We start from the raw sequence: 121,896 nt of genomic DNA, 5'->3' as shown, positions 1-121,896 counted from the left end.
GTTGTAAAACTATTTTCATTTCAAGGTGCAAGCACATAATTACAGTAAAGAAGAAAAAAAAACTTAAAAATTGTACGCATATCACGATTATTAATTTACATACATCATAGTTAGAGAGTTGCATATTTATTATCTTTGTTTTACATATATCACAGTTCGAATATGACACCTAAATTGGAGCCAAATTTGTATGGCAATTTTGTATCTTTTTTCTTTTTGGGCTCGTAAAAAAGGAGGGTCAACACCTTTTTTTTTTGTTGTCAAAATATTTTATATTTTGATAGCAACCATAAGGAACCTTATGAGGATAGAATGCTTGATTAGCCACAGTATGTGATATTTTTTGAAAGTCAGAGGCACTTAGTGAAATTGCTAGAGGTCTCAAGGGGGTTTTCTGAAATTATCTCTAGAAATTATCTCTATTTACCAAAAAAAGAAAGAAAAATAAAGGCGTCCTTTTTCAGTTTTTTGAAGATTCCACTCTCGGGCACAAAGCTTCTTAAATCCCACGTGGAACTTTTCCGCTGGCCTCGTTCAATCCCCATAGAGAATTCCGATATCTCAAGGAAACTTTTGTCCGGACTCCCATCCGACCACCACCAGGATGGCGGCGGCGGTGGGCGACGGAGAAGTGCCTCAAGCGGACGAAAAATGCACCTGCACTTCACCGGACGAGACCTGCTCGATTTGCAGGAGGAAGTCGTCCAGCCTGCCGTCGTCCTCGTCGTCTTGCTCTCTGTTGAGCTTCGATTCTTATCCAGTTGAGGACTATGATAGGCTCTGGAGAATCTTCACCGCTTCTGTTAAAGGTTTCACTATTGGCGCTGGCCTTAAAGGTGGCCTCGGTCTCTTCGCCATCCTCGCTCGTCTCCGTCGGCGACGATCTTTACCTTCCGCCAGGTAACTTCTACTGTTTCACTCTTCTCTATTACTTGAATCTATGAGATTTTTGTTTCTGAGATCGCGGAATTTGAATTGCTATTCAATCTAGTATTTAGTTTTGCCTCCCATGCAAACTGGTAATGCAAATATGTATGTTTGTTTAAATGTAATTTTCAAATTATTATCCACCAATTACGTGTATTCGGTGCTAATTTTTAGTATATTAAGCTGATGAATTGATTGATTATTTTTAGGAAGATGGAAATGGTTTCGAGCAGTGAAGATGTAATTTTGGCTGTGAAGGAGACCATGAGATATGGATTATTTCTTGGGACTTTTGCGGGTACATTTGTGTCAGTGGACGAGATTGTTACCGCTCTTGGTGGTCACCGGAGGCATGGATGCTCCTCTTGATTTCTTATTTTAGTGAGATTGTAGTATACGTTGCTTCTGCATATACATTGCATGTCTGTCTTGTGATGTTTGAACTTTTCCCCATTTTGCAACTTCCAATTATTTTATTTTTCTATTGTTTGTGGGGGTCAAACGACTTCCAAAAGTTTTGAATTTACATGATTATTTGATGAAGCACTATATTTTGTGGTTGTTTCCTTGGAAACTGGATAAAATCCCCTTGTTGGCTGTGTAATTGTGAATCAATAGTAAACACTAAATAGCGGGACAACTTTCTTGTTGGACGTCTTCTGTGGGGAGTTGTTTTGTGGAAGGACATTTGATGGCGTAAAGTTTGATTTTTGCCTTTTCTGCCTTCATTGTAATTCAGGACAGCAAATTGGAGGGCGTTGCTCGCAGGGGCAATTGCAGGGCCTTCAATACTACTGACGGGATACAAGACACAGCATACAAGTTTGGCTATTTATATACTGATGCGTGCTGCTGTATTGGCATCACGTTGTGGAATCAAAAGCAAACGTTTTGGCCGCATTTGTAAACCCCTAACATGGGCACATGGAGACATTTTTCTTATGTGTCTTTCCTCTTCACAGATTTTGTGCGTATTTTGCCTTTGAAACCTTGATAATTTAGATGCTTTAATTCATAATTTTGAGCATTTTTGCTGGTTTGCTCTAGTATCTGTTGGTTGCTAATTGTAAGCATATAATTTCACCTGATAACCTGCTGCCATGATGTTTGTCTGAATTCTCCAGATGAGACTCCAGGCACCAAGAGCATGTACTGGTTCTTATGAATCCTATTTGAGAGCTGCATTTTTCTAAAATGACACTTCGGTACTTTAGATAATAAAAATTTTAGTTAATCATTCTAGTGGATATCTGAATGCTGAGCTTTTGAGTTATGAGTCATGTTGGAATGAACCACTTGGTTATTTTTCATCAGCTGTAAATGCTAAGATGTTTTCAGAACTGGAAACTTATACTGTACATTACATTCTTAACCCAGACATGCAGTTCTTAAGCTGTGGCTGTTAGGTTCAGTTGTTGAATTTCTTTTGCAATAAATTTTCCTTCTTCTCCTTCGCCGTCTTCTTTTTTAGGCAAGGTGAGGTAGTGTTGACTTTTCTTGTGTCACATTTCCAGCTACCAGCGTTTTCCTTTAGCTACATATGTATGTAAAAGAAAGAAAAGATCATTAAGTTGTCTGTAATTGTTTGATGACTGAAGTCAGTCACCAATGAATACCTTTAAACATCTGTTTTGCATAAAAAGGAGAACATTATTAAGTTCTCTGTAATTGTTTGATGGCTGAAGTTTGTCACCATTGAATTCCTTCATACATCCTTTTTGCATAAGAGAAAGTAGCTGACATAGTTCTGGGTACAATTAGAAACATGAAAGCTAAAACCGCAGATCATGATATGAACTTAAATAAGAAAATTCTTTGACTTTCTTATAAAAGACATGTACAATGTAAAGATCTATGGTTTTTGTAATGTAAAGATGTACATTTACCTGTTTTACATGAATAATATGATGAAATCAAAAGCTGCTGACAGTTTTTTCAAATTGAAATTCCTAATGAAGACAAAATTTTCCCAGCTGGTTGGTCTCTTCATCTCTGAATGAAACATACCACATGCAAAAACCATAACAAGCTCTCTAATTCTTCCTTCCCTGTACACTTCCCTTAGTGGTTTATGTGAATCATATTGGGATGAAAGTACTAAAGTTTCTCCCTTTTGATGTTTAAGAGGTATCGATGGAATTTACATTTTCTAAATATCTGATCAATTCATCTGCGCACCAAATCTTCCATTTACAAAATTATTGGAAACCTCATGATTTTTCATCTCATATTTTAAACCATTCGTTTTAAGGATGTTCTGCTTGCAGATATAGCTAGTGTATGTTTTCTTTAAGAAAATTATCTGAAGGAAAAAATATTCTCCTTTTCAGGTCTGCTTACATATTGAAGCAAGAGAGCCTGCCCTCATCTTATAAATCCTTTCTGAACAAACATGGGGGAAAGGATGCTGTTATCCTCCAAGGAGTTAGAGATATTGCATGTGGCCTCCCTTTCTCAAATCTGGATGCCATAGAAAAGCATTACAAGTCAACTGGTATTGACATCACATTGGATCCCAAAATGAAAGTTCCTTGCTCGGTAGGTAATTTTAGTTAACATCGAGTTGGTAGAGGTTAAATTGTTACTAGGCTTGTAAGTTAGGAAGTATCTGAGGCAGTAGAGCTTTTACAACTAGTCTGCATGATAAATGTGTTAACGGAGAGCTTTATGACAACTTAAGAGGTTAAAGTAGTTTTGATTAAGTATACAAGTACTAGATTCTTCATACTCAAGAAACATTGTACTAAACTACTAATAGAGTTTACCAAACCAATATGAGAATATATGATCTTGGACTAAATCGGAGAACTAGTGGGCCATCATTATCACAAAATAATAGAACCAGCAGTGAGAATTGCTATGCCATAAGTGGAATAAAAGTGATTAGTCTATTACATGTTAAAGTATCACCTAAAAGATTGAAGTGAAAAGTTAGTGTTGAATTTCGGCACATTTGCTTCAGACAATTAATCAATGAAAAGTTACACTATTGTAATGCCTTCTATAGAGATTTTAGTTTTTGAATAATAAAAAGAAGAAGACAATTCATATGGCTGACCTTAGATCATATGGAATCAAGGCAGTTTATCTGAATAAAATCTGGAAAAGCTTATGTATCTAATACTCTTTATCATGCAAAAGCCGTTTGTGCCATCTATATTGTCAACATATTCAAGTTTGTCAATAGACATAGAGCATTAATGAACATGAAGTCAGCATTTGCTTTTAGTGCTGTATAGGCTCCCTGTAAAGTGTGTCCAACAGGTAAAACAGTCTATCGCAATAGTTGCATGGCTTTTCAAGTCTCACCTGATGTCGAAGGCAGGAATAAGGTGCAATGTGAAGCATGTACCATAAAACTCTGGTAATAGTTTCAATGCTGTCTCATGGTTCAGAAGAACTTTGTATGACTGATGGAAGATTGACTACAGCTAGCTTAACTTGAATGACTTAACTGGGTCTATTAAATATTTTACGTATTGCTCAACTTTGAGGAAAGAATTAATGATTGCATGATTGAGAAATATCCGTAGTTGGTAAAATAGACCTCTCAACCCCTAGTTGATCCTCCTTGATCAGGCAAACAGTACTTTTGGTATTCTCTCAGCGTGGATTTCTGATGCTTGAGTACTATATATATTTTTCCTCTGGCTGTAAACCTTGGTTCTTTAGATCTGATTAAATCTTTCTCTATTAACACTGGTTTGTCAGCTTGTTCTTTACATTGCACACTTTTTGATGCATGCAGATAGTACATGGTAAACAAGCATGTGAAGCGCATTTTGTTTCATTTCTTTTACAAGCCTATAAAAGAGCACTACCCGTGTATCTTCCAGTCTATCTATTTCCTGCATTGATAGTGCATCGCCAAGGCCTCCTGAAGAGGTATAGTATTTTTGCTTAAGTTCCTTATTTTCTAATTTTTCTCTTTTTTTAAAGCTTGTGCATGTCCATTTTTTGAAATTTAATCAATGACAAATGACAAAACCTGTTAAATAGGCCATATCATTATTTTGTCCATAGCCTTGGGGCTAGGGTCACCATCTGAAGGTCAATTTATGTACTGGTCAATAAGGATCTGGATACGCTTGGACAATTTATAGTGACTGCTTTTAATACACTGTTTCTTACTAGTTTGTTTTACTATTGAATTCCAGATTTTGGGAGCAAATCATGCATTAGAGCCTTTACTTTTAATATTTTGTTGATTGGAGATCTTATTGTAGTTGTCCTGAACAAGTTAGCCAGAACTTGTGATCGCATGGATTGTTGTTCTTTTAATTCTGGTAGCTTTGATATCTTTTCGGCTATGAGCTCTAATATCGTATTTGAATTTTCGCAGACCTTTTTCAATATTGGCAAGAGGCCTCCTTGGTACTTTCAGATCAAGCTTGTTTCTCTCGACGTATTGTGCATCTGCATGGTAAGCACAAATTTGTTCATATTTGTAGCATAGATGATCTTTGCATACTTCTGCCTGCTTCAAGGAATGCTCAAACCAAGTATTCTTATTTGTATAATACTAAATGACTCAACGTGTATATCTACCTTTGTTTTAGCTCAATAACACGGTGATCTGTCAAAACTTACTGTAGTTGGAATTGATTTATCTCAATACCTTGTACCTGTGTGAGCCATACTACTAAATGCTATCTATAAAGTAGCTAGTGGTGTCATTGTCCTCCGCTCCTTGACCTTGGATTCTGGCAAACGTTCCCAACTCTTCTACATATATATGCTTATGTTGCTCTCCTCATGCCTATGCATGTGTATAACTTTCCCTGGTTGGCTATAGACCTTCTGAGTAACATCAAAAACGAAATTATAACAACAGAAGTTGGTACTGTACTTGCAAATACGGGTTGACCTGATGCGAAATTCTCCTCTTGCAACTCAGTATGATACTTTTAGGTGCTAAGTTGACAATCTGAAGAGATTTTCCTTCTACTCATCTCAGGCTTCCTCCCTGTCCCTGCACCTCCCTTTCAGAGAACATTTAGAAAAAGAAGGAAAAGGTCGCAGTGCAAAATAAATTGATGAAGGAAAACAATGAAAGATCAATGAATGTTCTTGTGTTTCAATGTTGAAATTAATGTGCCAATATGGTGTGTTAGAACTGTGTTTATTTTCTTTAGATTAGTGAACACTTATATGTAACTAAGTCATCATGTTACTTATTTTTGGTAGGATGTGGACATGCCTACTCTTCAGGCTTCTCAAAAGATGCAATGTTCCTATGGTGGCGATGGGAACGGTGAAATGACTATTTCTGACTGTTCCTTGAATAGATATTGCTTATATAACCTGTTTATAACTTATTATTATGATCTTGGGCAGTTTCCTACCGGTCTGGCGTTGGCAATTGAGAAAAAGAGCAGGCGGATAGAGATAGCACTATATTGCATGGCGAGGGCCATTGAAAGTTTCTTCACATGCATGGCTGATGTAGGATATTTGCCTCAGTCGAAGAAATTGAAGAGAGCTGATGTAGTTGTTTTCAGTATCTCAACAGCTATAATCATGCACTGCTATGCAGTAGAGAGGGATGTTTTTCGATCAAAGTATTTGAATGTTCTTGATTGGGTGTTTGGTGTTCCTCTTCCTCCCTATGAAACTACTCCACGTAAGAAGAGGTGACCGGGGGAATGCAGCGCGGGCATATTAAGTTGTTCAATTTTATTGATCTCCATTTCTCTCCTCAGATTAAGCAGGCTGACGTTTGTATTAGAATTATTTTACAGCAGTCTGGAGCTCTTTGTTGATACAGAATACCTCTACCAAGAAAAAACTGCCCAGGCTTGTTAGATTATTTTCACCGAAAGGTTTGTTAGATTATTTTCACCAGCCGTTTCCTTGATCACTTTGTATTCCTTCATCCTTATTGTTGCTCGTCCGTTGAACAATCTGTATTATTTTTCAAAGGAAAACCTCAATCTTTATGACAGACAGAGTTGCTACAAAATATGCCGCAATCCAAATTATTCTGGCACTCTTGGTTATCATGTTCTTCTCGCCATTTTAGTCTTCTGCAGTCTCCTGGTGAAGAAAGAAGACAACATCAGTAGTGGAGACGCCAGTCTTCAACACGTCCCACGTTATTTGTTTGTTTTGGCCAACACCTGAAACAAAAACAAAGTCGTTCTTGCTCATGAAAGTTCTCCAGAGGACCTCCTAAAACCTTCTAATTTCACGAGTTTTCTTCTGGGGAGATTCCTTTTTTTTTTTTTTGGGGGCATGTTCTATTGTTGGTCTCAATCGAGACTGGGATAAATTAACCTAGGTCATCAAATTGTTAAATTCTCTTTCATTTAACACTCCCAGTCTCAGCTATGTCATCACTGAAATGAAACCAACTAAATCTGCTGATCATTAGCATAAAATAGCAAGTACTCGAGAGCCTGAAATTTCTTTCCGACCCAGAAAAGAAAAAAAAGTTTCTGCTGCAAGAAAATTTCAAAATACTGATAAATTTCTATAATGAGTTCCAATTCTTTTGTTCTCCGTATCATGAAACTGTTGCTTCACACAGACTATTTGGCATTTAATTACTCAACAATTAAACCCGTACTCTCAGAAAACAAAAGATTATTAAATATTAATATTTGCTAAACAGGAGAATGGATCACAAAAGACTTGGATGAAGAAGGATTCCCAGCAAAAGAGGCTACAAATTCTCCATCAATAACATCATTACACCAATTACATCTCATAATCCAAAGTCCCTTAAACCCTGATCCCCTGTCATCAAAGACAGATCCAAAAAAATCAGACCTCATCCTCATGGAGGAGCATATTAGGAACCCCTTTATTAACAGGAAACTTGCGACCAGTTTGAGGGCAAACCAAAGTACCCTCTTCCAAATGAAGCTCCATTAAGGCATGGTGAAACTTCCGAAGAAAATCATCAGATTCCAACATGGACGGCTCGGCGTGGTCGGGCAACTCCGCATAGCCCATGATTCTGGAAGCTTCCACGAGGGCTTTGTACTCAATCTTGGCAAGCATGTTCTTGAGGAAATCGGGGTTGAAATCCACTGACTTCTCCACCACTTTCTCCACTTCAATCCTTAGGGGAAACCCATTCGTTACACCCTTGATGTTTGATGAAAGCATGTTATGGGTTAATAGCCTCATCTCTAGTGTGGAGGGTTTTTCTTTCTTGTACTTTTCTGTTGCAGGGTGGCGTCCTGCAGGGGAATTTTTTTCAAGAAGCGGAGGAAGGAGGAGGACGAAGACGAGGAGGTCAAGGACTTTATATGCCGAAGGAAGGGCTGGCAATTTGGAGGCGGGGGAAGGGACTGGAGGAGTGGCTCTTCTGCATGAGTTTACATTTTTAACCTTATTCTCTCCCTCAGTGGCAGCTTCTATGCGTTTCTGAAACCTCTCTAAATCGAAAGTCCACTAAGCACTCCTTAATCAAATCCAATAGGGGAATCAATAATGTTTTAATCTTTGGGAAGAAAACATAAAGAAAGAAAATTAGAGCCTGTTGGGATTGTAATTTTTTGAGAGATTTTGTAGAAAAATATACTGTGTCACTCTTTCTAAAATGTAATGTTTGTGAGATCTTAGTTTGTTTTGATAGAGTATTATTTGGAATAATTATCGTATCATTTTTTGTGATGTGATGTATGCGAGATAAAAAAGGTGGTTGAGAATATAAAAAGGTGGATTAGAAAATGTGTTTATGATGCAAGCGAACTATTATTTGGGATAATTTGCTATCCAAACACTCATATAATTAAAAAAATGTAATAAGGACTATTTTCATGGACATTTATGAAAATTTTTCTGCAAAAAATTACGTGGTAGTTAATTTTTGGTAAGAATTCCCTCCAACCTTATTTTGTTAACTTTAAAATTAAAAATAAGCGATGTTGCATCGAGAGAAATGAGGAGTACAATTTTTCTAGAGATTCTAAAAATTTGAAAAGCATTTCTTAATTCAAGAGCATTAATTTGGGAGAGCTAAAATTAAGGTTGACTTTTTCCTGAATCCTAAAATAAACTATCTAGCATCTATTGAAAGATGTGTTGGGTTGTCAATTGGATTATGTGAGTTGAGTTTGAATATCATTTTTTCGAACTCAATTTCACTTTAGTTAGGCTCATATTTTTAAAACTCATACTCGGTCCACCAAAAAAGTCGAGTGCAGGTCCTAGTTGGGGCAGACCCAAACTCACTTCATATATTTTTCATATTCACAAAATTTAGTTAAACCGAACAACTAGCTTATCAAAAAATGTTCTATAAAAAGTTAAAATATCTGTAAAAGTTTGAATTTCATGATAAAAAATAGTATGGTTTACCATAACATCTATACACCTACCAACTACATATTGAAAAAAAACATTTATCATAAAATTATCCATATAAATTTCAATTTTTGGCTGAATTTAGATAAATAAATATTCTTAATTCTCACATATGAGCTCTAGTACATGTATTGTTTGGACCTAGTATTAAGTGGGTTGAGTTCAGTGTAACCCAAATTCCGCCAGACAATAATCAACTCAGCTCATACTGTATAAGGCTTAATCCGCTAAATTTAGACCCGATCGAGTTGACCTCGAGCCAACCCAATCCAATTGACAGGCCCAGAGATGGGGTGGGGGAGCACCGTCATAATTAAAGCTCTTTTTTCTATTGCTAGCTACTTTCGTTCCTCTATTTCTTTTGTATTTATTTTTCAATTTTACATGGAGGTTATCATAATTTATCACTAACTCTTAGGATCTCAATCTAATTAACCCAATTTTAAATGGATCGTTTATCTCAAGTACTTGCAAAAATAATTTCAAGGGTACATGTTCAACATTTTTTGAAAGCTAGTGAAAATTTTCTCTTCGCGCGACCGAAAAAAAAAACTAGAACAACAGAAAATAAATATGCATTATTAGTTTCTCCATATTCAAGTCTTCCCCTTGAAAGATGAGTTGAATATCATACTACAACTTAACATGTCACAGCTATTGAGCTTAATGACGAATGTCATCATAATTTAGAGATGCAGATCGATATTACAGGCAAATGAAGTGCCATTTAGTTTCCACAATTGAATTAGGTTGATACGAACATCCACCACTTGTAAAACCCAAACCCGTAAACGATCGTGTAAATGGCCACTCTGATTGGATGTATCCTAAACCTGCAGAAAAACTCATGATCCATATGAGTAATTGCACAAAAAAAAATGAATAGCAATCAAAGCAAAATCTTAATAAATGGAAGGATTGCCTGTGTATAAGCCAACATAATAGTTTATCCACACCCCAAAAAAAAACCCCATAAATAAAGGAAACGAGTTGAGATGGCTGTTTTTCTAATTTGAAGGTTTGCTTTTCTTGTCTTTTTTTTTTTTTTTCACCTTGTGTGCCTGCCTGTCAGACAAATATATATATATTCATGTTTCGTAAAACCCTAAAGTATTAGTCTCCATACATATGAGATTTTTCATTTTTGTGTACTAACATAATGGGAAAACATATGTAACCATTTACATCTGCTTAAAATTATTACTTCGTTACACCTTTGTCTTCGTGTTAATTCTTGTAGTCAGTCAAACTACATTTCAATCCTTGTACTTACACTTAATTAATAGAACAAGAGGATAATATTAACATTTAGACCCTATTTTATAATCGAATTCAACGCTTAAACTTAATAAGTTCAAATCTGTTTTATAACAAAAAATAAAACATTTGAATTAATTAAGTAACACTAAATTTACTAAATCAAAATTTTGCTCTAAACAATAAATGATAACTTATTTACTTATTATTATTTAGTACTGAACAATTTAGTAACTCAACGGATTCAAATTTCTAAATTTTAAAAATTTCAGATTTCAGTTTTATTAACCGCAACCTTAGTAATAACACAAGAAGGAATCAAAATTATTTTAAGTGGGGGTGAACATAATAGAATAGTCATGGCAGATGGGCTGTATTTTATTTCAAAATTCCTTTCTTTGCTCTTTTAGGCTGGGGAAAATCATAAGTTCTAATTCTTGAGGATTTATACGAAAAGGTCATGTTTTACCCGGTTGGTGTAGCTTGGGTGTGAACAGATCGCGGAGTTCGCTTCTCATCGACTGTTAAAGGGGTGCGCCACTGAGAGAACCTCCGGTCGAAGAATTCCCAATCAGGCAAAAGAACTCCACTGATTGCAAACATCCCCAGGATGTAAGTGACCAACATTTTCTTGAAAGATTGGGTGCACAATCCCACTAGCAACACCATTGCAGCCAACCAAGCCAGTGCTGAGCGAAAAACTGCATCATTAACCATTGTTAGTGGCAAATTATATGTCGACCTTTTCTTGATTTTATAAGCTCGATCGTGTTTTCCAGGAGTTCTACTGGTACTGGCACTCAGGGCTGCTGAATAGGGGACGAAGGTGATGAGGAAGGAGGAGATGTATTGTAAGAGGAGTTATTGAATTAGAATGTGAGGTGTTGGTTGGTTGCCCTCGAGACAGCCTACATTAATTGCTTTTGTGACAAGATGAAGAATTAGCTGAGACTTGAGACAGCCTTTTAATGAGCTATCTTAATTTCCTTCCTACGTCTAAGTGTGGTCACACACTACTCTTTCTTGGAGAACTTGATTTGCATGCATGACTAGTAGCTGTATACTAATTACGTACAACATTTTGTTTTGCAAGAAATTATTTTTTAACATCATCTTTACCATTCATATCTACAATTAGAAAGAATCATTCAATAATTTCATAAAACTAGGTTGATGGACAATGTTTGAGGATAGGCAACACGATCTTTGAGTGGTCTTGACTCGTTACAAATTCATTGACAATAGGGAAATTCTTGGCTGCACAAGATTTGGAGGCGTATGTCATCTAAACGCGTTATTTGACTTGGCAACACGCCTATAGGGTTCGTCGTCTAATGGATGCACAAATTTGGTCAAATTCGACTCATGCCTTTACCTTTTTTTTTTCCCCTTTTTAAATCAGTTTATTGAGGGCTTTATCAACACATATTGCATTACAAACTGGGTCGACAGCAAAATCATTTTAGTTTTAGATGGAGTTCTGAAACAGGGAGTAGGAAGGGAATCCATCCTCTGAACAAGTTTCAAGAATACGTATGCCTTGTTTGGATTGCATTTTCTTGGATTTTTTTTTTATAAAAAAATTACTGTAGTGATTTGATGTATGTAAGAAAAAAAGATAATAGAAAAATGTGATAACGGAAAATGAAACAATTCTTCACTCTTCTCCACCGGCTTGCAGAAGTCCGAACTCAGAAATTGGATTAGAAGATTCACATTTCACAATCGCGAATTGTCAGCATGGTCAAGCCCAGGGCCCGAGGCAAAAGAAACATAAGAACTGTTACCCAATTCCTTCAAATTTCGAATTTCTGCTATCAAAATGTTGAGTCTTTTTTTTTTTTTTTTTTTGTCAATCAGCAACATCTATATTGTTGTATTCTACAGACTACAGAGGAGGGGGTCTAGAGAGAAGAAGGCCCATCTAGATTAAAGAGGAGTTTTGACATATTCTTTTAACTTCAAACTGTGAAATTTGAACACTTAACTTACAGTTCAATGAGATTTTTTAAATCCATTTTGATGGCCAATTTGTCTAAGATAAGTTGGTTAAATGTTCAGTAATCCACTTCGTCTTTCTTTTTGCTTTTCAATTTATGAAGCTTGATTTGCAGGAGAATGAGTACATCTCTAGAATTAAAAAAAAAAAAGAAGATATGAGTCATATATATTTTGAAAAAGGAATGGTTTTTTGCTATTATGATGAATATGCAAAGCCAAAATGTATTACTTTGGGCAATAAAACTAGGAAAAAGATGAAATTGTGTTAGGTCTGGTTCAGAAAATTGACAAATGAGAATGATATGGTTCTTGGCAACTCAATAATGACAATAACAAAACAAATAAATCAAATGAAATTTAAGTGATTTGATCCAATTGACCTACGTCCACGAATGAAGGGATAGCAGATTTACTATAACAGAAAAGAGTATAAAAGAGAGAGTACAAAACCCTAAAAAATAATTCCCAAATCCAAAAGACACCTAAAACTGAAAACACAAAAAAGTCTAAATAGTATTAAATGCTTAATAGGCCAAAGTCTTATGACATGCTCTTTTGGTTTGATGTCAAACCAAAACTCCTCTCAGATTGGGGTGTAAGTCCCTCCAAACTTTTTGGGTTGGTGCATATTACACTTGGACTGGTGCCTTCAACACAATTAAACTCACTTAAGTTTACTATATTTATAACCATCAAGAGAAGATATATTTTTTTTTATAAACTTTTGATGTGAGATGCAAAGATAAACTCAACAATCTTCACCTTGGCGTGTATCCAATATCGACAAATAGCAGACGAATAGCAAACAAGTTCCATCTTCTCCATAAGAGTTCTAACGGATCTCAACGAACCACCAGGTCTCAACAAACCCCAACGAGCCACTAATAAACCAAGATTCAAAAGGTTCAACAGATCCCAATGGACCAAATCTCACAAAAGGTTCAACAGATCCTAATGAACTAAAAATCACAAACATAGTAATTTTGCTCCACCTTCTTCTCAAAACCCTCAATGAATTCCAACTGGCCAATTAATTCTTCTCAAAAATTCAATTGAACTTCAATGAAATTTTTTTCTTCACTCTCTGTAGCACCAAAAATCTGTTATTATCATTAAGAATCCAAAATCTGAAACCTGAAACTCTCTTGAAGCCCAGAACCTGAAACCTGAAACTCTGATATCAAGTTGTTAGGTCTAACCCCAAAAAATTGACAAATAAGAATAATAAAATTCTTGATAACTCAATAATGACAATAACAAAACAAATAAATCAAACAGAGAAACACGAAATTTACGTGATTTAGTCCAATTTACGGGCGAAGGCTAGCAGATTTATTATAACAGAAAAAGAGTACAAAACCCTAAGAAATAAATTTCAAGTCCAAAAGTCACCTAAAATTGAAAATACAAAAGAATCTAAATAGCACTAAATGCTTAATGGCCCAAGACTCATGACTCGCTCTTTTAGTTTGATGTCAAACCAAAACTTCTCTCAAAATGGGGCGTGAACCCCCCAAAACTCTATTGAATTGGTGCATATGACATTTAAAGAACGGGTGTGCTTAGCATAATTAAACTCAATTAAGTCCATTATATTTATAACCACCAAGAGGAGATATTTTTTTGTAAATTTTCGACGTGAGATACAAAGACAAACTCAACAAATTGATATTTGTTTCCATCCGTAATTAGTCGCATCGTCAAATTTGGGAATCAAATTTGCAATGGAATTCGTCAATTCAAAAGGTGCGACATGCACAGATTCATTTGCACGATGCCACTCTATACATATTCATGTACATAGCTCCACTGCAAGCCTGCACTAAAAAAAATGTACAACTACATGATTAAAGCTTACAATATTTACCGGATATGAAACTTTAGTTTCGATATTCCCAATGATGTAATTAATTAATAGGATAGTTTTTATTTTACTACTTTTCCCGCAAAACCATCATATTGGGGAACTATCAAAACGCTTTCTATGTCCTCAAGATTAGAGGGATTATCTTTGCAGAGATTAACTGTTGAAACAGTTAGGCTGAAAGAGACGGCAGTGAAGAACATGGTGGAAGAAATTTTCTTTTCTTTTCTTTTTTTTTAATTGAATGGAGGAATACCAGCACTTGACATAATCAATTTTTCTGCAAATACCAAACAGGCTACAAATCACTATTGGACTACCATTTTCAAGGTGATGTCAGTGTTAAGTGGGAGTTTAGCCAACAAAAAGATGCGGTGGTTGATGGCTTAATATCTAGTGACATCAAAGTTGATCATAAATTATGTTCCTCATCTTCACTTTGTGATATATTATCTTTTGCTTGTTTTCTATTGTTTTTCCCCCAATAGATTAGCTAATACCAAAAAAAAAAAAAAAAGAGGAATAGGAACAGAAACCTGGACTATTGTAATATTTCCCGTTTGAAGGCTGAGTAGAACTAGTTTGGTAAGACCATACATGCATAATTAAGAAGAATTTCAATCATAAAAAAAATTAACGTACATACTTTTGATCATTCTGGACGGAAATTATCTACTCAATGTCATCATTGGATTGTGGGTAGAAACTAATTCAAACTAACGTCTTACCTATGTTTTAAACGATTTCTAACTGATGACCTCATCATATCAAGTAATTGACTTGGTCAAATCTATAAATTTAAAATTTTCTTGCTTCATAAAAATGATAGCGCCTGGTTTCTCATACATTTTTTATTCAAACAAATGATAAATCCAAAAATATTGCATCCCATTCCATTTTCCCGAACAAATACACCTGTTTTGGGTGGAAGCATACAAAAAAGAATAATAAGAAAAGCCAATCATGAAACTTAAAAATAATGCAACGTTATATGTGCATATATTGTTAAAAAAATTTAAGTGTTTCTGAACTTCCTAGTCGAAAAGCAATAATATTATGGGATAATTTCAGAAACCTCCCTTGAGGTTTTTAACAATTTCATTTAGCTCTTTCGAGATTTTTAAAATTACACATACCTCCCTTGTCATTTAAAATGACAATACTACCCTTATATATTTTAATAAAATTCCCTTTTTTGGTATATTTATACTTAGAATGACTTTTAAAATTATTTTTTATTCCTTTTCCTTTTTATTCCTTGTTTTTAATTTTTGCCAATAAAATTGTAGAACTACCACTATTACCTCTAGTTTCTATTATAATCAAATGTTGAACTATTGATTTTTTTGATGAATTAACTTTATATGCAATCCAATGTTTTTGCTGATCTTTGTTTTCTATTTTTTGGTATTAAAATTAACAATAAATAAAAAAGAAATGGCCAAAAACCACTACGAAATCATGATTATCCCACTACTAGAAAATTCTTAAACTCTAAATGAATTATTTCAATATTTTCTTTTCTATCTTATAAATTTAAATCCATAATAAAATAGCATCAAAAGTATTTTATTACAATGATAAAATTATTATTATAGTTGTTTATCAAATATTAGGCATGGACATGAAAATTTTGACACCTTTTTTTATAATTATACTAGATAATCTTATAATTGTATAGGAAAGTAAATTACAACTCATTACACAAGTGCATTTTTGGGTATTCATTTAAAAATTTGACCAAGTCAATATTATTTTAAGATTTTGTTACTTAAACTATCAAATCAAAGAAGGTATGTGTAATTTTTCAAATCTCAGGGGACCTCAGTGAAATTGTCAAAAACCTCAGGGGAGGTTTCTGAAATTATCCCTAATATTATTGTATGTTGAAAGTTGCTTCCAGATCCATTTGCACGAGGTGTTTAAGATGCGTTGCTAATAATTTTATCATGTTGCAAGTCTTTCTTCAAATTTAAAGCAACTTTCATGATTAATGAAAAATAATCATTCATGTGGTTGTGATATATACTTAACATCCTCATTAATCAAAGTTGAACGGAAATGATGGTATACTACTAGCCATGGTTTGATTTTGAATTTTCTTCGATGATCGTTTCTGAACCCAACTCAGTCTTTTAGTTTCCTGGAAGAGTTCATTGTATACCAAAAGAATTGTAGTCTTGGTTAGGTCACCAGCACACTTTATACTAAAGGTTTCCCGAGGTACCTTCCATCTCTTGCTTCATCAGTCAAGTTCTACTTCTATATGCATTTTGTTTTATCCCTTTCTACGCATAATGCAAGTTTTTAACCATATAGCATCACGAATATGGCTGGATATGTTCTTGGTTTATATTTATTTTTCTTTTTGAAGGGAAAGGACAAAGATGAGAATGAGTAAAAGCCCTAGTAAGAATTGATCAGCAGTTTTTCAAGAAGGAAGAACATGTACCCAGACATGATGGTTTTTTTTTTTTTTTTTTTGGGGTTATTGAATAGTTAAATATGTACATGGTCGGATTGAATAGTCAAAATTGAAGGTAATATCTTGTAATCCGGCTATTGGAGCTTTTGCTCTTGACTAGCTAGCAAGTAATCTGATCTCTCTCTAAATGGAATTGGAGCTAGCTAGGAGGATTTTGAAGCCAACTGCAGAATGGCCACGACATCAAGTCTTAGAGGTAAATTGGTTGGACAGCAGTCTCTGCAAGCAAATTAGTTGTTAATGTTGAAATTGGATGCAAAAACTTCTACCGATTTCTAACAACATAGAGTACTTTATCTCCAGCATTAGTCAATCCATGATGTCAAACTGAAGATTATGTGTTCTGGAAGAAACTATCCCTAATCTTGGTTAGTGGAAATTAAGAAACTCCAAATCCTAGCAAGTTGAAAATAAATATGAAGGTCTCAGTATATATTATTGTTTAAATGAGAACGATAAGTATATATATATAGCCTTCTTGTTACATTTACCTCTCTAATTATTCTCCTCAATTATACAAAACTTGAAGTCATAATTAGTAGTGTAATTTTATTGCATTGTGTGTCTATGTGAGATAGCGTGCTGTCTTTGCCATGTTTTTTTGCACTTGAGAATGGACCCAAAGAAAGGCAGAAAGCAGACAAACATATGATCCGAGGTTATTAGGTTGACCGTTGACCTATTTGTTTAGCGATTATCTCTAATTAATGAACCTGTATTTGCCAAACTTGCAGACCTTTCATGGCAACCGATTGACAATAATGACTAATCTAATATAAATAAATAAATAAATCCATCTTGTGGGCATTTTTTTTTTTTGGTAAGATTTTTAAGTAAATATTGAACTCAGCAACTAGTAACATATGAAATTATTGGCCCTTCTTGAGTAAATGGTACTCTTTTCACTAGTGCTCAATAACATAAGACCCTCAATATTTTCCAATCAACCTAATAAAATAAATGTCGGCTTTAATAAATAATAATAATAAAAAAAAGAGAATATACATATGTTTGAAACAGAAACTACCCTCTTAATTAACTCCATTCCACTGCACCACAGAGACATATATAAGCATTATAGTAAGATTTATTCACTATATTTTCTTCTTTTCGCACTGTTTATGGCATGTGATCCTACATTTAAAGGACAACACCGCAGAGATAGTAAATTTTTTTTTTCCTGTCATCCTTCTACATATGTATTCTGTTCGATAATAGTAAAGTTCGAATTGGACTTACCGAATTTTTTAAGGCTGCCGGGAAAACTAAAGCCAAATGCCGACAGCCCTCATAATTTTTTAAGTGGAAGCTAAATTAAAAATTGGACTCCATGTTGCTGCTCTCAAGTTTGCGCGTTTGGTAAGAAAATTTTTTTGCTTCTGAGGTTCAAATATCTAAAAAGCAGAGGTCTGGTCATAATATTTGTCCCATGCATGAAAACTGTTGCTTGTGAAACATGAAACCGTTACTCACAATCATATATATCCTGGAATCAACAAAAATTCAACGTAGTTTATGCACACGAATCAAAAGTTTAACCAAGACAACAAGAAAAGAAACAAGTGATTAATTAAAGGATAGAAGTCATGATCTAAAGTGATCTTATTTTTTTCAAAAAACAGGTGAAGATTTAGGAGGTCGGCTGCACCAACTTCCCTTCTAACCAGCCGTTGTCTTTTGATTAATCAACTCAATTGCCTTTACAGTAGTCTCCTTCTAGCTGAAAAGTTACCCTAACGCTCTGAGTTTTCTTTCACAAAGGTCAACATAATAATCTAATTCTACTCAAATAAATTTTTTTTTTCTGTTTAAAGTTTTGCTATTTTAATGCTCCTTCTCTAGGGAAGTTCTGTTAGTTTACGTGCGGGCATAAACCTATTGCGCCACACTCGTATTTAACAAGCCATCGTGGCCAAGAGGTAGCTCAAGCACGTAAGATCAATTTGTAGTTTACATAACTAATTCAAATTTGGTTCAATTTTAGTTGGATTTTTTTCTCGATCTTCTCTCTCTTTCAAAGTTGTGATTATTTATTGGCCCCTCTGGATGCAATATTTTATGTGTACAATTGAGGTTCCGAATGAATCGGCAATTGTCAGTATGGATGTTACTCTGCAATCGTTCTTGATTGTCTCTTTATTAGAATTTTTTGTTTATGAAGTTATCCCTTGCGAAATTACTATAGAAGATGTCCTTCATGAGATCAAGTTTCAAAAAATTGAGATTCCTATGGTCTCAAATTATACTAAAGTCTTTAACAAGTGTATTATACATCTTGGCAGCAAACAGGGAGGTGTGATCGGATCCATTAGAGTCTTCAGCTGGGGAAAAACTATATAGTCTTTACTGATGAGCTTATTGAATAGCATCACATATTTGATTGTGTTCTTCAAAAAGAGTAATCGTTAATAGAATCTTGGCCATCGGATATTTTCTTTGTTGAAACCAAACTTGTTAATTTAATCCGATTGTCCTACCTTTTTTTGTTTGGGATAATTCCAAAAGCCTCCTTGAGTATTTTTTTTGACAATTTTACTAAGCACCCCTGAAGTTTTAAAATTTATAGATGCCTCCCTTGATTTGATAGTTTTAATAACAAGGACCTAAAAATTAACATTAGCTAGACAAAAGTTTAAATGAAACCTAAAATGCCCTCTTTTAATAGGTTTGATTTACTTTCCCAAATAACTGTAAAATAATTTGGCATAATTATAAAGAATAAGAATCGAGTTTACCGTGCCCATATTTGTTGTTTGATAAGCAACTACAATAATCACTCTATTATTTCAATATGTTATTCTTTATGACACTTTATTGGGGATGGAGATTTCCAAGATGGAGAAGAAAATGTTGCTATAATTCTTTTGGAGTTTATAGATTTTTGGATTGATGAAATTGCCATAGTTTGCTAGTGGGTTCAAGCCTTTTTTTTTTTTTTTTTGAGTTAGTGTTGATTTTGATAAACAAGATCAGTAAAAAAAATTAGAATGCATTGAAAGTTAACTTGTCAAAAAAGATCTCTAGTCTGATATCCCATGAAAAAAAGGGCTAGGAGCAATGTTGGTAGTTTAATGGTTATGCTGATAAAATATAGAAAAGAGGACTAAAAAGGAAAAGGAAAAAAAATGTAATTCTGAAACCCATTATTGGTATAACCATAGCAAACAAAAGGGTTATTTTTCAAATTGGCAAGGGAGGTAGATGTTATTTTTCAAAACTCGTTGGTGCATAATGATAATGTCAAAAAAAACCTCAGGGGGATTGCTGAAATTATGCCTTTTTTTTTTTTTTTTTTATTTCGATGTACCTTGGATATCTGCAGTTTTGGCGTGTTTCTATCACACCTATGCTAAAAGTTCACCGAAATTTTCTAGCTCAATGGATAATTGGTAGTGACTATGAATCATTGCCTAGGTTATTGTATACTGATAACCGACAGCAGTCTAATTAATTAAAGAATCGTAGTAGAATAATTTATTTAAGATTCATTTTAGTGACTTGCTAGTCAAATTTAACGAGTTAAATATCGTTAATTTCCTAACCAAATCCACTTGGTTTACATATTGTTATTGACGTAACTATAAAATCATTTTTGGAGAATCTTATGTTCATATGTACATGTTGAATTCCTTATTATTCTATGATTTGGGAAGACATCGTATGGAACGAAACTTGTTCTGATAAATTTCATGAAATGATAAATTGAGCTTCTATTGGGTACGTATATGGCCTTACATCCCCATGATCGATCGGGAACTAACTATCCACCATCCATGTTGTTTGACATATAACTTCAACAATTTCATTTGGGATATATGTAATGTCATTAGTTGCAAATCAAAATACTGCCTCTGAAATGAAAGAAAAATTCTGATTTCTTTTATCACTGGTTTTTGGTGCTTCTTGCAGAAAATTCATAAATTATCTATTAACACAAATCATACCTCTGGGCAAGTTTCAATAAATTTTTAGTTTCCTGTATGGTCTTCTAAAGTTGTGCTGGAGATGGATGAACAATGAATAAGCCTCCGGCCACAAACCTCACCATTTTTATTTGTCATGTCCTGATTTTGATTTCTGAATTTCTAGTATTGTAAATTAGACAAATTGGATTAAGGCATAATATTTTGTCTTATTGTTACGACATTGCTTATGTCGCCCAATTAGAGGAAGTGTCACATCTGCTAGTTTTGTCCCTTTCTCGAATTGAGAAAAATAATAGTAAATTGAAGACTGAAACTTGTATAAATACTAATCTTGCCCACCTTCGGTTGAGCAAAGAAGCAAGCTTTCCCATAACCCACAAAAAAAAAGAAAAAGAAAAAAAAGAGAGGAAATATTGCAACAATGGGAAGGTCTCCCTGCTGTGATGAAAATGGCCTCAAGAAAGGTCCCTGGACTCCTGAAGAAGATGAGAAACTCATCGATTACATCCAAAAACATGGCCATGGCAGTTGGAGAGCCCTTCCCAAGCTTGCAGGTATAGGTTATGATCAAAACTCACAACCACTAGTTTGATTAATCATCCCCATGCATGCCATGATCAAGCTGGTATTCTTCTGAATTATTCATCCTCTTTGCAGGTCTAAACAGATGTGGCAAAAGTTGTAGGCTGAGGTGGACTAATTACTTGAGGCCTGATATCAAGAGAGGAAAATTTTCACAAGAGGAAGAACAGACAATTCTTCATCTCCATTCCATCCTAGGAAACAAGTAATTATCTCTTCACCCTCGTTATCTATGTCATTTATTCCGTAGTAAGCTAATTATCATTAGCCTAAATTTGTACGTCAATTTTATTTCAGAACATTTTCTAGTCCTTTTTATTCTTTTCTCCTTCTTTTGATGATCTTAACGATCGTAAAAATTTCCATTGAAAGGTGGTCAGCAATTGCAACGCACCTGGCAGGTCGCACAGATAATGAAATCAAGAATTTTTGGAACACTCATTTGAAGAAGAAACTGATCCAAATGGGATATGATCCGATGACTCATCAACCAAGAACTGACCTGTTTTCAAGTTTGCCTAATCTCATAGCCTTAGCAAATATACTTGAGCATCATCAGTTGGAAGAACATGCTGCGAGGTTACAAGCAGAAGCGGTTCAATTGGCTAAGATTCAATATTTGCAATGTCTCCTCCAAACTTCCCCTTCAATGACAACTAGTTCAAACAGCCATTTCAACCCCGGCGACTTGGGAACAGTTAATTCGATCAGTTCGATTCCTCAGATTAGAGAAATTCCAAGTCTGAATTTGTCCGACTTTGAAAATCAACCACCATCAGTTTCGATTGAAAATATTGCTAATTCTCAACTGCTCCACCAGCCCATCACCTCAAATGCTCCTAATATTCCAGACCCACAAGTCCCTTTCCATTTCCAAACACATTTGAATAATGATGAAGTTGTACGCATTCCAAATTTCACAAGGGTCAGCCAAGGAGACAATACACCTAACTCTTCCTGGATTCTTCCTTCTCCTGATTCTTCTTCTACACTTCCACCTCTGACTGAAACCTCGATAAGCAATATAGGGGATGCTAGCAGCACCTCCAGCAACGTCGAAGGATCTTCCTCCTATTGGTCCGAGCTACTTTTCGATGATCCTTTCCTGCATGATATATCTTAGATAAGGACTGTGTTTGTAAGAGGTTTGAGGAAGAATTTATCAGAGTTTTGCAAGTCACCACATGTCTTCGCTTATCATTAAACGTGTTGATACATGCTGATACATTGTTTTAGTGTACCCGGGCTGGCACAGCATGTAAATTGATGATTCCAGGTAATGTACATAGTTTTGGAGTGATTAATTCTGGGAATATAGTTAATTTGTTTGTTCTCCAAGTTACTATCTGGAGTCAGGGTGGTCTTGTGTTGCATTTTCGCTTTTCGGGAAAGGAAAGGAAAAAAAAAAAAAAAAAAGGAAGGAAAGAACAAAAACTAAAGGAACATATTCTTTAATTTTATGGTTTTGTCATCTATTAACGTTGTATATTTCTAAAGGTCGGAACCACTCTCTCTGACCACTCTTGTTCCATTAGGTCGGTCCTTCCTTAAGAATAGTATAGAAGTTGATTGACTTGCAAAAAAAAAAAAAAAAAAAAAAACCATTGTATATATCTGTTCAAAAATTTCCCCTTTTATATGACACCAAAGATGTGTTGCGGAAGCCCTACCAAAGTTAAGGTATAACGAGTAAATTATTGTATCTAAAATTGCAAAATGGTAATTCCCAGGAAATATTTGGTGAGGCACACTGGCCTGCTTAAGTACCAATTTCCTAGACAGAATCACCTATATATGCACTTAATTGCACAATAACTCACTACAAATATACCTACAAATATAGCTACTAAATAGACAATAAAATAGAACACCAGAATTTAACGAGGTTCGGCTAATTTGCCTACGTCCTCGGACACTACCGACAATTTAATATTTCACTAGAAGAAATATTACAAAGAGAGAGAAGAAAGCAAGTTATTGGCTCTTGCTTGGTGTACTTGAATTGGTTTGTTTGAGAGCTATTTATAGTTCTCAAACAACCTCTCAAATGTTAAACTTAACCGATGTGGGATTTAGAAATTTAGGCCAAAGAATTCAAAGTCCTCAATTTTGGCTTGAAAAAGTCATCAATTGAGGCTTGGCTTTGAATTCAACAAATCTCCACCTTGGCATAATTTCTAATCCCACCAAAAATACAAATTTTTTTTTCCCTCAAATTCGGTGGTGTCTTCAAATGCGTTGTCAAGCGCCAATCTTCAAGTCGTGCACAACATTTATCAAATTCAAACAATGTTGGAATTTGATAGTTGTCACAACCTTCGTAAGCATATCAGCAGGATTCTCCTTGGTCTGAATCTTTTGAAGTAGTATCGTACTATCTTCCAAAATCTTCCTCACAAAATGATACCGTACGTCGATATGCTTCGTCCTTGCATGATAAACTTGGTTCTTTGCTAAATGAATAGCACTCTGACTATCACAATGAACTTTGATAGACTTCTGTCCAATTTCCAATTCATCAAGCAATCCATGAAGCCAAATTGCTTCCTTAACAGCTTCCGTAACTGCCATATACTCCGCCTCTGTAGTAGACAAAGCAACTGTTGACTGTAAGGTAGACCTCCAACTGACTGGTGCCTTAGCAAGTGTAAAAACATACCCAGTCGTTGATCGACGTGTATCTTGATCTCCTGCGTAGTCGGAATCACAATATCCAACTACGCCTTGACCAATCTTCTCATCCCGCTCAAATACTAATCCAACATCTACGGTGTTCAAAATATACCGTAAAATCCATTTCACAGCTTGCCAATGCTCCTTGCCAGGATCATGCATGTACCTGCTCACAACTCCAACTGCTTGTGAAATGTCGGGCCTTGTACACACCATAGCATACATCAAGCTACCCACCGCATTTGCATACGGTACCTTTGCCATATATTCTCGTTCTGCATCATTCTTTGGAGATAACGATGCACTAAACTTGAAATGAGGAGCAAGTGGAGTACTAACAGGTTTAGTCTTTTCATTCATACCAAACCTCTTTAATACTTTACTAAGATACTCTTTCTGTGTCAAATAAAGCCTCCCCAATCTTCTATCTCTACTTATCTCCATGCCGAGAATTTTCTTGGTTTCGCCGAGATCCTTCATTTCAAACTCCCGACTCAAATGAGATTTCAATTTTTCAATCTCACCTTGATCCTTGGAAGCTATCAACATATCATCAACATAAAGAAGAAGATATATGTAGGATCCATCTCGTAGCTTGCGCAAATATACACAATCATCATATTTGCTTCTTGTGTACCTTTGCCCCATCATAAACTTGTCAAATCGCTTATACCACTGTCTTGGAGACTGCTTCAATCCATACAACGATTTGTCAAGCTTGCATACCATCTTTTCTTTACCAGCAACTTTGAATCCTTCTGGCTGAGTCATGTAGATTTCCTCTTCCAAGTCACCATGTAAAAACGCAGTTTTTACATCTAATTGGACAAGTTCCAGATCCAATTGTGCTACCAAAGCCAATAAAATTCTGATGGAGGAATGTTTCACGACTGGAGAAAACACTTCGTTGTAATCAATTCCCTCCTTCTGAGCGTAGCCTTTAGCCACCAATCTTGCTTTGTAGCGAACTCCAGACTTGTCAGGAAATCCTTCCTTCTTTGCATATACCCACTTGCATCCGATTGCCTTCTTTCCCTTTGGAAGACTGGTTAGCCTCCATGTTTGATTCTTATGAAGGGAATGTATTTCTTCATCCATTGCAATCCTCCACTTTTCTTTATCCGAACTTTGAGCTGTTTCATTGAAAGTGGCAGGAATATCAACATTTATGGTTGGGGATGCATAGGCCACTATATCAGCAAAACGAGCAGGTTTTCTGATTGTCCTCTTTGGCCTACTGGTTGCAATTGATTCATGTTGCTGTGAAAGTTCTTCAACTGGAACATTTTCTTCAGTTGATTCTTCTTCTACCATAGGAGTCCTTTCATCTACTCCGATATCCACTGCTGGTCTGATAATGCTTCTTTCAAACTCCATCTGCTTAGGAGTGCTCTCCACCTGTTGGGGAGTACTATCATTCTGCTGTACATCTACCTTTGTTAACATGGTAGATTCATCAAAGGTGACATCCCTGCTGAAAACTATCTTTTTCGTTTCGGGACACCAAAGGCGATAACCTTTAATGCCTGTTGTGATCCCCATAAAGAGCGCCTTCTTCGCCCTTGGATCCAACTTTGATTCTTTAACATGATAATATACAGTAGAACCAAACACATGTAAGGAATCATAATCTGTAGCAGGTTTTCCCGACCATTTCTCTAATGGCGTTTTGCCGCCAATAGCAGTTGATGGTAAGCGATTAACGAGGTGATTTGCATATGCTAAAGCCTCAGCCCAAAATTGTCTGCCCAACTCAGCATTGGACAACATACACCGAACTTTCTCCACCAATGTCCGGTTCATACGCTCTGCCACCCCGTTTTGCTGTGGTGTATCTCTGACTGTGAAGTGCCGAACAATGCCTTCATTTTCACAGACCTCCATGAACGGATCACTAGTGTATTCACCTCCGTTGTCTGTTCGAAGGCGTTTGATCTTTCTTTCTGTTTGAGTTTCCACCATCTTTTTCCACTTGATGAAAATTCCCAATACTTCACTTTTCGCCTTCATAGTATACACCCATACTCTTCGAGAGAAGTCATCGACAAAGGTAACAAAATAATTCTTGCTTCCCAAAGAAGTTGTTTTGGAAGGTCCCCACACATCAGAGTGCACATAATCCAAAATACCCTTGGTATCGTGAATTGCAGTGCCAAATTTTACCCTTGTCTGCTTTCCTTTGACACAATGCTCGCAAAAATCTAACTTGCAAACACTGGCTCCTTTTAATAGTCCTTGATTCATCAGAAGATTCAAAGATTTTTCTCCGGCATGCCCTAAGCGCATATGCCATAATCTGGTTACTTTCAATTCTCGATCATCACTGGAAGCCACGGCCGCTACTCCAACAACTGCATTACCTTGATAGTAATACAAGTTATTATTTTTCCGGATTCCTTTCACCAGCACCAATGCACCTGAAATGATTTTCATCACTCCATTATATGCCGACACCTTGTAGCCCATTGATTCTAGTACTCCCACAGAAATGAGGTTCTTTTTCAATTCTGGCACATATCGGACATCAGTTAGAATCTTAATTGATCCATCCTGATTCCTCAGCCGAATTGAACCAACCCCATTTGTTGCTAATGTGGTCTCATCTGCCGTGTAAACGACTCCACCTTCTTTTTCCTTGAAATCAAAGAACCATTCTCTATTGGACGTCATATGATGGCTACAACCTGAGTCCAATAGCCATGTACTAGAATGACCAGTAGGCATGACAGCTAATGAAAAATCTGAGTTTTGATCAATGCACTCAGATACATTTGAATCCGCAACAGCTTTTTCTTTGTCAGGTCTACCCTTCAGTTTTGGACAGTCCTTCTTCCAGTGCCCTTTCTCTCTGCAAAAGGCACACTCATCTTTACTTAGTCTGGCTCTTGACTTGGATCTTCTTCTCGTCCCCTTTCTCTGGTTTTGTGAGCGTCCTCTAGTTACCAGAGCTTCTGCTGCTCCATCTCTGCTATTTTGCTTGTCTTTTCTTCTGAGCTCATAGCTGTACAGGGCAGAGCTAACTTCACTGAGGGACACCTCAGCTTTCCCATGGAGTAGAGTTGTTTCAAGATGCTCAAACTCCTCAGGAAGAGATCCCAACAACATGAGAGCCAAATCTTCGTCTTCAAATGTCACATCTAAATTCATCAGATCAGTGATTAACTGATTGAAATTAGTGATGTGATCACTTAGAGTTGTGCCAGGAACATAAGTGAAGCGAAATAAACGCTTCTTCATGTTGAGCCTGTTCTGACAATTTTTCTTCAAGAACTTCTCCTCCAATCCAGTCCATAATTTATTTGCAGAGGTTTCTTTTGAGAACACATATTTTTGTTCCCTTGAAAGACACGATCGAATTGTACCACACGCTAAACGATTTAGCGTCCTCCATTCCTTCTCTTCAATCTCTTCTGGTTTCTCTTTTTCGATGGCAATGTCTAGACCTTGATTAAAGAGCGCGTCTAGAATCTCACTTTGCCACATGCCGAAATGACCGGTACCATCAAATGTCTCCACATTTAATTTTGTATTCGTCATAACATTTCTCGCCATAATAGATAATGACGAGCTTGTTGATGCTTGCATTGTAGATGAAGATCTACTTTCGGCCATCTCTACAAATTATATTTAGTAGCTCCTAAATGTAGAGTAACAATAGCCCAAGAAATCTTTTCTGATGTGGAAGATCAGACCATGCTGCAACCACAGAGCATACTAAGAAACCTCGAGCTCTGATACCAATTGTTGCGGAAGCCCTACCAAAGTTAAGGTATAACGAGTAAATTATTGTACCTAAAATTGCAAAATGGTAATTCCCAGGAAATATTTGGTGAGACACACTGGCCTGCTTAAGTACCAATTTCCTAGACAGAATCACCTATATATGCACTTAATTGCACAATAACTCACTACAAATATACCTACAAATATAGCTACTAAATAGACAATAAAATAGAACACCAGAATTTAACGAGGTTCGGCTAATTTGCCTACGTCCTCGGACACTACCGACAATTTAATATTTCACTAGAAGAAATATTACAAAGAGAGAGAAGAAAGCAAGTTATTGGCTCTTGCTTGGTGTACTTGAATTGGTTTGTTTGAGAGCTATTTATAGTTCTCAAACAACCTCTCAAATGTTAAACTTAACCGATGTGGGATTTAGAAATTTAGGCCAAAGAATTCAAAGTCCTCAATTTTGGCTTGAAAAAGTCATCAATTGAGGCTTGGCTTTGAATTCAACAAGATGAACTTATTTAAATCAACTTGAAGGGTATATAATACATGCGTAGAAGGCAAATTTTATGTGACATTTATATGCCTCTTCCTAAGTAATAGACGCATAATCAAGAATTTATATGCAGGCTTCTTTCTATGTAACTGGAGCAGAAAAAAAAAATTACTCTGGTGAATTTTTTAAAACTGAAAATTTGAAAATCTTTCACTGTTTTTTACTGTCTTAGTCATATGCAATATATACTCCAAGGAACCGTTATAATTCAATTTCTACCTTTTGTTGCATGGTTTAAAATAGCCTTTTTACGTAAAACAGCTTAAATGGCACTCCATGCAAGTATAGAAGACAAATTTATCGTGACCTTTACATGCTTCATAGAGGGAAGTGAGAGAAAAACTTGACCAACAATAAATACCTAGCACAGTAAAAACGGGAACTTTGCCACAAAAAAAAAAAAAAAAGGAAGGAACAATGATAAAAAAATAATAATAATAATAAGAAAAGAAATTACAAAAGAGCAGAAACGGAACAATGAAATATCATATGGAAACTAACCAAAAGAATATCCATGAGGGTTTGCCAAGAAGCATTAAATATGGGACAAAGTTCCCACTGCAATAATTGAGGGGGCAAACTGCAATTCATGCATAAGTTCACAAGGATTATTGCAATTAACCTCGTAATACATCCATCTCATGCAGTAATAGACAAAGTTCCTAGTCATCATTGTAAATAAGTTATGCTAATTTGCACATATGATTATGGGCAAGGTTGAAATGCGGTTTTTTTTTTTTTTTTCAATGTGAAATTGTAGTAACATTACATGAAACAGATGATAAAACTTTTTTTCATACTAAGTGGTGATATAGATTTTATTTTGTTGTGCTTGGACTCCTTTTCCATGAACAACTTATTTTCGGACCGCACTTATCTCTTAAAAAATATCAACTTACAAACTCCCGTACTCTATTATGATGCGAAAATTGAAATGATATATGATGCAGCAAATGCCTTCAAGAATTGTAGAAATCCAAAAATTATATTCACACATATATAGATGAGCTAGTTTAGGCACAAATATATACGAGGCACGTTTATATACATAAGATAAGAATATGTGTTAGAGAAGAGAAATAAATTTAATAAAATATTAGTAATAACAATGTACTGCTACATAATTGTAACATAACAAATATACATGGCTTCACATAGATATTGATTTAATATAACATCTTTGTTACAAAAAGGTTACTATCTGTGAAGATATTATTTGTTACATTTTTTACCTGAAAGGGAACTTTATTTCAGGGGATAACTCACGAGGTAGTTTGAATGCCAAGAAACCATATTATTAGTCACTTTTGCTTGATTTTCTTCTCCAATTATCCGTCCACTTTCTTTCCTATATAAATACAATAAATTGTTATGACATAATCTGCTTGGTCATAATTGTATTTGGCAAGCAGATCAAGAAACTTGAGAATGAAGTTGGGCAAATAATCTTTCTTCTCAAGTCGCACAAATCTTTTGGTCAATGCAAAATAAATTAAAATTAGGCCATAAGTTGCAAAGTTTGATCCAGTAGCAAAATTTATCAAGGGATAATTTCACAAACCTCCCTTGAGGTTTCTAACAATTTCACTGACCTCCCCTAAGGTTTCAAAAATAACACTAACCTCCCCTCAATTGATTTTGGAGCCCATTGCTGATGTAACTTGGAATGAATTTACTGCTTTGCCCTAATGCATAAAAGGCTGATGAGAAATGAATTTCTGGAAAAATATAATTAGGTCATTAAATAAATGAACTAATTAAATGATATTAACTATGGTTCTATCTCTAATAAGCCAATGTAACTGCACTTAAGAAATGACACTAATTGATGCACCAATATGGCGCCATTTTTTGTGATTGGACATGACTTCAAAGTGCAACACAAGGACAATTTTATACGAAGGCTTGGAGAAGATAGAAAAATGGAGGGAAAAGAAAGAGAAAAGCATGGCTCCCCTCAGGTATTGAGATTATGGTTGGCATGGCTACCCACTCATGCTTTTTATATATGGTTGGCATTAGTGACAAATAATCAATGGTCATGAAATTTGGTTTTGCAATCCTCACCGTCTGCTTTATTCATTTGGGGCAAATGGCATTTTGAAACTATCTTGGATTGCAGCAATAGTTAAGTAGTACTACAACTGCTACAATTATAGCAATTTTGAACTAATGTCAAGTGACTTGTGTTGTCTTACTAACTAGTTCAAGTGTTCAACTAATAAGTTGTTGCTTATTATCTCTTAGTAAAGTTACAGTAGTAATCATCAAATAAAAGTCATACATTTCTTCCAAATATAATCCAACTGACAAGTACTACTGGTTTTCTTCTTATATAATCAGAAAAGACTTAAAATGGTTGGTACAGTGTCGTGGCACTTTTACATTTGTTATGAGAGTTTATCCAATTAATTTTACAATTTGGATGAATGTAAAAACAACACCTGGTGTGATATTTATGATGAGTACCATGTTAACTATAGCCTTTGGTTGTTCCAGCCTTGCCATTTTTTATTACCTCAAAATTAGATAATCACACAAAAAATAAATTATTTCTTGAGTTGCTTGAGCCGTTTATATGCTTTTGAAAGAAACTAAAAATATGGCCATTGCACTAGACATTGGTGCAAACTAAAACTTCAAGTTGTTGCTACTGCACTTTTCCTAATTGCTGTTACACCTACTAGAATTTACTAATTATTTATGTCTTTTAATATTTTTCATTTTTTTACTAATACAAGTTGTGGATAAGCAAAAAGGGCATATGTGGAACAAAAATATCATCTCACTTCTCAAAATACTTTTTTGATGCTCATTTTTCTGACATGGGCTGATCATGTTACTACAACTATAAATTCAGGGGAGGTTTATGTCATTTTTAAAACCTTACGGGAGGTCAATGAAGTTGTTAAAAACCTCATGGGAGGTTTCTGAAATTATCCCAATTTATCAACTTAATTCTAGTTTTTGTATACAACATAAACAAACGGGGAAGTATGTTATTTAATGGTTTTGATTTTCAAAAATAAGATCATAATTATACTTATCTAAAGTGCTATGGAAAGAGAATTAATCGTCTCCAATTAATCGGGAGGAGTTAATCCATCAAACCCATCATAGCTACTTTAAGTAGTAGTAGCATTTTTTCGTAATGAATTTTCTGTCATATTCACTGTGCCAATGCCTATCTCACTTTTTATTATATTACTATTTTTCCTTTATAAATATCATATTTTGATTTTTTTTATTTTCTTAAAATTCAATAATTATTAATTGAATAATACACAACTTTAACAAATTCATAACATCAAAATGCATAAAGTGATTTTTTAATGAATTTTTTGTTGTATGTTTTAATTTTCTATTATATAATAAAAAATGAAACAGAAATTGGTAGAAAGAGTAGGACAACAGATCCGTTCTGCATTTCTCCTGTTTGTTAGTTGAGCTTGAAATTATTGAAACCAAAGTCCTAGCATTAATGATGTGTTTGAAGCACAAGTACTTCCAAAAATCAATGAAAATACAATAATAAAATGATTTCAAACCTCACATTATGATAAACAGAAAAGAGAACACTGGGAAAAATGAGCTGTTCAATTAATTGCGTTTACAGCTGAGGTAAAATCCAGACAGGATGGGGAATGATCCTTTTGTAGTCATCCTGGTAAAGGACGTCAAGTTCTGTGTGCTTTGAGCTGAAAAAGGCCCAATCATAAGCTTCAGATTCACATGCGAACTAATTAGTCTAGTTAGTTAAGACGTCATATTCACTAGGTGTTCTGTCTGGCTTTATATCTATTTCAGCATCTAGACGGCTGAAATAGATGGAATCTTCTCTCAATCCGGGGTAATCAGCAGCATGTACAGAAATGCATTTGTTGTTACTTATTGCCCACAACGAAAGTCCTGCCCTCTGAGGTTTCCATTTTAACCCATTCCTTGGTATCAAAATCCAGCTCGAAACCTTCATGGCATTTTGTCAACTGTTATAAGTATACTTTCTTAGGTAAAATCCGACTCGAATGTGTTAAGAAACCTCAAGACAAGTAACAATTCACCCAAAGAATCTGCGAGATAATTTCTCCGACTTAGTTGAGCTCTCTTTTCGCCTTCTCTCCTTAGGAGGAGGCACCAGTGAAGGCAGGGCATCTCAGATTTGACAAGGGTCATCTTGGGGGAAGAGGCCGGGCAACTCGAGAGATCCCAAGCTTCGATATTATCAGATTGAGACAAAGCATAGAACTATTGGTACTTGCTAAACTAGTAGGTGATATCTTGATGAGAGGTGCGTGGTCCATTCAAGGGTGTCCAGCTTTTGTCTGCAGAGGGCAAGCCGCGAGCTCAGATCTTTCTTGTAGCCATGGATAATATTCAATAATATTAAGGAAATTGCAAGTGTGTAAAAATATTAAAGGGTATGGATAATGGAGAAATCTAAATATTGTAGACTTATAGATAATGTGGTAGCCGGAGAAGATTAAATAGTGTGGAGTCCAGAGGAGGGGCCAAATGATTGTGAGGGTGGGCAATTACTTCTCCTCAACTTTCAAAAATTAGAAATTAGGCAATAGAGGTTTTTATAATTTTTAACTAGTCTCATATTTGCATCCCCTGAATTTTATAAAATTTTCTTTTACTCCGTATTACCCCCATAAAAATATAAAAAATTTTCCATTGTCCTATTTGAAAAGTGAAGAATGTCACTTGAATGAATAAGAATGTGAAGACTTTTGAAACTAAGTGCAACAAGATAAGAATAACCTTTGTCTAATTTTTCTTTTGAATAACAAGAATTAAAACTCAAGTCGTATGTTATCGGCTCGTGTAATTTTGCCCTCCTAATCATAAGGTCTTGGCTCTACCATTGGTGAAGTCATGCTTAATTCGCAGCTTTTTATTTAGGGCAAATTCCACATTACTCCCTATGATTTAGTGTTTTTCTACATAACTTCTCTATAATTTCAAAAGTTATATATAAAACAAAAGTTAAAATTGATATAAATGAAGTCTAATCCACAAAAAATCATAGTGATTCTGCTAATATCATCATATTTTTAGACAAAAAGAAGAAGAAAACCCAAAAACGAATGCAGGCTTTCATGGATGAAAATATCAAGTAATTTTCCAAAGTGGAAAAAGAATCGAACTTCCAACACCGTTTAGTGTGAAAGGAAAAAATAAACAGAAGAAGAGATGAAGTCAATCTGCAGTAAGACGGGAATCTGGAGGTCTGCTTGGTAAAGGAGCCAAGGCCCACCACACTAAAAAGGCAAAATCCAAATTGTGTTATTAATGGTGTGTCGTTTCCATATCTTTAGGAATAATTGAAGAAATCACTCTTTGAAGCCTTTCAGGACATGGAGAGACTTACATAAATACTGTGTCACCAAACTCAGGGAAGATATCTAAGCTCGTTACCTTTTTGAGTCTAACATTATAAATACTCAAGGATTGTACAAGGAAACCTACACATACAGGATTGTACAAGGAACAATCAACAAGTGTGTCAAGTTATTCATTCATTTGCAGGGAGCAACATGGCATGACGATAGAAAAGTATAAGCTCTCAGATCACTTTCAATTTGCAATAATTCAGAGCGAAGAAATCACAACATTTGTCATTTTGTACATATTCTGCCCACATGACTTTTCGTATTGCACACTGAGCTGTTCAGCAAATTTTTCAAGAAACTGCATAAAATTTTCCACCCTGTCAAATGGGTACGAGACTGAGAGAAGTCACTAGAGGGCTGTGTGTGAGACGCGATTTTTGTTTTCTTGCTTAGGATAAGAGGAAGTGAAAAGATATATATTTAAAAAAAAAAAAATCTAGGAAAACAGAAAAGTTGTGGTTGCAATTGGCCTGTCAGTCTATAGCAACCCCACTAGCTTAACCAATCACCTCCACTCTGTATTTCTCTCCTCTCTCTCTCCCTAGTTGTTTAGCAGCCTCCCTGTTATACCAATCCCAATTTGTCCAGTGTCAAGTTCAGAGAAACAAAGATTCACCCAGATATTGGGAGAAATTACACAAGTTTTTCCTGAGCTCTTTCCCCTTAGAAAGATGCAATCTTTCTATATTGCAACCTGAAATCATCCATCTCACCACATGGGGAAAGGTTGAGGGAACAGTGAAAAGGATAAGATTAATTGTATAGTCATCCGACGCAGGCACGTAATAGTATGGTTTGAAGATAGGACAGAGAGAGTTGATAGAAAAAAAAAAGTTAGCTTCTTGAAAACAATTTTGGGAGATGTCAAGTGGGGGTTGTAGTATTGTATGGTTCAGAAGGGATCTGAGAGTAGAAGATAATCCAGCCTTAGCAGCTGGAGTTAGAGCTGGAGCAGTTGTTGCTGTGTTTATTTGGTCACCTGAGGAAGAGGGTCACTTCTATCCTGGAAGGGTCTCAAGATGGTGGCTCAAGCAGAGTTTAGCCCATCTTGATTCTTCTTTGAGGAGCCTTGGCACTGCACTTATCACAAAGAGATCTAGCAATACTATTTCTACATTACTTGAAGTTATCAAGTCTACTGGAGCTACTCAGCTCTTCTTCAACCATTTATATGGTGAGTTTTGGCTTCAGTTTATGGGTGGTTGGATCATGTTGATTTGTCTCATAAGCATTTAATATTAACTTTCTTGTTTTGTTAATATTTTTATTGGCCCTTTTGTGTATTTTAATTCTCCGGTTCTGTTTTCTGATTATTTTATATTCAACTGCTTACATGAGTTCAATGTCTACTGGTTTTTTCAAAAAGCAATCATTGGCATCGGAAGTAATTTGTGCTTATTTATATACTTTTCCAGTTTTTCTTTATAGTTGCTCGTGGGTCTCTTCTTTACATTAATGTAATGCACATCTTTAACAAATTAATGAGCAGTTAGGTTCCTGTTCCCTTTTTAGGAATGAGATTTGGATTGTCTTTTCCTTAAAAAAAAAAAAAAAAAAGATTTTGATTGTCGCGATAAAGATATGTATGTTTGTTCTTGGAGTTAATATTTACTAAGGGTAAATTATTTTTTAACTCTTGTAATTTCATACTTTATCATATAACCTCAATAGATTAAAAATTTATATGTAACTTTCTCGTAATTTGTGTTAAGGTGTGATCTATTGGTTTTTTCATTAAAGCTAAAGGTCAACAGTGAAAAGTCGAAATCAAACTAATAAATTAACAAATTCACCCTTTCAATGCTTTGTTTTCTTTTTTCCTTTTCTTTCTTTCTTCGTCTCTCTCTCTCTCTCTCTTTTGGAGAAGAAAAGGGATGATTTTGAAAACCTATACTTTGATTTACAAAATCTTAATTTTCTCCGAATACAAAGAGATGGAAAAGGAAATAAAAATAAATAAATAATAAACAAAAAAGATGGAAGGGACAAATAAACAAGAAACAAAAAGTACCTGAACTTTTTTTATTACAAATATCATTATAGGTTTTTTAACCAAATCTTTAATGGCATTTTTTGTTTCTTATTTATCTATTTTTTATTTCAATTTCTTCTTTTTTATGTTTGGAGGGAAAAAAAATAATGAAACGGTAAATTTGTCGATTTATTAGTTTGAATTTGACTTTCTACTATTGACCGTTAGTTTTATCGAAAAAATTAACGGTGACAATTTAATTCAAATCATAAGAGGGGTTATATATAGGTTTTTAAATTATAGGAGGCTGTGTGATAAAACACGAAATCATAAGGAATAAAAGGTAATTTGTCCCATTTACTAATTATGGAACTCTAGCTGAGAATATGGTCTCTTGGTTGTCTTATTTCCTGCTGACTTCTGTACTTGTAAATTGAGTGCCGCCTAACTTAATTTAGATATTAACTCTCTAAAATATGATCCTCATTAATGTCATCTCAGAAGCTTGTTGTCTAAATTAAGCGTTTGAACTCTGAAAGCTTATTCATTCTTCACTTATTGTTTTTAGTTACATTAAGGTGAACACATGATACCTTACCTGGTTTTTATATGATGTAGACCCCTTGTCGCTTGTCCGGGATCACCGTGCAAAGGAAGTTCTAACAGCTCAAGGTGTAGCTGTACGCTCCTTTAATGCTGACCTGTTTTATGAACCTTGGGAAATCCACGATGAGGAAGGTCGTCCATTCAGAACTTTTGCATCTTTCTGGGAGAGATGCCTCAGCATGCCTTACGACCCCGACTCTCCACTGCTTCCGCCCAAAAGAATTATCTCTGGTTTGTATACGTATTAAATGTGTGTGAGTGTGTTTTTCTTTTCCTTGCATAAAAATATATCAATAGTAATTTTCTTGAATTTTTATGGGTTTGCTCGACTTGAAATAGTCAATTTCAATTGTTAAACTTTTCAAGGTCAGCATGTCTTATCTGCATCGAAATTTATCCAGACAGAAATGGTGAGTACTTAAACTGTTTTTTGCTCCATCAGTGAAAAGATTCCAAACGCAAAAATGGCTAAAATAATGGAAAACAGAATATGGACTGGAGTCTATGATGCATTCCTTGTAGAAAGTTTAATTGTTTGAAAATCCAGGATCTGATGTTTTACAAATTTTTCCAAATTTATCATGCATTTTAAACCCTGCATCTGATGGTTTTACTTTAATCGCACAGAAACTTTTATGTAATTGTTCATTAGCTTCCATGCCTTTTGAGGGATGACATTACTAGCAATGTGGCATACTTGAGGAAACACTTTTTTATTTTTTTTACATCTGCAGATAGAACCTTCATAACTATCCATTCCTCTGGCTAGAAAACTAAAATTGCTATAGAGGATTTTCTACTTAGCCTTTTATTTTGTTGACATTGGTGGGAAGTCATCTCTTGTTAGGCAAAGTTAAAATGATAACCTTTAGGGAAGAATAAACCACTGCAGCATTCATATTCTTGTAGAAATTGTGTCCAATTTATTGATTTCGGCGTGCTAATTACCCTCCTCAAAGATGAACAAATTTCCCCACTGACGTTTGTTTCAATCAGTATACAGTCTTCAAAAGTTGACTTGCAACCTTAATCAGCCACCGAAAGGCTTTTAGCTGTGAATGAACTTCAACAAAGTATGTCAGTTTGTTAGAGTGATTTATTGGTATTAGTTGACTGATTCAGCTGAGTGTCTTGTCATGTTATTAAGCTTCCATCGTTCGTCTATACTTTGCTCTCCTTTGTGATTATCATTTTCCGTTGTCTTTTTTTCTTAAATGCAACTGTAGTAAACTGTTGTCCATACTATTTCAGGAGACGTCACTGGATGCCCTTCGGACATTTTAGTCTTTGAAGATGAGTCAGAAAAAGGAAGTAATGCACTTCTCGCTCGAGCATGGTCGCCTGGGTGGAGTAATGCTGACAAGGCACTAACTACCTTCATTAATGGGGCACTAATTGAGTACTCAAAGAACCGCCGAAAGGCCGATAGCGCCACAACCTCGTTTCTTTCTCCCCGTTTACATTTTGGGGAAGTCAGTGTAAGAAAGGTTTTCCATCTTGTTCGCATCAAGCAAGTTCTATGGGCCAATGAGGGAAATAAAGCTGGTGAAGAGAGTGTCAACCTATTCCTCAAGTCTATTGGTCTCAGAGAATATTCAAGATACATGAGCTTCAATCATCCTTACAGCCATGAAAGGCCCCTGCTTGGCCACCTAAAGTATTTCCCTTGGGTAGTGGATGAGGGATACTTTAAGGCATGGAGGCAAGGAAGAACTGGTTATCCTTTAGTAGATGCTGGTATGAGAGAGCTTTGGGCAACTGGTTGGCTACATGATCGAATACGAGTTGTTGTCTCTAGTTTCTTTGTTAAGGTTCTGCAACTCCCCTGGAGGTGGGGTATGAAGTATTTCTGGGACACACTACTGGATGCAGATCTCGAGAGTGATGCTCTTGGTTGGCAATATATTTCTGGTACTCTCCCTGATAGTCGTGAGTTTGACCGCATTGATAATCCACAGGTTAGAATTGTGCTTGCATAAAATAATTGTTGGTTTAGTTTGGATATGCCTCTGCAGACATTTGGAATTTTTGCTCCCTAAACGATCCATTTAAATGTTGGGTGTGGTTTCTCATTTTACTCTTCAAGTTGGGGAAGCAACCTTTAGTGTTGATGGCCTTTTTACTCCTCACTAGTCTTGGACAATGCCTTGATTACTTTAGTGGACTGGAGCCCTGGTTAACCTAATGTGGAGCAATGGTTTTACTTGGTTCCAATCTGCATTTTAAAGTTTTAAGTTACTGTTTTTATGATAAATCAGCAGAGACTTCTGAGTCTCGATGGAACAAAGAAGAGGGAAAAATAGAGCATGAAGCTCTCGCATAGCTCCACTCTGTAAACGGATCTTCCTGTAGAATTTAGCATGGTGTAATAGTAGTCCCGTCATGGTTTTAGTACTTACAGGGAGAGAATGGATTACGACTACCACTTGTTTCTGTGTTTTATGCATATCAGCCTAACAAAATGCATGATGCGATGCTATAGAATTTGATTGCACTTGCATCATTTTCTGATCACATTAGTATTTGATTTGTGGAACCATTGCAAAAAATGATAAGAATATTTCTGTTATCTATTATTTCTTGCAGTTTGAGGGATATAAATTTGATCCCCATGGAGAGTATGTTCGAAGATGGCTTCCTGAACTTGCTAGGCTACCTACTGATTGGATACACCATCCTTGGGACGCACCAGAATCAGTCCTCCAAGCTGCTGGTGTTGAACTAGGTTCCAATTATCCTCTTCCAATTGTTGAAATAGATGCAGCAAAGGTCAGGTTGCAAGAGGCGCTTTCACAGATGTGGCAGAATGCAGCAGTGTCAAGAGCTGCACTTGAAAATGGAACAGAAGAAGGACTTGGGGACTCCTCTGAATCAGGCCCCTTTGCCTTTCCTCAGGACATGCAAGTGGAGATGGATCAGGAACCTGCTAGAAATAATAATGCTGCAACCACAACCATCCGACGTTATGAAGATCAGATGGTCCCAAGCATGACTTCATCATTGGTGAGAACGGAATATGATGAAACTTCATTTTATATGAGAAATTCTGTAGAAAATAGAGCAGAAGTGCCAAGAACTGTTAATGTAACTGAAGAACCTGCAAGAGAAGTAACTACCCGCCCTCCCAGGCACACAGTTCAGAGTAACAACATTATGCCTGTATATAATTTTACAATAGGACGAAGAAACTCTGAGGACTCAACAGCAGAATCTTCCAGCAGTGGTAGACGAGAAAGGGATGGAGGCATAGTTCCAGTTTGGTCTCCCTCAAGTTCAAATTTTTCGGATCCATTTGCTGCAGAAGACAATGGCATAGGAACTAGTGCTTCATACTTGCAGAGGCATCCGCAGTCTCATCAGCTAATGAACTGGAGGGGGCTCCCTCAAACTGGGTAAGTTATCCATAAATCTTGCAGCATTCATGGGGCTATGAAATTTATTGATGACGGGCTCGCTGGTTATTCCCATATCAAGAGAATGGTTTCTCCAAAATGGGACTTTTCTTGTAAGAGAATATGTATCATCTTGGTGTTTATGTGCTTTTCCTTTTTATAATCACACCCCTGGTGCAAATATCATAAACGTGTTTTCCAATCAATTATTATTTTTCCAACTAACTTTTTTTTTATTTCACGGACGTCATTTCACAAAAAGTGCTAATAGTGTCACTCCAAAAATTTTTTCCAAATAACCTCCTATACAAACTCACTTTTAGTATCTTGTTATTTGTTATTCGATTTTGTTTTCCTTTCTGTATTTACAGTTTGTCTTAAAATAGATGAAGATGACGAATCAGTTCTGTACAAGTATCGTTTTCTTACTTCAACTTTTCAATTGTTATATCCTTTGCTTAATGTCTTAGAGCCTAGTGATCATGCATAGTGTTGCTGCTGCTCAATTTATCTACCAAGTCACTGAAATGGCTATTTCTGAGGAAAGAGGTCTACACTCTTTAAGAAGAAATATCTAGTTTGTGTTTTAATTTTTTTTTTCAATTAAATGCCAGTATTTGTGGTAGAAATTCTTATTCTTGTGTGCATTGCTAACAGGTGAGCCCGTACAAATCACTAGCTATTAGGCAAAAGCTGGACAATCTAAAATGATGGTTACAATTGGCCTCTGACTGCTAAATTAGCTCCTGATGCCTGGCGTTCACATCCTTCCTCTCTGACCCAATCAGCTGTGGAACTGTGTCCAAAATTTATGAAATCAGATTGGGGGGTCTGTCTGTATTCTCTCCTCGCCCCATCGGTGCTGCAGATGTGGCTCAGCTGTATAGTGTATGATATCCTCTAAGCACAGATGAGTGTTTTAGAATAGGGATATGCTGTAGTGATATAATCTAAATAGGATCGAGGTTTTGGTTTTCTGAGTGTAGGCTGATTATAGCTGATGTTATAATCACCAATAAAGCGATCTCCTTTTTCTTCCCCCGAAGTCCCTTATTACTGTATCAGAAAAATACTGTAGGATTGTGCGCTAGCTATGCTTTGTCTGAGGGTGTGCCTGGTATATTTTTGACAGTCCGTGGCTCAGTGGGATGTTGAACATTAACTCTCCCTGCCTTATAAATGAAATGAAAGTTTTTCAGTTTGGAAATGCTTTTATTCATCCTGTAATATGTGCAACGTGGACAGGATAATTGTGTAGTCGGTTTTCCAAATTGTGAAAGGTTTAAAGAAAATATCCTTTCCCTCTGTGAAGTGATAGTACTTGCATTTGATGGATACAGAAGTAGTAAAAATAATGAGAAATTCCCATACCAGAGCAGAATCCATTTGCATACAAAGATGCCTCAGGCTTCAATATCGAGGGATATCTCATTCACACATCAGGATGTACGTAGAAATCATTATGGTCGACATTGGTGCTCTCTTCCTTTTCTGATTTTGGCTCTGGCATGCGAAGGAGACTGTATGCTAGCATTGCAGCCAGGGCTCCAAGGATGGGTGCCACAATGAAGACCCAAAGTTTTTTATTGACACCAGATGCTATTGCAGGACCTATGCTTCTTCCAGGATTCATTGATGCTCCAGTGATGGGTCTGCATTTTTCATTTACGCTCTTTTGCCTTTTCAAGGGAGACGGAAAGAATTGGTCATACAAGAACTTGAATTTACCCGGCTATGATAACATTAAACAACATGGTAACTCCGGCTGCCACTCCAGATAATGCCTTGTTCTGTTTTCATGAATCAAACAAAGCTTTTCATCAGAGATCACAAGAAAAGTTTCTACAACAGCAAAACTAGCTTGCATAAAATAAATGAGGCAAGTCGATACTTGTACGGTTATATACTCGATATAATGCATTTAGCTTTTAGTCATTTTTTGAAGAATTACTTGCTGAGCGATCATCGGTTGCTGCTCCACAGATGATGAACATTAGAATGAAAGTGATAATGATTCCCATGCTATTGCTTCAAGATCACTGGTTGAACTTCTGTACTGAGTAAGAGTAGGAAGTATATCATGTTGGCCATGGAATAACACCCTCAAGGTTAGGCATGCAAGCGTCGAACCATTCAACTGGGAGACAACATAGATAGCCACCTACAAAACAATCACATGCCAGGATGCATCCTAATCACAAACTGATACATGGAAAGAAAGCAAAAACTGTGTATTTTTTTAGTACTAGCAGATTGCTTCATGCACTTAGTTTGAAATGTTGTAATTACTGCATGTGGAAAGAAATTTTTCTACCTGCACCAAAGGAAGTCTAGAAGCTGCACCGAAAGCAATGGTGACTGCAGGGTTGAAGTGGGCACCTGAGACGTGCCCAAGTGCATATATTAGAGCCATTATGACCAGACCCCAGATGAGTCCTATACCAACAATTGTCAGCGGAGTTATCCTATCAACAAGAGCCGATCCACAACCCATAAATGTGAATATGTAGGTGCCAACCAGCTCTGCAAGAGCGTGTTTCACAAAGTAAATGATAAATTTCAGTACGCAAAAACTATATGGAAATCACACTATCAGTAGTACATGATGCGTAATAATCAACAAAGCTAAACTGATCACCTTCTGATAGTTTGAAGGTGACTCAGGCTTTGGAACCTTTTTGGCGAACATTATTCGCTTAACAGTTTCCTTTGCTTGCTCCACCATATACAAGTCATCACGGGAATTCCTTGTTGGAGAATTCATGCCAACTATTGAAGGTGAGTCGGGCTTATAGGCCATGGTAGGTGATGGTCTCCCGTTGGTTGGCCTTGGTGCAAATCAGGCTAGTAGTAAATTTTTCTTTTTCCTTTTTCACTAGCAGGCTAGTTGTATTAGGCACACTGATTTAGTAATCGAGTGTTGCTATTTATACTAGGCTTGTCCAATCATTTCAATTGCGATGTAATGAATATTTTAATTAGCAGATTCATGACAATGACATTAGGCTTAAGACACATTCAAAATCAAGATTTACATGTGGAGATTCTGGCGCAATTCCTTTTTTAAGAATGTGCTGTTAGAGGAGTATTTAAGTATTCGGCTGATATTTGTGCTATTGTCGTATTGAAGACAAAATGGACGGGAAAAATATACTTAGTTTTTTTCAAATTAATCCCTTTAACATTCGGCAAGAATCCTTAGCCGGCAAATTACGTGAAGAAAATACATGTATCAGAAATAAGGAAAGGCTTAGGGCGAATTCTGCCACATTTGATGATGGCCGAGTGTAACGCTTTCGGTCCACAGGCTGGCTCAAGTAATTTTCGAACAGAATCACATATTCAAAATGATTAACTCAAATTACTAAATAATTCATAGGTTTCGAGTTTATATACAAAATATTTCCATTACTTCCCATTGATGCAAGACAAATCTTGGGGGCTCATATTCACCCTCTTAGGCTCTTTGCATCCTCGCAGTTTCACTCTGCATACAAACCATGGGATGTAAGATAAATCTTAGGATCTCACATTCACCTCCCTAGGATCTTTGCATCCTTGCAAAAATGGTATTTTCTGAGAGACCATGTGATGTGAGACAAATCTTGGGGTTTCATATTCACTCTCTCTTGAGACCTTTGCATCCTTGCAAAGATGGTCTCATCTCATGCAGAATCCATACGGGATTCACTCTGATATTAACTATGACGTCCTCGGTCCATAAATTGGTTCAAGTAAGTAAAACTACTGATTCAAAATGGTTAACTTAATTTTCTAATTAGCCCATGACCCCAAATATATATACTTCCTTTCCTTCCCATTGATTTGGAAAAAATCTTGGGGTCTCTACACCAGGACAATAGGAAATCACTAAAGAGTAAAAACAAATTAAGATTAGAAGCCAGGAAGAGAAGGCTAATTAACCAAGTCTTGAAATTCTTCGGCTTGTGTAGGGTGTATGTGGGCGATAAAGGCTCGTCTCCACAGGACTACTTTTTTTTTTTTGTCATCACTGGGGTATCGGGCCTACACCCGACTATTTGCTATTAGAAAGATGTAAGCATATTTGGCCAAGGTCTCTACTAACTATGCTTGATACTGATTCCAAAGAAAATAGGGATAAACCTTGGATTGACGCGGAGGTCTTTGTCAAAATCACAGGCATTCATGATTATGCAGATCAATCAAGTGGACTTTTAGGTTGTTTGCATGCTTTTTTGTTTAATCATTTTTTCCATGATTTATGTGTTGAGCAAGTTTGTGAGCAGTGGCAGAAAAAACCAGAACAAGTCTAAGTTGAGCAAAATTGCCCAATCCAGCCTCCTGCGGCCAAAAAAAAAAAGTGCAAATTATGCAAGAGAAAAAGCAAGTTAAGTTGTCGAGTTAACAAAATAAATAAATAAATAAACGAATTGACCAAGGTAAGGATTATAGCCGCACTCTTGTTTTACAATTGTGTGACAGCTGCGTTTTATGATTGAAAAAAAAAATTTCCCAGCGTTAGTGGGGAAAAATGATAATGAAGGCTTGCCCAAAATCTAAGCGGCTGAAATTACTAAAAACACAAGACTGCAAAGTAAGAAGCAAAAGCCGGCAGCACCGGGGAAAATCTCAGTAGCATCGCACTTTCATAAAACTAGAGATGACAATTGAGGCGAGTATCCACGGGATTGGGATAGAGCGGGGGCATTTTCTCCTTTCATTAAAAAATGAGGTGGGGGACGGGAGAGTGTACCCTTGTCTCGTCACCCGCTTGAACAAAATAAATATATAATATATTTAATATTATTAATATAAGTATTATATCATGTATAATTATTAATTATGCTAATAATTATACATTTATAGTAAATGATTATTAGACTTTTTACTAATTATACATTTATCCTATTAGCTCGTGAGTCGTGAGGAAAGTGAGGTGGAGCAAGGGGAAGGTTTGGACAACGAAGTGAGGGGTGGGAGAAGGGTCCCCCACCCTGTTGCCATTCCTGCTTCCTATAAAAAACCAATACATTTAGGGCCGTCAATAAGTCCAGATGAACCAAAACCCAACCTATTCAACCTTAAAAAAGCATGTTAAGTCTAATTTTTAATTGGATTTGACAGAGTTTGAACCTAAATATTATATCAAAATTAAATATGATACGAACTTGGGTCATGTTAGGCTTGATTAATACTAGACCATACATAAGTGTGTTATATATATATATATATATATATATATATATATATAGACACACACATACATACATGTTATAACATATTATACATAAAATGTTATGAATTTATACATAAATTTATAGTAATTCATAATTATAAAATATATATTATATATAATTATATATTTAATTATGAGGTTGGCTTGAACCCAATTTGAGACCAAAATTTATAAAATAGCATGAGCTGAATTTGAACTTTTCAATTTGAACTCGAAGCTTGAATGTCCAAAATCTAAAAACTTGCATATTTTGTGAGGCGAGTTTGCACTTGCCAATACCCCGTCTAAAAACTCCAATCGACATCACTAAATACATTTGAAAGCGGCTAGCCGAGAACAAGGCGGCAGCTCCTTCTCCAGCAGCACAAAAGTCTATAAGTACTGCAGTACTTAGCTGACAGCGAATTACAGAAGAACCATTTGTTTAATTATTCACGTACTTTTCTTTACTTCTTCCGTAGCATCTGGGCTTGGAGGAAGTCCAACCTTTATTTAAATGGCTTGACATGATTCTCTTTGACTATGAAATGTTTACGTGCATACGTACATATGTACGTATATACATACATGTATATCTATTGAAAAAAGAACAGATTTGTGTTTTCCAATATAGGCAAAAGTTGGTTTGGCTTGGACCAGGCAGCGAAGCGGGCTTGTAGGCTTGCAATGGATTTTCTATCCCATTTTCTATGTCATTATTTATTTTTTTTAATTATATTATTATTAAGTGTCATATTTTAGTTTTTAAAGAACTAACAATATAATAAAAAGTGTAACAGATAACAACACAGAGAATGAGACACAAAATTCGTTGAGTTGTAGGCTCGTAGCCTGTTGTAGCATTGCACCTACAACTGTAACCCGGCAACGGTGGATTTCCCGGCTATTAAATCCAGTTAGCTCCAACTGGCTCTCTAGTTCCATAATCAACTGGCAGATTTCTTCTCAGGGAAAAGACTTGAGAATCACCGATCATGGAATCCTGATCAAACTCTCCCGATACATTTTAATGCTTATAATTATTTAAATTTGCTACCCAAAAAGGAAAAAATAAATATCCCGATGGAGCTCTCCTGTCTGATCCTGCATGTAACTATTTACTTAAGTACCAAAACAAATAGCTAGATACATTGAGATTACACTTGGATGGTACCCTTTTGGCAATTGGAACACATTAGGCTCCAAATCTAATTTTGAGTTAACGTTAGATGGTTTCTCGAGAAAATTTGTGCTATGTCTACTAGAGCACCATGGAAAGAAACAATAGCAATAAGAGCTAAACTTTAAAAAAGAAATAATGTTAATTAAAAATGCCCCGGTATTTATTAGTGGAAGTGTTTTTCCATGTACCTAATCTCCAGGACCCCAACTTAATTGAGTACATTATAGAAAACTAACATCGCTGTGGACCATGGTCATATACTCATATGCATGGTCAACATTATAATTGTTGTTGTTATTATTATTAGGGTTGTCCTATTTTGTTTTTTGAGTGAGAAAAATATTGAGGCACAAACTAGAAAAAAAAAACGTTCGTATTTTATTATTACTACTACATATATGTTTGTGTAACCATAGAAGTAGAAGTACCAACATAGAGATTAGTGACGGATCTACTTATTGGTCAGTAGGGAAAGGAATTTTTCAATTCAAGACACATGATTGTCAAAAAACAAAAAAAAAATTTTATCCGTCTAATTTATCAATGATGACTGGTAGAAATTCAGTACAATACTGTACCAATCGGTCAATTGTTAACAACTTTCAATTAGAGAAATGATAACCTCAAGCATAGACTCAACATTGTAGGGAGTTCATTTTACTTGTGAGTTTCTTTTATAGGCCAAAAGAAAGGGTACTTTTATGAGTTGTAGAGCATTAGAGAGTTCTTTACGTTCTCTAATCTATTTGTACCCTAGTTCCGCCACTCATAGAGACTATCATTTTATCAGATCTTATTAACAAAATTGTGAGATATTTGGACCCGAGGAGCGATCTATATATCATGAGGAGTACTAGACCGCAACCCTAGTCATCGTAGACAAAACCGAGCCGGAGACTTCCATTTCTCACCGTGGAGGAAGGTATTGCATGAGAAATGTGAGCTCCCTATCCCACGAAGGAACGATTTATAAGATTCAGATCATGGATTATTAAATAACCTTGATTAATCATTTTGATCCCGTGGTTCAACCCATAGATTCCATACCGTAAGAAATGGTATCAAGGACCCATGGATTAGTCCATAGATTCGATACCGTTACCAATTGTATCCGATTATCAAGTGCCATTACGAATGGAATTGTCAAGTGTTATCAAGTGCCTTTACAGAAGTGAACCCGAAACCTTATTAAAAGGTGTTATTAGAGGCATTCTTCGTGAGCCGTTATTAAAGGTGAACCTGAAGTATTATTAAAAAGATTATAAGAGTCACGTTCTTCAGAAGTGGTGAATCTGAAGCATTATTAAAAGTGTCACGCTCTTCATAAGTGAATCCGAGACCTTATTAAAATGAATTATTAAAAGTGTTAGAGGATTCTTTAGAAGTGGTGAACTTGAAACATTATTAAAAGTGCCATGTTCTTCAGAAGTGAATCCAATTGAATTAAAAGTCGTTATTAAAAGTGTTAGAGACTTCTTTAGAAGTGGTGAATTTGAAACATTATTAAAAGTGTCACGTTCTTTAGAAGTGAATTCAAGTGAACTTGAGGCATTATTAAAAAGTTGAACTTGAGGCATTATTAAAAAGGTTATAAGTTTCATGTTCTTCAGAAGTGATGAAACTAAGGCATTATCGAAAGTGTCACATACTTCAGAAGTGAATCTGAGACGTTATAGAAATAGCATCAATAACTAATAGTCTATGGATCCGGTACCGTTACAAATGGTATCAAGGACTAATTGTCATACAGGAACTTCCAAAACGTTATAGAAATAGCATCAAGAACCCGAAGAAGTGAACTTGAGATGTGTCATGTTATTCAGAAGTGAACTCGAGACGTTATAGAAATAGCATCAAGGACCAATAAGCTATGGATCTGATGCCATTACAAATGGTATCAAGGACTAAGTGTCATGCAGGAATTTTTGAGGTGTTATAGAAATAGCATCGTGTTAGAAGTTATTAAGTGTCACATTCTTTAGAAGTGGTGAATCTAAAGTATTATTAAAATTGTCACGTTCTTCAGAAGTGAATCCGAGGCGTTATAGAAATAGCATCAAGGACCAATAAGCTATGGATTCGATACCGTTACAAATGGTATCAAGGACTAAGTGTCACATAGGAGCTTTCAAAGCGTTATAGAAATAGCATCAAGGATTCAAAGAAGTGAACTTAATGTGTGTCATGTTCTTCAGAAGTGAACTCTAGATGTTATAGAAATAGCATCAAGGACCAATAAGCTATGGATCCGATGCTGTTACAAACGGTATCAAGAACTAAGTGTCATGTAGGAGTTTTCGAGGTGTTATAAAAATAACGTCGTGTTAGAAGTTATTTAAGTGTCACGTTCTTTAGAAGTGGTGAACCTAAAGCATTAATAAAAGTGTCATGTTCTTCAGAAGTGAGTCCGAGACGTAGAAATAGCATCAATAACTAATAAGCTATGGGTTCAGTACCATTACAAATGGTATCTTGGACTAAGTGTCACATAGGAACTTCTAAGGTGCTGTAGAAATAGCATCAAGGATCCAAAGAAGTGAACTTGAGACATGTCATATTCTTCAAAAGTGAACTCGAGACGTTATAGAAATGGCATCAAGGACCAATAAGCTATGGTTCGCGGCCCGTTACAAATGGTATCAAGGATTAGGTGTGATGTAGGAATTTCCGAGGTGTTACAGAAATAGCACCAAGGACCCGAGGAAGTGAACTTGAGGCATATCACATTTTTCAAAAGTGACGCCAAGGCATTATTAAAAGTATCACGTTCCTCAGAAGTGAACTCGAGGTGTTATAAAAATAGCATCAAGAACCAATGAGCTATGATTCCGGTACCGTTACAAATGGTATCAAGGACTAAGTGTCACATAAGAGCATCCGACACGTTATAGAAATAGCATCAAGGGCCAATAAGCTATGGATTCAGTACCGTTACAAATGGTATCAAGGACTAAGTGTCACGTAGGTGCTTATGAGATGTCAAAGAAATAGCATCAAGGACCCAAAGAAGTGAACCTGAGATGTTAGGCGGTCCTTGAGCTATGGATCGGGTACCATTGCAAATGATATCAAGGACCGTCAAGGACCAAGGAACTAAGTAAGTGTCATGTACGACCTTCCAAGGCCTTATAGAAATAGCATCAAGGATCCGAAGAAGTGAACCCAAGGCGTTGGCCGTTACAAAAATAGGTGCACAAAAAATGTTGGGTTGTACGTAGATTAATTGAATCGAGTTACTGCAAAGTAAGGTGACCGACGGCTGACTTTCGCCTAAAATAAAACTCGCCTTCACCCGTTAAAAGCATTCGGTGAAGTTTCTGGTTTGAAGGACGCTTTATTCCTCCAAGTTGCGTTCTCCGTTTAGCCACCTCCTCTTCGTTTAACGTTTTCTGGATTGCAAAAAAATCTGCAAACCTTTCATGTGCAACGGCTTGCATCATTTGTCTTGTTCGTTCTCAAGAATTGCATGTTTTGGGGAAGAAAACAAAGGGGATAGCTTTGCAAACCGATGCTTTTATTGATTCTTTTTAACGATCTTACGTAAGTTGACTTGGGGCAATCGGTTGATCGGTTCTTTTTCAAAGGGTTGGAGCTCTTTTGCCTTGGGTTTTTTGTTTCAAACAATAATGATGTAAGTTGGAGCTAGCTAGCGTAACCCGTTTTAAGACAAAGTACGACTGTAGGTTAAAAATACGTTCAATATTTTGTTCTTCTCTTTTAGGTACCATGTCATCCACGATTCTCACCGAATTGAGGAATGAGATGTCGCAATGGCAACAGCTATATAGATCGAGTTAAACCCCAACATTTTGTCCAAAGAAATGATAGGGCCCATGAGCTGTTCATGTGTTAACTTCATTTATCAATTTTTCAAGCCTTTTTCTGAAGATTAAGAACATTATTGTTTTTTCGTAAACTCGATTAAGAACGTATTAGAGTGCAAAAGTCACCAATTGTTTGATCTAGTTTATTTTGAAGTTGCTTAGTTACTCTTAAATTTTGAGATATATTCCCATTTATCTTTTCCGTTGAAAAGTGCATAACAATCTCTAGCATATAAATGTCAAAATTTTAAGATTAAGACTACTCCTTTCTCTATTTAAGATTAAAACTACTCCTTTCTCTAGTATACAGTATTATTTGAGATAATTACTATAACACTTTTGGTGATGTAATATATGTGAAATAAAAAGATGATTGAAAATATAAAAAGGTGGGTTGAAAAATATGTTTATGATGTAAGTGAAATATTATTTGAAAAAATTTGATATCCAAATACTCTCGGTATCCTTTAGGTTTGAAAAATTGTAGAAACTTCCATCAAGAAAAATAGTTCGGTGCTCGGTTTGCTAATATGAGCAAAAAATTCCCGTTCATAATCTTAAAATGCCCTTAGATAATTATCCTCCACAAAAACAAAGTTCTTTGACAATGTTAAACTCAAAACATTACTTACATACTTTTAAAAGGTATTCTTGCAAATAAGTTCCCATACCCTCAAAATATTCGAACTTAAAGGGTACTGTCTAAAATTATCATAAACTTGAGGCGAGGTTTGTGAAATTATCCCCTTCTTAATTAACCCTTTGAATGGTTAAATTTGTATCGCAATTTTCAAATGTGGAAAGCTAAAGGATAGCACGTTAGTAGTTGGCATAAACGACTATAATCATGTTCCTCTATTTTTGCCTTTTCGGAAACCAAATCTTTTCAACATTGTGTCCCACGACATGGAGTTATAGTAATAGCACTTCCATGTAGACCTTCTTATATCAATAATGAGATAGTAACATTTTGCTTCCATTAGGTTATATGATTAATGGCCACTGAGATCATGCCTGGTTTTAATCTGAGTTTTAGGTGTTAAGAGTCCTAGGGGTTTCTTTAAGTACGTTGTAAATGAGAAAATGACAAGTGTAGGACCTAATTGAAAAGTGTACAACTTTTCAGGCCATGAAGCCTATCATCCATGTTGCCTCAGTTGTTGTAACTTTTCTTCATACTTATTGTTAGGGTCCAATAATGTTGTATGCAATTAGTAACTTAGAAGGCTTAGTTTGAATTTAAACAAATTGAGGAGAAAAAGGAAAAAAAAAAAAAAGAAAAGAGAAAATCTCTATTCAACCGTGGAAAAAAATAGAAGAGACTTGGACTGAAATTGGGATAATCGAGAGAAATTGAGACTATTGTTTAAGGTCTTGATATAAATTTGTAGTTCCAAACTTTGCCTTAACATGTTGAAGGACAGAATAGAATTCTGAAATGAATGTCAAATCAGTTTATTGCTTTCTTGACTCTCAAACACCCCCAATTTCTTAGTGTAAATTTAGAATTTTCTTTTCTTTTGTTTATTATTTCCAAAATTCTTACAGGGCTGCATAGTTTTGGTCAGTTTAATTTGGTTACCTAGGTTCTCCATCACAAATTTAACATTTAAGCTAAAGTACACTTTTCCATAATCATCTCCTCTCTTCTCAAAGGAAAATGAGAAAGAAAAGGAAAAGAGAAAGAAAAAAAAAAGGTAGCAAATGGTTAAAGTTGTCAATTTATTAGTTTGATTTTAACTTTTTAATATATACCACTAGTTTTAACTAAAAATATAACAGCCGTACTTTAATCCAAATCATGAGAAAGTTGAGCATAAAATTTTCAAATCATTGGGAGGTTATGTAGCAAAATATCAAACTATAACAGAATAAAAGGTATTTCATTCTAATTTTATTTAGACAATAAAGTTTCGACTCCAAAAGATATTAATTTTAGCCACCATTTCCTTAACCAACTAAATAGTAAGAGACTGTTTTTTGGTTTGAAAAAATTAAAAAGAAAATCCACCTAAATTAATAATACTAGTAAATATGTTGTGGTGCTGTGCACGTCCGGATTACTGATGGTGGACAGTGAAGTGAAGGCGATGGATAAATATTTTGGTGGACAGGGACCGCTCAAGTCAAGGAACATTTTCAAGGTCAATCTTCTTGACCTGGTCAACCAAGTTACCGATTATCAACTCTGCAATAAATTATTGAACAGTTGCAGGGTTTCTTCCGTATTTTGTATATCCATATCTATATCGTATTTGTGGTTTTTCTTGTACAATTTAGACACGTTATTGCAGCATTTGTTCAAGCTGGCAATTCAAGATTCAACCCTTGGAGTGATTATCCACTGCTTTCTTCCTCTCCTCCACAGATCTATCTAAGATCCTTGTACATTTGCAATTTATTCATTCACTTTCGGAACCGCATTTGCATCCTTATCCTACTTCCTTGCCTTCTTGCTGTAACAAACTCGGCAATTTTTGTTTTCATTTTAGTACTCTTTATTTTTTTATATATACTTTTCTTCCCTCACCTTTTGAAAAATTGCTGTAGACATTAAAACAAGAGATTAATGAATGATCAGTCAGTCGGTCAGTCCTAGATAAACAGAACTAGTCCATGCCCACAACGTTTACGTGACAGTTTTCTTTCTAACTTTCAGTGCTACTCGTAGCAATGAAGCATGTAAATGATTGATTTGTCTAACTAAAGCATGCAAATGCGCAAAAACCCAATTAGTGTGCTATGCTTTTAACTTGACATCTAATTGAATTTCATTGCTTTTAACACCCTGTTTATACGTCTTGTACCAGACTTAACCAAGAAGGTTTTTTCTTTTTGATTCTTTTATAAGTAAATCTTATATACACTAACAGTGTATGCATTATCACCGTTTGATTTATTACATGTGTGAAATTCAAATTTTGCATCGTTGGCATTCATCCAACGCTGCTGACAGTGTATACACTATCAGTGTAGAAAAGATTAATCCTTCTTTACTTGGTTCTTTTTTTGGAAGAGTTATGCTAGTCTAATACGATTACAATTACAGCACGTAACAAATTGCAATTTATAAATAATTGAAGTCAAGGTAAATGGTCAAGATTTCTCAATAAATCACGTTCAATGTTGACGCGTTCAATGTTGAGTTGTACTTTCATTATGCAAGAAGTATACATGCATATTGTGTGTTGCACAACTATGTAAATGGCCATTGCTAAAACTATGTAAGGCCCTCCATCGACAATTACAAAAATGGGCCACAACTAGGTAATTTGCTGCGAGATTGCATCCAAATTCATTTAATTGGTTAAGATGATGTACATAATGATAATATTGGAGTACACAAAATGGTCAATCTGTACATCTACTGTTGGAGTATATACATGCGTTAAGTGAGTTTATACACATGTACGAGACACTTATTCTCGAGATTATCGAGGGCCTTGGTAAACTGATGCGGGCAAATCTGAAATTGCACCCAAGAAATTGGATAATTCTGAAACAAAAAAAATATATATATATATATACACACACAAAGATAGCGCAGCACATGTGTCAGGTCCCTGGGTTACCTCTGCCGCTTCTCATAAAACGTTAAAAATCATTCTTAAAAAGTGTCCTTCAAAAGCAAGTTTTTTGAGACTCAGCCTAAACAAACACACAACACAGAGCTGTGTAATGGCATTGGCAACAGACAGCTGAGCCCGAGACAGCAAAGTCAACAAGGTTATATGTTGTTCCACATTTGCCCCTTTTTTAATGCGTGGAAAGGGGGGAGGGCGGTTGAGAAAATAGCAAGCAAATAGTACATAAAGAGCATCCCTCGGCTGTTTCTTTCCAACTACTGCTATATATCTAGGCACAGATGAATTTGATTCCAATCACTGTTGTTATATGGGAAACACTTGTTGAGTGATTAGAAGGGTTTAAGTGTCTCCTTTTCCTTTCTTTCTGAATCCCATTCACATATTTAATTCCATTTTGCAAGTTCATAATAAGAAGAAAAAGCAACAGCTACAAAAGCTGATATGTGCTAGTACAAGTTAAGCCCCTTCACTGATTAATCTTGGTATGTTGGATGAATTATTGAAAACCCAATTGGCCAATTTGTCCGTTCACTTGGTGAATTTGCTCAAATTCATTTTCTTCTTAAATTTTTAATTTTATTGGGTTTTTTGGCTTTTTGCTACGAGGGTTCTTGTTCAGTGACTGATTCCTTGTTTTCTAATGGTGTGGACTGTTATTAAGGAGCTTTTGTGCTTTTCTTTGATGATCACAGGATTTTGTGCTGTTGCATGTTGAGAAAAACTGAAAAGATTCAATTTTTATCCAGTTGGCAGATCATTTGATGGATAAGTTTTTTTGCTTCAATGCTGGTTGTGGTCAGGTAATTTTTCCCATTCAAAACTTCTATTCAAGTTTTGTGATGGTCGTGTAATTTTGTGGATCATGCATCTGGGGAGCACTTGCCGACCTGAAATGATTTAATGACACTGTCTTCGATGGACATTGAGGGCCTTGGTATTGGTTTTTATGGAACCTTCCAAGGAGAATTTTCATTTAATCTCATGTTATGGATGAACACTGCAGGATTCGGCTACTATTTTTGTGGAGAATGTTAGTATCATTTTTTTTGGTATTTTTGGTGCTGATGGCTTAGTACAACAATATATTTCTACATTAGTTGGCTCTATAATAAAATCCAAAAAAAAAAATCATATATATGTGTGTGTGTGTGTGTGTGTGTACATTTGCAGATTTACTCTGATACATCCTGCATTCATCCACCTTCTGAGAGATCTAATTGCTCTTTCCCCGGCATGTAATTGTAGGTATATCACTAGCCGTTGTGGTTCACAGAATACTGTAAATTTTATAGTGACAACAGGTTGAATAATTTTTCTTTGATGAATTATGGAAAAAGCTGGCATGACTAGGACAATTCGGGTTTCCATGTGCTAAAGTACTCAATGGCTTCAATTAGGTTTGCCAAAAGCTTTGTTGCTCAGTTTCCTCTTACTTTTTGACTCGATACAACCATTTAGTTTAACCTAACCCCCTAAAAAAATTTTGTCATTCTTCTGTTCACAATGCCATTACCATTGCTTTTGTCGTTTTTTGTTCATGTATGCATGGAAGTTGATTTTTGATACCTATACTAGGGCTAGGCAAAGTTTCCAATTTGAGTCTGAGTATTCAAAGTTATAGCCACCTCGGTTTTGTTGCTGTGTCATCCTTATGGTCCATTCATGCATCATGATATTCAATTAAAACCAAAGTCGAAGGTATTCTTAGGTTTTCATTTGCTTTGAATGGTAAAGTTAGCAGGCCGTATTAAATACTTGTCTTTTTTTTTTTTTGTTATAACTATTGTGTTTGATCTTTTATCATCTACTTTACTTGTTCTGTATCATCATTGTTGAATCTTATTTCCTTTTTGAGTCATTCTACACTCATCTGCAGGTATGACTTATCTTTTTCTCTTCTGCAGTGTGTCAGGGGTGAGTCTTCTGGTAGTTCTGGCAAAGGAAAAAGTCGCGAGAATAAAATCAAATATGGTTTCAGCCTAGTGAAAGGCAAGGCCAGTCATCCAATGGAAGACTACCATGTTGCTAAGTTTGTGCGGATTGATGGACATGAGCTCGGGCTTTTTGCCATATTTGATGGCCATCTTGGGGATGCAGTTCCTGCATACCTGCAAAAACATTTGTTTGACAATATCTTAAAGGAAGTAAGTTGGCTGTTGACTCCGGCAGCTGTTCACATATATGGTTGTACTTTTGGGTTGGTATCTCATACTCTGGTCTCTAAATATGTTAGGGCTCATTCTGGACAGATCCTGGCGGATCAATCTCAAAAGCCTATGAGAAAACTGACCAGGAAATTCTGTCTAACAGTTCGAACTTAGGGCGAGGTGGGTCCACTGCTGTGACTGCAATTCTCATAAATGGTCAAAGATTATGGGTGGCGAATGTTGGGGATTCACGAGCTATTCTGTCTCGTGGAGGCCAGGCTATTCAGGTGACAATAGACCATGAGCCTAGTACTGAACGAGGCAGCATTGAGAACAAAGGAGGCTTCGTCTCAAACATGCCAGGTTATTTGCTTACTTATTTGTTATAGTTTTTAGCATCTTACTCACAGACAACATAATGTAATTAAGCTTAAAGCAATCTAACTCAGAAGAGCTGTTATGTGAATTTCTTCATCAATCTTGTAGTCACCGACTTGTGGAGCTGCTCAAGTCTCTTGTCCTTCCGTGGCTCTCTTTTCAAGTTATAGTGAACTTTTATATAGGTTGTTAGAAATGGAAAACCATGGGAATATCCATATAAGTTGTGGTGAATGTATCTGATGCTTTTCAGGTAATGACATACTTGAAATGTGTGTGGCATCCACCACTTTACCTGGGGTGCAGCTCTATTTTGGAACTAGGTGACACACACAGTAGTATGGTTGGGAATATTTTTAAAACTGCCCCTCATATGGTCTTAGCATATAAGAGTTATACTACGCCAGTGATTTTGGAGATAGTAATCCTTCTATCCTGGCATCTATCAGAATTGCTGGCTTTATGCGATACATAGTTCATGTCGATAATTTCCTTTTCTTTCTATGTTTACTGTACAGCCAGCATGCATAGAGCTGTTCTAATAGCTGAAGATATTTGCATTGTTTGTCTCAGCCTGATAGGCTACATCTCAGAATTTGCTACCACAACCCTTAATGGGGGCTTTGATTGTTGGGAACATCTGACCTTGTTCCTGCTGAACTGTTGATGATTTTGCTGGCACTTTCCCTTTTCAGTCATTCAAACTACAATTGGTTTGAGATTGCAGTTTGCTCCATGTGTAAAGAATGCTTTGCCTGTGTCATTCTTGCCTCCAGTATGGTATTGGAGTCATAACCATGATATGTATGGCTTACCCTTTCTTTCTTCTTCTTCCTCTCGACTTCTGAATAGCCTTGTTTTTCTGTAAGGCAGATGCAAAAAGCTAACTGTTTTTTAAGGTTTTCAGAATCTTTCATTACTGGCATTTTCTCTCTGGTTTCTTTAATTTTTGCAATCAATGCACAGATCTGCTTCAGTTTCTTTTTCCATCTATTCAAAAATACTTCCTAATTATTCTAATGCTGCAGATATGCATGCAAATTATATCTCCTCTCAAACATACTTATGCTGTCATTTCTTTGTGAGATCTAAGTTCTCTTAACACTTATTTGGGGTTGCAGAGATGTTTATCTTAACTGTGCCATTCCTTTTGTTCTTGTTATTTGCTCAAATTTGTTTGAGCTTACCAAGGATGCAAATAAGGTCAATACTCACACTTTTTACTTCCCCACCTTTCCTTCCTTACCGTACAAATGATAATCAGGCGTTTAACCTACTTCTTCTTTTCCTCTTCTTATCGTGCACTTCTCATCCCATCTTTCATCTTAATCTAGCTGTATAATTACAAGCATCTGCCTCCTTCTGTAGACTTAATATAGTCCTTAGTGCACAGGCATAAATTCATTCAGATATTGGAAATTTTCATACGCAATTATAGCATTTGCATATACTTTAAGTAGCAGCACATTGAGCACTTTTGTCGTAGCAAATCTATTCTTCCATGTTCAATCCTGCTTTATTCAGCAATTCTTGATGGCTATATTACTTTATTTCCCTATTTGGGCCTGGTGTGGATACGATCAAATTTTCTATCTTTTGGACAAAGCTAATCTGCATTATAAATGTGTTCAAATTTTCTATCTTTTGGACAAAGCTAATCTGTATTATAAATGTGTTGTGCATCTTTTCACAGGAGACGTGCCTAGGGTGAATGGACAGCTGGCCGTTTCTCGTGCTTTTGGAGATAAAAGTCTCAAATCACATTTGCGTTCAGATCCAGACATTCTCGATATGAATGTCGATGTCAACTGCGACATTCTTATCCTTGGAAGTGATGGTATCTGGAAGGTGAACGGTCTTTCATGAAGCTCATTTTGCTCTCTGTGTCATTGTGTAGAACTAACAAGTACGAAAATTTTAACTTCTGAGAAATGGTTCATTTTCCAATCTCCTGTTCTTCTTCTACATAAACACAGGTAATGACCAATCAAGAAGCAGTCGACATTGCTAGAAGACCAAAAGACCCTCAGAAAGCTGCGGAACAGTTAACTGCTGAAGCCTTGAACAGAGACAGTAAAGATGATATTTCTTGTGTTGTTGTTAGATTTAGGAAATAAGCGTTCTTGTGATGCGTTGCTCGTCCACTGCAGAATTTAGGGGAAAGAAAGCAATTGTCTTTTACATGCAAAGCCAATTTATGCACATAAACTAGATTTAGGATCTATTACTCCAGAGTGACTGACAGCTCTGGCAGTCATAGACAGGAAAATTACCCAAAAAGATTATAGGAAAAGAAGGTACAGTTATTAGGAGATTTTTGTAAATTTAATATTTTTTTTCAATTTTTTTATGACTAAATTGTTTCATTTATTTTCTTGTTCGAATAGAGTAGTTTATGTTGGTTATTACATCAATGTTTTTTTTTTTTTTTATATCCTAATCCATGAATGGTTGATGAAACCACTTATGGAAAAAGCACAAGTTCTTTCATGAATGATGGAATCCATTTCGGAAAACTTGTTACCTTTTTATGGCAAAACCAGACACTGAGCCCTGGATTGGATGTTGTGATTGAAATTGACCCAGAATTTGTTTCATAAATTAAAGTGGTCATGACAACTTCAGAATGATAACAAAGTTAGGAGCATATTGAGATACTCATAACTTAATTGGTTGGTGGTCCTTGTAAATTATTTTCTTGGCCTTTTCTGGAACCAAACCAGCAAAACTTCAGAAACATGTTTAGATATAGCATTGAAAAGTCCTTTTAGCCATGTTTTTCTTCTTTGAGCAACAAATTTTCATAATAAATTTTGTTTTAGCTTTTGTGCCCCTAGGACTCTGCACTATAAAGGTCTTGCAGTTCATAATTGTTCTTTAGCCAAAGTTTCGTACCAAAATTGCAGTGAACTAGAACTATTCAAGACACAACAAATATATGTCATACTACCGTATACTAATTCATTTGCAACTTTTGCTCATATATAAACAAACTTTAATTCGTCAAAGAAAAGAAAACAAATAATAAGTCATTTGCCATGTTTGCTCTACTTTATCCCTTTGTAATTCCCTTTTCCTTTTTTTCTTTATTTTATTTAGTTTTTTGGTCAAAGTTCTGACCCAAAAAGACTGCTCAAAAAATATTTTTTTTTGAAAGAGAAAAACCCTAAATTGGAGAGCCCAGCCACTATAAATTAGGGTTTTCGACAACAGTTGTCACAAGACTTCTCAGCCGGCTGGTATGGGAATCCTCCTCCGAAGAAACAATAGCTCTGTGCTTTTTCTTCCTCGCTGGATTAATTAGCTACACAGTTCTAAACTTGCAATCTTGATTATTACTTTGTGGGTTTTGTGTGTGTGTGTGTGTTTTTTTTTTTTGACATTAGTATTAATTTTGGTGAAAAATTGCCTCTTTTTTCGGCTACAAGGGCTGAGATCTAATGATCGATTTCTTGATGGCTTTGTTCTGGGGGCACACACTTAATCCTTTTCAAGAAGTGGGGTATTTCATAAAACCCAGATTTGTCCACACTTTCATTTTCTGGGTTCCCTCTTTTTGGAATATTTCTACTTGTATCTTTTAGGCTTTCTTAGTCCTTCTTGTGTGTGTGTGTATTTTCTGTACAGTACCAGTACCACTGATGGGCTGTTGAAATTGGGATCTTGAAACATTATGGGGAATTCGTTGTTATTATTTCTCAAGTAATTAATAGTGGTGGATTATTGTACTTGAGAAGATCACTAGTAAGCGATTATGGCAATGGTGATGAAGTACTTGAAAAAAAAAAAACACACACACACACACACACATGCATTATTATAAGGGGTTGGAACAATGGAATATGATCGCATCTTTTTCCGAAAGTTAAAAAAGGGTTTAGGAATATGGCACCTGGTTCCTGTTTCTGACTCATCAGTGATACTTCTCTATAGCTGTACGCTTTAATTGGGATAAGAATGATCATCTTAGAATCAAGTTAAATTCGAAATTCGAATGCGAGTTTGAGTGCGAATCCTTTTATCCCTTTCTGATGTAGAAGGTGAAGGCATGAAGGAGGCAACAGCAATTGACAATTACCTAGCAAATGTTAAAACATTGTGGAGGGATTGAGGACTGGCAACTGGTGAGCATGTTCCATGACGACAAATGGAGGGGGCAGATGTGAAACAGGGAGCTACTGAGTTTGTATTGCCCCTGTTCTGTTCCATGACAAAAGTTTCTGCAGAATTACCTCTACGTGATTCCAATAGGCTGAACGGGGCATACTTTATGACAGAAACATACAACAGACTGAAGTGAACACAACGAAAACTTAACAATAGACTGAACAGGGTATACCTTTTTTATGTAGCGGATATATTCAACTTTGTTTAAAATTTAGGGATAATTTCACGAACCTCCCTTGAGGTTTTTGACAATTACACAGAGCTCCCTTTAGATTTTTGTGATCTCACAAAAATCCTAAATTGCCCTTTTGTACAAAACTAAGAAAGAAAAATACAGTATACTCAATCATTTTCTTTCACACTTTGCATAAATCAACAAATCCAATCTCTAACAATCATTCAATCATAAGTTTTAAACCAAATAGCCATTCAAAAAATTTCAAATTCCATATACAATATTAATGCTTGCCAAGCAAAAAAAAAAACACACACACACACAAACCCCATTGACAACCAATTGTACCCCAAATTAAATATCAATGCTCAAATACCTTTTTAATAAAAGCTAGTCCGACCTAGAACTGCCATTATAACTCTCCTATGGTTTTAAAAATATTAATATCTCAAAAAATAGAGAATAAATTCTACCTCCATGATAAAATCATAATAAAAAAATTTCTAATCCAATGAAAGAAATCCTTATGTAATTATTGACATTTTATAAAAGATTTTCTTGACAACAAACAAAATATGACAAATTCTACATCTTTAGTTCTTCTAATTTCATCAATTTCATTATTTATTTTTGTATCGCTGCGAGTCTCTTTATTTCCTTCTAATTTGACACATAATTTGCTCTCTCTGTTGATTTTGTAATTTCAATTTGCTAATATTTACAAAATTGAAGATACGAAAAAAAGGTTATATGAATTAGAAAAGAGAACAACGAAAATAGATAAGAGACAAAAAAAATAGATTTTTTTTTAGTTTTTTAAATTTATTGCCTTAAATTTAAAATTGTCTATCAAGTGGAGGGCATTATAGGTATTTTCCTATGCCAAGGGAGGTAAGTGTAATTTTTAAACTGAGGGGAGCCGAGTGAAATTGTCAAAAACCTCAAGGGAGGTTTCTGAAATTATCCCTAAAATTTAACTAATGCTGCTATAATAAACACAAAGCCTACTTCTCCATTTCTCATTTCTTAACACGCCAAAGGAGAGACATGTAGGAGGAATATACAACTATACATGTTGTCGATTTTACATGGCAGTGTTTTTGGAAGTTTTAACAATGGCTGGATCGGACTCTTTGGATTGCAAAATCGATATTGGATAATGGGAAAGGAAATATCTGTTTCAGCCTTTTTCCTTGTTCACTCGTAGAGAAATATTAGGCCAACGAAAATGCCTAACCATCATCCTCTCTTCTTTCACTTGCCAAAAAAACAATACGGTCAAGAAGAATGAATTTGTCATTTCTGTATTGGGAAAGATAACGGTGTCAACGGTTCGAGAAAAAAGCTAAAGAAGACAATGCTTGGCTTGAACTCGAGGGGTGAAAGTGTTTGGGATCAATGGCGGGAGCAATGGCGCAGAAGATTTCCAAATTATTTGTGTAAAGCAATTAACAGAAAGTTTCACCAAATAGTTCATCATTTGTGTGTTGACGTCCAAATGTTTTTTTTTTTTTTTTAACAAATTTTAGCATGTAAGCAACATCTAAGGTTTTTGGCAATCAACCCTTCATTCAAGAGTTGAGAGTTGCATCTGGTATAGTAAGTAATTTTTTTTTTTAGTAGTTGTTAGTTCCATTTTTACATTAGAAAGAATTGTTATGGGTATTGGTATCTCTGTATCAAGCTGCTGAGGCTCAGTGTCAAGTAATTATCAAGTTGAGGGTCGCACTATCTCCAACATGTATCACTGTTCTTTTTATTATCAAGTAATTATCATTTGTGTGTTCGAGAATATAAATTCAAACATATAGGAAACACATGAAATAGATAAATTACAACATAATGGAAGGATATAGCATTGATTGTGGGTGACGACCCAATTCCACTTTACACAACCATCATGAGTTCATCATCCTATTTCAATAATTACTTAGGTCAATTCTGGAAATGCCTTTCACTCTCGACCCCATGAATGGACAACTTCTTGCCTAAGTAGTTGGTTGCATATCAGTATTTGACATAACCTTTTACTTGCTCAACGAATTAAGACACACTATTACTAGCATAACACTAGTATCAGTGTAATAAAGCACCCCGTTTGGAAGGTGAGTTTTTTTTTGTGTTTGTCTAAAATTTTACTGTAGAAGTTTTTGAAAAAAATTTTGAAGCGTGTTTTTTTTTTTGAATATTTTGAAATGTATAGTTTAAAAACTTTGAAAAGTTTTTTGATGTTACTGTAGCTAAAGTTTTTAAAAAACTTGTAGCAGACAAACTTTGCAAAAAAAACTTGGCTTCCAAACAAGGCAAGTAATCACAATACAATTCTTTAATAAAATAAGTTGTGAGCAATTTTCTGTGCAATAAAGTATACAATTGGAAAAAGCTTTATTGTACTCGCACGCCAAGTCAATCAATCACTTTCCGATGTGATAAAATATACATTCAGATTTATGAAAACAATAACAAGCTGGACTAGTAAATAAAATTTTCAGTGCGATAAAATACATGCCCAATTCATAAAGCAATAGCATGCCTAATAAGCAAATAATCACATATGTAATATAGCAATGTGGAAAGTATGTTCATCTTAAATAAGAAATTATCATTCATATGAGGCAAAAAGATGCATCATAATAATTTTTCAATACTCAAAAGCAGCAGTTATTAATTTCACTTTGTCTAATTTTACCATGAGCCTAACATAACTACTGCTGTAAATGCAGATCTGTAACCATATATTTAATATATAATAAGAAGGCTATCATATAATAACTATATGAATGTGATATTATCACTACATGACTGGACACTCACTTGAATATTCCTGGTGTTGTATAGGGTTAATCTTTTTCTAACACTATCTCTCTACTATGGCATTCCTTTCCTATCTTTTACGAAAATCTTTGCTCTTTTTTTTTCTCCTCTTTAGCTCATTTTTTGTTGCCCTCTTAGAAGTGTAGGTAAGAATTTTTAATTTTCTACGTGTGTAAATGAAGAGGGGGCTATTTATAGGGTTTCAAATCCTCTGTCCCCAAAATAGTCTCTGTCCCCTCTATTCCTTATTTGTATAGCTGCCATGTGTGTCTAGCCTTTTGTTAACTCAAACTCAAATAAAATCGATAATAATTGGTTTACAAGTTTTGTTAACCCAAATTCAAACAAATTCACCGGGCCTTGACACATTTCACTGTAGTGTATTCAGGTTTAAGTAAAATGTGTTCAGGTCACAAGTAATTTAGATCATCAGCATTTAGGACTTATTTTCATGTAATATCATCTAAGTAAATGTTATACTCAATATATTACACATAAATAAGAAAGTACCCCTATTTGAATTCAATAAAAATAGTTTCATGGCCAAATTCTTAATGGATAAAAAGTCGACTTTCCCTTCGAAAAACAAATTCCGAATTTCAACTCAAGGTTTAATTTTATGAGTCTTAATTAGTACGGTTATATGATGTGAAAGAAAAAATTCTAGAAAAATAGGGTTAGGCTAATTTAATTATAGGGAACAATTATCAGAATTCTAGCTATTTGAAATACCTAATTCTTGATGGTACTTAGTCGCCACAAACTGGTCAAACTTGGCTGCATATTGCCCCGAACCCATTGTGTAACTATAATTATCCTAGTAATATGAATTTCATTTATTGAATGTTTGTTATGTCAAGAAATCCTCTTTCAACGTTTGTTATGTCAAGAAATCGTCTTTCATGATCCCTTCTTGGGTGGTCAAACCAGTGGCCTAAGTGTGGGATGTTACATTCGATATTTGAACAACCTTAACTCGCCCATATCTGAAGCTTGCAGAAGGATTAATCCTGCCTGATTTTTCACCATTAATACGTACATATTAACCAGTGCTGTGTTGGGCCAAATGCAAAAAATTCTATGACGTTGGTTTTATAGTACATTTTTAAAGGAAGAATAAAGAGATTTAAACATAAAGAAGAGAAAAAGAGAGAATGAAACCCATATCTACCTCTTTTGACCCAATTTGGAAATCAACGCTTAATTTAGATTTACTTGAAATTATATCCTCGAAGACACGTCCTTTGAAAATTCTTTTTTAATCTCCTCAACTTTAATGATTGATGTTACAAAAAAAAAAAAAAAAATTAGCTTGAAAATTCATCAAAAAAAAAATTAATTAATTTTTTTTTTTTTTGTAAATCGATTTGGAGTTGCATGCTAATTGACTCAATGCATCATAGTACAGAAGATATTAGAATTGCCACACAAGATAAAGGGAAATGTCAATCACATTCCTTGCATGGTTTTCGAGTCTTAAAGTTTTGTTGACAAAGTTGATCACTTAATAAAAGGTGTGATCATGGTGTCAAACCAAGACCAGCATGTGTAGAAACAGAAGAATCTGTACACATAGATCTATACAATGTAAAGATACCTTCTTATATCCAATTTGTAAAGGTAATTGGTGCTATTAACCTCTCAATAATATCTAAACCGAAAATGACAAATTAAGGTTGTTTATGTAGTACTTATTGTAGGAAAAGTAGCCAAAAATTTTGAGTTGTGCTTAATAGCAATATCCTAAGAAACTATTTCAAAAGGTTGAAATGTTTCCCCAACATTAAATAAGCATTTTTCTTATTATAAACAAGAAGGATCAGAAGGATAAGAGATAAATTCCGATAACACAAAAGAAACGTGCTTATTGTGAATGTGCTTAACTTTTGTAACTGATGAGATAAGAACTTATTTTCTTGGTGGAAAGAGTCAAACTTTATCCTGATTTATAAAACTTAAAAGAAAAGTAAATTTTACTTTTTGCTTGCAGTAACCGTGTTTAACCCATGCGCAGGGGTGCAAATCCGTTAATTTGTATTGAAACGGCCCAACTTAACTTCCCTCTCTCATGCGCATGAATCCACATTAGTTACCAATCTAATATAAACCTAATAAAAGACTAAACATTATAAAGTGATGAGAAGTCACTTTGATTTTCCAACGTGGGACAAGATGTTTTAAAATATTCTTTTATTTACAACACTTATTTCTTTGGCCTGGGAATACATCCTTCCTTTATGCTAGGGTGATTATTAAAACAATTCTTTTTTTTTTATTTTATACATAATCCTCCCAAAGCTAGTCCAACACGTTGGGGTCATTCAAAAGAAGAGATTTTGCATATCTAAGTAGTGACTTCAATGTCGCTACTTTTAATCAGCAACTTTGAAGTCGATCGCTAGTCCATGTGGAAATTTTTACACTAAAGTGGTGCGATGGTGTTTGACAATAATTAAGCCACACATAAAATACGTTTCTAAATTAAAGATGCAATGTAGGATAGTTCAATAATTTAGTGAGAAAGAACCCAAAATTTATAAGTATATATATTATCAAAGTTACCTTTTCTTTGGTTCGTGTTGCTAGGGAAAAAAAAAACTATTTAACTTCAGCCATGGGAAAAAAGGAATAATAGTTTCCAAGGATTTGATTGTGGAGCTCTATATCTATTTGTGATGCCAGGAAAAAAAATGTGAAGTCCACTTCAGCCAAGAAAAACAGGAAAAAAAGTTTCAAAACTAAAGAATAATGATTACGGAACTCAATTTGTATTTGTTAACTTTCTTTTCTTTGACTGGTAAAATAAGAATTTTATTTGTAAACCTACCTGTTCAGTTGTGCTGTTGTATAATACGAGTTCTCTATATTTTCTACCTTTCTAATTTGGAGTTTACACATTCGGAAAACGTATCCATCAGGTTTGATCCTTCAACCAAAAAACCACCACAGGTTACAATTCCCAAGTAGTATCTATTTTCTCCTCCGATCATTCATCAATTTTTGCACAATTAATTCCAAGAGACAAGTATGCAACTGTTCTCCTTCCCTTTCCATGACAATTACTCTTTTTTTTTCCCGGACACGATAAACTCTACTCTAGACCACTCCTACTCTTTATCAGGGGAGAGGGTTTTAAAAAGGTCCAAGGGAAATTCGAAGAGAATTGAATCACTATCAACCTAGACAGGCGCGCTACGCATCTACTGACGAAATTTTCAGAAAAGTCTAGATTTTTAAAATGCAAGCTACGAGAAAACAGAAATACATGCATTTCAACTCACTAGCGTGACTAGAAGTAAATGCTCTTTATCAGTTTTATGTTCTGTACAACATTCTTGAATAAAGATTTCGTTTTTCCCTTTCATTTGCCTTTTGTTCCAACATTGCGTAATTAATTTTTAACTTGTAGATATTGTGTCATGGACTTTCATGCTTTGCATCATCCACATCATGATTTGAGTTGGGGGACTTGGGACATGAACAATCACTAAAGATATTATTGATCATTTGATGGACAAGATCAGTAAAAAAAATACGAGTTTCAATATCGTGTCTACAATCGAGATTAACAGATATAAATATTCCTCGAAATGACACATTTAGGTATTAATTACATGCATACATTCGGATCTAAATACATGCCATATGAGTAAAATTTTGAAGTTCAGCCACTAAACTTTGAGATTTCATGCATGAGGATGAGGCTGCAAAAGTGAGGAATGGGACTCTTTTTTTTTCCCATTTTTCCAAGGTCACAAGACAACTGATATTGTGTCTCCATCTAGTATTTTACGATCGCGAATGGAGCAACCAAGAAGGTGTACTATGTGTTATTGGTGTAATTTTTTACCTAACTTGATATATATATATATTATCAGTGTATATAGTGTCATTTTTACATTTATGATACATGTACAAATTTTAAATTTTAAATTTCAATTTTACTTATATGATAATACATCATACATCCGTATACTCTGTCAATCTATACCATAAGGAAAAATTGCCGAAACTTTTTTGAGGTTTTGACACTAGAACTTACCTCATCTGTAATTTAAGAAATAGTATTGACCTCCTTTGAACTTACTAATTCTGTTGCATGCCGAGTATTGACACTAGCACTCACTTACTAATTCAGTCCAAACTAAAAAAAATGTCATTAAAATATTATTTTAAGAAATGAGATGAGAAATTTGTACCAGATTTGTCCTTTGTGCTGCATACCGAGTAATATTAGTAAAGGAATGACAAAACATCACAAAACAATTAACAATTAATAAACTTTAGGTGGTGTAAGTGCAAACCCTTTTAGTTCACATAAAATAGCTGAAGCATCATGAACTAAGTAATACTAGCTAGTTTAAAACGGCTAGATTTGAAGGTTATTGCAACAGTTGATAAAGGATAAACTTGATACATAAAATTCTCTATTAGCAATATGTGTGACTGTTTGTAGAGGTAACATAGCTACTCTCATTGACTTTAGTTTCACAGCTTGAAATGAAGTGTTGCAGCAAAGAGAATGGCTTCTTCAAGCCATAGGGGAGGATCATGGAACTCCCCAACATCTTTCACAATTAAGAACAAATATTGCAGCTGCAATCGAAAGGCAATATTGAAGATTTCGAGGAGTGAAAACAATCTCAAAAAGTTATATTTTTGTTTTACAACATGGTAGAACTCACAGATAGTTTAATTAGTTACTTAATTTGTTGACAAGAAATAGGTTTCTTTTGCAAAATTCGTTCATTAGGTTTCTCTAATAGGCCCTAATTTCCTCATAGGGGTGGTGAGTGCCAGTATCAGAAACCTCATGGGAGGTTTCTACAATTATCCCATACAATAAAGATCAACAGTAGTATTATTTTGGTTTGTTCTGTATGGCAATTAAATTAAATGGGGCATCTGTCCCCAGTCTTGTGGAAAAATTGCAAAAAAGTCTTGTTGAAAACTCTATACCTTCCTTCAGCTTTTACTTTTGACCTTTGTCCCCATCTTCACCACACAATGACACAATCCTTATTCCTTGCACCTATTGCCAGAAAAAAAGTTAAAGAACATCCTATAAAACTAGCTTCGAAGTTCAAACATCTCTTCCTATGTTATTTTGTCGTTAACCACTTCGAATGAACATCTTTGCTTGATACCCCTTAAAAACACTCGAACACACACACAATAACATGTCCATGTGCGTGTGAAAATTTTCAAGAAAAGTTAGCAGTTAAGTTAGTGATGCCCAAGTGCTTTAACTTGACAGCATCAGCTGGGGGGTGCTTTAGATCCGCCTTCAGCTGCTCGGGTCTCCGATCAACCATCACCGACCTCGGTGACGGCACCACCATCCACTGCTGGGTCCCAAAATCCCCCAAGCCCACCAAACCCAACGTAGTCCTCATCCACGGCTTCGGAGCCGACGCCGTCTGGCAATGGTTCGAGGCCGTCAAAATCCTGACGCCCCATTTCAACGTCTACGTGCCGGACCTGGTGTTTTTCGGGGAGTCACACACGACCCGGCCGGACCGGTCTGAGGCGTTCCAGGCTCAGTGTGTGAAGCGAGTGATGGAGGCTAAGTCGGTGGAGAAAATGAGGCTGGTGGGGATGAGTTACGGTGGGTTCGTGGCGTACAGTATGGCGCTGCAGTTTGAGGATTGTGTGGAGAAGGTGGTGATAATATGCTCCCCGGTGTGTTTGGAGGAGAGGGATATTAGAGATGGGATGTTTCCGGTGAATAACGTGGACGACGCCGCCTCCATTCTGTTGCCGCAGACGCCGGAGGCTTTCAGGAAATTGCTGCGTTATACTTTTGTTAAGCCACCTAAACCACTGCCTTCTTGCTTGATTAACGACTTCCTTCAAGTCAGTAATTTTACATTTTTGTCACGCTTGCCGTACCAAAAAGAAAGGAAAAGAAAAAATCATTTATATTTATCTCTTGCATAGATTTTTAGTTTGGCAATAATATCTATATAGTAGTATATTCCAACCACTAATTTGTTGTTGCTATTATTATTATATTTACATTTGTCTGTCTTGATTGTTTTATCTATCTTGTCGAAAGATGATTGCTCCAATTTCCACATATAGGATAGGATAGGATGGTTCAAGGACTACAAGGAACCACCAGCCCAAAGGCCGGTGGCCACCACCACCCGCCAAAATGTCACATTTAAGTGGTTTGCTTAAAAAAAATTCAGACGGGTGTGTTGTCCATCCGTCTGGTCTGGTGGGGTCTAGTTCCCTCTGGATTATTCCTGGACCTCCTTAGATCCGCCCCTCCCCCTTAGTGTAGAATAGATTAAGTTATACAACAGATGTCGTGTCCGAAAAAAAAAAAAGGACTACAAGGGCTTTTCTAAATTTTCATTTTTCTCTTCTATGGGGATGCCATGGGGAGATAAAAAAGTGATCCCATTTCTCTTCTACTATTCTATTTCTAAAGTGTCTGGATGTCTCCTCAGGACCATCGGGTCACGTCTCAATAATGCAATTGTCTTTCTGCTGTGAGTTCTATGATGGGTGGGTGGTGCTGCTTTCTTGTCTCTTTTCAGCTAGGAAAATTAAGCCCTACAAGAATTATAATAAAACACGTGGTGAAACCACTGACAAAATACTATATATGATTTGTCCATTTAGCGTCAGAATTCTCTAAGATGCATTATTGATTTAACAAAAACATTTGTTGGTGGCGTTGTGATGGGGCAGGAGATGTGCTTAGACTTTGTGGAGGAGAAGAGAGATTTGCTCCGCGCTATCCCCTTAGATAAGAAACTTGCAGACCTTCCAAAGATCCCTCAGGTACATAACTACTTCCTAACTATTTGGATTGATCTTTTCTACACAGCTCAGCGTAATAGTTGTAATTACACGTGCAATTCGAAATTCAAGTTACTTGTATTAAAAGGGATTTTGCTAGTTCATCTATCATGATAGGAATGCATACATAAATCAAAAGACTGCATGAGTTAGAAAAGTTATGGCATGCTGTTAGTGAATACAGTAATGCTACTCGGAATTTTGTTGCAGCCAACTTTGATCCTATGGGGAGATAAAGATCAGGTTTTTCCAGTAGAACTGGCTCGCAGATTGAAAGGGTATGATCTCCTTTCCCTCTTGCTTGTTGCAATTCATTTGCTTTCTTTTGGCAGTGCATTTAGGAATATTGATGAGTTTTTAAGGAGTGAAAGAATGGCTCAATTTTGCAATGACGAATTATATGATCATGATTTGTGCAGACACTTGGGAGAGAATGCTGAGCTGATAATCCTTGAAGGAACAGGGCATGCATGTGCTTTTGAAAAATCTAAGCAGTTGGGCAAGCACTTGAAAAAATTTCTCCTAGGCTGAAACAACCAACGCAGTTTATGCATTTTATTCTTTCCTCTTCAACGTAAAAGAAGCAAATTTGACGTTCAAACTCATTTTTTGAGGCTAGAAACGTCAAGTAAAATGCTCTAATCTATTGAATTCCTACCTCCATTTTGTTTCCCAGAATAAATAACTGACAGCTATGGTTGATAGGATAGCTCTTTCAGCAATATCCCATTCATGGTTGTCTCTTTAATCAAGCTACTGCAGATCTTACAAATTCCACTTGTGGAGTGGAAGGGAGACGGGGAAGATGAATCATATTCATGCAGGACATTTCTTCCTTTATTTTTGTTAGTGACTTCTAATCAACTACTACCATTTCAAAGATACCACAACACATCCTAAATTATCTAAGCAAAAATAAACTACTGTGACCTGAAGATAAAGATAAAATCTAAGCAAGGAAGGGAGTGCTAAGACATTTCGCCTTCTACGAAAGGCCAAACGCCACCACCCGGTCCAAAATGGCCTAGGAAAGGCTGTGCTAAGACAAGTTTTATACCGGAAGAGAGTGCAAAATCACACGAAATTCATTGCTTCCCTGAAAGTATATGCTTCAGAAGCACAAGAGAAATAGGGACTAAAACTGTGAGGATAATTGAAAAATCACATCACAACCACAATGATCTCTACATCAAGAAGCAACAACAATGGTTTGGAAATGGACAACGTACAAGCCAATTGTCATTAACCTAGGTATCTTTCATCCATAAGACCTTTCGCATGATAGCAGCTCTCGGGGGCAGGAGGTTCACTTCGTCAAAGAATCATTCGTCTATATCAGTTAGCTCTGGAAAATTAGAGAAATTGATGGTTAGAGAAACGCATAAAGTACATGGCAAATGCAAAAGGATAACAGCCTACGCTAAAGCTGACATTTTGGCTTCAACCACACTTTGGTTGGTGAAATGCTTCCACTTTGTTACACAAGCCAATTGTGCATATACCACAGATTATTGTGCCCATTAGATGTGACAGTTTAGAAATTCATATCATAACATTACGTTTTGCATTGAATTCTTTCTAAATCAGGGTTGAATTAATCACTTCCTAGAGCATCTTACCTCACCGTGGGGCTCATCACCTTTGGAATGCTCGCCTGCCAAATAAAAGCACAAGTTAGGATATACTTCAGGTCTCCAACATCAGGCATTCATTGAGATGGCAATTATTACAAATTATTGGGCAGTACTATGTTTGACTGTTCATACTCTCTCTCTCTCTCTCTCTCTCAGGTAAAAAGTACACACAATCTTATTACTATATATTTCTGAGCACATACACACTTCTTAATTTCCCAACCACCTTTCACCTGCAGTTTTCTTCTTGTAAAAGTTGTAAGGGCTGGTGCGCCATTGAACCATGAGTAAATTTCCCATTTTACTATTCCAAGCCTAGTCCAACATTACTCGAGCAACCTAAAACCAACTCCTATCATTATGAGAAGCAGCCATAGTGTGTTGTTATAGTAATATCTAACCCAATTTACATGTATTACTTCAAATAGCTGGGCTGATGGAAAGATTATAGGTTCATCAAGTATAAAGGAATGCAGCTAAAACAAAAGATTCTCCGCCACTGTTCTCCTTCCCTCTTTGTTGTTCTAATAAATTAAATGGAGCAGAAAGCCACTTCCAACACCTTCTCAGTGCAAGTATTTTTTCCATTTCTTTAAGCAAAGTAACAAACAAACAAAAACACACAGGAAACAGAATGATTAAGTGAAAAGAGGATTCCATCCCTTTCTCAACTTACCTCCCTCTTCTGGAAGATCTGAGGTCCATAATGTTAGATTATCCCTAAGAAGCTGCATGATTAGGGTGCTGTCTTTATAGGACTCTTCATTGAGGCTATCCAGTTCTGCAATAGCTTCATCAAATGCTTGTTTTGCAAGGTGGCAAGCCCTGGTGGAAGATAGATCATGCTTTACAATCATACAAAACAACCAACAAGATATAACTGCCAGACTAATGAAGGCGACTTAGCTTGTGCATCTCCCAAAAAGTAACACTAAGCTATAGATGAAAATAACTTGTGAAGCTGAAAACTTAAAACTGATTCATGACAAATCACTATGAGACAACTACATTCTGCACTGTAATTGTATATTTGCTTATTTGCATGTCCAATGATCAATTGCATTAAGCGTGAATTTTGGAAAACCAAAAAGAGATGCAAGTTATTTACTGCATATACTAGCTAAAGCTTTACATGTAGTGATATGAGATAACTAAATCAACAACTGCAAGTGTTGCTGGGCCAACGGTTCATGCACAACCTAAAATGTTGTGAAATTTAATGAGTAATAAAGGAGTTTCTTTAGGTACTCTTTGATGGTCAAGATCGCAACCTTCTTTAGGAATAATAATTATCATCCATTTCCAAAAAACTCTAGCCTCATTCCAATTACATTCACTTCATTTCTTCAGTACATCGGTTCAATTTCCTTTTTTGGTGGTTGACCCAAGCAAATATCTATTGGACATGTTGCACATCAAGTTTAACGTAAAATAATTGATCCAATCTGAAAAGACCACTTTGAAAAGGGAAGCTGTGCATGAAAAGTAGAACATTCAATTCTCAGATTCAGCTAAACTTGGTGAACCAAATCCTTCAAGTGAGAACTTCTATTCATGTAAAATATGATTGCTTTCAGGATGTTTTGTTCTTTTTCCGGATAAACATATGCACACAAACATGCACATGTATGCATGCACAAACAAGCATACACGGGTGCATGCACAGACACAGAGACAAGTAGAGATAAGAGAGTTGTCAAACCTCTCAGGGGAGTTCAAGATCTCATAGTAAAATACAGAGAAATTCAGCGCTAGGCCAAGTCTAATTGGATGAGTAGGTGGAAGATCTGAGTTTGCAGAAGCAGTGGCAGCCTGTTACATGGAAAAGGTTTAAAACCATATATATCTGGAAAATATATGACACAGAAAATATGGGAGACTCGTGCCAAGTATGAACACAAAGAGATTTCATGAGGTAAAACTTCTACTCTAGAAAAGAGATTTAATTTCAGAATACCTCATAGGCTTTGAGGGACTGATCCGCTGCCTCCTTACGATTTTCCCCTGCTTTGAACTCAGCCAAGTAACGGTAATAATCTCCCTTCCTGGAGAAGAAAGTCATATAAGAAGGTAAACAGAAGATAGCCAATAAAAAAAATCATAATACTTAGTTACAAGTTTGTACACAAACCCAAAGCATTTTTAGAGGATATCGTAAACAGGAGGGAAATAATGACAAATTCTAAAAACCAAAGCATCACCTAGATGATAACAGACACCTCTCAAACTAAGATGAGTTTTGGAAAAGTGAGGGAACCACTACTCCTAGAGTAAACAACTTCTATCCTAAACAACAAAATTAAGTGAGAAATCTAGCACAAGGTTGAAATTCGTAAAGGACATAGTCAAATTAAAGAAACCACAATGACCTTAGACAGCATACTGTAATTAATTGCTCCTGACAATGAGATTGAACCTTTGAGAATAATGAAACCAGATTAACACACTTGAACCCCTCCAAAACATACCACAAATGCGTACAAAAGAAGGCTGAATTTTAGTATTTTTCTGTCCAGCCCACTAAATCCCACCACCAGGGCAAGCCCAAACAAAAAGATATAAACGTTCAGTTTATAAGATGTGTGTTCTTCTGCATTGTTGGAGGAGGAATTATGTGATGGCAAGAGGAGATTGAAAGGAATGAGACTTCAGAAAAAGTAACAACTCACATCTTATAGTAGAAGACAGTTGATTCTCCTGTAGAGGAAGATGGAAGAAGATGTTCATCTATTACTGCCAATATATCATTGCATATCTTCATAAGCTCATCTTCTACCCCCTGTCTGTAACCCTTTATCCTTTTCACATTCTGGTCATGTCCCTTGCCCTCCTCTTTCTGTTCAATGGAAGATAATATCCTCCAGGATGCCCGTCTTGCACCAATAACATTCTTATACCCCACCGATACCAAGTTCCTTTCCTCAACTGTCAGCTCGACATCCAGTTTAGCAACTTTCTTCATTGCTTCAACCATCTCTGGAACAATAAGAGAATAATGAGAACAAATTCTAAACAAAAGGGGGAAAAAAACCATATAAGAACTGTGAGAATTGAAATTCTTGTCACTTGACAGGGTAATGGTGTGGCTCATAGAGAAATATGATAAAGAACAATATAAAAGGCATATTAAGATACAAGCCACTCATACAGCTGAAAAGATACAATTGTCCAGAAATTTTACTGCTAGGCTTATCCTGGAACATGCCTTGACAAGGCAGTCAAAAACTGAAAAACAAGAAGCAAAGCATAACAATACAAGGAGAAGGAAAAACTAGAGACTGTCTTCATGTTTTAGCACAGACCTGCTGCGTATTTGTTCTCTTTATTACCTGCTCTCTTACTTTACCTTTTTTTGTTTGGAACATGAACAAAGATCACTAGGATTGCCCGAGTGAAGTAGAAACCAAGTAATGAATTTCTTAACTTCAAAACCTTTGAGTTTCAAGTATGATTTAGTTAGTTCTATTCTTCATTAGTTAGGCCATATCAAAGATGATGAGTAAACCTAAGTTATATCTTCTCCAAGGATCAAATGGCGAATTGGATGTAGTAGGTTCAATATCAACATCATTTCCCTCATGCAGACCAACAACAATTGTCAAGTTTACCATGATCTCACAAACCTAGCAAGAACCTGGCAAAACCAAAACTTGTTCAAGTTCAGAATTCATTTGTCATGGAGAACTTTATGACCTCATGAAGCTCCTATTCTGCCCCAATTTGGGGCCAAATAAAAGAAAAATGCTTTAAGCAGCAGTTATAAAGAGAGACTGGTAACCATATTGTCAAGATGTGCTTGCTATGGACTAGAACTGCCCTTTTAATTTGCAAGCCATCAGAGTGACAAAAAAAAACAGGACCAATAGCCTTTGGGTTGTGGCAGTCAGATTCAAGCAATTGGATAACATCCAGCCCCTTTGAACTAGAACCCTATTGAGGGCCAACTAGATCAAGACCAATTGGGAACCACAGGTATGTAAAGAATCCCGCAAGCAACCATGAAACTTTCTACTGGAAAGTCTAATATCGACTATAATAAATTCAAATAAGTCAAAGAAACATGTCCATTTACATACTTCTCTTGATTATATCTTGTAGTAGTAACCACAAAAGGATCGTCATGTAAATGTAAGCCAATTTCAAATGTGGAGTTTAGTCTTACTTATAGTCCTGGCTACACAACCACCTCAATGTAAAACACATCTTGCTCTTTCAAAATTCAATATTAGAACTTTCCAACTAAAATTGAGTACAAACAGATAAATGCCAAAGCATTGTATGATCCACAAAAAAACTCTAATAAGCAACGACAAAATTAAGTCCGTTTAAGCACTCAATCAATAATCAAATCCTCATCTTTCTAACTTGGATATCTTGTCGCTTCACAAGCTACCAAAAGAATCAACACATCATAAGAGTTTGTACAAGAATTCACAGCATTTTATTACAAACTTCTCTTCAAGATTATTTTCGCTAGCCACAGCATGGAAAAATATACTGGAAATCAACGTAAAAAATGTGTTTTGCCAACAAAATTTTTCTTTTTTTGTTCAACAAGTTTAGCACTTCCTTTAGTCCTCCAAATTTATATATGTAAAACATTCAATTTTTTTCCAATTTAAAGTACAAATTCAGCATTCCAATCCCCACTCCCAACACCCCGACCCCCCCCCCCCCCCCTTCCCAAAAAAAAAGCATGTTGGTAACAAAAAGCTGAACTAAAAGTTCATGTCATCTATAAATTCTGATGAATACCTTCATCCAAACAGTACTAAAATTTCAGCACCAAAATCTATAAAGCTCGGGATTTTGCCATACAACACCACAATCTAACCAAAACCCACCTTCTATCTTCAATCTCTACTTCCCAAAAGAAAAGATTTACACAAAAAGAAATTGAAAAAAAAAATTCAAAGAAAGAATTAATACCATCATATCTTTCTGCTTGCTCAGCAAGCCTAGCCAAGTAAACTTGCTTCTCCCTTTCCTTCTCCATCACTCTCCCTTCAGTCCCTCCTCTCAGCAATCTTCCTCCTTATGAGTTATGACAAACAACAACAATGATTATTGATTATATCCCCTTCCTTTTTAGGACCCAAAAAATCAAAGACAGAAGAAAAGGGCAAAAAAAAAAAAAAGATTTGTTTACAGTTTTTGAGGCGCGGGGCAGGTGGGCCCATTGGAAATGATAAGTACCTTTTGTTGTTGTTGCAGGTGTTGGTGCGGGATTAGTGGGTACGATGGACGGTTAAAACTCTTTGTATTGAGGTGTCTGAACCTCCGAAGCTTCTATGGTGGAATCTGGACCACAGGTGTTGGAATCTAAGGAGAAAACTGGCCGTTGGATTTAGTTTGCGGAAGACGATGATGTTTTACTGCTGGTTGGAGTGGAGGGGCTGTCACATGTCGGTCACATGGGGACCGGAATTGCCTACAATTACAGACCGCTGTCATATCCTTTGTTAGATCAGGTTCATTTTTTCCCCTACTCTATATGTTTTTTTTTTTTTTTACAATTTAGTCACAAATTGAGTTATTTTCTTGGTCTATTTGGGAAAAAGGAACAATTGACTGCTAAAATTGCACCGTTTACAATTAAAGAAGTTAAAAGGAATATTATGAAGTTAGGGGAAGAAAGCATTTTCATCTAAATAACTGGCAATAGTTCTAGAAAGTCTGAGAGGAATTACAATAATAAAAAAAAAAAGGAAAAGAACGTCCGAAGTATTTTTGTGAGTATTAATATCAAGTCGTCCTAAAAATTAATATGCAGTTTTTATTTTTATACATAAAGAAATAATGATTTTTTCTTTTGCAAAAACAAATACACAGTTTTTTTTTTTATGGTGCTTCGTCGTAACAAAATACAAGTAATCTTTGAATAGAAGGATTATTATGTATATGATAAAAAATGAATTCACGGGTACATGGATAACGTGTGTGTACACAAGGAGCCCGAGATGAGGTTGAATTTGGGATTTCATGATTGATTGATTGGTGGGAACACAGAATACTAGTGGAATAGTAAAAGATTCCCTTAAACTATTTTTTTTTTTTTTGTTTTCAGTTAGGGGTATCCGGACCTACATCCGACTAGTCCTCTAATCCTGAGGAGAGCGGGTTCCACCGATCCCCAGGAAGATACCCCAGGCTGTCCAGCTGCGGAATCGAAATCAGGACCGGCGCCTTAACTAAGAACGCGAAGCCCAGCCGAGCAACCCGTGGAGGCCCCTTAAACTATTTTGTTGATATGTCCATTTGAACCTTTCACTGTCGAGCCTTCCATTTTAGTCATCGAGGTCACGTAGCAGCAGCGGCTGTTCTTGTTCCTTCTCCAACTCTTACTTTACTTTGGAGTTTGGAGAAGAGATTTTTTCTTTTGGATCCTTTCCTATAAACCTAAACAAAGATCGAGGCTCATTCCGATTGTGGCTGTAGCAATTTTCCAGGGCTGAGAAATCGTTAGCCATGCCATAAGATGGTGCACAAATTCATTTTGATCTCCCTCTGTTTTTTGTCGTATTAATGGAAAAAGGGAAAGAAAGAACAGACATTTTGACTTTTTTTTTTTGTTCAAAAAAAGGAGAAGAATCAATCCAAATTTTTGATATATTAATTATACAAGAGAGGCAAGTACTTTCATCTAAAATCTTTCAACATGCTAAGTTGATTTTACTATAAAGTGCATAAATAATAACTTTAAAAAAATAAACGGAACATTATTATTTTTTATAGCTTATGAGAGTTAAAGTGATAATAATTTTAAGAACTGAAGATGTCTTTTTTACTTGAGTTAACAAATCCAGTTGCGTTTAACAGATAGTTTTGAAGATAAAGTAACTAAAGTTAAATGATTTTGTGTGAGCATTAGCGACGTGTATCAAAACTATATGTTGATCAATCATACATATATTATTTTCTCTAGTAAATTTTGTGTGCTCACTTACAACACACATCAATACATAATCCCATTACCTTAGCTTATTTGTATGTATGATGTATCATGCACGCTAAGCTTAATAAACGGCAAAGAAAGCTACCTTCAATTTTTAATTTTTTTGAAAAAAAAAAAGGTAAAGAAAAGATATACTATAATTATAAAATTCAAAGTCAATGTCAACAAGGTAGAGAAATGGGTTAGGTGGTACGGAGGAGAGAATGTAAGTGAGAAATCCCAAATTCGACAATTCTTACTCACACTTTAAAAAAAATCATTTCCAACAAAAATGTAAGGGATAGAAAGGAAAAAGCAAAAGAGAGAAGAATGGAAACACGGAGTGTGTTTGAGTAGGAGATTATTTAAAATAATTAATGTAACATCTCTTATTACAATGTGATGTATGTAAAAAAAAAAAAAAAAAGTGTTTATGTCCTATATTTGCTCCAATTATCTCTTGTCTATTCCAACAAAAAGGTGGACCATACGAGGAAATATCAGCCAAATTGGATCAATTTAGTGCAGTGTTTTAGTTGACAACAAAACCTAAGTAAAGGAATTTAGCAACAAAAATAGATTATACAGTCCTATTTGATGATGAAATAAGTGTTTGGACCTTAGATCGTAACACTTTTAATTATTTAAAATTTGACTTACCATCAACGCTAAGGGATAGAAATTGAGAGGATGGTTCTCAATGGACCATAGAATTTTTCCTTGAACGCACCTTGTTAATCTCTCACTACCCAATGCCCATCTGTATGAAACAACTTCAGTAGCAGTGTACTTTCTTACATCGTTTCGATGATTATTTCATTTTCTTAAAGAAAGCAAGCAAATCCGCCACTCCCAGGCCAGGACATTGCTATCAAGAAGCAGCAGCGCCACCATGCCCGCCCCACCCAAGATTCCCGTAAATGATCGCTTGAACAAGAAGATAGGTCCACCCTTAGCAGCAGCAGCAGCAGCAGCAGCAATCAAGGGCAGTGTTGGTCCAGTCTCCATAATATATCAATAAGCTGCTTTTAGTGTTCGGTCCCAACAATGATCTTCCCTCTACCTTTTGTCTCCCCCAACCATGCATGCATCCCACTTGCAACTCGCAAATGGTGGCGGTGGCAGATAAGACTTTCAATTATACCACACTTTTTAGTTATTACTAAGATTAGTCTGCTTATGGGAATCATTCAGAGTTGTATCATCGACTTCTTCCAAAGGCTGATAACCCTTCTCATCTTTTCAGCGACAAAGAAAAACAGGAAATAAGAAAAAATGGAACTACCTCAAACAAAACAGAAGTTCAGAACGACGACAGAGGAAGAGGATGTGAAGAATGGGGAACTACTACTTTGATGAACAAGAGAGGTTTGTTAAGTTCAAAAGAAGAGGCTGATCATTTGAAGCTATACATACATTTAACGCTTGTCTTATTATGTCCTTAGTTGGTGAAAAGAAATTCTAATCTACAATACACTGAAATGAAGCAGGTCGCTTCCTTTGTCAAATATGAAACCTTTTCTTTCCTTCCTATTAGACAATACAAAGCCCCATGGCGGAAACTCAACAAAGTCAGCTAAAATGATTCTAAAAGACAAGTACTCTTGCGAACTCCAGCAAACCCGTCCTTATATACTCTTTAACAGCTGCTATCAAACTAATATTCCGTCAATTCAACTTACTGGTACAACCCTGCTAGTGCTACTATCTCCAAATGAAACAGAAGCCAAAGACTTGGAAGCCCAGGCCTTGGCATTCATAGCTCCTTCCTGCAAATTGCTTCTCTTGCATGGCTCCTTTAAGGAATTTAACAACTGTTTTGCTCGGTTGAGGCACACCAGCGGGTGCTCCCACAGATTCCTTAACCTCGTGTTTGAAATATACCTTCTCCAGGCTAACTGGCCGGATCTATGCAGGGCTGGGAAAAAGACATAGAGCAGCCTCATAAGCACAAATGCAGTGGCCAAGGCCAAATAAGTCTCCTGCCGAAGCAAATTCTCAGGAGATCTAGCCCATGGGAATGGGCAACTTTCCGGATCACTGCTGTTGTGTTTCTGATGATCTGATGAGCATTCAATCTTCTCCAGAGATAATCCGCTCAATGATGCTGTCTTGATGCCTGTACCAGAAAAGTAGCTACATGTTAAGCTAATTTATTCCTAAAATCATTCAAGGAAGTCATAAACTCACCCATTCACCATCTACTATAACCATGAGCCGCCCCTCTGCCCAATACAGGTCTACCTAGACCTAGAGCAAGTGCTCTATACTGTTAGCCCCATCTTGTACTTTTTATAGCTTTTCCTTTTCAGTTTCATTTTACTTCAACTCTTCTTGAGATGGGGAAAGGGTAGAATAGGGGCCCCTTGTGTGGAAAGCAAAAATTTGCTTAGACATACTCAAGTGGTTATACCAGATATTCTCAAGAGCAACACCACTAACCTTCACACCAACAGGTTTAAAGCTTTGAAAGACACAAACACGTAATGATCAGTCCAGGTATTGGCAAGTTTTGAAGCTCCCAATTGAAGGAAAAAAAACAACCACAATCACCGGAAATGGTGGAAGAAGGCAGTGGCGCTAACAGCACTAGGGCAGTTAGAAAGTAAGTGGAGAGACCAAATCTCTTCATGCAAATCCACTAGTTTCAACATTAGCAGTCAAACCATATACTTTTAGTAACTACTAAGCCACTTGAAGTTGGATGTGGGAATAGTAACATGCATACAGATTGACTCTTAATTCTCAAAGAAGGAATTTTAGGGCACTTTTATCGTAGGTTTAAATTAGAACACAATTCCATAATATAGAATGCAACTATTTCCCATGTCTGAAGTCTCATAAATATTGCCTTTACAAAATTTCCTTTTCCACTCGTTAACTATGTTGTCAAATTAGCTAATAGTTTTTGAGATTTGTACAAGTTCCAGTATCTTTCAATTACTAAGCATCCATCGCTGCTCCTCACATCCAGGAATTTAAGCCACCTTAGAGATAAAACATCTCCCACACCACCTCCACCTTTTAAAACATTCAGTAAAAATGTACAATTCAAGAAAGTACCCCGCCAAAGTATTTCATCTACTCAAATAGCACAATATTTAAAGCCTTACCAGTCACATCTTCATAAAAAGTGATGAGAGACTCACGTGTTCGAGAACCATGATACCGAACACGCAGAGTAGAATTCAAAAGGAAAATTGTTGGGAACCCATGTACTCCAAACTTCGATAGAGTGCTGCAAAAAATTCAACCATATTATGAACCCTCAATTTCCAACATAAAAAAGCACGGATTCAGAAGACAAAACTCAAAAGTGCTCAAACCTCGGCTTGACAGCTGATTCTTCAATTGCAAAATGAGGAAGCGAGGGAAACAAGGAAGCTAGGATGGAAAAGGTTGGTCTAAAAGTTCCAGAGAAAGGACACCAAGATGCATAGAAGAGCAGAATAACATAATCATGTTTATTACCATGAATCATGTTCAGTGCCCTCTGCAATGAGGCCTCATCCCCCTTCATAACAGACAATGAAAATTCATTAGATTTCAGCCAAGAACATTAAAAATTCAACAACTCAAAGCATGTCCACTATCATCCAACTCTTTATTTAAAGCACCATAGTTATCAGTATAAAAAGTCTCAATGATTACAAACAGAAGAGCAAAAGCACTAAGCAGTGGTTAGGCATAGAGTACATTCTACAAATATCATTACCAACAATCAGTCAAATTGAAAAATGTAAATGCAAATGAACCTTTCCTGCTAACACATCTGCGCAGACAATATATTTTGCTACAAATTATTATAAATCCAGCCAAAGAAACCAAGGTGCGCTAGAACTCAAGACAATCCAGGTTCAGAAGTTATCCTGTTCAAACACATCACCGCCTTTAAGAGGCAGCTTACTTCATGCGTTGAAACCTAGCAAAGCTAAGAATTTAAATACCAATTATCTTTTAATGCACCTCATCAATTTTTGATGCCTAGAAAGAAGGATTCTATGTTTACTAGCTTTTCTAAAACCTTTGACCAGGAGTACTCTGGTCTAGTATATGCTGGAATTGTCATTTATAGCTCTGGAAATACAAACAAACCCATGTCACTTAAAAAGGATGCAGAATCAAATAGCTGTACTGAAGAATGCTTCATCAGGAAATTGACAGCAGATGTTCCTACTTTCAAGAGCCTTATCTACATCTCAGCAATCATAATTGACCAAGAATTTGATCAATTTCCACTTTAACTCCACCTTCAAATCAGTTGCGTGTTGTTCGACACTCCTCTATTTACTACCTCCACAATGCCTAACATCTCAAAATGCACAAAAATAAGATAAAATAAATACAATATACAGAAGGAGCAGGAGAAGCAGAAACAGAAATGTGACAGATGCTCAGCTATGCATCAGTCTTAGAAGTTTCAATTTCCTTCAGAACAGAAGTTGCCACATTTGGCAACCATAATAGGTTGGCAAGGCTCAGGAACTTAGCTGCTTAGAAAATGTTGCATGGAAAGAATCAGTGTTGCATACATGAAGCTATCACTTACCATGGACAGGATGGCTTATTGTTTTTTATGTTGACCGTTTTCTAAATACTCCACTTGATTACCAAATAGTTACAAAAAAGGCTGCCTAGAAGGGACATACAATTTTACATCATTATATGATCATGCAGGACCAGTGGATACCAGACTGTACAACTTAATCCCCAGTTCTCCTGAGAAAGTCAGAAATCTTAAGCACCATTTGCTGCAAGATTGACTGTACAGGAAAACAAATACAAAAATACCAACTAAAGAAGTTAGTCTGATCATTGTCTTGGCAGTGAAACTTTGTGATATGAGCTCACTGAAGCATGCATGATTACAAGCCACGAGACAATAACGATTTTTATCCAGTATAGATCATTACTAGCTTTGTTTATCAACAACTGCCAAATGTAATAATCTATTAAGAAAAACTGAAAATCCTACAAACACTTTGCTCAATGTACCCAAAGCATCAATTCCTCAATCAAATTAGATAGGGAAACAATTCTTCCTTTCCTTCTGTCACTAGTTAGAAGTTTACTAAAATGATAAAGGCAAGAAAAGGACATGATTTAACTGGATCATAAGCACATAACTGTGTTCCTATCACATAAAACCTGAAAATAGTTATTTCTATCCTTGGTACCTATTCACTTATTCCATTTTCTAAACACGATCAAAACGCATGCAATTATCTCACGCACAAGATCAGTCCTTCGACGAAGAGGGGCCCCACATTCTTATATTTCTATAACTAGGATTCCACTTGATGCTAGTAAAGTAGGGGAAGTTAATGCTATAAACTTCCTCATTTTCACAAATATTCTATATAAGACCTTTACGCATTCATGATGACTTTTCTGATAGTTTCAGCTTGTTCACATGCCAGGCTTGAGCAATATTGGAATATTTATATCATGCAATTACCAGGGATAAGTCAATTAATGCAATCTAAAAACCATCAATCACATCAAAGAGAAGTTCAAACATGCAACTTTCAACAACAAGCACCTTCTTTCATTTCCCAGGAACTCCGTTCTGAAGCCAAATCAAATTACCCATCAAAGCATATTTATTCTCTCTACCAATAGTATCAACTTCTATATAATCACATTCATCACAGCCTAATACTGTATCTTTATGCAATTACTGAATATTTATATCATGCAATTACCAGGGATAAGTCAATTAATGCAATCTAAAAACCATCAATCACATCAAAGAGAAGTTCAAACATGCAACTTTCAACAACAAGCACCTTCTTTCATTTCCCAGGAACTCCGTTCTGAAGCCAAATCAAATTACCCATCAAAGCATATTTATTCTCTCTACCAATAGTATCAACTTCTATATAATCACATTCATCACAGCCTAATACTGTATCTTTATGCACCAAAAAGAATTCAGCTAAATGCCTAAATACAGCTCCATAAACTAATAATTACATGAAGTTTCTCCAAATCCCAAAAACCATCTTGACATAAACAAATTTTGACTGCCATCTGCATATACTTAAGTCCCATGCATGACAAGAAACTGAGTTTCACCCACTCAAGGTAGTCAATGGAAACTTAAGGGCATTGTCCAAGTGCCTATACTATCATCAAAGTTCATAACTTTAACATCTGTCAATTTTTACTTCCATGCAAAACTCAAAGTTCCAATAACAACATTTCCCAATATTCAATTAGTTCTAATTAAATCTGGATTCATCATTTCCCAAAATACATTTCTCATTTTCTGAATAATAAAACTGAAAGAACATCTCCAGAAACTAGTCAAAAACTTTTTTCAACATTAATTTTTTAATCTACATCAATCAAATTGTATCAGAAAACATCAGGAAAGTTCAGGGAAAATAATCCAAAAAAAATCCCAACTCAGAAACCGAAAAAAAAAAAGTAGACAAATTCTAACATAAAAATAAGGAAAATAGAATATGGGCCATCCAAAAATAATATCTAGAAACCTAGAGTACCTCAATTACTCCAGTGATGTGCAAAGGCTCGATCCCATCTACAGGGCATGCATCAGCATGATCTTGGGACCCCAAAATGGAATCTTTGATGGAGATTAACGGACAAAAGGATGAGGCTGACGGAACCCTAATAGTATCCGAGGCCGTTACCCTCCCGAACAGAAATAACAGAATCAACCCAGCTCCCAAGACCTTAAAGATCGCCATTTTTAATCAATAAAATACTAAATATTATTCAGAATAGATACAAGGAAAAAATAATTATTAAAGAAAAAAAAAGAAGACTTATTAAGGTTTACTGGGGAAGAGAAAGACCCAGAAAAGAAACCCTAAAGAGATTTTGAAGGGGGAGAGAGAAAGGAGAGAGGAGCCCAGGTGCATGCGAGTTTCTGAGGCTTAGGTTTGTTGGCATTGGTTTTATGCTCTGTATTTTAAATGGAGGATGATGATGATGATGATGGTAATTACTATGAATAATTATTTAAGATTAAATGAAAAAGAGGGCTAAATTATTTTAATTTTTTTGTAAACAATGTGGAAAGTCTTGCTTGGTTTGAATTATTCTAATGTAGTTTTTTTTTTTTTTTTTTTAGGGTAATTACTCTGTGTAGTTTAGGCACGTTTAAGTTTGTGATGCGTTTTAAAGAAAAAGTATTTTTAAGCACTAAAATTACTTTTAATGATATTTAGTAATTAATTTTTCGTAACTTAAGTAATCTATGGTAATTTAAAAGTGCTTTTATTAAAAACACTTATGTCAAAAAAAAATTTTACAAGTCAACACAAATGAGAAATTCACAGTTGTTGTTTAGTATATCTAGTAAAATCACCGATAATAAACTTAATAAAGAGTCCAATTACTCAATTTGAAAGATAAATGCTCAACCAAGAATTACAAAAGCTACAATTAAATTTACATCATGAGAATTAAAAAAGTTATTTGTTTAGTAAAAGATTATTAATTCATTGTGATGGATCTCAGCTATTAACTTATGAAATAATTAAATATAAATCAAAGAAGTAAGTAAATATTAGCAATAATGGATGTAAATGTGTGTAATGAGTTGCGTGCATTTATCTGGTTTAAAATTCCTTAAAAAAATGCAGACAAAATCTTAAAGGAATCACATTATGGTAAGTATCTTTAGTAGTACATTATTGAAGTACAATTTAGGTAAATAACTAATAAATGATGAATGTGATATCTGACCATTGCCTATAGTAATTAGAAATTTGAAGATTGTGATTCTTTATTAATTGCTAAACTTAACCACTATGGTCATTACTGATTAGCATACAGTAATCATAGTTTACAAACTACTCGATAATTATAGCTGAAGTTTTATTAACAATTAAAAGATATAAAATTTTACTGCTTGTTTTGGTAGAAATTAAAAAAATTAGCAGTAACATTTATTTACTACAATGTTAAATTTATACTCGTCAAAGACTTATCCCTTGTCATGAGTCCCGGCCCCACGGCCGCCACCTTAGAACAAAAAAATAAAGAACAGCGGTTCGCAGAAGGAGATTTCCATATCCTGTGTGTTGTCTGTCTCTGCTGTCATCCAGGTAAAGCAGAATAGATCTATATCTATATCTATGACAGAGATGATAAAATATAAAAGGCTAGGAAAACTTTCTGTTAAAAAGGATTCTGTCACATGTTCAAGAAAGTTTTTTCGATCGTACAAGAATGTCGAAAGCTTGTACAAACATGACTGAAAATGCAGATGGCCCCCAACCCAACTGCAGTTATTTGATCATTAGAACACATATACACTTGGAGCTTGCGCATCAAATTGATACATTTGGAACAACCTTTTTAATCCTCAATTGCAGAACTGAATCTTGTTGAGTGCCTAAAGAAATGCTTCAGCTGAAGCACACAAGCATCCCTCATCTCAGCCCAAGGCTCTTATCGTCTGGAACTTGATGAATTATCAATATAACAATGTTGCATTAGTACTTGATAGTTTTACAGCAGCTGTCTGAAAAAACACAACCCAGACTTGACTATTTTATCTTTCCACAGAAACCTACCATATTCAGCCTTCAATTTGAACTTTTTCCCCTTTACTAGTTAGGTTGGTTCGGATGAGGATGAGGGGAAAACTTCTTTCTTCATTAATATTTGATGCTTAATATTGAGATACATATATGTGTATGCTTCGACCACCTCGGCAAGAAATTGAGTTGGAAAGGCACACAGTTTTGGTGGCCCCTGAAGGCATGTGGTATGCTGTAGCTTCTTTGGACCAACGATTCCTTATTGGTCATTTTCATGGTGGCAGGTCAAGCAATCTTCGATGGAAAGGCAAGCTTCTTACAAGTTATAAACCCACCTCCAACCTCCCATTAGTATGGAGCAGTACAAATTTAGAGCAAGTAGCCAGCAGGTAGAGTTGATGAACATCTTGGTTGACTAAAGGAGGAGGACCAGTTTCGCCTACGCATTTGAGTATAACATGCCATTGTCCTCAATTGTCAATGGTCGATAGTATATCATCAATTGGTACGTATTCAGGATTAAGGATGCTAAAAGGGACTTGAATTTTCTTGTTACTTTGGATAGGTGATTAAAGGAACAATGAAATGAAGTTCATCATTGAAGAGGTGGAAGCTTGAAAAGTTAAAAATGAGAGCGACAGAAAAAAGTTCAACTTTCTTGGAACATGCTCCCCAGAAGCAAAATGGTCAAATCTAAGAAAGTCATCCATAATACTCTCAAAACTAATCCTAGAATGATAACAGCCAGATTTTCCGAGAAATATATGATAAATTTCTTATCATGCTTTAGACCTGATGATATATACTGTACATCTTCTGGGACAACACTACTGCTTCTTCTTGCGTAGTTATGACGTCCTTCTTGATAATTATAGAACTGTACCAAAAGGCAGCAATGCATCTCCAGGCATAAAGTACTTCAGATGCCCGGCATTCATCTATTCAACATTCAAATCATACGGTCACCAATCGTCGTGGGACACACTCCCAGACTAATTTTGAAAAATCTAGAGCTACGTTTTTTCTGGGTAAGTGCTGTGAGTGAACTTATTGTCGTGTTTTATGGGTGGAAAAAATTAACGGGAGAGAGTTCATTTCAAAATGTGCAAGAAACTTGTTTGGTCGGTAAAACTGAGTTTTGAGTTGTTCGTATTGCTTGGTGAGAAGAAAGCAAAAATGGAGAGAGGAGAGCTCAGTCTGTGGTCCATACCACAGCTGCTGCGGCCACCTCCTGATGCTGATTCTTCTTGATGGAAATCGCATCTACCCACGGGCTCTGAGCCTGGGATGGAAAATCATGAAGCAGAGAGACAACGGGGTCCCTGATTTCACCCCAAAGTCTTCTTTGGCCACAAGATTTTTTTCCCAGTATTTTAGCAGTTGGTAATGTGATGGTAAATTGAAAAAGCTGATTGCACTTGATTAAGGCCATTAAGGTGGGATGTTCCTCCGCTAAAAGTGTTCGGAGTTTGTTGGAAGGTTTAGCTCTTTTACCTCCTACTAGTAATTTAAAAGAATAATCAGCTATCAGTGCAATACTTCTACCCGCCTATCTATCAAAGAAAAACAAATGTCTTTAACAAATGATTTGGTTTCCTTTCGTCTGTTATAAGTCCTTTATGGATACACAAAGAATCTTCACTAAGAAATTGAAGAGGTTCTTTGACAGTGCTGGAGCATCTGGTGATGGGTAAGCCTACAAAACATTGAATCGCTGAGAAATCTTAGAACTACATGCTGGACACATAGAGCCAATTGCACCTGCCTCTGCTCCTGAAGGCACAGGCTCCTCCTGATAGAACTCATTCCTACACCAGACACAAAAAGTAGGGACCGGATTCTGACCAGTTACATTAGGCATCAATGCATCCATTCCTAGCCAAAATGAGGAATCATACTGTTGCCCTGTATTCACATCATATGAGAAACCCTTGTTTTCTCCAGGAATAGAATTTGAACTTTGAGCTGTCATAAAACTGTACTCCACCGGGTTACTTCTTCCTAATCTCAACCCTTCAAAGCCAGTGCCCCCCTCGTAGTTCTGGTTCACTCCAAAGAGTCTGTCACCCTGAATGCGTAGCTCATCATTAGTGAATATCATATAGAGTCTGGCGGAACAAAAGAGAACACATGTTCACTGTGAAATGAAAACTTGAAAACATATAAAACTTTGGATGACAGAGAGAACTTAGATGCAAATACTATCGGGGAAAGCTAGGAAACACTCCATGCGGATTTGAACTGATATTACAAAGAAGAATTTATCATTTGGGCAAGATAGGAACTAAGATAGCCTAGATTCTCATTTCCAAGTTTATTTACTGGTTAAAAATTTCAAGTTCTATTCATGGCTATACTTTGTTGCGTGCTGACAGCAGCAGATAAAAAATTTGTATTTCTTTCTCCATATTGGGCAGTTAATGCTTTAGTTAAGCTGTTTCTAAAGCAATAAAAACAATTAGACAAAAATTAAGGGTTGGAATAATTTCAACTTTAATTGCAAAGAGTCCTTTATATTGACACATTCAGAGTAGTGAATCTATGAACTGCAAAATTCTCTATGTATAATGTCAATTCCTCAAGGCTTTATAATCCTATAAAAATCAACAACTTAATTTTCATGAATAAAATAACTTCCTTGTTCAAAAGTATGCTTTGAAATGCCTCCTCAACACAGCCTAAGCAGTATTCTAGACATAACGTGAACACGGAAGCCAAGGAAACAAAAAGGTTTTGAGATAAGGAAAACTTCACAGGGAGCATCATCATAATAAACAACAAAAGCAAGCCAATGAATCGTAAGTGAAAATTTTGATGTACCTTTTGAGATATAATATCAAAGTTCCGAAAGGAATTTGATGATTCTTCTAATGGGGTTGAAGTATTGGCTAAACCCGTTTGCAAGAAATTTCCTTCTCCAGTTCTCCAGATGCTGCCAGACATAACATCCTCAACAGGCTGGGTATTGCCACCATCAAAACCAATAATGAACTTGTTGCCAGAATTTTCAACATCGTCTATTTTTGGGCCCTCCCAAACCTTGCCTTGGTAAATCATGTTAAATCTATTATCAAAATCACATGTTTGGTCACCAAAAGCTGGACCATGTAAATCAATCCCAAAAGCTCTAGCTTCTCTGTGATTATCCGGACCATTATGGGCAGTATTATTCAAGTTACTCTGAACACCAGACACTTGCTTGATACCAGATTGGATGTCAAAATTCTCTGCAGGGAACCCTTCCAGCTGAACATTTTTACTATATGGCTGACTGTCAGAAGCAAGAGAAAGGTCCTTGAATTTGGAGTATCCAGTATCAGTAAGTTTGCACTCATCGACTTGAGGGGCAAAGATCTTATTCATATCATAAGGCTGCTGAGAGGCTTCAGCAGTGAAGGACTGAGTAAGTAAAACACTTCCAGATGGCGGCTTTCCACTTTGTTCAGATAGATTATTGTGAACATCGTCTATGTTATCTCCAGCACTTGCGGATGGAAAAAATGAACGAAATTCAGGTCTTCTCCCATTCTTACTGCTAGTTATGGAATCCATATTCATTGGATCACTACTGCAGCTGAAAGGAAACAAACCATTATTCCTGACATTTTGGACATCATTTACTTTAGGCTCCCACATCTGCCTTGCTGAAATCCTGTTAGAATACAATGGGACACCACAGTTCTCCTGAAAAGAAGATATAGATGGTAAGCTGCTTCCGGAATCTTTTGGCTGCTCATGGCCCTCTAAAAAGCAAGTAGAAACTTCATCGTTGTACTTTTCAATAAAATTAACTTGCTCATTCCAAGATGGAGGAACAGTACAAGTACCAATATTCCTTTCTTCCTGGAGGCCAGTTGGAGAATCCTTTGTCAACTCGACAGCACTATGACTCTCCTTGCCTACCAATGGATAGATTCTATTATCTTCCTGTCCAACTACCATTGAGCTAGGGCTTGGCCGAGTATAATTCAAAACATTGTCATAGCATTTTTCCTTATCAACACATGGGGCCATGTAATCAGAAGATGTATCTTGTTTAGATCCGAAAACATTACAGATTAATTTTCCATCCAAATTATCATCATTCCTGCATAAATGGTCTTTGGCTTCACTATGCTGCAGGTGTCCAATCCCACTAGTTACATCTAGCCCATCATGTTTCTTGTCAAAAACATTTGATTCATCAGCATCATATTTATTGCCCACGAGTCTAATTTCAATCACCTTGTGAGATAAATGACCATCATCCAAACCAATATCAACATTTTCAAGAAAATCAATCCCAGCATCTACTTGCACTTTGGGCTCCTCCATGTCAACAGACGGCCCTGTTACAGTTTTATCAATTCTACCTGGTATTTTATCCAATACAGCAGGTCTACAGCTCTCAGAATGGGGCATCTTAACACCAGCTTCATTTCCGATGGCAACCCCCTTGATGGCACTAGAACCTTCAGCTGTTCCACAGAAATCATTGTTTCCATTATTATGTAAACCAGCTTGAGAATTTGAAGGTAAGTTGTGTTTCAAGACATCCACATCAATAGCCTTGTCAACTTTTCGCACCATATCATTAGACTCGTTCCGATCTCCATGCTGCTTATCACTACAATGAAGTGAATAAGTATTCAGCACATGATCAGCATTTGCCCATGGATTTCCAGTAGCAATGTAGCTTTCTAGAGCATCTGAAGTTTTCCCCAAAGAACCAGGAGGAATAACATCAAAAGTCCCAGTGCCAAGAGAATCTTTCACATTAGTAGCTCGATTTTGATCAGAAAATTTAACTTGGTTCCTCACATGGGCTCCCATATGGCCATTGTAACGATGTCTTTCAAGAAATGTCTTATGGCAGATCTGACATTCAAATTTACCATCTCTAATTATTACTCCATCAGTGACAGATTCACCATTTTTTGATCTCCTTCTGCGATGACATGACTGGTGTTGCAAAAGGTCATCCTGTGCAATAAAAGTCATTTCACACTTGTCACAATGTAAAACCTCTCCCACTTGAACTCCTGGCATGTCCTCCCCAGTGTTCAGAGTAACTTCAACCACAAAGTTACCAGGTGTAGAGGCAACAGCTGGTGATATTTGGCATACAGGGTTCACCCCAATCTTCTTATCTACAGTAGCCTCACCTACAGTCTGCACTACCCTCTATCAGTCAAAATAACCAAGGAAAAAAAAAAAAAAGAACACCTTCTCACAAAAAAAGAGTGCAAAACATATACGTTGACAAAAACCGTGTTGTTAGCAGTCTGCTCAGCATTGATTTGATTGCTTGTAAGCTGATTTGCAACTTGAATGCCACGAAGAGATAGCAAATATGAAGAAATTTCCTTGCATGACACAAACTGCCGTCCATTAGGGCTGGATATCACCAATTAAGAGAACTATGAGCATAAACTTGCCAACACATAGTGGTACCAAAATCAACAACATCAAATGATAACTAGACATGACATTAATTCACAATTAGGGACGCATGAAATTACAAGATAGGATGAGATATGAGAGCCAACAAACACAATACATACATGCATGCATGCATACATACATATATGTGTGTGTGTGTGTCTATACATATATATATATATATCTATATATATATATATATATATAGAGAGAGAGAGAGAGGGAGGCAGAGAGAAGGGGGGTTCACATTAGCAAAGTGCTACAGAAGCTTGAAGCAGACAAACTATTCCTTTTTAAGGTAAACCAACTTAGACAATGAAGAACTTTTTAAACAACCAGACTGGTGGTTTAGTAGTTCTGAATCGATCTCAACCAGCTGATGCAAAAGGCATCAACAATAGTTCAATTCTGACAATAATAGCAAAACCATCTTGAATGTAAGTGTACGTACATTTAGAAGAGCAAAACCATCTTGAACGTAAGTGTACGTACATTTAGAAGAGTGTGTTAAGAATTCTGACAATAATAGCAAAACCATCTTGAACGTAAGTGTACGTACATTTAGAAGAGTGTGTTAAGAATTGAACTACTGTTGATGCCTTTTGCATCAGCTGGTTGAGATCGATTCAGAACTACTAAACCATCCTGAAGTGTACGTACATTTAGAACAGTGTGTTACCCTATCAACAGTCCAACACGCTCTTTTGTATAGACTAGGTGGACAAAAAGAAAAAGAATTAGTAAACTGATGATAATGTAGCCATTAGCTACAACCTACTAGCAGTAAATAACAGATCATCCTGTCAAGACAAGTCTGATACTTTTTAAAAAGTGTAGTGTAGTAACACACACCATGACTATTGATAATAAAACTAAAGTATCTTATAAGGAGAGATGCAAGTAGATTTCCAAAAGGAACATCAAAAAGTCTGACCCTATAGCCACTTTCCCAAAAGCAAATCAGCAATTAAAATTACTCCCACTGTCCCATTGAAATTTCCTTATGGGTGTGTCAGAAATTTTTTGTCACCTATGATACTATGCAAAGAAGTAATTACTAGGTTTCCATTTTTAACCCTTGTAAAATAGCTGAATGAAAACTTTTTGGTATCATTACGCCCCAGATAAGTGCCTGAGCAACTTTAGCAAAATTGTCTAAAAAGCACATCCTTTGCACTCTTATGTTTGATCATGGAATGTGCAGTGACATGCTAAGCATTCTGGGTGCATTACACAAAGCATAAAAACAACACATCAACTCCACTTAGATGAAAAGCACATTCTCCCAAAAGCAATTACAAAATTGGGTCGGATGGAATACTATTTGAAGCTAATATGGACCATCAAATCTTTCCAAATTTTCAAGGGCTATGTAATCCTCCTTTCCGTAAGGAACAGCAAAGAAGTCCCAAGTATTTTTTTATAAAACTACTTCAGATGCTACTTTCAGGGAGCTTCATTTTTCAGCAAAATAAGACAATGTTGTTTGGAAAACAATTAAAGCCCTCACAACCTATATCAAGCCCATAGTTTGTATCAGACATTATGAATTTGCAAATAGAAGAAAAATTTTAGCCCCAATGGTTTGTCAAAGTCTACTTTACACTGTGGCTTCTTCTTCATGACAAATATTTTAGTGCTAAATTTACAATAATTTAGATTCTAAAAAAAGCAGTGGTTTTGCTCAGACTGCTTTTGCTCAGGGTTTTTGATTTCCTAAGGTATCCCATGACAAAGTATAAGGAGATTATCTAAATCAATGACTTGTCTGCCGCTCCAAAGTAATCATGTACAACGAAAGACATCGATTTTTTAACAAGGAAAAAATGGTGTGCACCTCTACATACAATATATTCTACTCTATATGAGCCTGCTGGCTCAAAGCATGACAACTAAGTATGGCAGCAACCTCAACCAACATGGTCCTAAGGTTGGATGTGACAGGACCTCCCATGGGCAGCCAAAGGGGACAATGTCTGTCGCAGATCAAAATAACAAGATTATCTAAACCCCTCTGGACTCCATGCAAGACAAGCAACCCACATGACTGTCTCAAGACAAGATGAGGCAATGCCACTATGATGGGCAAGAACAAGGCTATCACGTCTTTCACGGGAGCATCAGCAAGACACAAAATAGACAAGCAACAGCGAAAGCTGAAGTTCTGCTTGTGTTCTGCTTGTGGGTACGATATGTCTTATCGTATTGTCAAGCTCAATGGACTTGAGGGGTGAAAAAATATGACAATCTAAGCTATGCTACACAAAGGAAACGCAACCACTTGGGGTGAAGAACCATGTCCTTTAAAGGTTATTCAAAACCCAACAGAATTTTTTAGTACATTTAAATACATTACTTGATTCCAGTCATCTCACTACTTCCACGGCTGTAGCTTTGATGTCATTGGCATGCGGCAGATATATATAGTCTTATCCTCTAGAAACCAGACAAAGGATAAATAAATTAAAATGAATCAAATATCTAAGGATGCCAACTCCAAGGTCTCTCCTGCTCCATGTTAAAGTATCTCCTGCTGCATGTTTCATATTTTCATCCCCATGCATCAGCCAAACTGTATATCGCATTCCTAGTATATTGCCATTCTCTATAAGGATGTTTAACTGCATTCCTTGGAAGTTGTATGGTAATAAACCATACCAAACTCAAACAACAATAATACAACTCAAGATGATATAACAAAAGTAGGCCAAAGAGAAGCAACATTTTAAAAGACCTTATGCAAGTGCAACAGATTAACTAGAATCTCCTTTTCTTCCCCATAAACTATTTTTTTCTTTTCTTTTCTTTTCTTTTCTTTTCTTATGTTGCCTCTTTCACCCTCTTTTCTGCTCTTGTTAAGTTAGTTATTCCATTTCTTAATGTCTCCTCAAAGTTGCATCCTTTACATATCATAAAACAATCCAAGGGGTCAACAAATAACTAGTGTATATCATTCTTCAGATGTCAAAAACCAATTCATTGATTCATCCATGAAAAATAAGAAAAAAAAACCAAGCACAAGATCATAGCACCATTGACTGAGAAGAACCTTATATAACGGCGACAAAACAACCACGCACGGCCATCCTTCTTCTTGACAGAAAGCAAAAGCGCCCAACCTCTGGGCAATGCACTTCCAAACTCGCTCGCATCCACAATCCTCTTTTTTTTCCTCCTACTTCCCCATTGCCCATTCAAGCATCTCAAGAACTCCAATAATGCCTCCTCAGTCTCCATCCCTTCAGTCCTACGCCTCAATTCCACCCCATACGGATCCTCCATTGCCGCTAGTGCCACCAAATCCACCTCAAATCCATCCCTATTCAATATTTCCTTATCCTTATCCTCCACATTCTCATTCTGATACACCACAATCGCATTACTCATTGTACCAACTAAATTGTCATTATTAGATTGACTCTCCACCTTGTTTTCAACCAGAACGGTGGCATTTTCATTCTTTCTTGGCCGCCCACGCTTCCTTTTCTGTCCTGTAACCCCTACATTGGCTAATTGCAGCACCAAATGCGAATCATTCGTGAACTGAGGCAGGGAATGCGAATAATCAACCCGGATAGGGACTAATTCCTCATTTCTATCATCACTCACACAAATACTACTATCCAATCCAAAAAGCTGCTTCAATAGGGCAAGAATCTGTTGGTTTTCGTCTTTATCCGGGTCGGTATCCAGATACTGGTAAGGGAGATTGCTGGTGTGGCGGAGGTGAGGCGTGCGGCGGCGGATGGAGGAGGCGGAGGTCGCGGCGGAAGCCGGGGCGAGCCGGAGGCGGGAGTAGGTCTGTTTGCGAGAACCGGCCGACTCATTGAAGACAGAACGGTCAATTTTGGGAACAACGACGTCATCGCCACGGAGAGGGTCGAAACTCGAAGGGGAACAGAGGGAAAGAGAGTAGAGTTCAGATTGAGAGAGGAGGTGGAGATCTACCGTTGGTATGGAATCTACTTGGAGTGGCGGTTCTGTGATGGCTGTGGCGGCGGCGGTGGTGGAATCCACAGTGGCGGAAGCCATGGTGGTGGTATAACTGAAAATTGAAAAGGGGGAAATTTGGGGTTTTTGAAAGGAGCAACTGAAGGCGAACTGGCGAATGAGAAATTTTTATTTCATTTCATTTTATTTGTTTTTGGGTGTTTTTGCTATTTATTTGTTAATCTACAGAAGATATTATTATGTTTCTCCTGTGAATGAGAGGTTTTAAAACTTGAACCTTCTATTTATAATTCTCTAATCCCACCCTTCCACCTAAAACCAGTTAATTTGACTATGACTATGGAAAATAGGAGAATTATGAATTCAGTTAATTAACTACTAATCATCTAGTATTATTCATGATGTTGAGCGGTTTTTTTTTTAGTGTAAATGAGAAGTTTCGAACCTGAGACCTTTTACTTGCATTTTCACCTGTCATACTATTAAGGTTATATTTCTGTTTTATATCGACGCTTTGCCAATTTTGGTAACAGGAAAGTTTGACCCTATGTGATTTTTGTTAAAGTTTCTTCATGGCATTGTAATTTCACATGAATTTGGATGATAGATTAATCAGAAAAAAATTATTTATTTTAACTCTTTTTGGGTAATGTATGTATATGAAATAAAATTGTAATTGAAAAAATAAAAAATTATTCCAAAATGTGTGTTGAGAACCTGAGAAAAGATTTTGCCAAATAATACTCATGCAACTGTTTGATCACTTTTGGAATACTATTTTCTGAAGTTTTTATAAAAAATATATATCTATTGTAACAATTTAATAAATATAAGATAAAAAAAAGTGATTGAAAATTTTGTTCATAATAAATATTAAAAAAATTTTGAAAAAAGAAGGCAATCCAAATAAAATTTTGAAAAAAGAAGGCAATCCAAATAAGGCCTTAGCTTTTGAGAAGTTTAGACTAGAATATTGCTTTGGGGAACAAAGAATTGGCCTGAATTGATGAGGTAATTGGAGGCCTTTTTAAGTAATTCCCCCTCCTTTCTCCTTTCCCAAACAGAGGTGAGAAGGAGAAGATTTGGTGTTCCATTACTAGACATGTCTGTTGGATCCACAAGAAACATGAATCCATCTAATGGTATTACAGTGACGGTACATAAATACAAACACAAGTGTCAAAATGAATAACTAATTATAGTGAGTGAATAATGCTCATGAGGTTTTTTAACCCTTTTTTTGTTGAGTTTTACCCATGACTATACTCAATAAGAAAATATCAAAAGGACATTGACTGATGACATTCCCGTCCTATGTGTGGGAATCATATCCAAGACGTTACAATAATCCATCCCATCCCTCATTTTATTAGAGTCCATTTTCCTACTAAATGCGTCGTTTTAGAAAAATTGTTGTATTAGCTTGCTTTCCAAAAAGAAAAACAAAGAATAAAAAAAAATTGTGTTGGCCACATTGTTTTTATGACGTGCCAATTCAAGAATGTCATGTTGGGCCAGGCAGATCAATCTTACTCTCTGGGATCTGGCCACACTAGGCCTACGAAAATGCTTGATATTAGTTGGGCAGGGGCCGCGCGAACGCAGGCCCCCACTGCCACAAATTACGACGTAGGCTCCACCACTTTGGGTAGACCTTAGGCGGGCACCCCTCCCAAGTGCAATGGAGGTCACCAACCTAGGCCATGGGCCTTCTTGATCACCCATTGACCCCGTCCAGGTAAGTATGTTTTAAAGGTCGTCTATCCTTCTCTTTTATACTGACTTGCCTCCCCCTCCTTCCCCTGTCTGGTCGATGTGGGACAATTGAAGAGCCTCCTAAATCCATCCATACCTTTTTCATCGTTAACGCTTCATTTTTTTTTTTGGTCAGACTTTTTCAAGTTAGCAATTAACGCTTCTTTTTGGTTAACCTTTAATTTGAGCTTTTCTCAGTGGGATTACACACTTTTCAAGAATCGGCCATGGATAAAAGTAAAACTAAATAGCCAGCTGAATTTGGTAATCAACATTACTATAGCAGCAAGTAATAGTACAATCAAAACCAATTGATATTCATGTTTTTTTCTAAGTTTATTACATCCTGAACTTTGTATTATACTGCTATCCTTCCAAGATTAATATGTTTCGAAATCATATCGTGCTTAAATTTTAAGTGAAAATCATTCTCTCCGTTTATATTTAAAAGGCTTAAATTTGACTCAATGCCAGTCTTTCTAATATTTAAAAGGCATAGGAGTATGTAACAACAATTCAACACATAAAACCTGTAACCACAAAAAATATATTTACAGGGGAGCAATGAATTGGATGATATAAGGGGAGAAAATATTAGCGATAATCAATTGGGTGCCCTTTTGATAGACTTATAATCAATTGGGATATATCATTAGCAGGGTGTTATTTTGTGACCCCTTTTGAGTGTTAGATTCGGAGTAGGTGTTTACATTAAGAAATCATGAACCTAATACTTGTGTGCATGCGTGTGTGCATTTTTTTTTAGCCTGATATTTGTGTTTTGTTGCAAAGAAAAGTTGGGAGTGCAAATATTGAGACTAAAAATCCAGGATGAAGTGCATTTGTGAATTTGAGTTGCATACTTGCTCTTCTATGTTTGTTCTTCATTTTTGTCCATGTTGACCATGCATTTGGCAAGCTGTATAACAGGAATAATACAGTCCACCCGCAAATATACACTAGCAGATTTAGATGCGTGTCGCATATACAAAATTTTCTACTACTAAATCCGTGATATAGAGCTACATACGTTCAAATAAGCTTTGTTGAATTGAAAGATACTGCATAAGCTTCCTCTAAGCTGGATTTATTAACCATCATTTACATTTTGAAAGTGATAGATATCCTTTAACATCAGCAGGGGACGATGAGCTAGAAGGAAATGAGTTAGAAATGGAGATCAAAATATCTATGTGGAAATTATGTGTGTGATCTAGAGCAGCTGCTGATCCTTGGACCACAGAGGTCACTTCAACAGGCTGCCAATAAACCGCAAAGGGGGGTCATTCATTAATTAGACATTCAAAGATCATCAGATACGAATACCACAACGGGTCTTTTTCAGAATGAGCAAAACTGTGTAGTTTTGGATCATTTACAAGAATGAATTTGCTTAAAAGAAGAATGTGTGGCGTTAGCCCACCGCAAAATATTTGTGCGTACAAGTGGTTGGTTTGGAATCTGGATATATAGGGCGCATTAATTATTGTTTGGATGTCAATAATATGACAGATTTCTATGTAGTGTACATCAACTCTATGCTCCATTTTCTCAAATTATTTTGTATTTTTCCAAATTAATAAATCTCACTTTTCACTACAGATTTCTTCTTTTCAAATTGGGTCCTATCAGTTAATTGCCTCCATGGGCCTAGATTGCATTCTTTCATCACGTAGAAAGATCACAAATCCACTAGCCAAATCCTATTTTAGAAACGGGAATGGAGTTTATTTGTTTGATGAGTCCCACAAAGAATCGATTCACAATGGTTGTTTGAGTGTCAACTCGACTTAGAAAGTAACCAAGAAAGTAAAACATCGTACTAAAAAAGAAAACGTTCATGTTCTATTCTATCTATTATATTATATTCCACAAATCGCTCTTTGTGGTAGCAATTTCTATTCTCTATCAGTCAGAATCGTTCAATCAGGTGATTAGTTTCATCACTTGGTGGAAAAGTTACCAAAGAAGCCATCGAATTATTGGTCACTTAATGTTACTGCTGGACAATCATTTTGCAAGCATTAATTTTCGGCCGTGTAAAAGCTCCAACGAATCACTTTGAAAATGCTCAACTTGATAACTCCATCAATTTAGACCGCACATAACACATTATAATATTATTGGTCTTTTACATCACCAAGATTTATGCTGCTCTACACTAGATAATTTCAAAACAACCCCCAATTCCCTTGCTTTTCTGGTTATTATAGAAGGCATGCTCTTACTTAGTACTTCCTCCGTCCCATTTTGATTAGTTTGCTTTCCTTTTTTATCTGTCTCCAAATTTTTATTTAATTTTTAATTGAAAACTGTAGATTTTTATTGAATATAACCTAACTTATCTGATATAAAATTAAGTAGGTCTACTTTTAATGTAAAGCCATTTTAGAAAGATAATAAATTAGATTTATTCTTCCAACAAAGTTAACTAAACTTTTCTTAAACAGTGTGAGGCAGTATTTGTTTTTTTGGGGGAGGGGGGGTTGGGGGTGTCTTTTTTTTTATTTTATCGCAACGATAGAATTCTTATAACCTAATCTAACCTAATTTAGAGGGACGGGGTCACTCCATGCCACTATTCCTACTCCTATACCTGCTTGGGAGGCGGTCGGCAAAGCTATTAGCTCATTAGCAATGTGAGTAGAGACTCCATTGAAAAAAATCAATTAAGATCGCCACATATAGTGACAAATTAACTGAATTCTTGAGCTCCCACACCGCCAAGACTTTTCAAGTCTTTGTTGGTGATCACCAGCCAAAGGCCTAGTGGCTGGGGTTGGGGGTGTCAAGATATGCTCTTTATTCGGATAATCTTCAAATGTGATCTTATCTCACTTATCAGAGAGGGGATACCATCTTGGTTGTACTTGTCACTTTGTCTTTTGGGAGAGATTGTGGGCATTTGCGGTGCAAAATACACCGTCGAACGACTGTGGGGACAAGTTCAATATCTGTGGGGGCAATACGCAAGCGGGAAATTGCCTTGATATTCAGCAAATCATTCCTGTCGTTGAATGATAGGGTATTTAATGCTGTTTGGTCGATCTGTAGTGATTATCCTGTCGAGGAACTCTTGCCATCGTCTCTCTCATTTTTTACCATCTCCCATTAGGAATGAGAAGCGAAGGAAAACTGGGAATGGGGAGGAAAGTTTCATTAGAAATTACAAAATGGAACATTATAAGAATGGAAAAAGTTGCTAAAATTTTGGTGATATAACGAGGAGGGCCAAATTCATAGTCTTTTTTTTTTTTTTTTAACTCATAACGTAGAAGAAGCTTGCCTCTACCATAACGTAGATAGTTAGTTTCTTGGATTGTAGTTATCCATTGTTTCATTTCTTCAAATTACGGCAAGTAACTGATGGAATGGAATCAAGCCTTGCAATCAACAAACAGACAAAAAAAAAAAAAATCGCAAGTAGTATATATATCAATCACAGCAAAATTTCTGCACGCTGCTATCATTTCCCGAAATTCATCAAACACATTCTGAATCGTGGCCGGAGCTACACCACATATTCAAAGGTCTTGGTGGTTTCTTTCTTTGCATCAAGTGATGATTATGACACCTAATAAATAATCAAGACAACCTCATTTGACTCGCCCATGTTGCATGAAACAGGATGATCAATAAGTTTTGCCCGCAAGAATTAGCTGGTTTCTGATTGGAGGGGAGGAGGGACCATTATGCATCAGTCAAATTTGGATTATACATGTACGGTCCATTGGCGTTTGTACGTCTCAAACGTTGCCGAATTTGCTTCTCAACCTTGTCTAAAGCTGACAACTACATCGTGCCAGTTTTAGTTGTACGTCAAATGTAGGTTTGTTCGTACGCCGTCCGTAGGATTATTTTACAGGCATGATGGAGATAAAGTGATGGAGAGATCGGCGGTCAGAAAAATAGTTAAAACTCCAACAGCTGACCTATCTGCCATCCACGCGTCCCCCCACTTAGATTTGTTGTTAAATCTTGCTGACAATAATCGTTGAATGATGTGATTGTTGACAACAATGAGACAATGCAAATCCCAATCCCCTGTGGCCTTCGCAAATTTTCTGCTGCATTGTTACAGCTATGATTATTACATCAGGGTATTTATGCCGTCTTCTTTTTCTTTCTTCTTTACCCTTTTCCAGGTCGGGCAAAGAGGAGCCTCAAAATTTTTCATGGGGTAGTGGAAAATGGTAAAATCGGCCGCTTTGGGAGAGAGGAGAATTGGAACCCTCCTGTATTCTGCTGGTAACTGTTGATTCTATCTGCTGGTAACTCCTCTTAACAGCAATCACGGGTATTATGACTATATTTCTTTTGTCCGATATCTTTCTGCTCATGAGACAATGAGAATCTGAATCTTATTCTAGACGAGTAATTAGGCTCTTTAATTTCCAGGCACCAATGGCAAGAAACTGTAGACTCTGTTGAGATAAAATGGGATTCTGCTGTTTTTTTTTTGGATTGCATCAACTGAATGATCATTTCTAACTTTTATACTATGCATTTTTTTCTTTTCAATAAAACATCATACCTTTTATTGTTCTGCGCTAATTCATAGTATTATACTTAGAAGAAGAATTGCCAATATAAACTATTCTTGTAAACTTCTTTCTTTCTTGTACATCTCTTTTGATGTTGTATATGTTTTAACAGAACCCAGTTTGTAATAGAAGCTTAGATATTCAACTTAAACCATAGAAGATTAAAGCCATTAAACGAGTTTAGCTTTCTTTGGGAAAAGCAATCCCATAATCGTGATAGGACCGTTTATGAAGCATCGATATCACTTTGTAGAAAGGGAGAAAAAAATAGTAGCAGCAGCAGCAGCTAGGAAGACGAGTACGAGGCCAAAAGGAAATAGGAGATTACAAACCTTAATTAGCGCAAGACTGCAGTTGAAAAAGAAGCATTCTTTAGGTCAATAATTGACAAAATGAGAGCAATATAAAAAAAAGGCAATAATTGCAAGTGGTTAAGGTTAGCCATCAAATCAAGCTCCAGTTTCTGCTTTCTTAATTATGAATTATCAAAAGATGATTATACTAGAACTCAAGAAATAATTTAGTAAAAAAGGGTCTATCATACCCAAAAAAACAATAAAAAAGCAGGCACAAGGTTCCATTTAGGACCGTGTTGGTTGCGCGTACTTGGCTTCCCATCCTACCTATTTCTAGTCTTTTTCCAGCTTTACTTCTCCATTCACTTCCAACCCTTTTCCTCACTTTCTCGTAATTCTCCTACCCAGCCAGCCAGCCACACACACACACACACACAAAAGAAGATACGCATGGACATATATTAATGCACATAGCAAATAAGGCTTATTTCTTGCGTATGATATTTACTACACTGTTCTAGACAATTAACTTATTCAGATTAAGAAGGTTGTGCAACTGAGGCCTAAAACTGGCAAACTTTTTCTTCAACGGGTAAACTAATGATTTTATTCTTGCGCTTTTCTACTTCTGCCTCCTTTTTGGCTTTGTTAAGATTTCTATTCTGTTTGTGTGCCAAAAGGTCGTTTAAAATTGTATGGTTTCTTTGTTCATAAGCTAGATACAGAACCTCAGGTATCAAGGATCTATGTTTCGCTTTCTGTACTAACGTTTCCTTAATTTACCAACTCCAAGGTTGCTCTTTTGCATTCTTGTCTCTTGCTTTCTTTACAGTAAGAGCATCAAATGTTTGTTAAATCCTAGGTTGTTCAAATTTCAGATGTGTGTAGGTTGAACTTTTGTGGGTGGGGTTCTTGAATTTTCTTTAAATGGGGTGCTTATTGTTGTGAATTTTTTATATGCAGGACCAGGATTACTTGCTGTGAAGCTTCTACAGAGAAGCTGCAGGGTCTAGCACTCTGGCCTACCCTCAATTGGAATTTCGCTGCTCCTTGAGATGGGTTAGGGATGAAGCAAGAAAGGCAGGACTTGATTCTTCATTCCTTGGATATCTTTATTCTTCTTTGGATTCAACAGATTGGAATCTATCATTGCTTTGGCAGCTGCCTATTGATTATGGCTAATAAGAACCGGTGTGAATTTTGACTGTCAAGAATTCTTCTTTATATTTCTATCAATCTGCTCAAGGCTCATTGTATTCCAAGATGTAAGATCTTTTCTTCAGTTAATTTTAAGGCACCGGTAGAAGAATTAGTAGAAGGAAACAGCAGATATATTGAAGGAGGGACATCTCTGGTTTTTTGTATATATATTGAAGAGGACTCACTTTTCAGAATGGCTTGGCGCATTTTCTTTTGTGGGCTTGTTGGGAGTTCTAAGAAAGTTAAGGTGAGAACAATGAACTAAATATAGGGAATATCATCTACGGCTCCTTCTGGGGGTTTCGTTGCTTAATTCAGTTTGAAGATTGTTCAGCTTACAGTTTTTCTCCCCTTACCCAATTTTTTGTCTGCTCACTTCGTTTTTGTTACATGTGGCTTGTTGCCTGTAGGGAGGAAATAAATCTCCAGAAACAGCTGATAATGGAAAGGGACTTAAAACTTTACATGTAAAGATCGAGGCACCCTCTAAATCTTCTGAAAATGACCAGGTGAGATCAACTTCTTTCAACCTTCCAGTACCTTTTGCCGTTCCTGGAGCTGCGAGGTGTAAGGTCAAGGTAATGAATCATGAGAGTCCTGTTGGGAGAGAAACTGAAGATGTAGCTTATGAGGGGGAAGATGAGGATGATGAAAATTTGTCGATGAGGCGGGAAAACTCTGATCTTGATCTTCAAGCTCATGCTGGCTGCTCAAATGAAGAGGCTGATCGACTTGTTAAAGAGATGAATCTTTACAACACTTTTGGCACAGATTTGAGCAACCAGTGTGAGAGAACTGAAAAAGATATAGAGGCTAGGGAGATTTCAAAAAGTGGACACCTAAGTGATCCAGGAATTGGTAAAGCTGCGTTTTGGGCTTCCCCGAAGCTTGTGCGGTCCTGCTCTGACTTGGGAACTAGGGGTATGCTCAACAAAGTGGCTGCACAGTTTCCTCCTACAAAAGCTCAATCTTATGAAGAATTGCAAAAATTAGCTGAGAAATTGAACGAAGAAGTTCTTCAAGTGAATCCAGCAAGTCCACTTTCTGTGAGGACACGTTGTAGTGCTGACAGGGTGATCCTGAAGAAGCATTCATCAAGTAAAATACTACCTTCTAGAAGTCGAAAATTGTGGTGGAAACTGTTCCTTTGGAGCCATAGGAATCTCCACAGAGTAGAGGTTTCTAGACCACCTCCACTTTTGTTAAATCCGGCCTTGAACCAGCAAGGAGGCTACTGTTCAGATACTCTAGAACCAACGAGAGCTGTAGACTTGAGCAAAGTGGAATCACCTAATTTGTTTACTGAAGAGCGGTTGAAAAATGTCATCTGTGACAATGACGACCAGAGGTGGGATGGCTTTCATGGAGTCTCTGGTTTGTTGCCACAAAATCAGTGGGTTGCTTTCCCTGGGGAATCTTCCACGATGGCAAGAGCGGATGAGTGGCCACTGAATCAATGGGTTGATTTCCCTGGGGCGTCTTCCAGGATGTCAAGAGTTGATGAATGGGTGAAAGGGCTTTTGGTGCAAACTCCTGTCCCAGTTGAGAAAGATGATCAAACTGAAGATAAAACTGATCTCGTAGGCACTCCAGAAGCTGGAAGATCACCAAGGAGGAGTTCATCTCCTGTGCTCCTGCATCCAACTTTTAACGTCCCAGAGGAGATCGCGCATGCCAACAGTGTCATACAATCTCTGAACTCTTCCTCAAAAGTTGCTCATATTGTGGGAATTGGACTAAAAGTGGTTCCCCACCTCTCGAGCTTCAATAGTCTTCGATCTGTTAACTTATCTGGCAACTTAATAGGTATGCATTCTGGTTAATGTGGAAATCCTTCTCTTTTTTGTTCTTGTAGTAGTTATCCTCTTTTCTCTGCTTAAAGAGCTGAGTGCTAAATTAAGAATTAGGAACCACGTACTAATTAGACTTCAACTTCATTTTGCAGTTCATGTAGCTCCAGGGTCACTGCCAAAGGGTCTCCATACTCTCAACTTGTCCAAAAACAAGATCAGCACAATTGATGGTCTTAGAGAATTAACCCGATTGCGGGTGCTTGATTTGAGTTACAACCGAATCTCAAGAATTGGGCAAGGCAAGTACCTCTTTTTCCAAAGTTAAACCCAAGTCTCAGTTTATCTAACCCACCCAAGTAGATAATATGACACCCTCCACTAGATTTCATACTACTGATGAAGCAGTTTCACATATGGTGGCATCAGGTTTGTCAAATTGTACGCTTATCAAGGAGCTCTATCTTGCTGGAAACAAGATAAGTGATGTGGAGGGACTGCATAGGCTCTTGAAGCTGACAGTTCTGGACTTGAGCTTCAACAAGATAACTACATCAAAAGCACTTGGCCAGCTTGTGGCCAATTACAACTCCCTGCTAGCTTTAAATCTACTAGGAAATCCAATTCAGACTAATATTGGTGATGATCAGCTACGGAAAACTGTCTGCAGTATTCTCTCAAAGTTAGCTTTTCTCAACAAGCAGCCTATCAATCCTCAAAAAGCACGGGAGGTAGGCAAAGAAGGCATTGCTAAAGTTGCACTCGGCAACAGCAGTTGGAGTTCTCGTAAAAAAGCAGCAAGGAAAGTGACCCAAGGGGGTTCATCTTCCTCTGGTGTTCATAGGAGCAGTGCAAGTGTTGCGTATAAAAACAGGCACAAGTCAAAAAGCCGCATACAGTCTCATCCTACCACAAAGGCCAAGTGAATCCTGCATCTTCACCCTGTTATATCCTTGTCTAGCCAGGTTATCCAAAAATGCCCTCTCTTCCGGTGGGCAACATTGAGAGCTTGAGGTTTCTTTTTCATTTTGTTTCAAGTTGGAGTGTTTGATGTTACCAACCAGGTGTTTTGCTTATGTTGTCTGGATCCTTTTTTTTTCCCTTTTCATGTTTATGGTCATTGAGTATCTTGACTATTTTGTCTGTCTGTTAAGCTCGATTTGTTTCTAAAGAATCTGATCTTCAGAATGATTGGCATCGCAAGGGTGGCAGGAATGGCTGCTTTTTATTCAGTTGACGTTACAAGAATGCCATTGCCATGGAACAGTGGTTTCGAAACAAAATCCTGACTTGTAGAAAAGTTTACACGCTAATAATACGTTTCACAAAGAAACTAGATGGCATGTCAGGCTAGTATGAGCTGATACCTTGATAAAAATTAAACAGCAGCATACAAGGTGAGCTTAATTCAGGAAAATTTGCAATCTGGTATAAGACCTCTAGCCTCCAGTAATGCTTCGGTACATAGTGGTCAACTTCTAAGTGATACTAAAATTGTGTAGGATGACTACAGTGGACTATGTTCTTTGGCTGTAATTCGGATTCCTTTGACTAGTGTCTGGGTTCACAGAAAATGGTGACCAATCCGATTACACCTTGCGTATATGCAACAACTCTCTTCTCTTCCCAGGTAGGCCTGTGCTTCTGCAGAACTAACAGAAAGGTGCTTTTACCACTGATAAATGGAGCAAACATACTCAATCATAATACAGACCTGTATCTTCTGAGCCAAGATTAGTTATCAGTACAAATTATGTACTAATAGAAACTCGATCTATTTCTATTCATACTTACAAAAACACAATTACCATGCTTTAGAAGCTCTGCTTCCCACATGGCCTGACGAAGATCAAGAATGCAATCATATCAAATGACTCGTATCAGAACCAACAACACTACCGTACAACTATCTTACATTGAGAAAATTAGTTATCTTAGTCAAAATGTTCATTGGCAACAGAAACTAGCAAGAGTTAGATGATAAGATAATCATTGCATTAGGATGTGAAACCATGAAGATCATATTTCATGCGGAAATATTCTATTCACGTAGAGAAACCATATTCTTGACAATTAAATAAATTCATAGGCATGAACTCATGAAAAGTAGAAACAAGATTCGTATTCAAACTAGTGCAAATTATACACATGATCAAGTCTCTACATATTCTAAAGACTAAAGACCGAGACTTTTAATCAACTAGTGACTTTAAAATACAAAAAATCAACTTGAAAATAATCAGCATGACACTAAAATGAAAACTAGATCCCTTCATCAAGCAGTGCCCAGTAGATTAGCACAGAGAAGCAGCTGCATAACTTGCCAAGTTCAACTCTAAAGTACCTAAGAAGTTCATACTGAACTGTTGCCTCTGTCTGCCCATTTTCCTTTCATTTGTTTTCCTTGTTGAGATACTTGATATTGTTGGTATCATCTCTCTCATTCAGGCAAAACCCGCTTCATGCTCAAATTCTCTACTGCAACTTCATTTCTTACTCCCATCATCACTTGATCCCAAATCTTTCATTTCTGCACATCTATACAACTTCTCATTGAATACCAACTGGGGATCCTTCTTGATCAATACACCATCCTCCCCATAAGCATCCTTCAGAAAAACACACCAATTCATCTCTGTCCCAGCCAAATAAAATGTTCTCGGCTGCTTCAGAAGCATCTGATAAGTATGTTTAGTTAGACTAAACTCCTCCTTAAACTCCACAATGTTATGTATATAAGCCCTCTTCTCCAATGTCAAGCTCAAGAACTCATGAATCACTCCAACCCTATACTTCTCAGCCTCCAAAGTCCATAAATCAAACTTACTCCCATCGGAATAAGGTGATACCAATGGCAAAGTATTCAACATATTCAACTTCCTCTCATCATCCTCATCTAAATCCAATGCCTTCCCATGTTTCACCGCGAATTTAAACGCCTTCTTAACCTTATCCTCATCTATCATAAACTCCTTCTGCAACGCACTAACTGCCAATGTAGGATCCCAATTCACAAGTTCAAGCACCCTTTTACCATCTTCCTCAACAACAACCTTAAAGTGCTCGGGAAACTTCACCACTCTATCTCGAAAATCATCCGGGATCCCAAACAAAAGCCTGTTATGATGAATTTTACTCAGGGGGATCCTCTTATTAACCGACAGCATCAACAATTTTCTGACCACATTCACTCTCTCAACTTCCATTTGATCCATGATTTTGCGCTCCTCGAGCAACAGTCCCTCCATAAATTCACTAAAACCAATCCACATTTTATTATCCGTGTGGCGGTAAACATCGAAAAGTAAAGGGTGATTTTGGATAAATTTCGAGACTTTTCGGCCGCGGGGGAAGCCCAGTTGCTGGTGTAGTTTTCCTGCCTCGTCGAGGAGGAGGACTTGTTGGGGTTGTTTGGAGAGATATTCTTTGGTTTTTGTTAAAAATCTGAAGTGGGCATCGCGGTGGAGGATGTTTTCCAGGTGGGGGCTGAGGTTTGGCTGGGTTTGAACAAGTTTGGTTCGCGGGCTTTCTTTTTTCTTGCGTTTTTTCTTGAATTTTTTGGGGGTTTTTGTTACTAGAAATGAGGTGGAGAAATGGCGGGAGTTGAAGAGAGAAAATATGTGAGGTTTTGAGTAGGGGTTTAGGAGGGTTTTGAAGAGAGGAAGTTTGGAGTGGGTTGTTTTAGTAGTGGTGGTGAGGATGGAAAGAAGGTGTTGCCAGACGGTCATGGGCGGCGGAATTGGTGTCATGTGGCGGCGGCGGGAGGGTTTTGTGCTGGTGTGAGGTGGTGGTGACACCGTGACAGGGTGGTTTGATGTGCAATGGTCTATGGTGTCCCATTGGTCAGAAAGGGGAAAAGACGAAAATGAAAGAAAGGAAATTAAAGGATGCAAAACAAATTTGAAGAAAAAATATGATATTGTCCGACCTGCCGGATTCGAACCAGCGACCTAAGGATTGCCATGTAACCACTACAGTCCTCCGCTCTACCAACTGAGCTAAGGTCGGTTATGTAATCATGAATCCACCAAACAAATTAAAGTTAATTATGTTAGTTAGATAGATTTTATTAATAGTCAGATGGCTAATAGGAGCTGATATACAAAATAAGATGGATTATCCATCCACTCCTCCTGTATTTGCTTTCAAATTTGCATTCCGGGCAAACTCATCAGCAACTTAGTTTAGATAAAGACAAATTTGGGGATTTTCCCAAGTATGATGGCTAAAGATCCCTTTTTTTTTTACCTTCCCGTTCCCTTATTCCCTCCCTACCTGAAATCTGTTAGTCAAGATTTAAACCTTGATCTATCAAGCGGGAGTTCAACTCTTTGACCAGTAACCCCACTATGATGGTTAAATAAAGATTTTTGCAAGTTGCTTCAAAGGTTCTCGGCTCAAATCTCACTCTCGCTCCCCACTTTTCAAATCTCATCCCTCCATTGTTGGAAAATTTTAAAAAAGAAAAAGATTTTTTGCAAGTCCTTGAAATCTCAAAAAAAAAAAATATTTAAACAGGATGTGCCATGGGACCTCTAAAATTGGATTAACCTTAAAAACCCAAATTATTGTATGAGCAGTGGAATCTAGGAGTGTGTTTTTTCTTTTTTTTTTTCTTTTCCAATTAAAACGAGACAAAAATGGATTAAATAGTTGTATATGCAATGCAATATAGGGGTACTTTGGTCTACATAAATCAAAATGGTTGAGAGGAGTTTCATTAACGATTAGACCCTGCATTACGTGTTATTTGGCAAATAGTGGCTGCGCAACTAATTAATAGGGTTTTATGAAAAAATGTAGAAATAGATTAATAGGGTTTTATGAAAAAATGTAGAAATAGATTAGAATACTTTTCAGTAGGACTGCAAACGACTCGCGAGCGGATTGATCGAATTCAAAATATTAAGCTCATTAACTCGCGAGATCGAGTATATATATATGTATATATTTTTTTTTATTATTTTTTATTTTAATAGTAAAATTATATATATTCTTAATATTTTATTATTTATTAAAAAAAATTATTATTTTATTTTTAAAAAAATAAAATAATTATTTTTTATTTTTTTCGAACTCAAACTTGGCTCGAATCAAGTCGAACTCGAGCTCGAGTTTTAAATTGTCAACTCGTCGAGCTCGAACTTGAGTTCGAGTTCAATAAAATTAAATCAAGACTCGACTCAATTAAGCCAAAACTCGACTCGGACTTGTTTGCAGCCCTATTCTTCAGCTGTTAAAGCTTTGCGCTTCTAATGGGACTTGAATTGATATCCAATAACCACCACTACTCCGCCCAGACAGAAAGAATTTATTTCCATGCAAAGAAGCGTTCCTTTGAAATTTTTCTTCAGTGGCAAAGGCCTCAAAATAAGATAAGAGGGACCAGAGCAAATTGATAGTATAAAACTTTTCACCAAGTCAAGACATTCGAGTGAATACATTTAGCAAAGGAAAAGAATGTCCAAACCAAATGAAAGAATGATGTCAAGCGAACGAAGCAGCTGGGCATACTATACAATGACTGAAAAAATCAACTTTGCTTATTCTGCAAATCTTCACATTATAATTTTATCAATGTGGTTGTATGGATGAAATGAGACATCACAAAGAAAATTTTTTTAAAGTATATCCCTATACTTCTCTGAACATGCTGTGCCTCAGGCTGTGTAATTACATGGCCCTATGTTTACCTTACGGCTCCATAGGATTTTGAGGACCTGTGGTTCCTCCCTCCTAAGCAGAAAAATTGTTCCTGCTTTTACTGCATTCTGTTTTTTCTAATCAAAACTTTCAATTCCACCAACTCTGTGGAACTCTACCACAATTCTTGTAGAACTTTACGACGAACATAACTTTATCTCAAGGTTTGTCTATGAACGTTGGCTTCTTGCCAACCCTGAATTACATTGCCTGCCTCTTTACAAAAGCTTTCTGGCAGATTAGGAGACGCTCATCGCTGTTGTTCTCAACCTCTACCACACGTGCATCCCATTTCAAGAGTGTGGTGAGAGTTCTTGCAGACTCGATTAGGGTAGCCGTGTCTCGTAGTATAACCCAACCCTGCATCACAGCCATCAAGATTAGCTAATGTCAGGAAATGCATGTTAAAAGCCTAGACCTAATCGCAATTGCATTTACAAACCAAGCAGATTACTGGTTACCCAATGAATTAGTTATAGAAAGTCCTTGTAAATAAACTAAAAAGCCCATAGAGCATCCTAGAAAATAATGGATAAAAACCCCTCGATCTCAGAATGTTTACCGGGAGACTTGAAAGCTAACGTATGAGACTAATTATCCACTGGAAACTCGCATAATTAGAAAGGTCAAGGTGACTGCTATTTAAACCGAGTGCCAATATCAGCTACAATTCAATTTCTATCGCTATAATAGTTTGTATAACAAGGAAATATAGTCATAGAGAGACGTACCTCTGGACGAAGTATACGATCCATCTCGATGAACACATCTAGCATTTCACATCTTCGCTTCTCACCAAATTCAAGTGACAAAAGTCCATCTCCATGCACAAGGTCATAAGTTCTTGGGTATGTCGGGAATGCTTCACACCTTGAGGACAAAGAACATAATAAGTAAATCACAGAACTTAGGAAGAAGCATGATAGTGTATTGACTAGGAGAAGAATAATAAGAGCTCCTGAACCAAAATTTTGAAGTCTTAGTCATGTGAGACTTAAGAGGACGTCAAAATTTCTACTATCACTTGTACTGCACAAGCAACTAGGTATCTGTCCAAAATTCTGTTATGGAATCCTCTCCTTGCATTAAGGACTACGACAAGAAGGCGAAATACAAATGGGCAAGAAGAACATTTGAGGATTAACTGCAAGTATAAAATTTCAGGGTAAGCTGCAAATATCAATTTGCTATGAAATCCAATGTCTAAGAAGTCATCGGGTTATATTGAATATGCAATTGAAATCGTTTCCTCTTTCCACCAATGCATAATAGAAGTCGCAACTAAACTGTACGATAATTCAATGATCATCTTTGTGTTCACTCTGCATGCAACTGACAAATCAACAAGTAAAAGAGGGAAATAATTGTTGCCCAAGAGAAAGGGAGCAGAAATTACCAGTCATGTAAAACACCAACAAATCCCCTATCCAGAATTAAAGGAAGGTGGTTGTTTCCAGTTGTGGGAATCACATTCATGACCCACACAGATTTCTTGGCTTCTAGTAATGCAGCATTGAATCCACCAAAGTGAGCATTCATGTCCAACACATTTCTAACCATGTTAAAAGGTGGAGAAGGATCTTCATCCCCAGGTCTCTTTGGATGATCAGAAAATATTAGTGGTGAGAGAAGAGACCAATAATCCCGAACTGCTGAGTTCCAGTTGAGGGTATCCTCCACAAAGTCATCTGAATTTAAACCTGATACAGCCAAAATGGATTATATGAAGATCTTCCAAGGAAGGCTACAAATCGAAAATGGCGTACAGTCTAAACATCCTTTAAATGATTAGCCATGAACAACCTTGACTGTTTTCATGCACTTTACATCATTTTAATGGTTGCAAACTGCTTCAATAATGGTTGGATTAAGCAGGTAGTAAATGATTATAATCTTACCATGAATTGCAAGTTCATTTGAGTTTAATCTAGTCCTTGCTGGCCATTTAGTCCTTTCTGCAATAGGAATCCATCGCCGGCTCTGAGTCCCTGCAATACATCCCTGAAGCGGTCGATAATAGGGGGATTCAACATCACGGCCCCTGTTGCAGAGAGAGGGACCAGAACCAGATTTCCTGGAAATAAAAGCAATCCCACAAATCCACAACCATCAGTTGAATCCACACTTACACACTGTAAAATTCATATCTTTGGTGGACAAAGCTCATAAGTTGAAAAAATAAATAAACAAACAATTATGCAAGTGTACTTGCATTAATCCCTTACTTAGTAGCATAACAGTTAAATTATGTAAGTGTAATGTATTGATGCCTTACCTAGTAGAATAACAGTTCTTTTTACTAGTCTTTTTCCAAACAACAGTGTCAACTTGCTGTGACAACATATCCCAGCAGAGATTTTTTGCAAAACCATGCACAAAGTTCCATTCTTTCTGGTTCTCTTTTTTGCGAAGGTACTGCTGAGAACTTGTCAGTTGCGAAGTCCAGACAAAATATCCACCAGGCCTTAGAACCCTATCAACTTCAACTAAAAGAATACCATCTGCACCACACAATAACAAGCATGTAACAGTAAGTAACACTCTTTGTATAACAGGGAACTGTTTGAAAGATGGTAATTTGGAACCTTTGAAGGACTCTAATTATGTACTGGAGAATTCCAGAAGGGCAATGGCCAAATGAATCAAAGGGTGCATACATTCTACTTGATCAACTGTAGATTGCAAATATCTGGAGTTCACACTACAGGACAGGTAATGAAAGATATATAGTACGCTTTGCTCAGGTCAGACATCTTAGCAAATTAAGTGACTCTTGCCAATCTAAAACTTCTGTTGCTTTTAGATTCAATTTCAGTATCTATCAATCTAAGCTCCAAAAAGAAGATCGGAATTTTGTTGGCCGAGAATACTGCTAAACAACATGAATAAACCTCAAGTACCAGTCTGCTGTCAAAATCATTTACTACTTTTTAGATATTTATACCAGCCTTCAACAGTCAAGCCAGAAAATCAGCAGCATCAACTAAGCTCATGTATATATAGTTTAGAACAAGAGAAGCAGAAAAGCTGCAGCTACCCCATATCTACTAAATATGTGAAAATATTCTAAAGTAAAAAGAAAAAAATGAAAATTGGAAGCCAAAATTCAACTGATCATGATGTAAAATAACTTTTCCAATGAAGCAATTAATTTCCACAGAGATCACTACTGCACTATCCAATTTGTATTAACTCATGCATTCATACGTTAGTGTACTGCTGATAATAATGGGAATTCTTGCCACCTCAGAAGTTATTCCAGGGATGATTGTCACTATCCGGTGACTGTCATATGTTTTCTAAGATAAAGAGGGTCAGTCTTTGAGGAGGACATGTTTAAGAAACTCAAGTCCTCAGACATAAGTGAAAAGCTTCATTCTCTTTCTTAAGTTAGTATATAGTATTTTCTACATCTAGACAGCAAAAGACAAGCAGCAACCAAGGAGCTTGTAGCAATGTTTGCTTTCTGAACTGCAAAAAATAAAAAGTTACAATGCTACGTCTATCAAGAATGTTTTTCAAACATCTTTCTACTAGCAGTCCGACATTGTGTTCCTTTGTTACAATAATCCTTCATTTGACTACTCTGGAACTCTTTCCTAGTATGTATTGTTGACACAATACTGTTCCAAGATATCTTCAGCATATCCATTCCATAACTTTAATAACCTAAAAGTCCCCGATGAACACACAAGGAGTTATCTTTATGTTGTAAAAACAAAAGGTTTAGCATGAAGTAGGAAGAACGTGCAGGAGAGAAGGACCAACATCATGAAGCCTACCTTTCTGATCCCAATCAATGCCACATCCCGCACAGTGTATCATGTCAAAAGAAAGAGATGGATACGGCAACTGTTTTGAAGTAAATGAACTAATCATTGCAGGAAGACCTCTTTCCAGGGTGAGCTGAACTTGACTGCCAGAAGCTTCATAATTTGCAATGCACATTGTCAACAATTCATAGGAAAAAAGATGTGCCCCAAGGTTACCATAGCCACAGCCTATGTCCAATATAGTTCGAACCTGAAAGTGAAGAACATTTACCATGAAGCTAAATTTTTCGTATACCAAGATGGAACAAAAATATCCAACAATTCTGGCACCAGTAGAAGCTATTTGCTACATTCATAATTCACATAAGAAGAACAACCCAAATTCCAGGACCTTAGATCAGAGTGTTGTTTGGGTTAGAACAGCTTTATCTAGTTGAGCTAAATCTAAACTGATTCAATACAGAAAAACAACACAAAGCAAAATTCTAATGAAGAGCACTTCCATCAGAACAAAACAATCATGGTGAACAAAGTAACTGCATCTGATGTCCATGAGACCAATGTATGCAACAGCTATGCAAAACCAGCAAATACAGAGGAGTACTTCAAATTTGTCCCAAGGGAGGTAAGCTAACAGCCTAACAAAAAACTGGCACAAAGCAAAGTATGCAGGAATTGGAAAATAGACAGGTCTTTTGCAAGTTATGGAAACACATATAATGGTCTCACTAAAAAGCCATTTGGAAATTTGAGCTCATTGAGAATTATGTGCCATCAACTGGTAGATTCCAGGTAAGGATAAATATTAGCTACATAAAAGCAATCCAAGCAAAACAGCCAATGCAATGCTCCAGTAGTAAGATCATAATAGATGGAACTTTCAAGAGGTAGAATGATAAATAAAACTAAATTTTCATCTAGCCAAAGGTGACGAAACCTATAGCAAGGTAATTAAGATTAAGACCACATTAAGCCACAATCACTTACTCCAGATTGTATGAAGTTGGATTCATTTCTTAGCCCAACCATTTCAGCAATTTGGTGAGCATAATCTTCCATGTCATCATACCCAGGAGATGCCGAACGAAAGGATATTTGATCTTCATCATACATCATCATCCTGAAGTGGTTTGACACTGTTAGAATAACTAAATAAAATTCAGGCCTCCAACATAAACAAATGATCTTTTCTCTCAAAAAAAGAGACCAGCATTTCATTTTAACCCACCTTTTGGTCAAACTTCCAGAGGATCGAACCTCCTGTGCGGTAATATTTATATTTGCCACCCAGATAAGATCTCTTCCCCAAGGCCACCGCAGCGGAATCTTGTAATTGACAGGTGGAAGAACCAAACAACTTTGTCTGGAACTTGGCCCACAGTGGCGGTCATATTCATCGCCAGTGGAAATCCCCAAAGCAAGATTTTCTGAAACATTGAAGCAAGGAACATAATTCTCAGACTCTGGAGAACAATATTCCAAATCTTTTAACTTTGTAGAACCAAGAGAAAGCTTTCCAACATCAACCAAGTCAGAAACTAATTGCTGCTGCAGGCTCCTGTAGCCTCGATATACTTGACCTCTGGATGAAGTTGTTATTGAGATTGTCCACCAAAAGGATCCAGTAAGAGCAAGAATTACAATTACAACTAAGCTTAACCTCAGCAAAAGCAAAGCGCGCTTATGTCTATTTCTTAGTACTCCAGGACTAAATGGGTCTGAAACAAATCCATTCTCCAGTAAACCATGCTTAGAAGATGAATTGTCCGTGAGAAGAAAACGAAAGGGCTGTCTAATGGATAAATAAGTCTGATCAGCATTTGGACTCTTTCTATCAACATCTTCCTTCTCTAATTTATCTTTCATCTGAGAATCATCATCCCAGATATCATGGCTATTCGGTGGAAACCGCCCCCCACCTGATACACCTCGATGGAGAGGCCTTGACATTGTCCCACCTGAAATCCCCTGTAAACAAGTCATACATTAAAATGCCTTTTGATAAAAATTACTAATAGAGCACTTATTATATCAGGAAACAATAAAACGGCCAAGTGGGAAGCCTAAACAAGATCTAATCCCCTATTTTCAAATTAGATCCACTAACTAACCCGAGAAGAAATATGCCAAAAAATTCAACCTTTATTTTTTGTAACGATAGTAACTAAGTAAAACGTCTAGTAGAAATATTGGTTGCATAACTAATAAAACCTTAAAACGAGATTATTAAGGGGGTGATAACAAATCCCAAGTACACCAGTATCAATGAGATCTTACCTTACCAAACAAGTAAGAACAATAAAGGTGGTTCAATTATGGTGAACTTCAGCTCACTTAGTTACTCAAAAACCAATTAAAGCAACTTCAGAAAATCAAATTGAAGGAAAACCCATTAATTTGCATCCATGGAAGTCGCCATCTTTTCAACGAACAAGACAAATACCAGTACAGAACGAATTCTACTCGAGCTAAGTTTGCAGAAAGTAAGAATCTTTAGAGAGTACCTTAATGTATCCAACAAGACAGATAAATGAGTAAACACCTCCCAATCTAAGCCCCTGAATTTCAGTCTATTTGTTTCCCCTTCTTTTGCTTGAATTTGCCTCAACTCAAGATTTTGTCCTTTCCCTTCTCTTACCTCACCACCCTCATTTCCTTCCCCTTCTTCTCACCCAGTCTCTGTCTCCCTCTCTCTCTCTCTCTCTCTCTCTCTCTCTCACACACACACACACAATACGCAGTAACTCACTCACTCCTTCAGCTTTCAGTCTCTCTCTCCCAATCCAAAATATATCGGTGAATGAATGTACGTATGTATCTATTTGTCTTTCTCTGGAGTCTGGGGAGTGTCTGAAACGCGGGGTGGAATTCTTGAGAGAGAGAGAGGAGCAGAGAGATAGGAAAACGGAAACTAGCAAGAAAAATAGTAGTGCGTAGAATTGGGGGCTGGCAACTAAAGTACGGTATGGATCCAAATCCAATCACAGGTCACAAAACCATAGCTGGCTCGTGAAGCCAAATAAGCAGCAAGTGCAATACCTATTCCTAGCATGAGATGTCATCATTTGACGAGATTGATTCACGCATATACTATTCACACGGTCATTAGAAAACAAAAATTGTTCTCACATATTAATTTATTACGAAAATTATTAGTATAAAAGTATTTATCTTGTTTTTTTTATATCTTTTGTAGTAAAATACTACAGTTTGCTAGTAGTACGGTAGATTTAGCTCAGGTCGGGCGACTAGTGTTTCAAGCATTCTAATAGTAGAATAGAATATTATTATTTAAAATATTATTTAAAATAATTATTATAATATTTTTTGTGATTTAACGTATGTAAAATAAAAAATTAAGTGATAGTATAAAAAGATGAATTAAAAAATGTGTTTATGATACATATAAAATATTATGTGAAATAATCTTCTATCCAAACACTCTCATATTATTGCCTACAAAGTTCTACCATTTTATCTAATTCAGCAGTGTGATAAAATCAACTAAGATTCATCGTGTAAATATTTATCACTAAAAAATACGATATTAAATTTGATGAATATTAAGTTTACACTTTTGAATACTTATTATTTCTCTACTTTTGATACTAGTTTGTATATGCGAAAAAGTAACCTCATCGACACTTAAAATTTAACCTTGCTTATAAATTTTGCGTTTGGATTGTATTTTCCGTGATTTTTCATGGAAAAATTACTGTAACGATTTGATGTATGTGAGGGAAAAATGTAATAGGGAAATGTGATCACGGAAAACGACATAATTTTTCGACGGAAACCGGCAATCCAAACAAGGCTTAAATTTGTCACTAAACTATTTAAAATAGCACGTTTCAGACATCAAAACTCATTTTTTTTAATTAAAAAAGTCACTTCACTTCTTAAACGAGCCTTTCGAGTAATATTGTCCAATTTAACTAGTAAACCAACAAAAAATGAAAAGCACATTTGACCTGCTGTTGTTGTAGGTTTTCAGGGCTAAAAATGCCCTAAAATTCAGTTCTTTTTCGGTTGATTTATCAAAAAATGGCCCAAAAGACCTGTTTTAAGGAGATAAGTAGCCTTTTTATTAAAAAAAAAATCGATAATTAGACAATGCCGTTTTAAATAATTTAGTAACCATTCTCACCATTTACTCTAAATCGAAACTTGGGTGGTTTATCCTTGGCAAAGACGGAGCTTGGGTGAAGTTGAAAATTGAAATAGGATTTTCTTGACGAGTATTAAATGGGCACAAATAATTAATTTTATCGTCTTTTTTTTTTTTTTTTACTAACCGTACTTGTTATTCAAACGCACATGTCCATATTTGCTTCGATTCAAAAACGTTTCAGATTTAATTTTACATCTTGAAAAAGACATCTGTTAACTGGTGCTCCTTTAACATGACTACAAATGTTTTAGCCCTCGTTCTTAATAGGATTAGTATCAAGAAGCGTGAAAATTAAAATTATTAAAGCGCGTATAGAAGCTACCATCAGACAGTTAATCGATGAAGAATTAATCACTGCATTAAATTAAGTACTAATAGCATTTATACTAGAAGTCATTAAATTAAATACTGGTAGTAAAACATATTGACTGCGGAAACCCACGTGAGATGCTATTGACTTCAAGGTGGATCATCAGCATAAATTCAGATGTGGATGCAAAGCTGCATTTGGATTAACGACTTAGGATAATTAGCTATTAATTATGTCATGTTACGTAGATTAGTAGTCTAGTAGTAGTGGATCGGGGTGGGAGTGGGAATTAAGGAAGAGGGGGCGGGCTAGTGGTGATGGAGATTGGAGACAACGAATGAGGGGATTTTTACGCCTTTGAATTTGGAAAATAAATTTCACAAATGTCACCAACTTGCGCCGGACATCCCGCTCCTATGCATGACAACTAATACAACACATATGCACACACACACACACACGTATGTGCACATGTATGATGTGTTTTTGTTTTGCATGGTAAGTCTTAAATAAACCTTCTACCAAATGAAAAGAGAAAAGGGGAAAAAAAGGTGGTGAATGAAAAGAGCTAGTTTCAAAATCTAAGAAAGAAATTAAAAGCAAAAAAACAACTAAGTGTTAAAATTGAGACATGTTTATTGATTTTATAACACGGACTATCTATGTCATGATTCAACCGGGGGGAGGGGGTTGGATTAGGGTTAAGAGGGCCTGTTTGGATTGATAGAAAGGTGTATTGCAATGATTTGATATATGTGAAGTATAAAAAAGATTAAAAAATATGTTTACAGAAAACATAAAAATTTTTCTGTGAAGAATCACACTCCAGACAAGGCCTAAAACTTATTGAAACAACCATACAATAAGTATTTTTTGGTACGCTAGAGCAACATGAGAGGTGGATTTTAGATGATGGTTTTATGGAGTTTTTTTTTTCTTTGGTACAATGGAGGGTCAAATCAAGTAGAAACTAATCTAGGAATTGCAAACCAACATAAATCTTGACTAAGTAGTTGTTTAATAGTATGTGGGGGATCTTTGAGAATAGTGACTTGAAACCATCCCGTTAAAGCAACCTTTGCCAAGTGATCGATTTTATGCAGAGTTTCAATAATCCCAAAAATAAAAATATTATTAAAAAAACGTGTTTATAATGTAATCAAATAAATTCTTTTTTTTTTGTAAATAAGAAGCTATCTAAACGCACTCACTTATTGATTAATAAGTGTAGAGCAAGCATCTTAATAATGCCCATGATTAATAAGATGGAGAATTTCTACCCAAAAACGGAAAGGGGTTTTTTTTTGGGTTTGGGGAAGGGGGGGGGGGGGGGGGGGGGTGTGTGTTGGGGCAAAGCAAGCATCTTTGATAATACCCATGATCAAATAAGATGGAGACATGGGAGTGCTTCTTTAAGAGCCCTCACATGGGATTAGACTTGAGGTGATCTTGATGGATGTATTCATGTTGGAGACAATAAACCTGAAGTTCTTGCTAGTATGTGATTTTCATATTGGTGTCATCTCGATTGCAGAAGAGTAGAAGAACTATAACCGAGACAAATATTGGGGCCTTCAAAAGCTTGGAAAAATGAATTGGAATCTATTATTATCTGCTTATATCCTATGAATAATGAAGCCAAAAAAAATGACGCTGGAATTACAGATTTTACGGTGGTGATACCCTACCGCTAAAAGGGTGGCTGTAAAAGGGTGGTGGAAGGCTCCACCTCCTTATTACACATTCAAATGTCAATCCAAACAGAGAAAAAGGCAAAACCCTTTTGCCTCTGTAAATTACAAAACCCTCCTCCCTCACAAAACAATTAGTACCATGCAAGGAATCCTCCAATAGTCCAACCCTTTTTCTGAGGATGCCTTGTCTTCAGTTGTAGGCTGTCTCCTCCTCAGTCTTTTTCCTCA

The 121,896-nt window shown here is 36.3% G+C and overlaps 13 protein-coding genes, 2 non-coding genes and 1 pseudogene across 27 annotated transcripts; 6 read left to right on the top strand and 10 right to left on the bottom strand.

Annotated features, from left to right (window-relative positions):
- The first annotated feature begins 459 nt into the window (after positions 1-459).
- Positions 460-6,889, top strand: LOC113713414 (uncharacterized). 2 transcript variants are annotated; one of them, XM_027237140.2, is made up of 8 exons: positions 460-900; positions 1,137-1,277; positions 1,667-1,894; positions 3,258-3,465; positions 4,676-4,812; positions 5,270-5,350; positions 6,115-6,181; positions 6,265-6,889. In XM_027237140.2, the coding sequence occupies exons 1-8, from the start codon at positions 605-607 to the stop codon at positions 6,562-6,564; spliced, it is 1,458 nt and encodes a 485-aa protein (XP_027092941.1). In that variant the 5' UTR covers positions 460-604; the 3' UTR covers positions 6,565-6,889. The 2 variants fall into 2 exon arrangements, with proteins under 2 accessions (XP_027092941.1, XP_071925505.1); XM_072069404.1 differs by having other exon boundaries at positions 765-900; positions 1,141-1,277; positions 6,265-6,787.
- A 608-nt stretch (positions 6,890-7,497) lies between these two features.
- Positions 7,498-8,227, bottom strand: LOC113713415 (multifunctional methyltransferase subunit TRM112 homolog A-like). Its single transcript, XM_027237141.2, has one exon. It carries the CDS (start codon positions 8,059-8,061, stop codon positions 7,693-7,695), a length of 369 nt encoding a protein of 122 aa, XP_027092942.1. The 5' UTR covers positions 8,062-8,227; the 3' UTR covers positions 7,498-7,692.
- A 1,569-nt stretch (positions 8,228-9,796) lies between these two features.
- On the bottom strand, positions 9,797-11,403 carry LOC113713418 (signal peptidase complex-like protein DTM1). Its single transcript, XM_027237142.2, has 2 exons — positions 10,970-11,403; positions 9,797-10,076 (listed from the first exon to the last, which is right to left on the bottom strand). The coding sequence occupies exons 1-2, from the start codon at positions 11,215-11,217 to the stop codon at positions 9,989-9,991; spliced, it is 336 nt and encodes a 111-aa protein (XP_027092943.1). The 5' UTR covers positions 11,218-11,403; the 3' UTR covers positions 9,797-9,988.
- A 9,739-nt stretch (positions 11,404-21,142) lies between these two features.
- On the top strand, positions 21,143-22,696 carry LOC113713843 (transcription factor MYB93-like). The gene is made up of 3 exons (XM_027237648.2): positions 21,143-21,330; positions 21,434-21,563; positions 21,731-22,696. Exons 1-3 carry the CDS (start codon positions 21,198-21,200, stop codon positions 22,479-22,481), a joined length of 1,014 nt encoding a protein of 337 aa, XP_027093449.1. The 5' UTR covers positions 21,143-21,197; the 3' UTR covers positions 22,482-22,696.
- An 11,490-nt stretch (positions 22,697-34,186) lies between these two features.
- LOC113714299 (cryptochrome-1) lies at positions 34,187-40,895 on the top strand. Of its 3 annotated transcripts, none has more exons than XM_027238079.2 (5): positions 34,187-34,892; positions 36,309-36,527; positions 37,548-38,254; positions 38,883-39,688; positions 40,159-40,396. In XM_027238079.2, the coding sequence occupies exons 1-5, from the start codon at positions 34,580-34,582 to the stop codon at positions 40,163-40,165; spliced, it is 2,052 nt and encodes a 683-aa protein (XP_027093880.2). In that variant the 5' UTR covers positions 34,187-34,579; the 3' UTR covers positions 40,166-40,396. The 3 variants fall into 3 exon arrangements, with proteins under 3 accessions (XP_027093880.2, XP_027093882.2, XP_027093881.2); XM_027238080.2 differs by having other exon boundaries at positions 34,189-34,892; positions 40,346-40,895; XM_027238081.2 differs by lacking the exon at positions 40,159-40,396 and having other exon boundaries at positions 38,883-39,692.
- A 225-nt stretch (positions 40,896-41,120) lies between these two features.
- LOC113715055 (nodulin-26-like) lies at positions 41,121-42,488 on the bottom strand (annotated as a pseudogene).
- A 10,974-nt stretch (positions 42,489-53,462) lies between these two features.
- On the top strand, positions 53,463-58,374 carry LOC113713837 (probable protein phosphatase 2C 9). 5 transcript variants are annotated; one of them, XM_027237637.2, is made up of 6 exons: positions 53,463-53,618; positions 54,172-54,279; positions 55,384-55,623; positions 55,713-55,989; positions 57,698-57,852; positions 57,981-58,374. In XM_027237637.2, the coding sequence occupies exons 2-6, from the start codon at positions 54,241-54,243 to the stop codon at positions 58,119-58,121; spliced, it is 852 nt and encodes a 283-aa protein (XP_027093438.1). In that variant the 5' UTR covers positions 53,463-53,618; positions 54,172-54,240; the 3' UTR covers positions 58,122-58,374. The 5 variants fall into 5 exon arrangements, with proteins under 5 accessions (XP_027093438.1, XP_027093442.1, XP_027093441.1 ...); XM_027237641.2 differs by lacking the exon at positions 53,463-53,618 and adding an exon at positions 53,650-53,934 and having other exon boundaries at positions 55,384-55,676; positions 55,790-55,989; XM_027237640.2 differs by lacking the exon at positions 53,463-53,618 and adding an exon at positions 53,650-53,961 and having other exon boundaries at positions 55,384-55,676; positions 55,790-55,989.
- A 9,873-nt stretch (positions 58,375-68,247) lies between these two features.
- On the top strand, positions 68,248-70,813 carry LOC113713767 (uncharacterized). Of its 2 annotated transcripts, none has more exons than XM_027237554.2 (4): positions 68,248-69,016; positions 69,863-69,955; positions 70,184-70,251; positions 70,393-70,813. In XM_027237554.2, the coding sequence occupies exons 1-4, from the start codon at positions 68,393-68,395 to the stop codon at positions 70,502-70,504; spliced, it is 897 nt and encodes a 298-aa protein (XP_027093355.1). In that variant the 5' UTR covers positions 68,248-68,392; the 3' UTR covers positions 70,505-70,813. The 2 variants fall into 2 exon arrangements, with proteins under 2 accessions (XP_027093355.1, XP_071924968.1); XM_072068867.1 differs by having other exon boundaries at positions 68,248-68,965; positions 70,393-70,725.
- A 224-nt stretch (positions 70,814-71,037) lies between these two features.
- On the bottom strand, positions 71,038-77,019 carry LOC113713769 (14-3-3 protein 7). 2 transcript variants are annotated; one of them, XM_027237557.2, is made up of 8 exons: positions 76,804-77,019; positions 76,537-76,641; positions 74,277-74,583; positions 73,565-73,652; positions 73,310-73,419; positions 72,284-72,432; positions 71,593-71,627; positions 71,038-71,318 (listed from the first exon to the last, which is right to left on the bottom strand). In XM_027237557.2, the coding sequence occupies exons 2-8, from the start codon at positions 76,601-76,603 to the stop codon at positions 71,313-71,315; spliced, it is 762 nt and encodes a 253-aa protein (XP_027093358.1). In that variant the 5' UTR covers positions 76,604-76,641; positions 76,804-77,019; the 3' UTR covers positions 71,038-71,312. The 2 variants fall into 2 exon arrangements, with proteins under 2 accessions (XP_027093358.1, XP_027093357.1); XM_027237556.2 differs by having other exon boundaries at positions 76,757-76,879.
- A 2,891-nt stretch (positions 77,020-79,910) lies between these two features.
- Positions 79,911-85,431, bottom strand: LOC113713766 (5'-adenylylsulfate reductase-like 4). Of its 2 annotated transcripts, none has more exons than XM_027237553.2 (4): positions 85,051-85,403; positions 81,868-82,055; positions 81,691-81,779; positions 79,911-80,660 (listed from the first exon to the last, which is right to left on the bottom strand). In XM_027237553.2, exons 1-4 carry the CDS (start codon positions 85,255-85,257, stop codon positions 80,215-80,217), a joined length of 930 nt encoding a protein of 309 aa, XP_027093354.2. In that variant the 5' UTR covers positions 85,258-85,403; the 3' UTR covers positions 79,911-80,214. The 2 variants fall into 2 exon arrangements, with proteins under 2 accessions (XP_027093354.2, XP_027093353.2); XM_027237552.2 differs by having other exon boundaries at positions 79,955-80,660; positions 81,655-81,779; positions 85,051-85,431.
- Positions 85,432-88,614: 3,183 nt separating this feature from the next.
- LOC113713762 (uncharacterized) lies at positions 88,615-96,680 on the bottom strand. Its single transcript, XM_027237545.2, has 4 exons — positions 95,531-96,680; positions 92,298-92,436; positions 89,881-92,211; positions 88,615-89,128 (listed from the first exon to the last, which is right to left on the bottom strand). Exons 1-4 carry the CDS (start codon positions 96,511-96,513, stop codon positions 88,757-88,759), a joined length of 3,825 nt encoding a protein of 1,274 aa, XP_027093346.2. The 5' UTR covers positions 96,514-96,680; the 3' UTR covers positions 88,615-88,756.
- A 1,336-nt stretch (positions 96,681-98,016) lies between these two features.
- On the bottom strand, positions 98,017-98,178 carry LOC113713092 (U1 spliceosomal RNA). Its single transcript, XR_011822742.1, has one exon. It is a non-coding gene; the product is annotated as a U1 spliceosomal RNA (small nuclear RNA).
- A 4,141-nt stretch (positions 98,179-102,319) lies between these two features.
- Positions 102,320-107,153, top strand: LOC113713764 (uncharacterized). Its single transcript, XM_072068865.1, has 5 exons — positions 102,320-102,458; positions 103,991-104,474; positions 104,638-106,033; positions 106,173-106,319; positions 106,447-107,153. Exons 2-5 carry the CDS (start codon positions 104,421-104,423, stop codon positions 106,941-106,943), a joined length of 2,094 nt encoding a protein of 697 aa, XP_071924966.1. The 5' UTR covers positions 102,320-102,458; positions 103,991-104,420; the 3' UTR covers positions 106,944-107,153.
- A 1,247-nt stretch (positions 107,154-108,400) lies between these two features.
- LOC113713765 (protein WHAT'S THIS FACTOR 1 homolog, chloroplastic-like) lies at positions 108,401-109,938 on the bottom strand. The gene has a single exon (XM_027237551.2). The coding sequence runs from the start codon at positions 109,764-109,766 to the stop codon at positions 108,504-108,506; it is 1,263 nt and encodes a 420-aa protein (XP_027093352.2). The 5' UTR covers positions 109,767-109,938; the 3' UTR covers positions 108,401-108,503.
- Position 109,939: 1 nt separating this feature from the next.
- Positions 109,940-110,025, bottom strand: TRNAY-GUA (transfer RNA tyrosine (anticodon GUA)). Its single transcript is given in 2 exon segments — positions 109,940-109,975; positions 109,989-110,025. It is a non-coding gene; the product is annotated as a tRNA-Tyr (tRNA).
- A 1,513-nt stretch (positions 110,026-111,538) lies between these two features.
- On the bottom strand, positions 111,539-118,493 carry LOC113713763 (probable pectin methyltransferase QUA2). Of its 3 annotated transcripts, none has more exons than XM_027237548.2 (9): positions 117,998-118,493; positions 116,722-117,451; positions 116,481-116,613; positions 115,503-115,743; positions 113,996-114,221; positions 113,619-113,794; positions 113,117-113,420; positions 112,452-112,590; positions 111,539-112,080 (listed from the first exon to the last, which is right to left on the bottom strand). In XM_027237548.2, the coding sequence occupies exons 2-9, from the start codon at positions 117,441-117,443 to the stop codon at positions 111,922-111,924; spliced, it is 2,100 nt and encodes a 699-aa protein (XP_027093349.1). In that variant the 5' UTR covers positions 117,444-117,451; positions 117,998-118,493; the 3' UTR covers positions 111,539-111,921. The 3 variants fall into 3 exon arrangements, with proteins under 3 accessions (XP_027093349.1, XP_027093348.1, XP_027093350.1); XM_027237547.2 differs by having other exon boundaries at positions 116,722-117,461; positions 117,998-118,458; XM_027237549.2 differs by lacking the exons at positions 111,539-112,080; positions 112,452-112,590 and adding an exon at positions 112,725-112,864 and having other exon boundaries at positions 116,722-117,461; positions 117,998-118,458.
- Between the last annotated feature and the right edge of the window lie 3,403 nt (positions 118,494-121,896).

The sequence above is a fragment of the Coffea arabica genome, chromosome 10c (genome assembly GCF_036785885.1).
Source record: "Coffea arabica cultivar ET-39 chromosome 10c, Coffea Arabica ET-39 HiFi, whole genome shotgun sequence".
Taxonomy (NCBI): Eukaryota; Viridiplantae; Streptophyta; class Magnoliopsida; order Gentianales; family Rubiaceae; genus Coffea; species Coffea arabica.
This window is presented reverse-complemented; position numbering and strand designations above follow the sequence as displayed.

Coding starts and splice junctions, on each gene's coding strand:
- LOC113713769 (XM_027237557.2), bottom strand. CDS start 76,603: ATGGAGAAGGAAAGGGAGAAGCAAGTTTACTTGGCTAGGCTTGCTGAG. Junction 74,584..76,536: donor GCAAGCAGAAAGATATGATG/GTATTAATTCTT, acceptor TTATTGTTCCAG/AGATGGTTGAAGCAATGAAG. Junction 73,420..73,564: donor AGTCCCTCAAAGCCTATGAG/GTATTCTGAAAT, acceptor TCCATGTAACAG/GCTGCCACTGCTTCTGCAAA.
- LOC113713843 (XM_027237648.2), top strand. CDS start 21,198: ATGGGAAGGTCTCCCTGCTGTGATGAAAATGGCCTCAAGAAAGGTCCC. Junction 21,331..21,433: donor AGCCCTTCCCAAGCTTGCAG/GTATAGGTTATG, acceptor TCCTCTTTGCAG/GTCTAAACAGATGTGGCAAA. Junction 21,564..21,730: donor CATTCCATCCTAGGAAACAA/GTAATTATCTCT, acceptor TTCCATTGAAAG/GTGGTCAGCAATTGCAACGC.
- LOC113713418 (XM_027237142.2), bottom strand. CDS start 11,217: ATGGTTAATGATGCAGTTTTTCGCTCAGCACTGGCTTGGTTGGCTGCA. Junction 10,077..10,969: donor ACCCAAGCTACACCAACCGG/GTAAAACATGAC, acceptor GTTTTTCTGCAG/GTTTAGGATACATCCAATCA.
- LOC113714299 (XM_027238079.2), top strand. CDS start 34,580: ATGTCAAGTGGGGGTTGTAGTATTGTATGGTTCAGAAGGGATCTGAGA. Junction 34,893..36,308: donor CTTCTTCAACCATTTATATG/GTGAGTTTTGGC, acceptor TATATGATGTAG/ACCCCTTGTCGCTTGTCCGG. Junction 38,255..38,882: donor ACCGCATTGATAATCCACAG/GTTAGAATTGTG, acceptor TATTTCTTGCAG/TTTGAGGGATATAAATTTGA.
- LOC113713766 (XM_027237552.2), bottom strand. CDS start 85,257: ATGGCGATCTTTAAGGTCTTGGGAGCTGGGTTGATTCTGTTATTTCTG. Junction 82,056..85,050: donor ACATCACTGGAGTAATTGAG/GTACTCTAGGTT, acceptor TCTGTTATGAAG/GGGGATGAGGCCTCATTGCA. Junction 81,780..81,867: donor GAATCAGCTGTCAAGCCGAG/GTTTGAGCACTT, acceptor AATTTTTTGCAG/CACTCTATCGAAGTTTGGAG.
- LOC113713414 (XM_027237140.2), top strand. CDS start 605: ATGGCGGCGGCGGTGGGCGACGGAGAAGTGCCTCAAGCGGACGAAAAA. Junction 901..1,136: donor CGATCTTTACCTTCCGCCAG/GTAACTTCTACT, acceptor GATTATTTTTAG/GAAGATGGAAATGGTTTCGA. Junction 4,813..5,269: donor CGCCAAGGCCTCCTGAAGAG/GTATAGTATTTT, acceptor GAATTTTCGCAG/ACCTTTTTCAATATTGGCAA.
- LOC113713767 (XM_027237554.2), top strand. CDS start 68,393: ATGCCCAAGTGCTTTAACTTGACAGCATCAGCTGGGGGGTGCTTTAGA. Junction 69,956..70,183: donor ACCTTCCAAAGATCCCTCAG/GTACATAACTAC, acceptor ATTTTGTTGCAG/CCAACTTTGATCCTATGGGG. Junction 70,252..70,392: donor CTGGCTCGCAGATTGAAAGG/GTATGATCTCCT, acceptor TGATTTGTGCAG/ACACTTGGGAGAGAATGCTG.
- LOC113713837 (XM_027237637.2), top strand. CDS start 54,241: ATGGATAAGTTTTTTTGCTTCAATGCTGGTTGTGGTCAG. Junction 55,624..55,712: donor TTGACAATATCTTAAAGGAA/GTAAGTTGGCTG, acceptor TAAATATGTTAG/GGCTCATTCTGGACAGATCC. Junction 57,853..57,980: donor GAAGTGATGGTATCTGGAAG/GTGAACGGTCTT, acceptor ACATAAACACAG/GTAATGACCAATCAAGAAGC.
- LOC113713764 (XM_072068865.1), top strand. CDS start 104,421: ATGGCTTGGCGCATTTTCTTTTGTGGGCTTGTTGGGAGTTCTAAGAAA. Junction 106,034..106,172: donor CTTATCTGGCAACTTAATAG/GTATGCATTCTG, acceptor TTCATTTTGCAG/TTCATGTAGCTCCAGGGTCA. Junction 106,320..106,446: donor AATCTCAAGAATTGGGCAAG/GCAAGTACCTCT, acceptor TGGTGGCATCAG/GTTTGTCAAATTGTACGCTT.
- LOC113713415 (XM_027237141.2), bottom strand. CDS start 8,061: ATGAGGCTATTAACCCATAACATGCTTTCATCAAACATCAAGGGTGTA.
- LOC113713765 (XM_027237551.2), bottom strand. CDS start 109,766: ATGACACCAATTCCGCCGCCCATGACCGTCTGGCAACACCTTCTTTCC.
- LOC113713762 (XM_027237545.2), bottom strand. CDS start 96,513: ATGGCTTCCGCCACTGTGGATTCCACCACCGCCGCCGCCACAGCCATC. Junction 92,437..95,530: donor TTTTGTCGCCGTTATATAAG/GTTCTTCTCAGT, acceptor GGTGATATCCAG/CCCTAATGGACGGCAGTTTG. Junction 89,129..89,880: donor TTGATATTATATCTCAAAAG/GTACATCAAAAT, acceptor CTACGCATTCAG/GGTGACAGACTCTTTGGAGT.
- LOC113713763 (XM_027237548.2), bottom strand. CDS start 117,443: ATGTCAAGGCCTCTCCATCGAGGTGTATCAGGTGGGGGGCGGTTTCCA. Junction 116,614..116,721: donor TCTGGAAGTTTGACCAAAAG/GTGGGTTAAAAT, acceptor AAACCACTTCAG/GATGATGATGTATGATGAAG. Junction 113,795..113,995: donor AAGAACTGTTATTCTACTAG/GTAAGGCATCAA, acceptor TTTTATTTCCAG/GAAATCTGGTTCTGGTCCCT.